At 57.2% G+C, this 140,481-nt stretch overlaps 3 protein-coding genes across 4 annotated transcripts; 2 read left to right on the forward strand and 1 right to left on the reverse strand.

The window, feature by feature from the left end:
* Positions 1-14,361: 14,361 nt before the first annotated feature.
* On the reverse strand, positions 14,362-100,806 carry LOC121160644 (heat shock transcription factor 2 binding protein). Its single transcript, XM_040986606.1, has 8 exons — positions 100,759-100,806; positions 100,434-100,584; positions 85,281-85,384; positions 66,993-67,142; positions 64,324-64,456; positions 47,724-47,841; positions 44,485-44,588; positions 14,362-15,000 (listed from the first exon to the last, which is right to left on the reverse strand). Exons 1-8 carry the CDS (start codon positions 100,804-100,806, stop codon positions 14,792-14,794), a joined length of 1,017 nt encoding a protein of 338 aa, XP_040842540.1. The 3' UTR covers positions 14,362-14,791.
* Positions 100,807-102,194: 1,388 nt separating this feature from the next.
* RRP1B (ribosomal RNA processing 1B) lies at positions 102,195-115,467 on the forward strand. The gene is made up of 16 exons (XM_040986607.1): positions 102,195-102,374; positions 105,243-105,325; positions 105,904-105,961; positions 106,390-106,475; positions 106,565-106,626; positions 106,764-106,893; positions 107,485-107,549; positions 107,912-108,063; positions 109,490-109,584; positions 109,997-110,094; positions 111,684-111,703; positions 112,209-112,343; positions 112,829-113,352; positions 114,378-114,527; positions 114,972-115,035; positions 115,251-115,467. Exons 1-16 carry the CDS (start codon positions 102,245-102,247, stop codon positions 115,409-115,411), a joined length of 2,013 nt encoding a protein of 670 aa, XP_040842541.1. The 5' UTR covers positions 102,195-102,244; the 3' UTR covers positions 115,412-115,467.
* A 12,673-nt stretch (positions 115,468-128,140) lies between these two features.
* On the forward strand, positions 128,141-138,739 carry PDXK (pyridoxal kinase). 2 transcript variants are annotated; one of them, XM_040986679.1, is made up of 11 exons: positions 128,141-128,295; positions 132,426-132,480; positions 133,718-133,822; positions 134,148-134,231; positions 135,188-135,234; positions 135,914-135,999; positions 136,418-136,463; positions 136,814-136,925; positions 137,201-137,337; positions 138,073-138,139; positions 138,354-138,739. In XM_040986679.1, the coding sequence occupies exons 1-11, from the start codon at positions 128,209-128,211 to the stop codon at positions 138,464-138,466; spliced, it is 939 nt and encodes a 312-aa protein (XP_040842613.1). In that variant the 5' UTR covers positions 128,141-128,208; the 3' UTR covers positions 138,467-138,739. The 2 variants fall into 2 exon arrangements, with proteins under 2 accessions (XP_040842613.1, XP_040842612.1); XM_040986678.1 differs by lacking the exon at positions 138,354-138,739 and having other exon boundaries at positions 138,073-138,321.
* The last annotated feature ends 1,742 nt before the right edge of the window (positions 138,740-140,481 follow it).

Below are 140,481 nucleotides of genomic sequence, written 5' to 3' on the forward strand. Positions count from 1 at the left end.
AAGAGACCAGAGGCTGCCAGGTAGGGCCTACTGCACCTGATACTGCTTCGGGTTTCCACAGGAGGTGGTGACCCCAGGGGAGACTGGGGGAGTCAACCCCAGGAGAGGTCACCTCCTGTCCCCCATCCCTGTTACATCAGGGCTTTTTAGATGCTGACCACATGGCCCAGTCGAGGTCCAGGGAGGCAGGGCTGGCTCCTTCTGCCCTGGACCATGGGCATAAGTGGGGTGGGGCTACTGGGCCTCGCAGGCCCACGCCACGTGCCTCTGAGTGTCTGGATGATGGACCAGCAGCCTGGCTATAACCCCCGTCCACGCACTGCAGCCCACGGACTCTGGCATGTCTCTGGCCTCCTCGGGCCCCTGACCTCCTTACTCCATGTCTGTTGGGGACACTGAAGATCCCAAAGTGTCAGAACACATCAGAGTGTACCCCACAAAACACGGCTCAAGGAGAAGGCCAAGGCCGGGCTGGGGGCTCGTCTGCTCTAGGGAGTTCCCCAGGGATGGGCTGGTGGACTGGATTGCCCACAAAGCGATTGTGGGAATCCTACTGCCAGCCAGGCCTGTGCCAGGTGTGGACACCACGAGCACTCTCTCCCAGCCCTGCCTCTGGCTGAAGGGTGGAAGGAACGAAAAATCTGTCTGTGTGGGGGCCTGCTAGGGCAGCCGCTGAGCGGGGATGTGAAGGAACCCAGAGGGGCAGCCTGGGGACCGAGGGGGACAATTTGCCGGTTCTCTTCCTCCCCTACTTTAGCTCCGCTCTGGGCCAGATCCCCAAGGGCAGGTGGGAGCCCAAGTCCAGGCTGTGGGTGGATTCTAGGGGATCTCTGCCAAAGCTTACTCAGGAGGACCCTGGGTAGGGGTCAGACGTAGCACCCGTGCTGGAAGGACGCCTCCCGGGAGGGCAGATCCAGTCCTGTCCCTGCCAGGGAAGATGCTGGGAAAGAGGCCCCCAACCAGGGGAGAGGAGCTCTGGGGCAAGCCATGCAGGGAAGTGGTGGGGGCCCAGGCGGCTAGGGGCCTCCCTTCTCTGCCTCTGCCCCTGCCCTCGCCTGTACCCCACAGCGTCCCTGGCTGTGGTAGGTGTCCAGCAGGGGCTCTCGGGACAGGCCCCCCCGCAAGCCAGGGACCCAGCCTTCCCCATCGTACGATGGGGCAGGTAGCCCGCATGTGCTGCGACTCAGGCAACCCTCTAGAACCTGTGCTAAATCAAATGAGCGCCGTGGGCAAGGCCCTGCTTTGCGTGACTCGGTGCTGGGACTGGGACAAGAACAGGGCTTAACTGGGCCTTCCTTCCCAGGAGCAGCTGGCGGCGGGCGGTGGCGACGGCCCCTGGGCGCGGCCAGCTTCCTGAGAGAACCGAAAGGCACACCTGCACCTGTGAGGTTCCACAGCAGCGCTAAGACTGCAACGAGCCCAGGATTATCAGGGGAAGTCGGCGGGCAAGGCGCTGGCCTGGCCGGTCACACCACAGCCGCTGGTGCCAGGGCCCAGCCGCCTGGAGAGCAGGCTCCGTCTGCGACGTTTACCTAGGTCGTGGCCCGCTGATCACAGGGCACTCCTTTCTCAATTTAATTTCTGAAACTCAAACAAACAGGCAGGCCGCTGAGGGCTGGGCAGCTGTGCCGGGGTGCCTCGGCCAGCGGGAACATCCTGTCCCCTGGGGTCTGCCGGTGGACGCCAGTGGATTCCACGGACACGTCACGGGATGTCGCCTGTACGAGGCCAGGCCAGGGCTGGACCCACAACACCCTGCACACTCACAGCGATTTTATTAGTTTTAAAAAGTTTTGTTCAATTTATTTGAAAGGAAGAGCTACAGGGAGAGGGGGAGGGAGTGAGAACTCCCGTCTGCTGGTTCATTCCCCAGATGGCTGCAATGGCCAGGGCAGGGCCAGGCCAAAGCCAGAAGCCAGGAGCCAGGAGCGTCTTCCTGGCCACCCAGCGGGTGCAGGTGCCCAGTCGGGTCATCGCCTGCTGCCTTTGCAGCTGCACGAGCAGGGAGCAGGATGGTGACACCTGGCCTGTCCGTGGCCCTAGGTGGGGCCTCCCGCAGCTAAAGTGACCCTGGCTGAGTACCTTCCCAGGTCTGGAATCTTCTGGAACCTAAGAGTCAGCATGTTGGCCCTCTGCAGCCACCCCAGCCGAGAACCACGTCCGACAGAATCAAACTCAACCCAGTTCCAGAAGCACCTGGCACACACTGCAACCCGATTTAGGGAGGCTGAGACTGACCAATCACAGCAGCCCGGGTTCAGGCCATGTGGCAGCCCCGGGCTGGTGGTGAGGTAGGAGCAAAGCCTGGGGAGCTGACCAGTCCCCCTGGGTCCCTGTGAGGTTGCAGGGGCCAGCACCGCTGGGGCGGGGCAGGTGCGGTGCCCTGTGCCCAGTGCTCCTAAGGACTGGCTTCCAGGTCACACAGTGCCAAGCGTTCCTGGGGACCAGCGGCATGGGTTAAGGGGTGGGCGAGGGGGCCCCCAGAGAGGCCCCTTAGGGACCAGGTCCTGCCTGGGGCATCGGGACGGGCAGCTGGGTACCTACCCGCTTGGCCTAGGATTCCTGGGGGCCACGGGCTAGGCCAGGAATGCTGCTGGCCACCCTCCCCTCAGCTCCCCAGCCTCCTTACCAGGGAGTTAACTCACCACCCAGCCCAGCTGTGCATGCAGTGCCCAGAGCCCCCTGACAGGTGCCACATGGGCACAACCTTCCTGGGACATGGGGTGGCATGGAGGGGCAGGGTCCTGTGGGATGCCCCCTTCCCCTACCAGGGCACCTGGCTCCAGGCCCCCTTCGGTTCCCCCGGGGAGGTGCCAGGGACAGCTCACGTGGGAGAACGCAGGGAGTCCCTGAGCTCCCGGAAAGCCATCCTGAGCGGGGCAGCAGCTTTGCTGGAACCTGCACATGCCACTCCGTCCCCCAAGTCCAGAGTGCCCCCCTCTACCTCAGGCACTACTGATGCCCCGGAGCACCTGTGGGAGCCCTTGGCTGGGATCTGACTGCTGGGACCCAGCCCTGCCCGCCGCCCAGGGAGGGAGCTGCCAGCCCCTCCTCACATCGGCCAGCCAGCTGCATGCGCGGACATGCCTGGATGCCTGAGGACCATGTCTGAATGCCAGAATACACACACATCGGGGCACGGCAGCCCCGGTTGAACTGGGCTGGGGTGGGTCAGGAGCAGGGGGTACGCTCTCCCGGGCGGGGAGACGGGGGGCACACAGGCTGTGCAGCCTCTTGGGGCTGGTGCAGGCAATGAGTCCCCACAGTGCCTGAGCGGGGCCCTGTTCTGTGTGTCCCTAGTCTCTGCAGGTGGTGATTGACAGGCCCAGTGTGCGGGAGGGGACAGGACAGAGGCCCCTCCCCAAGCAAGCCAAAAGAAGCGCTGGGGCTGCCACAACCCCGCAGACACTATTCCTGGTGTCCGGTGTGGTCGCCCCCAGGCCGCTCTGGACATGGCTGGCCAGGGCAGGAGGATGGGCAGGATGCCCATGCTGCAGCCGGGGGCCGAGGAGCCACAGCTTTGAGCCCAACAGGCTATCTGTACCGACAACACCCGGGCAGGGGGCATGCAGAGCCGCCGGGGGCCTCCAGAACCTTCCTAGGAGTTGGGACCCCAGCAGGGCCACGGCCCTGGAGCCCTGGTTGCTCAAGGCCATTCCTAGCTGGGCCAGCTGTTGTGCAAGAGGGGTCGCACTGTGGTATAGTGGATTGAGCCTCTACCTGCAGTGGTAGCATCCACTGTGGCCACTGGTTCACATCCCGGCTGCTCCCCTGCCAATCCAGGATGCCTGCTGCTTCACTGTGAATTGGGGGACCCCGCATGGCACCACCTCCTTACCATTGGGCTCACCCAGTCGCCCAGTGGGGGAACCTCCCCAGATGGCTGGCTGAGCCCAGAGAGGGTGAGGACCCTTCAGGGCAGCACACAGTGGGGGGATGTCTGATGGGCACAGGGGCGGGTGCGGCAGGCAGCAGCCCACAGCATGCCCAGACACGCTCCTGGACGGGAGTCTGCCCGTGTCCGTCCTAGAGGGTTCAGGTGATAGCAATGACGTGCACCCGTCACCCTGACATGATAAGCTCCCGGCGACTGGGCCCCCATCCCACCTGTACCATGAAACAGTGCCAGCCCAGGCCACTCTGCCGCCCCTGCCACACTAAACCCCTCACGCTGGCACTGGTTAGCACCCATGGCGTCCAGCAGCTGGGCATCTCTGCAGGTTTATGCCCATGAACTCTGGGCCAGATGTGCTCGGCACCCCACTGCTGCTCCCTGGCCCCAAGAGGCTCCCCTGGCCTGCAGTAGGTCACCTCCCCAGGCCCTTTGAGGCACAGGCAGTGGTGGAGTGGGGGGCTGGCCCGAACAGGTGCAGACCGGCCAGCCCTGCCTGCAGCCCTCGGCTGCTGCAACCTGTGGAATGCCAGGCCAAGCCCTGGAACCCATGCCTACAGCCGAGGGTTGCTGGCAGGTACAGCCCCACCCTCATGTCCCTGCTGGTCCTGGCTCTATCCCCCTCTACAGCCCCTCCTGCCCCAAGGGCTGCTGGAGACAGCAACCCCTGTGTGTTTATAACTCTGGGCCTGCGGCCCCTGCGCCCAGCTCAGCAGCTGACGGAGACCTGGCCCCTCCTGTCTCTGGGGCCCATGGCTGGGGAGGGGTAGTGCATACAGGAATAGCTTCCCACTGGTCACACTGCGGTCACTGCCAGTCATGTGCCAGCCTGCCTGGACCTCCAGCAGTCTGGATTCCCTTTCCTGTAGCCCCATCCCCCCAGCCCCCAGTGTGGCACAATGAAGGGCTGGGGGCACCTTGCTGGTGGTTGGGGGCCTCTGGCATTCCCAGGAGGGCCCTGATCCAGCCTCATCTGCTGGGTGAGCTAAGCTCAGGCCTGAGCTTTATCCCAGGCCTCCCTTCTGCCCATCTAGGCCTAGGGTTCAGGGAGACCACAGCAGCCCTGACAGGTGCCCGGAGAATGGCACCCACAGGAGTTGGTGGCCACTTTGAAGGCATGCCTAACTGGAACCCCTGACCAGCTCCTCTGTGTCTGTCGGCCTGGCCAGCTTGCCCAGCAAGCCCAGGCCTCCCCCAGGGTAGGGCCAGAATTGGATCCTCTCTGAACAGCATGGTCCCTGAGTTCCTGGAAGGCCAAACCTCTGTCCTAGGACCAGAGGAGGCGCCGCCCGCAGCCTTGGCCTGGCCCCAGGCCCCGGGCAGTTCCAGGAAGCCTGCTCCCACACAGCCTCTGGCCCATGTGTTGTCGGAAGCTGCTCTGGGCTGGGACTCCTGGGGGAAGGCAGAGGCAGCCAGGCTGTTCTCCGTGCCATGGGGTCCCATCCAGGACCACTGTCCAAATTCAGCATCAGGCTCGGGTTCCAGACTTTCCTGGGACACTCAGAGTTTCATTCCTAGAGCGTCTTGCAGACAAGACACTGAGGCATGGGAGGAGTTTGCTCCAGGTCTGGGTTCCGGCCCGAGTCACCTGGGGCAGGGCTGACACTGATCAGGAAGGGGGGCCCACCTGCCCGGCACTGCTGTCTATGTGGGGTCCCCCACAGCAGACACCCCCTGTCCTGCTCCCAAGGCCAGACCCTCCACTGAGAAGTGTGGGAGGAGGTGAGAGCAGCCTCTGTGGGAGGACCCGGGACTGCCCTCAGCTGTGTCCACGCCCCCACCCCCACACCCCAGTCAGCAGTAGGCCTGGCAGGGACTGGGATGCTAGGACCCAGCCTCGGGGTGTCCCCCTCCACCTGCCCCCAGCTGCCATGCTGGGCGCCCATGAGCCCTAAGCCATACCCCTTCATGAATTACTTTGGTGGGTAGCCCTGCCTGGCCAACCCTGGGTCTGTGTCCCCTCTCTCCCCCAGTGCCCACGTGAGCATGGCAGCCGTCCACTATGAGTGCTGGGAGCCAGTCTGCCCACAGTGGAGGCTCCAGGTTCCTTCTCCGAACCCTGGCAGGCTCCCTGGCCCCTTATTGGCCTTTCTGCTCTCCTGAGTCCCCACATATACACACCCACACATGTGTGCCAGCATGGACATACATGCTCACACTGCACACTTTCCCACACACACACGTCTACACACGTGTACACAAACCATACATGCATGCCTGGGCTCACACACTGCACTGCTTAGCACCACCAGGGGCCCAGCTCTCCCTACACACGCTGCAGTCGCCTATGCCTTAGCTGCAGGTCAGGAGGTCCCAGGGCACGTGGAGGCCCTCCACCAGCAGTTGTGGAAAGAAGGGGGTTCAGCTTGTGGGAAAGTACCCAAATGCTGCAGTAGCCCCTGTTATGGTCCAGAGGGGTCTGTAATCCCTCCAGGGAACCAAGCCCGTGGGAAGTGCACGTGGGCAGTGCTGACTGCTTCCCAGGAAGGCCTGAGCTCTTTCTAGAAAGAGTAGGGGTGGCAGGGTGAGGCTCAGCCACTGGAGGGAGGGAAGGAGGCCACGTGACACCCACATCCCACTGTCCCTTGCCCCGCAGGCCTAGGGACAGGTGGGGTCAGCCGGGTGCCCACACAGGGCCAGGGCTGGAAGCCAGTGCAGGTTCCGTGAGCTTTCTCCCCTCCACCTCCACTCTTGCCTCTGGCCCAGTGACTCTAGAACCCACAGCTGTTCTCTGGAAGTGGTAAGCTGTTCAATAGCAACTACCTCTGTACCCCCTTGCTCACCCCTGGTGTAGGGGCCGGCCCTCTCTGGGAGTCACCAAGCTTTCCAGACCCAGACTCCAGCACGGGACAGCGGCCTGAAGGGCACTGAGGCGCAGGAGCCGCAGGGCCATGTGGGACACTCTGGGGCAGGAGGGATGTGATGTTCCCAGGCAGAGGCCTGCACATCTTAGGGCTCGGCAGGGATGCCTGACACCCCCGACAGGCCCAGGGGCCCTCTGTCCCAGCGTCTGCCGCCCCTTAGTATCCTCATTCTCCAACTGCCCCAGGGTCTGTCCTGACTTCCTGTTCCTCCTGCCCCCCACACTGTGAGTGTAGGCTGTGCGGTGAGTGCCAGGGTGAGCAGGGACACAAGCACCACCTGCCCGGGGTCCCTGGGCTCCTCAGGAGCTGCTGGAAAGTTCCGCTGGGAATCCTCAAGGAGGAGGAGCAGCCAGGAGATGTGTGCTCTGGATTGGCCACCTCCATAGGCAGCAGCGTGTTTGCCACCCCAAGGCTGTGGGCAAGGACAGAACCCGCGCCCTGCTCTCCCGGGACTGCCACCTGCAGTGGGTCCTTGGCATCCTAGCCTGCCTCGCCCAAGGTGCCAGGAAGAGAGGTCTGCAGGCTGTGGTGGAGTAAAAACAGGCCTGGGGGACACGAGGCAGACCAGCACACCAGCCACCCCTGGGAGCCCTGGGGACTCGTGCTGGGCCGGGGCTAGATGGCAGGAACAGCCAGAGACAAGCTCGCCAGGCAGCCACATGCTACCAGGCACAGGGCAGGTCAAGAGTCAGAGCGAAGGGGAGCCGCCAGCCAGCCCAGTCACCCTTAGGGCTCGTGTCTGCGCCTGCTCGAGCGCTCAGGGTATATGGACACACATGTGACTTTCCTTTTAGACTTATGTACTTTAATTTGAAAAATTTTTATAGAGAGGAAAGAAGAGACAGAAAGATCTTCCATCCACTGGTTTACCCCTTAAGGCTGAAATGGTCAGAGCTGAGCTGATCTGAAGCCAAGAGCCAGGAGCTTCTTCTGGATCTTCCATGTGGGAGCGGGGTCACAAGGCTTTAGGCCATCCTCCACTGATTTCCCAGGCCACAAGCAGGGAGCTAGGTGGGAAGCAGGGCAGCTGGGACATCAACTCGCACCCAAAAGGGCTCTGAGCTCCTCTCCCCCACCCCCGCCTGCCAACCAACCACACTGCTGGAGGGCCTGGGGACCTACAGACAAATGGGGGCACTGGATGTGTTCCCAAGGTGTGCATGCCCCAGAACCCCCAGAAACACCAAAACTACACCACCTGCTCTGTAGCAGCGGTCCTCTGCCCACTGAGGGGCTCAGGCACAGTGGGGCTGGAACACCGGCAGGCATTCTGCTCCTGGGAGAGCCACACCCTCCAGACACAGGCATCCGAGTCTTCTTCTGGGGTGAAGGGCGGCCCTCCTGAGCCACATAAAGCATGGCCCAGACCAGAATGTTCTGGAAGGCCTTGGGAACAAGGAAGTGCGTGCAGCAGGAGGGCAAGGGTTGAGAAGTACTGGGAAGAGAAGCCGTGGAGGCTCCAGAGAGTAGCCAGCCGCAGCCTGCTGCAGGCCCCCTGGGAGGCTGGGAGCGGGCAGCTCGGTGGAGTCAGTGTGACTCATCTCGGGGACAAACAGGAAGGCCCCCCTGCCCGGGCTCCGGAGAGCACAGGCAGTTCAGCTCCTCACCCCAAGTCTCCCCGCTGACAACACCGGTGGGGCATCAGGCAGAGCCTGGGGACCCGCACAGGATGCAGAGGCAGGGAGGGGTGGCCAGCAGGTGCTCACGCCTCGGCGGGCTAACCTCTCCTCCCCGCCAAGCCTGGCCCCAGTCCTGGACCTCCCGGCTCATTTGCTGCTCTTTCGGTAACTTCCAGGAACAGGAAGTGAGAACTAGAGGGCTTCCAAACGTTAGGCAGGCCAGGGATGGTGCAGGCCAGCGTCTTTTGCCCCAGGGTCAGCCTTCCTGATTTGTTTCCTTGAAAGGCAGGGTTAAACAGGGAGCGAGGGGCAGACTCAGAGAGATCTTCCGCAGGTTCACTCCCTCGACATCTGCATCACTGGAGCTGGACCAGGCTGTAGCCAGGAGCAAGGCACTTGCTTCATCCAGGTCTGCAGGTGGCAGGGCCCTGGTGGCTGTGCCCTCACCTCTGCCTCCTGGGTGCATCGGCAGGTGCAGGATGGGAAGCGTGAGGGCTGAGGACTTGAACTAGGCACCCGAATACAGCATGTGAACATTCCTGACGGCTGCTCAACCTGCCCCTGGAATTCTTCAACTGCCCACCACACACATCTGGCAGAGATAATCCCTTGGGGACCAAGCACAGGACATGCATGTGCATGTACACACACACAGAGTCTGTCCCAGGCAGGATTATAGCTTTGTACACACACACACACACACACACACACACACACACGCTGTGTCCCAGGCGGGATCACAGCTCTGAACACACACTTTCCTTTCATTTTTATTGGAAAGGCAGAGAGAGGTAGAGACATATGGGAACAGATCTTCCACCTACTGGTTCATTCCTCTCTCCCAGCCCCTTAACACCCATGTCACAGTCCAGGCTGGACCAGGCCAAACCCAGGAGCCCTGAAATTCGAGCTTGGTTTCGCACACCAGTGGCCAGAGCCCCAGCCATTGCAGCCTCTCCCCTTGCAGCCCTGCGGCCTCCCTGGGCATGCTTTGGCAGGAGGCTGGGTTGGGTGGTAGACACAGTGGCCAGACGTGGGCCTAGCCCTCTGATGGGGAACACAGATGTCCCCAGCGGCCACATGACCACCATGTCACACGCCCACCCCTTTGCATTTTAGCTAAACAAAAAGGAGTGGAGGCTCAGAGGGGCCAGTGAGAATAAGGGTGGGTATGCACAGTGTCCTGGGGCCAGCCCTAGGGTTGGGTATGGAGCCAAGCCACTTCCCTGCTTGCTTGCCACCCACGCGTGCTGGGCTCCTCTGAGAGAGCCGGCATCCTCCCCACTCCTTCTTTCGCTAGGGTGGGGAGTGTCCAGGAGCTGGGCACGGAGCACTCTGTTGCTTCTCACACCTGGACAGGACCCATCCCTGGATGCAGGGCACCTCCTGGGCACAGGGGATGGTCTCAGACCAAGGTGCCATGGGCATGCCTGGCACAGCACTCAGCCACGTGGAGCTGACAATCATGGTTCTTGGAGGTCTGGAGGGTGCCACAAGCTCCTAGGGATGACACAGCAGGTGACAGGGACCAAGCACACATGCCCAGGGCCTCTGTTCTGAACAGATGGGTCAGGGAGCCTAGAGGTGAAGCTCTGCTGGTGCCAATGTCTGAGCGGGCGGGCACAGCTGGCCTCTGAGGGATCTTGGCAGGTGGCCTTGTCCACGGAATCCATGGTCTCACACACATCCACATACAGACAAAAGGCTGCTGCCATCACATCTGCCTGTGATGCCTCGCCCGGGCCTCACCATCCATGACTTTCCTCCCAGGTATGCAAACCATCCCAGTGTGCATAAAGTCATGGGCCCTGACGTGCTGAGCCTACAGCCTGCCCTCCACCAGAACAAAAGGCCACAAGGGTGGGCACTGTGTGTGTCCCTAAGGACCCAGGCCAGGGGAGAATCAAGATGGCAGAATAGGGTAAGGACACATTTAAACAGATGGAGAAACATTAGCCAGTGCGAAGCAGAGAGGGCACACTCCAGGAAGCAGAAGAGGACACTCCCAGCTCAGCGCATGTGCAGTCCTGTCCATAGCCTTTGCCTCCCTTCACAAAACAGCACCCGATACGGCCTAGGGGGCGGACTGGGCTGTGACATCACCCTGTTCTCGCGCTGCCTGTCTGGGTCCTACTGCTCTGTCTGCTCCTGCTCAAATCAAACAGACCAGCAGGACAGGCAGTTCTTTGTCTGGGCTCGCCTCCCAAGCTCCCGGTGAACGTCCCTTACTGTTTTCGGAGTTCCAGCTGCTGGTGCAATCCAGACTGCCACTCGCTGAATGCCACCGGGTTATTGGTCCTTGCGGCACCACACCGTCGTGTCCACTGCTTTCCTGTGTCTGTCAGTCTCTAGGTACCTCTCTGCTGTCGTTCTGTCCTCTCCTGTTTCCTGGAAGCAGAGCTGGGTGAAGCTAAAAAAAAGTATTCAAGAATTGAAAGACGCTATTAAAAGGCCAAATATAAGAGTTATGGGAGTCCCAGAAGGTACAGAAAGAGAAATGTGTTTCATGAAATATTAAGGGAAAATCTTCCTAATCTAGAGAAAGAATTGGGAAACAAGATCCTGGAGGGGCACAGAACTCCCAACAGGCTTGACCAAAAGCGATCTTCACCATGAGGCATGATCATCAAGCTCTCTTTAATCAAACATAAAGATCCTTAAATGTGCACATAAAAAAATCAATTGACATATAAAGGAATGCCAATTAAACTCACAGGAGACCTCTAAAAAGCCAGAAGAGAATGGGGTGACATATTCCAGATTCTAAAAGCAAAATTTGTTGGCCCAGGTTCAAGTACCAGCAAAGCTTTCCTTTGTCTTTGAAAATGAAATATAATTCTTCCATAGTAAATAAAAATTAAAAGAACAGTGCCTCTTCCAAACCTGCCCTACAAATGATACTTCATGATGTTCTCTTGACAGAGAAGAGGAATAGCACCCACCAAAACCAAAAATAAATGCAAAGAACATCCCAGTAAAATGACAACAGAAGACTAAATCAATGAATAACCCATTGCTAAAATGACAGGACTGGGTTAGAAGACAAAACCCATCTATTTGTTGCCTACAGGAGACACATCTCACAAAGATCAATGAAAACTATATTCATGGATTCTGATTTTTTTTTTGTTTCCTCTCTTGAACACTTTCTCTTCATTAAACTGTTCACTCATAGATCATACAGTAGCATCATTTTGTTCAAGAAGGTTCTTGATTTTCTTTTCCATTTCTTCAGAGACACATTAGTCATTCAGTAACATGTTATCTAACTTCATGGTGTTGTTAATTTTTTTTTTCTTTCTATTGTTGATTTTGTCTTGAGGCTTTTCATTTAAGGGATGTACAGTAACTGTAATGGAGACTATGCTATCCAGATGTGAGGATACAGTGCAGTATGCATCTCTACTTCCAGACAAAGATGGACTCCCAATGAAACTGCTTACTATATCCTGACAATAGGATGCTGGACTCTGTCATTGTCCATGCCCGCAATGATGGACGTATGACTGTGTGTGAAGAACTATACTATAGTAATAATACATGGGAACTGAGTCGGTGGGAGGAGACTTGGGGAGGAGGTGAGGAACTCCAAGGGCCTATGGAATTGTATAAAATGATCATTTAAAAAAAGAAGTTAAAAAAAAAGATGCATGCCGGGCCTCAGCAAGCTGGGCTGCTGTGCTGATGGCGGCCTGGGGTCACACAGCTGAAAGGCCAAGAGAGCTTAGCTCAAATGCCCGTGAGCTTCCCCAGGTCCAGAGCTTCACATGCTGGTTATGAAACCCAACAGGCGGTGGTGCGAAAAACAAAAAGCCATGTGCATGACAATGAGGACAGGCCCTGATCCTCCACGGCAGCAAAGGATGGGCTCAAAACAGGTCAGCGTGGTCTAAGCCAAGGAGGACACATTTAGCAGAACACAGGGCTAGGCGGGGGGCTTGGGGGGCCTATGGACACTTGGAGGTGGCTTCTCTGAAACAACACCAAAAACAAAAACCAAACAGGTCCGCTGGACTCGGCTACAACTGTTACCGCCGTGTGGCTAGGCACTGCCAGTGGAGGGATGAGGCTACCCTGGAGCGGGGGTCTGACCTCAGGACCACCACGGGGTCGACACCAGAACAGACGCTCCTACCAGCAGGCCTGGGAAGACAGCAGCATCACTAACCATGGTGAAAACAAAGAGGGGATGAAGACGCAGAGAAGCAGGGCCTGGGCACTACTGCTGGGCGGGGGTCACCGCCTACTCAGGCTGCCTCCGCAGGTGCACTTGAACATGCAGACGCAGGGCAGACAGCTGGACATCTCCGGAGGCCAGCCACCTGTCACGACAGCTGAGGCAGCACCCCCTCTGAGTGCCCACACCACAGCACAGTCCAGAGCCAAGGGGAGGGCCTTTGAGATGGTCATGGCCGCCTCCCCTTGGAGCAAGGTGGAGCTGACCTCAGCGCTTCCTGGGGAATGAGACTGCCTGCCTCTTGGTTCAGCCCTGCTGTTGTCACAGCCCACGGAACTGGAGTAACGGCATACTCAGCCTTCACCAACCTCCTTCCTTCTTCAGTGCTGATTTATTTGAAAGGCAGAGTTAGAAAAGGGGAGGAGACAGAGCCTACTTCTCTGATGGCTGCCAAGAGTTGGGACTGAACCAGGCCAGCCAGGAGCCAGGAGCTTCTCCTGAGTCTGCCACGTGGGTGCAGGGACCCAAGCACTTGGGCCATCCTTCGCTGCACTCCCAGGCCACAAACAGGGAGCTGGCTGGGAGGTGGAGCAGCCGGGACTCAGAGAGTCCTGCATTGCAGGTGGTGGCTTAATTTGCCGTGCCACAATGCCAATTCCTCATCTCGGCCTGACTCCGAGCCTCGGTCTGCTACTCTGTGGTCCTGTGCTTAGTACTTAAACTGACACAACATCCTGCATCAGTGACAGACAAGCAGCTGCACGCAACCTGACCATGCAGGAGGGCCAGGCGCCCCGCGCCACCCTGCATCACACTGGGCAGGAAGCTGTGGGCCACTGGGCAGCAGGGCCCTCAGAGAGGCAGGCACGTGGGCAAGGCTGCCAGGATTCAGTTCTGGTGCTAAGGAAAGAGCTCTGGCACTTAACACAAGAGGTGGGCTTCCGCCATTACGTTCACAAATGCTGCCGATTTTGAGATTCACAGGACAGTGGGAGCGACAGTTTCTCTACCCGCATGTCCCCTCAGCCGGCCTGTGGTCAAGCCACCGTCCTTGAGGGCGAGGAGACAGGGCGTCCTCCGCAGAACTGGCCTTACTCTTTCCTGCACTGTGTGGTTCGCCTCCCCTGGGCCTGCCACCCTCTGCCCCTGGCCACAATCCAATCTCCCTCCTCTACACACTGCCGGCCATTGCAGCTCCAGGGGCACCAGCTTGTTCTGGTCACCTCCCCACACCAGGAGCCACAGAGGCTGTGGCCCCAGGCTGCAGGTGGCACCCACAGACCCACACAGCACCTATGGCTGCATTCTCCACATGACCCTGGCTCTGCCTCTGGTGGCACCAGCCTGTGTCCAGGGCTCTGGGCAGCAGATGCCGAGTGGCTCTTGCTGCACACATCCATGTCAGTGGGGGGCACCGTGCTTCTCCTGCCCCCCACCAGGGGCCCAGGGCGTGTTGGACAGAGTGACAGCAAGCAGACTGGAGTACACATGTGCTGGGGGCGGAGATGCAAGCACGCCCAAGCACAGAGCAGGTGCTGAGATGGACAGCACGCACTCCAGTCCATGAGCGGGAAGCTGGGCTCCCCACTGATGCCACAGAGCTGGGACCGGTGCACAGAGCGCCTCCTGCTGGCCAGGGTACTTGAGGGTGCACAGAGCTGGGACCGGTGCACAGAGCGCCTCCTGCTGGCCAGGGTACTTGAGGGTGCAGAGTGAAAAGGTAGCTCCGCAAAGCAGCAGTCCTAACACAGTGACTCTTCTGACTTTATTCAAAAATAAAATAGCACAAAAAAATACGGATCTGAAATGCCCAAGGCCACCTAAAGCGGCTGGTAAACAGAAGGTCCCATGGGTGGTTGGATGTGCTGGGGGCTCACTATGCCCACTAGAGAGAAAATGAACTGAATGAACTGTGTGTAGGAACTGAATCTTGGGGAACGCCGGCCGTGTGCACTCCCGTGGTGCCGGGATGCATCAGGTACAGGCAGCTGCTCCGGGCAAGCCGACCTGCAGGCAGGAGCGGCACGGCCCGTCCAGCAGGTGGACACAGCCTATATTCGGGGGTGGGCCCTGTGCTGGTCTCCCTGGGCAGCACAGTCACTCCCACAGGGAGCGGCGCAGTGTACCTATCAGTTCATGTCCATCTCCAGTCAACTGTGATTTGCCACCTGCAACACGTGGTCATAATACCGGAGGCGGATAGAGTGACGGCCTCCGGCAAGCCCTGGGCAGGGCACAGCTATGCATCCTGCTCCAGGGCACGGAGGTCCTCTAGGAGTTCCCGGGCGGCCGCCTGCAGGTGGCTGTTACGGCTCTTGCTCATGGCCAGGATGCGCTGCAGGGGCAGGGAGCTCCGGAGCTCGGGAGCTGCTTTGGAGAAGACCTCAGGCTCCAGAAGCACAGACTGGACGAGCCGCAGGGCATGAAGGCACACCTCGGCGTCAGGATCTAGGAGAGGGGACAGTGCAGTGAGGGTGAGTCATGGCTGCAGCCCGACTCAGGGACATGTGCTGGGGGCTCCCTCCCAGTGAGGGCAAGCCCACAGCAGGCTCCGTGGCTGCAGCCCAACTCAGGGACATGGTCCCTCCCAGTGAGGGTGAGCCCACAGCGGGCTCCGTGGCTACAGCCCAACTCAGGGACATGATCCCACAGCAGGCTCCATGGCTGCCGCCCAACTCGGGGACATGGTCCCTCCCAGTGAGGGCGAGCCCACAGCAAGCTCCGTGGCTGCAGCCCGACTCAGGGACACGGTCCCTCCCAGTGAGGGCGAGCCCACAGCAAGCTCCGTGGCTGCAGCCCAACTCAGGGACATGATCCCACAGCAAGCTCCGTGGCTGCAGCCCGGCTCAGGGACACGGTCCCTCCCAGTGAGGGCGAGCCCACAGCAGGCTCCGCAGTAGCAGCACAATTAGTAACATGCTCCACTTGGAGCAGCACAATAATATTCAGTAGAGACAGTATTATAAACTTTGTACCAGATACTGAAAGCTGTTTAAGGTATAAGATAATGCAGAATACTGAAATTATCCAGTAGAAGATAAAACTGGGGAGATGCTGTTCTGTCCCTGTCTTCATGTGAACAGCTCCATTAGGGCAGGCCCTGAGTACAGGGTCTGGGGGCTTCTCAGGATGCCCAGACCCCACCGTGAGGATACCTGGCTGACGCCCCAGCTCCCCTCTGCCAGCCTGCCCCTCTCGCCCCTCGTGGACCCTGGACTGACTCCTGGAGCCCTTCTCTGGCCTGGCCCTAGCCTGGCTCTCACAGGTTTCTGGGGAGTAAACCAGTGGACAGACATCTTCCAAATAAATAAAACTAAATATATGAAACTTTAAAAGAACATTAAGTGAAAACAACATTGAGAAACTAATACAAAGACAGAACAAGGAGTGGGCCCTGCCTGCTCCGCTCCAGGCAGACGGTAGGGACCAGCAGTGGCGAGGGGATGTGGAACGCTCTGCCCACTGTGCCTCTAGCCCCAGTCCACCTCAGCCGCTGTAAACCAGTTCACAGGATCAAGCAGTACCTGCTTCTCTCTCTCCCTCTTATATAAACAATTAACAAAACAAAACTCCAAAAGCAAGACCCAGATATATGCTTTCTATCAGAAATCCAAATTAAATATAAATACACGGGTTACAAATAAAAATACATAAAACTACACCACACAAACACTAATCAGAAGGCTGCAAAGCTGCCTTATGAAATCAGACATCAGAACAAATTTTAACAGGACAAAGAGGGTCATGGAATAACTACGAGGTCGATGCACCAGACAACATAACACCTTTCTAAACACTGGAACCTCAGAAGACAGAGCGGCGTAGCGTGGGATACCGAGCAGAAATTCACGGGCAGAGGCACAGCCTTAGCATGCTGGCTCCCGTGACTGCTTAGCAAAGATCCACTTCTGCATTTGAACTGTAGATACAAGAAAACGGGGGAAGACAGAGGGATGGTCTATCTGCTAATTCTCCTCCCAAGGCCTCCATGGTCACGGCGGGGCCAGGCCGCACCACGAGCTTCTCATGGCCCCACGATGGTCACGGCGGGGCCAGGCCGCACCACGAGCTTCTCATGGCCCCACGATGGTCACGGCGGGGCCAGGCCGCACCACGAGCTTCTCATGGCCCCACGATGGTCACAGCGGGGCCAGGCCGCACCACGAGGTTCTCATGGCCCCACGATGGTCACAGCGGGGCCAGGCCACACCAGGAGCTTCTCATGGCCCCACGATGGTCACGGCGGGGCCAGGCCACACCACGAGCTTCTCATGGCCCCACGATGGTCACAGCGGGGCCAGGCCGCACCAGGAGCTTCTCATGGGTCCCTGTGTGGGTGGCGGGAGCCCGCGTGGGTGGCTTTCCCAGGCGCATTAGCAGGGAGCTGCTAGAAGCAGAACAGCCAGTACTTGAGCCCTGCTCTCAGTCCCCCCGCAGACACTCACACACACCACTTAACACCTGCAGAAGATGGCCTTCCACGTGCCCAGGGCAGCTTCAGACACACCCACAGTGACAGCAATAAGGTGCCGTCCGTCAGGGAGTCATGGGGGCACCCACGTAGCAGAGGGCCTGGGTTCAGTCTCCAGTACTTGGTGACACATGCCTCCTGCCACAGCACAGCCCAGCCCTGATGGCTATGGGTGTCTGGAGAGCAAACTGACCGACGGGAGGTCACCAAAGACAACATGAATATATGAAAGTCGAAAAAGAAAACAAGGACTAAGGAGAGAAGGAAAGGAAAGAACCAAGGAAAGAAAATGTTTCTAAAAGAATGGCTACATTTTAAAACTAAAAATAATCTGGCAACACCAAGTGTTGACCAGAATCAGGAGCAACTAGAACTCTAAGTCACCCGAAATTTAGGCATAGCCACTGGGGAAAGCCATTTGGCAGTTTCTTATAAATTCAAATAGGATTGTCATACCACCCACAAATCCAACTTAGAAATATTTACCCAAAATAAATATGAGCTGATGCTTACAGAAACCCCTGCTTATTGTGTCTCTACTCAGAACTGCCCAAAGCTAGAAGGAGCCCAAACATCCTTCAGCTGAGAAGAGGGTACAGAAGGGGCCTGCAGCGTACCAGAAGAAAGCGGTCCTGGACAATGGCCCCATTCCAGAGATGTGCAACCATTTCCTAAGGAACCCCGTGGTCCCACCTGGGGAATGTGCAGAGCAAGTCACTTCATACTCCCATTCAGCCCCGTGTTGGGGGAGCCAGCCAGCCTTCGCCCTGTAGACAGGAGATGGATGGTGTGAGGCACCTAAGAGGACCTAGTCTAAGGTCTGACCCACAGACCCTAGCTCACAGTGCGGGCCACACCAGCTCACAGTGAGGCCGCACCAGCTCACAGTGAGGCCGCACCAGCTCACAGTGCTGGCCAGTCTCCAACCCTGCTTCCAACCAGCACTGTTTGGAAACATCAGGCCCTGAGAAAGGCAGATGGGTGGCATTCCCAACAAAAACCAGAGGAGGGAAAAAGAAGAGAGAGATCATGTGGTAAGAAGAAAGCTTTGTCATAAAGACTAACCAGAAAGCAGTTTCACAGAAAGAGACAGAGCTTCCTTCTGCTGGTTTACTCCCAAAATTGCAGCAGTCACGGCTGGGCCACGCGAAGCCAGGAACTTCTTCTAATGGGAACTTCTACCACATGGGTGCACAGGTTCAAGCATCTGGGACATCTTTTGCTGCTTTTCCTAGGCAGGGAGTTGAGTCAGAAGTGGAATAGGTGGAACTTGAACAGGAACCCAATACGGGATGTGGACATTACAACGTCCACATCCCATAAGAGATTAAAACGTCTAATTCACTAGGCCACAACATCAGCCCCACAGAACTTTTTAAAAACTATTGTTAGCACCTTCCACAAGGAGATAATTGCATTATCCATTAAGCAATAATATAACTTCTTTTTTTCTCTAAATGAAGTGATCATTTGAAAGGTAGACCCACAGAAAGACAAACATTGAGAGAGATGGATCTTCTATCTGCTGGTTCACTTCCCAGCTGGCGTTAACAGCACGTCCGGCCCAGCCCAAAGCCAGGAGCCAGGAACTCTGTCCTGTACTCCCCCATGGAGGCAGGGCCCAAGGACTTGGACCGTCTTCCACTGCCCTGCCTCATGCATTAGTAGGGAACTAGACTGGAAGCAGCTAGGATCCAAATGAGCAATCCACCAAGGGATGCCAGCACAGAAGTGGCACCCTAACCTGCTAAGCCACGAACTCAAGACCGTTTCAGAACAAACCCACCAGCAGAACTGGAAGTTAAATTCCTGGATAGAAGAGCAGAAGACATCAATGAGAAGGACAGAAAGACTGCGGAATCTCCTGAAGGTAGTGGTGGAAGGCCAGGACTGGAGGAGACTTCTAGAACGGAACTCTAGCACACAGGCAGCACATGCAGCCAAAGGGAGGGAGCTCCAAGTCACCCGAGAGGAGACAACTCCTCAACATCCCATCATCCAAAGTCATCCGAGAGAGGTTTCCAGACCTGGAGGTGGGTTGGCCGGGCCAAGGTGACCCACACAGCATATCACGAGTCTCAGTCAGAAACAGCTACCCTGAGCCCGTGGACATCCACGGCAGATCAAGTACCAGACTCAGAAATCCGATTTCCCAGCAGTCCTGGGCACAAGCTCTCTGGACAGGCAGCCATGTCGTCTCGTGTGGTGCCAGTGCACCTCTGACACAGGATGGTGAGGGGGCAATGGACGATCTGGGTGGACAGGCAGCCGTGTCATCTTGTGTGGTGCCAGTGCACCTCCGACACAGGATGGTGAGGGGGCAATGGACGATCTGGGTGGACAGGCAGCCGTGTCATCTTATGTGGTGCCAGTGCACCTCTGACACAGGATGGTGAGGGGGCAATGGACGATCTGGGTGCACTGGGGCCTGGTCTGAAGGGCTCAAGCACATGCTGTCACAATCAGTGACTAGTTCCTTAACAGCCTCACAGTCCACATGACTCTCCCACAGAGGGTTCCATGTGACTCCATGACAGGGTCCATGTGATTCCATGACAGGGTCCATGTGATTCCACCAATGACTGAGTTGTTGGCATGGTCAAGGCTGAGAATAAGACGCTCATCACCAACAAGACGACCACCCTCCAGGAACCCCTCTGTCCAAGCCCCCATGTTTGGGATGGCATGAGCCATGCATGGTATAACTCAAGGTCATCAGCTATTGCCTCCTGCACTGCTTAGCCCCCTGGCCAAGGCCATCCGTGATAGGAGTAGCATCATGTAGAGACTCGTGACCACAGTACACGCCCTCCTGGCCACTCAGGAGACTGGATGGCCTCTCGGGGAAGCTGTGAATGATAGCTATGAGGCTGTCCAGAACACTGTCTCTGCATCTACTAGCACTGCCAAGTCTAAGGGCAAGGTTACCCCTGAGCTGGCATGGTTTTTTGGGTGGCCTGTCCCAACCCGTCAGTTATGGACTGCACTGTAGTCTAGAGAATGCTGGGAAGTGTGACGTCAGCAAGCAGGAGGTAAAGCAGGGATAAGGGTCCCCCCAAGACCTCCAGGGCTGTGCAAGGACCAGGTTATCCCCTCCGACTAACTGTGATATCCACTCCCCCACTCTGGGTGCTGTGCTGGTACTGCCCCCAGCAACCACTTTGTCACACTCATTTCTGTGGACAGTCTCATGTCCACATGGCCTCCAAGGAGTTAAGAACCACCAGGCCACGGGCCCAATAAAAGCACCAAAGAAGAGAGGCCTTTAGCTGCTGGGAGTCCCTGACCACTGAGTTCCCAACACATTGAAGGCCTCCCCTCCTCCACAGGCTCCATCCCTGGCCCTGGAGTAGGAGGCACTAAGGGATCCCTGTCACTATACCATCAATTAAGCCTGCTGTACCTCTCGGAGAGAGATCACGGAATGAGGGCTTCACTCTAATTAGAATGTTATACCCGACCAAACTATGACAGTACAGGGTGACACTGTGAGCTAAACCACACCACGACCGTGACACTGAGTGAACTACCAGTGTTTCTGACAGAATCCCTCCTGGAGGTTAGCAGGACTCTGGAATGTGGACAGCAGAGCTGGGGATGGGATGAGCACCACAGGAACAGAGCTCACAACACTACCCGGCTGGCTCATCCACACACGTGACACTAAGAGGAAGTGGGTGAAGTAGTGCAGACCTGGGTGGGAGCCCTCGTAACAAACACAGAAACTAAACAGAAGGAGTGCTACCATGGGAAGCAAGGAACGGGACGGAAGTTTACCCCACGGCTCCACTATGAATCACAGCCATGTTAAGGTAACCACTGCTGTTCACTTGACCCAAAATACACCACCTTGGGCAGGCAGGACAGGGGGACCGGAGGAGGGTCAAAGCACATCCCTGCAGGATAGGGGGCATAAGGAGGGGCAGAGCACACCCCTGTAGGACAATTGTAGGACAATATTATAATCTATTTATGTGAAAGAACAACAGAGTTAAGGATATAAGGAGGGAGGGACAGAGAGAATCAATCTACCTTCTACCATTCACTCCCCAGTGGCTGCAACAGCCAGGGCTGAGTCAGGCTGAGGCCAGGAGCCAGGAGCTCCATCCAGGTCTCCCAATGGGTGCAGAGGCCCAAGGACTTGGGGCATATTCCAATGCCTTTCCACATACATCAGCAAGGAGCTGGATGGGAAGCGGAGCAGCCGGAACTAGAACCTGCACCCCAATGTGGGATGCCGACATCACTAAGAAGCAGCGCCACCTACCGTGCCACAAGAGCAGCCCCTTACAATTCTTTCTCACCACCAGTGAAAATGTGTAACCGTTGTAATGCTACTTGAATTTCTGTGGCACAAGCAGAAAGCAGAGGCAGACCCCTTCTTCGTGGCCCACAGGTGAACTCTGAGATAGCGCCAATGTGCCCCCAGTGCAGCTAGACCACACGTTGGCAGCTCCAAGACTGTGGTGCAGCCCACAGCACACACGCAGCCCACTCCCCTCCATGGCCCCCTCGGGCCACAGCCTGCCTCCCGGGCAGCTCCTGGGCACGTAGGCACAGGGACTGGGCAGCAGCAACACGAAGCCGGTGCTGACCAGCCTCAATGAACAGAGGAGGGTGGCAAGGACATCCTCCTCCTTGACCCCACACTGGCCTCCAGGTACTGTCCAGTTTTTGTTTTCGCTGGAAATGTTCAAGAAGCTGTTTGCTGTTGCGGCCAGCTGTCGCCTCTCCCAGCCCTGCTCTGTCCTGAGCTGTGCCTGGTCTCCTGCTGCATGCGCTGGTGCTGGCCATGCAGGTTGATGGCCTCCCACCGGAGTCTGCCTCTTCTCCGGCCTCCCACACCCCCGCCATGCTCAGACCTCTGCCGCGCCAGGCCTCCCGCGGCCCTGTCAGTGACTCACTACTGGTGCTCCAGCTCCTGGGAATGTCACACTTCCCACCCACGGATGCCTGCTTGGAACCTCTCTCCCCAAATCCCAGGAACCTGCGTCACCTGGTGTCACAAGGCCAACACCCTGCTTTCCACACAGCTTTGCCTCCATCCCACCCCTGCCCTGGTCCTTCCAACCTCAGGAAAAAGCATCCCAGATTACACAAAGGCACGGGGCTGCCTCCTGGAGACTCACATGCGGCAGAAGGCTGGTGTATCCCAGACACATCGACACTGCAGCAACGTCCCAAGCCATGCCACTCTGCCACACCCCAGACCCCCTCCATGGCTTCCTGGGGCCTCCTGGCCGAATCCTTCCTGGACCCCTGCACCCAGCAACACCAGGACATGTGGAGAGGGGAATCCCTGTATGTCCTCCCTGCACTCCGGTGGCCAACAATGGCTCGCAGAGTTGAAAAGCAGCCCTGGCGGCTGACTTGCCCCTCCCAGCCTGCAGTGCCCTGGGCTCCTCTTGTGGCCCTCGCCCTCCTCCATGGACCTGAGAGCCCAGGGGCTCCTGCCTCTGACAGGGCCACAACATGGCCCAGCACCGTCGGCCATCATCCTCAGCTGTGCCCCGCCAACTGGCAGCTTATCAGCGCCAGCCCTGACACGCCAAGAGCACAGGAACCACTCTCCATCCTTACCTCTAGGAGACCGCCAGCTTATGCAGGCCTCGGCAAGCTGGTCTTCTAGAATTGGAGGCGCAGCTGCCAGGCCACCCGACAGAACATTTGGCAGGTCACTTGGACACACTGCTGGAAGCTGGGGTGTGCCACAAGCAGAAAACACCAGGGTCATTGCCGTGGAGGGACCCTGACCTTTGAGGTTTTGTCATCAGGCTCTCACAGTGAGGAAGCGAGAAGGTGGCAGCCCTGGTGGCCAGGGCAGGGGAGGGCCAGCCCTGCACAGGGCAGCTGCAGGCAAAGATTGTCCAGAGCCTGGCCAGCCCAGGAAATCTTCCGTAGGTCACACCCTCCCACCAGCCCCGACGAACCCACGGGCGGGGGACTCTCGGGAGGCCAGCGCCTGTGGGCAGGTCACTAGAAGACCATGACTTGCTAACATGCTGACAGCACACTCCTCCTCCCTCTTGGCTTCACTGCGACCATGCAGGGGCACAGGCCAGACTACTGCCCGGGACGACAGGGAAACAAGTAGGAGAGGCCCGCAACCCACACACACTAAGCACAGCCCAGCCCCGGGCCGCTCACACACAGAACCTCGCACAAGGGCCAAGATGCTGCTCGGGATGCCTACAGCGCCTGGTCCAGTGCGGCGCCACCTCTGCTAACACATGTCCCGGGACGGAAACGGCTCAGCATCTATGTTTCCATCACCCAGACGGATTCAGGGTCCTGCCTCTGGCTGCCCACCCTGCTGCTGCAGGCTTCGGGGGAGCGAACCCCCAAATGAAAGCTTGCCTGTCATCTGTGTGCATGTCTGTCTCTCTGTACAAGTATGTGTCTGCCTTTCAAATCAGTAACAATCAGTAATAGTTTTGAAGCCCCTCATGGTAAAGGCCCAGTGCCCTCGGTTCCAACTGTGAGACAACAGGCTGTGGAGACACCAGATACAGGTCAGCAGGCCGGGGGTCAGACATGGGGGTCAGTGGGCCAAGGGTCCAAAAGGGGGGTCAGTGGGCTAAAGGTCCAACATTGGGACAGCAGGCTGAGGATTAGACATGGGGATCAGTGGGTCCAGGGTTTGACAGAGGGTCAGTGGGCTGAGGGTCAGACACGGGGGTCAGCAGGCTAAGGGTTACCAGGCTGAGGGTCCAACATGGGGGTCAGTAGGCCGAGGGTCAGACACAGGGGTCAGCAGGCTGAGGGTACGTGCTGGTATTCAGCACGGATGACACTGAGTCTGTGGAGGTCTGCATTCTCAGGATACAAGGCCCGGGCCAGACCAGGCTGTCAGCTGGGCTGCCTTCCTCTCTGTGGGTCAACTCTGCTCTTTTCTCTTCCTCTCAGAGAACGTGGCCACCCTGGTGTGTCCTTAACTCCTTCCAAACACGGCCACACCCTAAGGGACAGGGCTTGGACTTCAACGGTCAGCCCATCACGGGTGGGAGAGTAGACACACACACAGATGAGGAATCTGACAGGAGTTCCCGACAGAGAATCCAACATCCCCACAGATGGCGGAGTCTGCTCAAGGCCGCCATGCCCACCCTCTCTCCCGCCTTTCAGGTACCCCAATCCCACGCTAGCAGCTTCCTCGTCTCAGGGCCCAGGGAGCCCTAGAGGCAGGGCACAGGGAGTGCACAGCGAGGGCGGGGACAGGAGACCACACCTGCCAGCGGTCAGGCCTTGTCCCCCACCCTGCGTCTGCCGTGACAACCTGTTTAACGTGCCCCAGAACAACGTCAGACAGTGGTGTGATTTCAGGGCTAACAGATCACAAGTAAGTGAGAGCTGGGGGGCAGCAGGGCCCCTGAGGCTTGAGACAGACGAGCCAAGGCAGAGCCAACAAGGCTACATGCTCTAGACACGGCCACAACTAGTGCCACCTGACAGCGCCAGAGGGCCAAAGATCAGGGGAAGCGTGTGACACCCAGCACCCAAACAAGGGCCGAAGCCAAACCACTGAACACAGGGCTTTCCTCAGCTGGACAGACAGGTGGAGCGACTTGACTGACCCCAGCTCAAGTGACTGACTAACGGGGCTCAGGTGAGTGATTGATGGGGCTGACTGACTGACGGGGCTTGGGTGGGTGACAGGGCTCGGGGGACTGACAGACAGGGTGTGGGTGACTGATAATGGAGCACAGAGGCGACCTGCTTGCAAGCACACCCTGATGGGAGGCTGAAGGCTGTGCAAGCCACAGAAATTCTTCCATGAGCCCCCATGCTGGGAACACACGAGAGAACAGTCCCGGTGAAGGAACAAGGCCTACAGACATCGAGGCTGAGCAGTCAGAACTGACAAGTGCCACACTTGACAGTGAAACTCCAATGCAGCAGGTGCGGATGCAGCGCAGGGCAGGGCAGGGAGTCTGAGAGCCACATCGAGGGCAGTGTGCACGGTCTGCCACAATGGAGGGCTCGCTGAGAGGGCAACCATCCTTTAAAGATGGAGGATGGGACTGGTCAGGGTGCAGTGAGTTAAGCCTCCACCTGCAATACCACAAAGCACCATCAGGTCCCAGCTGCTCCACTTCCAATGGCCTGGGAAGGCAGTGGAGGATGGGCAAGGGTTTGGGCCCTGCCATCAATATAGGAGACCTGGATGAAGCTCCTGGCCCTTGGCTGCAGCCTGGCTCAGTGCTGAGCACGGCAGCATGTGGGGAGTGAACCAGTGGATGGATGCAGGGGCTCTGCTTTCCCCTCTCTGGAACTCTGCCTTTTAGGGGTCAGGTCTGGGGTCACCAGACAAGGTTTCTTCAGAGATCTCCCCAACTGAACTGCTGGACTCAGAACTCCAACCACAGGGACAATCACAGGATCTGTGGTTTGATGGTGGAGTGCATGAGTCAGAACGGGGCCTCCTCGGTGGATGGCACACGGGGGATATAACAGTCCATTAGCGGATATCTAGTGCCATGGCAGAGGAAGGAGGGCAGAACAAACTGGACGACTCTCCCAGCCAAGCACTGAGAGCAAGTATCTGAGCTAGTGGACCCTGGAAGGACCCTCACCCTTGGAGTAATGGAACCAACGGCATCTCAGAACTACCGACACCACCTGAGCAGCACCCTCGGAGCAGGCTCCACCCAGGGAACTTGGGATGACATCGGGTGGCTGTCCCCCATTCCCGGGTGCTGACGCATAGGATGCTGGGTGTGGCTTCTTCCCTTCTCTCCCCTCCTGCCCTGGATACATTAAGAAGAAAACTAAAATTGGAAACAAATTGTCTCATCCACTTTCCCCTATTCCTCCACCCTTCCCACCCTAATTAGCGGTCCACATGGGCATGCATCCTTCTCAATTATGTAAACATTAACAAAAATAAAATTTTAGGGCCCTGTGTGGTGGCCTAGCAGCTAAAGTCCTCACCTTGCACACGCTAGGATCCCACATGGGCACTGGTTCTAATCCCGGCAGCCCTGCTTCCTATCCAGCGCCCTGCTTGTGGCCTGGGAAAGCAGTCAAGGACAGCCCAAAGCCTTGGGATGCTGCACCCACATGAGAGACCCAGAGGAAGCTCCAGGCTCCTGGCTTTGGATTGGCTCAGCTCCAGCCGTTGCAGCAGCTTGAAGAGTGAACCATCGGATGGAAGATCTTCTTTCTCCTCCTTTCTGTATATCTGCCTCTCCAATAAAAATAAATACTATTTAAAAAAAATAACTAGGGCCCGGCGTGGTGGCGCAGTGGTTAAGGTCCTCACCTTGCACGCCCGGGATCCCATATGGGCGCCGGTTCTATCCCGGAAGCCCCACTTCCCTTCCAGCTCCCTGCCTGTGGCCTGGGAAAGCAGTCGAGGACGGCCCAAAGCTTTGGGACCCTGCACCCGTGTGGGAGACCTGGAAGAGGCTCCTGGCTTCGGATCGGCATAGCATCGACCGTTGCGCTCACTTGGGGAGTGAATCATCGGATGGAAGATCTTCCTCTCTGTCTCTCCTCTCTGTATATCCGCCTTTCCAATAAAAAAATAATAATAATAATAAAAATAAATCTACCAAAAAAACTATAAAATAAAATTGAGTTATTCAAGACATTCTCAGGTGGCAGAGAGGCAGTGGTGTCCACTCGTGGGCACAGCACACACAAGGCTCAGATGACTACAGGTCAGAGTGGGAGGAGCAAAGAGACAGACCTCCGGGCGGGACCTCCAGTGCCAGCATGGTGACCCGAGGCACTCGCAGAATGGCAACCAGGCAAAGGGACAGCCCCTCAGGGAGGGCCCTAAGTACTACAGGCAAGCAACAGCCACATCTGGAGCTTCTGCTCCCCATAGGACACTGTGAGGACAGCACGACGTAGGGCAGCAACCACAGTGCCACTCTAACAGTCAGGCAGCCTGATGGCAATGGGCAGAGCACAGCAGGACAGACAGAACAGAGACCAGTCCCCTGGGAGCCGCGGAAACATGCACAAAGCAACACAAACAAGAGCACGGTGGGGGAACGGTCCGTCCCTCAGAGGGTGACCAAAGCCACATGCCCAGTGTCCCTAAGAGAGGACAGCTCCCTGGCACTCAGGCTGTTGATCAACAGGCACACGGCTCAGTGTGAGGGAATGGACATGCTGACTGCCCTGCACAGGCACAGGCCCGGTGTGAGGGAATGGACAAGCTGACTGCCCTGCACAGGCACAGGCCCGGTGTGAGGGAATGGACATGCTGACTGCCCTGCACAGGCACAGGCCCGGTGTGAGGGAATGGACAAGCTGACTGCCCAGCACAGGCACAGGCCCGGCACGTCCACCCCTGAGGACCACCCAGAAGCAGGTTAGGCACCTGCTCACCAGGATCACCAGGATCTGGGCCAGAGCCCCAGTGGGTGGTTGCCATGGTGCTGCTGCTAACTGCTGGGCCCCTGTGAGTGACGCCTGACTGCCTTCGGTACCCAGGGCAGCGCCCACACGTCAGTGGAGCTGAGCAAGCCCTCAGCAACAACACACAAAGAGCAGCACACACATGGCGTGAGAAGTCCACGCACACAGCACCCCACAGAGCGATGGCGGACACAGGGTGACTGCTGCCCAGGGTCGCATGCCCTCCCAGCTAGCCGGTGCAGAATCAAGGCTCCATCAAGGCTCCTTCAGGCGCATGTGTAAGGTTCTTTCCACACTGTGTGTGCACTTGAAGGTTTCTAAACACAGATACAAGGGACATGAGGAATGAGGGCTCGGCAATGAAACAGGCAGGGACCAAAAGGATTTGCCAAGTCCATCCGGCAAGCCCTCCAGCTCTGCTGTCCCCAGGGCCCTGCTCTGCTCCCACTCCCTGCCCCCACCCTCACCCCGTCCTCTCTCCTCCGCCTCCTGGCTCTCTCAGGAGTTCACGGTCCCAGGGGAGGTGGCCCTCTGTAGTTCCTAGGGCTTTAACATAGGACACAGAAGCAACCGTCACCCCAGATCCAGAGCCAGGGACCCTCAGAGCCAGCTGAGCCATGCACAGGCCGCTGTGGCAGTGCCCTCCCACAGCTCCAGCGTGCTCCAGTCAGATCCTGGACAGGTTCTGATGGGAATACCAGCAAGCTGCCATCCCACAGTGGGATAAGCACCCATTGCTGTGCCACTGGGAGCTCCTGGTCATTCTAGTAGGTCTAAGCACTGACCCACAGCGCAGAGTCCCTCTGCCGCCCTGTCCCCAGCCAGCCTGACAGCAGCCCTCCCGGCCATGCACAGACCGCTCCAGCAGCAAGCAGCCCACTAGGACTCCCCTCGTGTCCCCTTCAGTGTCACCCTGCCATCTCTATGACACTAGTGGCTCTTGTCCCATGAGGACCAGGAGGTCTTCCTAGCCCAGGAATGCTGGCTGAAGTTAGCCCTGGTATACAGCCCACCTGCCACCCTCGTCATGCTCCTGGCACTCTCTCATCCTCCAGCCATTGGTTCTGTACTGTCCTGGACCCTTCCCACTGCCACCCCTGGGTCTACAATGCTCTGCTGACCTGTCCCGACATGGCCTGTCCTTCACCTCATGGTAGTCTCCAGTCCAAAACCCAGAAGAGCAACCCCATCCCACCCTCCTCACATCTCTGCACCCTCATTCTTACTACAGCACATGTGCCATGAAATCCACTGGCTGTCAAGCCTCCACTCCCACCCTGCAGCCCCCACTCACCCCCACCTGCAGGAGTTCCCCAAGGAAGGTACCCTAACACCTGCAGCTCCCAGCATGCTGTGAGCTCAGGGAGCACAGGTGGGGGTCCTGCCCTGCCCCTGTAGTCCTCCCCCACCCAGTTAAAGCCTCAGCGCCCAGGCAGCAGTCCTCAACATCCAGAGTAGCCACGCAAGAGACAGGCTCCAGTGGGTCTGATGCAGGAAGCTTCTGGCTTTGCAGGGGCTTTTCCACTCAACAGTTCCAGAGCTGACGGGACAGCTCTGACGTTGCTCCCAGTAGCCACTGCAGGACACAACAAGGAGACAGGAGGCTGGAGAACAGGGTACTGGAGAGGCTGAGAGGGCCTGGGAGTGTAACGTCTCTAAAACAGAGACGCACCCATGAACTTGCAGAGGGGACCATACAGACGCCATCCCCCAGCCTTCATGGTAAAACTAAAGCTCAGTGTAGAAAGAAACACCCAGGCTTTTCCAGTGGCCCGTCAGTGCCTGGACTCCTTGCTCACAGCACAGGCCTTGCCCCTCTGCCTGGCACCACTGTCCCTTTTCAACAGGATGCTGCGCACTGAGATCACACAGACGGGGGCTGAGCAGGTGATGGGCCCGGGGGGGTCTGCCCCTAAAGGGCATGTGAAGGGCAGGTGGCCCACACACGGACACACAGCCCATCAGCCCCGGGGACGTTCATCAAAGCCTGAAGATGAGCAGCCACCAGGGGTCCTAAAACGGCAAGCAGACTGCCTCAATGGTCACCACACACCTCCAGGCACTTCCAGCCGCTGTTATAGGCCAGGGCTTCCCCGACTGCGCCACAGCACTAGCCCCAGGTTTGTCGACGGCTCAGCATGGCAATACAGAGAGCACACATACACTGCCAGGCGGAAGCCTGGGGCCAGGGCCAGCATGGACGGCCAATATGCTCCTGTCCGGTCTGGCAGGCAGGGGCTCACCTTCTCTGAACCCACATTCTTGCCCCAGAACATAAGCGCATCCACCTTGGCTGGTGTCTCACAGGATCCCACATGGCCCACGGATACAGGAACAGAGCAGGGTCGGCACCAGAAAAACGCTCCCCAGCTGGGGCCTGCAGGCTGACGGGACGCAGGCCTCAGCTCCGGGGCCTTAGCTGATGGGTGGGCTGCAGGCCACAACGGAGCATTCATCAGTCAGGACACAGGCAGGGCAGCCAAGTGAGGTGAAAGGGCATGTGCCTGGCCTGGGTCACACACAATGTCCCCACACACGCTGCTGCAGCAAGCTGCCTCATGGTCACCTCATCCTGATGCAGAGAGAGGTGACCCAGCTCCGTGTGGAAGGACAGGAACAGACTGTGGTGACCCGTGCAGGACAGGAAGGACGCAGGCTGTGGTGACCCAGCCAGGACAGGGCTCTGCGTGCAAGGACGGGAGCAGGCTGTGGTGACCCGATGGGAAGCCAGCCCAGTGCATCCACACCAAGCCAATCTGAAGCAGCACAGCCACCTGGAAAGGTATGTGCACTCTGGAATGACCAGTGGTCAGTTCTTTAAGAGGACACAGCCCTAAAGGTCCATGCACTTCACAACATATGAACCAAGGACTGATGGGACAAACAGATGGCAGGGACAGTCAACGACTCCTAGACCTTCCCCATTGCCAGGGTGAACACGAGCACCCTGGTTAGAGTGGGTACATCCACAGGCACTGCTCCGGGCACGGCTGGGCACACTCTCGTCCAGACAGACCACAAGCTCCACAAAGAAGGCGACAAGGACCCAGGCATGTCTGACCACTGGCAGAACAACACCACATAGTAACCTCCCCGGCCACGCCCCCCATGCAGTGTCAGCACAACGGCTGGAAGACGTGCATCCTGTTGCTCAGGGTGTATTCATTTGAAAGTCAGAGTGACGGGGAAGTGAGACAGAGACCATGTCAGGGTGACAGGGAAGGGGGACAGAGACCACGTCAGGGTGACAGGGAAGGGGGACAGAGACCACGTCAGGGTGACAGGGAAGGGGGACAGAGACCCAGTGCTTCCAACAACAGGGCTTGGTGCCCCAGAGGCCTAAGCAGCAGATCAAGGCAGGTGGAAGGGCAGTGGGAGACAGAGACAGATCCATGGACCCATTCCCCACAGCCCTAGCTCTCCCAGCTGCCAGGGTTCAGGCCCAACACTGGGCCCAGTGTTTGGGGACTATACTGGTGGTTAAACCAGCTCTGATACTTCCTTTCCACAAAGACTGGTCTGTGTTGTCTGAGGAGAAACCTGTGCAATGGGTATTTATGAATGTATCTATAGCATCCAAAGTTTTTCACTCAACTTGCACATGTACCAAGTGCAGGAGGAAAGTGGATAAGACTAGTATGTTTCCCATATTGTTACCTTCATGTTTAAAGGGGGTATGAAGGAAGAAGGCCCACCCAATTTCCCACCCTCCCCAGGTCCCAGATGTAGGGCATGCTCTGAGGTTCTTGCTCAAGTGGTTTTGATATTGCAACACTTATGAATCGCTGTCAATCTTGCCACTCCAAGCACTATGAGGTCTTTGAAAAATCCACTGATTGACATAGTCCATCATAGCTGAGATGGTTGGTTGACCTGTTCTGTCTTCTCTCTTTTCTTCGTTAGGGTTCTGAGTCCAGCATTTAGATTAGGAAGATCTCCAAAGAAACTTCTTATATGTGCTAGCAAGTACAGGGCCTGGCACCGTCCATCGCTCCAATCAGCTGGTGGTTGCAATTGCTGGGTTGGTTCTGTTTTCACTCCCGACTTCCACTGGAACCAGTGGGTGGTGCAGTCCAGCCTGGTTCTGCCCTGCACATACTTGGCCCTCACATAAACCAGTGGGAGCTGCAGCCTAGTTGGAGCGACCTGCAATAACCCCCACCAGGCCCGCCCCCTACCCTGGTTTGCCAGTAAGTGTAGCAGTAGTCCAGTCTGTCCCACACCCCATTCCACCCAAGCCGCTATCTTAGTTTTATGTCCTCCTGTGGAAGTGGTAACCCAAGAGGGATGAGCCCACTATTTCCCTCCCAGGCCTCTCCCACTCCCAGATTCCAGCTGATGCTGCGTCTAAGCCCAAACAACCCTCACCCACTTTAATTTTGTTTGCACAGTAGGAATAATCTGTCCAGCCTGGCTTTTCCCTGATCTAATCCACATGAGGCACGCAGGTGTGGTAGCTCTGCCTAGTCTGGTCTGCCCCCATCCCAGCCTATGCTCTCCTGCGGAAGTAGCTGTCCAGCAAAGGAACCCTCCCTTATTCCCCTGCCGGCTCTGCCCACTTCCTTTCTTGTTCTCAGGCTGGTTGGGCGCTGCAGTCCCTTCCTGTACAGACAACCTCACCTCGGCATTCCATATTGTGCATTAGTCTTTGTTGCGACCGAACCAGGCTCGACCCACACTGTTCTGGTGCTTGGATTTGCCAGTGGATGACGTGGACAGATTCAGCCTGGTCCTGCCCCCACATCTGCCAATTGTATGCCAGTGGGTAACTTTCCATGGCCTTTTCTGGGCTGTTTCCTATCATGTTTCTTGCGCTTACCTGCCGGGTCTGTGTCCTGCCAGAGGAGTTGCCCAGGCTCCTCCATCAGAACCTCTCCCAATGCCAGGTTTCACGCGTCCCAGTGGGCCCATGAGCCAACCCTACTCAGTCCACCTCCTGTCATAGCAGGAACTGTGGCTTTTCCTGATTGGCCTTCCACCCAATCTGGTTCTTGCTGTTGGATGTTCCAGCCCAGCCATGGTTTGTCCATACCCACGTATGGCTCACACATGGCTCAGTATGGGTTTGAGACCTTGCCTAGTCCATCGCACATCTGCCCTGGTCCTCCAGGACACCAGGGGGTGTTGGGGTCCGGCCCAGTTCAGTGCATCCAATCCCAGTCCACACATTTGCCAAGGGAGACTACAACTGTTTCCAGATCAGAACGCAGCCCCCCTTCCAGGCCACGCGCCTCTTGGTGGGAACCTCAGCCCAGCTAGGGTTGTCCCCTTTGCTTCCCAACTGGGTCTGTTCCCAGCCATAGATCACTTGCCTGCCCATGGATGCTCTGACTCAGCTTGGCACAGCCCCTCCCCTGTCCCGAACGCTGCCACAGACACTGTGGCTTAGCATTCCTGGCTCCTGCAGACCAGTAGGTACAAGAGCCTAGCTCGGCATGACCTCTGCTCCCTCCTGGTTTCTAGTTTTACTTGTGGGCTAAGGCTTGCTCAGTCGTGCCTGATCTACTCTGTTGCATTACCAGTTGGCACATTAGCCAGCTGTTGGAGCTACTTTTGCAGGACAAGCCCCAAGCCATAGCTTCTGCATGGACTGGTATTTGGTGCTCAGCATTATTAGTGATTACAAGTTTTACAAAGGAAGAGTTACTGCCTGTTTCAGGTCCAAGAAGCACAACGGGTTCAACCTGGAGCTAATTAAGCAGCAACTCAAAGAACCAAATCCCCAGAGCTCCCCGGCCGGGCGGCCAGCAGGCGGAGCCTGGCACCAAATGGCGCACTGGCCGCCTGGGAACAGCTCACCATATGCACATGGCGGCTGTCTGGGATCCAGGCATGAGACACCCCGTCCTGAGACACCCCCCCTCTTCTAAGTCTTAACCCAGTAAGGAGTGGGCAAGGTCTGTGTGTGGGGACAAGGCAACTGGGGCATGGGTGACCACAGCCACAGCCCGTAGGAACTCACAAAGCAGTGAGCCAAGAAGGAGGGGCATTTGGACCACGGGATCTGGGACTTCTTTCAAACCAGAGTGATGTGGCTGGATTGTGGAGAGAACAGCCGGAAGCAGAGGGCCCACAGAGACGCCCCACAGCAACCACACCAGCAATGCTGACTGCCTGGGAGCAGCATGGTGGCACAGTGTGTTCAATCTCTGCTTGCAACACAGGCATCCCAATCAGAGTGCTGGTTTGGGTGTTTCCCATCCTGCTTCCAGCAGATAGCCCCAGTACTTGGGTCCCTGCCACCCATGTGGGAGCCGCAGACGGGCTTCCACGCTTCCTGGCTCTGGCCTGTCTCAGCAGCAGCTACTGCAGTCATCTGGGCAGGGAATGAGTAAGTGGAAGACAGCACGCACTCCTGTTTTCTCTGTCGGCTTACCCCCGCATACACACACAGGAGAGAGGGGAAATGCCAGAAGGTGAGGACAAGGAAGGGACAACACAGAGTTGCTGGGGAGTGAGAGAGCAGAGGCTGGGCCAGTGGCAAGGGCAGCATGGCCTCCAGGATGGGACAGACAGCTGAGGTGGGTCACACACAGCAGCTCAGGGACGGGGGAGGACACCCAGGCTGTAAAGGTGCTGGTCTACGGGGATTTCAACAGGCTTGCCGGAAACAGAATGAAATGCAGGTTCTGCTCCCGACCCTTGGCCATGCAAGCACAGCTTTCACCCTACGTGCCCCACGAGCTTTCTGAGGACCCCATGCTGAGCGTGGGCGCACGGTCAGGGCTGAGTCCAAGTCCACAATGCCCAAGACGGTGTGGAGGATGATGGCCAGGGCTAGGGAGGTCCTCGGACAGCCTGAGGCATTGAGAGGCAAGGCGTGGAAAGCAGGATCCTCACTCAGCCGTGGGCAGCAGTAGCTCACAGAGGCCCAGTGTGGATGGTGGTGCATAGCAATGTGGCCTCAGGGACCTCAGGGCCAGCCCCTGTTCTCCTCCACTCTGGGACCACAGGAATGTCGCGAGAGCCCTGCTGGAGCTCTGTGCTCCCAGCTGGGGACCGGCAGACGGCAGCCAACATCCGGGGCAAGGCGCCCCAGGAGTGGGCACCCTCACACACATGCCTTTCCACAGCCAGTTCACACGTCCTTGGAATCTTGGGCCCTTTTCCCCAAACTCTCCGTGTGTTGAGGCCAGAAACCAACCCCTTTACCATGTGAATGAATAAGACAGTGTTCCCAGGAAGTCCCAACTCCAGGGGAGCCATGTGCTGCCCGTGGCACCACCCATGCTGGCCTGGGGCTGCCTATGGCACTAAGCTTTCCTGCTTGGAGCAGTGGCCTGTGAGAGCACGTGAATGCACCCACTTCGGGGCCCTCTGGCAGGCGCAGCCAGATGCCACCTTGGCTCTGCTCACCAGCCCTGGGGTCCCAGCAGAGCCACCTCTTCACGGAATCCTTCAGGCCCGAATGCCTGATGTGACACAAAGAAGCCCAAGGGCTCCCACACCCCCGTGTGAGGTTCTCAGCATCGAAGCTGAGGCAAATCGCAGGGAAGTAATGCAAGGCCACCCACGGACGTTCCGGCTGCAGCATCGGAATTACGGAAGCTAATCACTGCTTCTGTGCTCAGAGTATGAACTGGAAGGAAAGGAAAGTTTGGTGTACTGTTACAATTTCTTTTTTTTTTTAAGATTTATTTATTTTTATTGAAAAGTCAGATATACAGAGAGGAGGAAGGACAGAGAAGAAGATTTCCGTCCAACAGTTCCCTCCCCCAGTGGCCACAATGGCTGGAACCAAGCCAATCCGAAGCCAGGAGCCTGGAGCCTCTTCCAGGTCTCCCACGCAGGTGCAGGGTCCAAGGTTTTGGGCCGTCCTCAACTGCTTTCCCAGGCCACAGGCAGGGAGTTGGAAGGGAAGTGAGGCCGCCAGGATTAGAACCGGCGACCATGTGGGCACATTCAAGGCAATAACTTTAACCACTATGCTATTGCATCAAGCCCAATTGTTACAATATCAGCAGTAAAACAAATGTATGGCTGCATGAAGAAGGGAGGGTCAGCATGAGGTACAGCCTGCCCAACACCCCAAAGTGCCCCACCATCATCCCCAGACAGCCAGACTGAAGTTCACCCATCTGTGTGAGCTACACTGAGGGATCCCGACAGGCCTCCACCTCTGGACAGTCAGGTCTGCATGTCTGTCCTCGCAGGACCTGGCCAATGGGCTGTTGTGGTGGGCACCCCACTACAGAAGTACCACGTGCCAGGCCGAAGAAGGGGGCTCTTAAGACCGCGGATGGCCATGGTGCTTGAGACTCCCATGCCAGGCACTCCGCTGCAGAAGTACCACATGCCAGGCTGAGGGGTGGGGGCTCCAAGGATCACAGATGACCGAGGGGCCAGGGCTCTCTTGTTTCTCTCACCTCACTGCTTCTCCTTTGCTGGGAGCCTTTGGGGTGACCCCACAAGGTGGCCTGGTCCATTAAACCAAGCAAGGAGGAGCTCTGGGAGGGGCCAAGAGCACCCCACCACCGGAGTGACAGCCAGGGTCGAGTCAGCAATGAGAAACTCGGGGGTCTGAGTGGGGGGGCGGGGAAGCCACCTGGAGGCCTGCTGACACTTGTTCAGAGTTACAAGTCATCCTGAACTGTGGTCACAGTTGTGAGCAGCTCGTCCCCTGGAGATCGGTCCCCAGTGTGAGGCTGCTGACTGCCTGCTGCAACACCTCCTTCCCGCTCCTCAGCCCCGTCCAGGGCTGCTGCGCTCTGCCTCCAGCCACACCGCCAGGGCTACGCTCTCCCTGCTCTGGGCACTGGAACTCAGAACCCTGCAGGCCCCCGGAGTCTGGTCCCCCCAACATCATCACATGGCACTTGCAGTTTCCAGAACACGTGTGCCAAGTTAGCCCCCAAGAAACAGTGGGACAGGCTGCCTCAGGGGCCACACACAACCCCCAGATGACAGCACCACCCAGGCCAAAGCCACACATCCCCACAGCAGAAGCTGTACAGCTGCCACAGAGGAGCCCCCATCTTGGCTTTCAGACTCCCTAGGGAACTTGAAGATACGGGTCTGTGCAGCCGTGGGAGGGCCCAGCCCCACGCCTGCAGGACCCCTCCGTGGTGCCCCCCGCCACCCTCCACAGCCTGCTTGTTCCAGATAATGACGGAATCATGGACACCTGACAGCACACTTTCACACCTGCTGGTTCATGCACAGAAAGCGCACCTCCCACATAGCCTGCTGCAGGCAGGACAGTCCCCGAAGGCAGCTAGCTGGCCGTGGCAGGCTCAAGGGCAGCACCACAGCCCTACAGTCACCTGAAGTCCCCACACGGAGAGCCTGAGTAGGTGCCTGCAGGGGCCCCCACCCAGGCTTGGGGCTCCAGACTTGGCCTTCAGGTGGCCATTCAGCATGCAGCTTCCTAGCAGCTGCAACACAACGCCTGCGGTGGCACACGCCAGCACCCTCCACTCTGGAGCCTGGGCACACTGAGCTGGCCTAGGCATCCTAGGAGCTCACACAGGCATACGGTTGGGCTGAGCACAGGGATTCTGTCAGGGAGACGGCTCTGTCCAGGGCCTGGCATGTGCCTGGCAGCTGTGCTCATGGGGCTCCTGTCCCTGTTTGCTGAGTCACCCCACATCAGAGCCCTGACGCTGATCCCAGCCCCTCCTCAGTTCCCAAACCAGCCTCACACCAACACAGACCCTGGGAGCAGCAGATGGCTGCTCAAGTTTCTGGGTCCCTGCCCTGCTGCAGGAAACCCAGAGTGGCTCCTGGCTGCACGTGGCCCCACCCCAACTGCTGAGGGCCCTTCCAGGAGAACCAACAGATGGAAGAGCTCCATGTTGCTCTGCCTAGCAAGCAAAAATTAATCTTTGAAAAAATAAGCCTGTCACATATCATCCGAAAAATATCACAGGCTAAGTAGTTAACTGAAATATTGTTTCAGATTTTTCTATAACTGACAGGAAAGCTTCAGCATGTCCTCCACGCATGCGTGCTGAGATCAGAACCACAATCGCCCAGCTGTGTGCATCACGGGCACTCACAGAGCTCCCCACTGCAGACACTGGGATCCGGGCTACAGAGCTGGGAGAAGTCACTACACGCCGGGCTAGCAGGTGCTGTAACTCCACCAGTGCGGACAGAGTCACCCTGCTCCATCACCCTCAGACACAGAGTCACCCTGCTCCATCACCCTCAGACACAGAGTCACCCTGCTCCATCACCCTCAGACACAGGCAGAGTCACCCTGCTCCATCACCCTCAGACACAGAGTCACCCTGCTCTATCACCCTCAGACAGAGTCACCCTGCTCCATCACCCTCAGACACAGAGTCACCCTGCTCCGTCACCCTCAGACACAGAGTCACCCTGCTCCATCACCCTCAGACACAGGCAGAGTCACCCTGCTCCATCACCCTCAGACACAGAGTCACCCTGCTCCATCACCCTCAGACACAGGCAGAGTCACCCTGCTCCATCACCCTCAGACACAGAGTCACCCTGCTCCATCACCCTCAGACACAGAGTCACCCTGCTCTATCACCCTCAGACAGAGTCACCCTGCTCCATCACCCTCAGACACAGGCAGAGTCACCCTGCTCCATCACCCTCAGACACAGAGTCACCCTGCTCCATCACCCTCAGACACAGACAGAGTCACCCTGCTCCGTCACCCTCAGACACAGAGTCACCCTGCTCCGTCACCCTCAGACAGACAGGCAGAGTCACCCTGCATCATCTCTCTTTTTTTTTCTCCCAAAGGCTCCTTCCAGAGTTCAAGATGTCTACCCCTAATGCTGTTGTCCTTGACAGGGATAGGGCATCCTATCAAGTGGGGAGCGACAGGAAACCAGGGTCCTGCATCTAGCATGTCTGGCCCTAGGGCCAGCAGTTAGGGAGAAGGTTGGCTATGGGAGACACAGGCTGCCAACTCCCCAGCCCAAGTCCAAGTGCACAACTCGGGCACCCAACCCCAGTCTGGGCTGCAGGGACAAATCTGAGGACCCAATCAACACAGCAGGATCCCCAGGCTGGCCAGACAGCAGGAAGGCAGATTGCCAAGACCCCAGGGTGGCAGTCAGCAGAGAACTAGGGCCAGGAGTGCCATGCCCCCAGGGTGGAGGTCAGCAGAGGAGAACTGGAAACCACGTCTGCACCTTACACCTGCTCGCTCCCCATCCCCACCTCACACCTGCTCGCTCCCCATCCCCACCTCACACCTGCTCGCTCCCCATCCCCACCTCACACCTGCTCGCTCCCCATCCCCACCTCACACCTGCTCGCTCCCCATCCCCACCTCACACCTGCTCACTCCCCATCCCCACCTCACACCTGCTCGCTCCCCATCCCCACCTCACACCTGCTCACTCCCCATCCCCCACCTCACACCTGCTCACTCCCCATCCCCACCTCACACCTGCTCACTCCCCATCCCCACCTCACACCTGCTCGCTCCCCATCCCCACCTCACACCTGCTCACTCCCCATCCCCCACCTCACACCTGCTCGCTCCCCATCCCCACCTCACACCTGCTCACTCCCCATCCCCCACCTCACACCTGCTTCATCTCAGTGTCTCTGAGTTTCTCCCTAGAGAATGTCATATTTGTTAGTTTCAACCTTTCTTCAGGCATAGCAGGTTCAATCTGCCCAGTAATGCTGGACTGTAATTGGTGTTAGTGGTCATTTCCTGAAGTATTACTTCACATTTTTCAGATCTGCCTGGTTGTTTTATAATCTTACCTTTCACCCTTGCTAACCCCTGTGATTCCAAAGTACAGGAAACATTTACGTGATTGGTCTGAGGAGTCTTTCGCCTGAAACCTTCTGCAAGGTGTGTGACACCTCCACATCCTCAGCGTCTCTCACGGCTGTGGTCACGACCTCCCTGTCTGCAGCAAGTCCTCAAGGAGCTTCAGCAAGGTGTCCACTCGACCTAGATGGACAGTGCTGATGGGATGTGGGACGGATGGACAACTGGACATGCAGGAAGTGGATGCGCATTCAGCTCACGTGACTGAGGAGGCTGAGGATCCCCAGGATCTGCAATCAACGAGCCCAAGCTCCTGAGAGCAGGCACAAGTTCCAGTTCAAAGGACAGCTGTGTTTCAGCGTGGGTCCCAGTGCTCTGTCGTGCTCAGCCGTGTCCTGCCAGGTCTGGCACTCAGTGCATCCAGGGTATCCCCTGACACAGCCAGTCAGGGCTGACCACAGCCCAGCCGCACGGGGCCACCAGACCGTCTGAACCAGAGCGTCTCCTCACGTGGCTAGTGCTCAGAGCTAAGTCTCCCCACCTGTGCTCCAAGGCTGGGGTCAGGTCCGGCTGTTCCATGCAGACACCAAGGAATGGGGACTCTCCTTCACTCTCCTCTTGCCAGTAAATGAACACCTCAGGCTGCTTCCCTGAGGTGGCAGGGCTCTCCTGCCCCATGCCCTGGGAGCTATGTCAAGTTGGCTAAGTGCCCTCCAGTCAAAGGCTCAGTTCTTTGTTAACCTACTGTCCTCTCCCTGTCACCTGGCTTTTAGGCTGAGGGTACCATGCATCTTTCTGCATCTCCCTGAGTCCTGACTGTCCCCTCGGGCTCTGTCCCAGTGCCCCCAGGACTCCCGGCTCCTGAGCAGCAGGACCAACCACCATGGAGGCCTAGAAGCAGATCTCAGCTCCGCAGAAGCACTGCCACTGGGGCTGCGCAAGGTCAGCCTGCCCAGCACTCTCACAGCTCAACCTGCCTAGGAGCCAGAGGGGTGTGGAGCCCAGGAATCCCGAAAGGTTGGAAAACTGGGAGGAGGGGGCAGCTCCTCACACTGGGGAAAGCTACGGGCTGAGACAGCGGGGCTGCATCAGGACACACGGTGTGCAGACGTGCGCACTGCGCATTCCTGGGGAGCCGTCCCGTCAGAAGCTGGCCGTGGCGTCTGCAGCTTGAGCAAGAGGTCTGGGCTGCAGACAGGAATCTGGCAGGACTCAGACAACCCAAATAAATGTGAGCCAGGGGTAGGGCCTTGGTGCCCACTCAGCACACACTGGCAGCAGACACAGCCTGTTCCAGGCAAACACAAACCCCGCCTTGCACTCACCGTGACACAGGATGTGGTCCTGCCCTGACACCCTCTGTCCCTGGCAGCTATTCGCTAGTGTTCCATGCCAGCACTGCAGCTTAAGAGGAATGTGGAGAATTTAGACAGAGCCTGGGGAAAGGCCAGCCACAGGAGGAAACAAACAGCAAAGCTTCAAGGACTCAGGTCGCTTGACCATGGAGGGTTACAGCAACTGGCCACCTCTGCTCCAGCAGCAGCGCTCCTTGCAAACAACAGGCTGGCTTCAGGTCAAGCAAAATAAAAGGGAGGGAGCTTCCATGGCAGTGCGAGATTCTCAGATCATTAAGGAAACGGGGCTCAGCACGATGGCTCAGTGGCTAAATCCTCTCCCTGCAAGCGTCGGGATCCCAAATGGGTGCCAGCTCATGTCCCAGCGGCCCCACTTCCCACCCAGCTCCCTGTCTATGGCCTGGGAAAGCAGCAGACGACAGCCCAAAGCCCTGGGACCCTGCACCCCCAGGAAGCTCCTGGCTCCTGGCTTCAAGACAGTTCAGCTCTGGCCATTGTAGCTGCTTGGGGAATGAACCAACGGATGAAAGATCCTTCTCTCATAAACCTGATCTGCCTTTCCAATAAATAAATAAAATAAATCATTTTTAAAAGAGAGAGAGAAATAAATGAATCAGACAGGAGACTAACACCCAGCCGTCTGGGACCTGGTCCGACAGCCCTGCACTGCGGTGCACACGCAGACCTCGGTGGTATAAGCTCTCCTTAGCAGTGACAGTACACGCTGAAGGCTCAGGCCAGCCTGCAGGGCAATGCCACCCCATGGTCTGCACGTGGGTTCTGGGCCCATGCTCTACAAAGTGGATCCAACTTTCCAGCTTCTCCTCTGATGAGGAAAGGGATCCTGGGATCTCTTCCCAGGTCTTTCAAAAAGTAGCAGAAATTCTTGGCTGTCATGCCTATTTTCACAAACTAGATTGACTGCCAGCAGAGGGGAGGGATGGCAGTGGAAGCCTGCCAGGCCCCTCCAAGCAGCTAGCCTAGTTCTGTGCCAGCTCCCCCATCCTGTAACAAAACAGACTCACCCTCCTGAGACCAACACACTGAAGCCTAGCAAGTTAACGTAGTACATCTCACTCTGGGGTCACACACTGTGGGATTCAACAGAAGCAGAGACTTCTAAAGAAACCAGTGAGGGCTCCTGTGCAGACTGGGCTGCCAGGTGTGAGGATTTGAGTGCTAGGAGCCAGGTACCCATCTCCACCTGTGATACAGAAAGAGCAGGCACAAGGTGTAATGGAGAGGGTCCCTGCCAGGACGCAAGGGCACAATCTCCAACGGGCCTGAGAGGGCCCAGCCGCTCACTGCAGTCAGCAAGAGTACGCAAAGCCCAGGGGCCAGGTAGACACGTCCGCCAAGGCCTGGGCACGCACTCAGGATTCAGCCTGGGGCTTGTGAAGCAGTGGGGTCCCTTCTCCTGGCCCACCCTCTTCTCCCAGGCAGAGAACTTGCTGGGTATGACGGAAGCTGTCACCATCAGACTGGGTAGCCCCGACATGGTGCACCGAGGACTCTCCTGGGGTGCCTTTCTCGGGGAAGCTCAGGCCACTGCCGAGTTGCTGGGGTCTGGGGCTGCCACATCCCTTTCCAAGGTGCTTCCTTCCTCAGAATGCTCTCACTCGAAGGCTCACTTCCGCTTTCCTCGCTGCTGACTGGCCCCAGTCATTGTCTCCATGAAGCCTGGGAACCCCAGGAGCAAAATGCTGCACCGGACATCCTGGCATCTGCCCCTGCCACCCACAGGGGGTGCACACCCAAGTCAGAACCAACCTACACACACCTGGCTTCTGGCAGTGAAGGGAGACCAGGCCAGGGTTTCAGCACAGGGTCTGTAATGCTAACAGGGCGGAGGGGGATGCCTGCTGGGTGCTGCCCACCCGAGACCAGCCACTTCCTTCTCAGCCCTGGCCATGGCTGTGTGGGGGATGGCCCCTGGGTCTCTGCCTGCTACCTGCTGGCTATGAGTCACGGTTTACCTGCCCATGATCTGAGCTACAGCTTCCAGCCATGCATGTGGAACGTGACCTGTGACATGACGAGATTCTAAAGGGATGGACGGAGCAAACACCAGCCTTCTCTCGGCAAGCAGGCAGCGTCCCTCCCTCCCTGTAAGCCCCTGCAGGACCCTAAGGAGACGGCCAGAAGCAGGAGTGACCAGCTCCTTCCCTGGGGCACAGGAAGACAGCCGTGAGTCCCTGAACCCCACAACACCGAGTGAGTCAGTGTAGACGCACACCGTGTCTGCACTGAAATCCCCCAAGTTACACTGTTCAACATAATCCCCAGACACAAACAGTTTTTTAAGAAGCTGATTCTCAATTTCATATGGAAAAACAAAGAACATAAAAATAAAGTAACTGTGAAAAACAGAACAAATTGGAGAACTGACACAACCTGGACTTAAGCTTCATCTTAGGTGCTAACACTGTGGCATCATAGTAGGCACAGCTTCTGCCTACAGCATTGGTGCAGGTTCAAATCCCAGCTGGTCCACTTCTGATTCAGCTCCCTGCTAGTGTGCTTGGGAAAGCAGTGGAGGACGGCCCAGACCCTTGTAACTCTGTCCATATGGGAGATCCAGAGAAGCTCCTGGCTCCTGGCTCTATAGCCTGCTCAGCCCTGGCCGTTGTGACCACTGGGGGAGTGAACCAGCAGGTGGATGGTCTCTCTTTAAAACAATCCAAAATCCAAAGACGTATACAGACTGTCAAGAACTGCAAACACTGTCATCTTTGAAATGGTCGGAGGCCCTGAGCAGGCGCCTTCCCAAGGGGAAGCGGCCAGCAATGCGCACGGTCAGCAGGCGATCGGCAGCAGAGAGGCCAGTACGGGCCTGCAGTGCGGGGCTCTGCCCGTGCAGAGGTGAGCTGGAACCAGGCTGGCCGCAGGGAGGCGATCTCACCAGCACACATGCCACCCCTCAGCCGCGTCCAGCCCCAGGACATGCACATGCAGAGAGCGCGCCGGCCACTGCAGCTGCTGCCGGCCCAGGGCTACACAGCACCACGGGAAACGAAGACTACTTCCCCGTGGAAGGCAGGCAGCGTGGCACTGGAAAGTGGGGAGCCGGGGAGAGAGGGCCCTTGGGGTGCAGAGCTCCTTCTGGGGTGACACTTGCTCCTGACTTGGACCTGGGCAGTGATTTCCAAAGTTGTCATTTATTCCAAAACTCATCATGTGCCTGCCTGAGCACCTCTGGTTTACTGCAGTCAGTCGCAGCCTAAGAAGTTACAGAACGAAGCTGAAGAGCACACCTCAAACTAAGTTATGCAAAACAAGAACGCCAATTCTCTGCATTTTATATCTAATTATTATTGCAGTGTTAAAATTATGATGAAATTGAGATAAAATCTCAGGTTAGATCAGGGAAAGGCTGAGAAAAAGGTGCAGGAGAGGCAGCTTTCCACACGACATTTTCAAACAGACACGTTTACACTCACACACCACACACACACCACACACACATCCCGGGCACACTCAGATGCACACCACGCATGCACTGACATACACATCACTCACACAGACACATGTACATATAGATCATGTTGCAGTGACACACATATGCACATACAAACTGCTCACACACAGGTGCATGGAAACATACCACACATTTGCACACCACTCACACACACAGAGACACACCATTCACACACATACTTTTACATACGTACATACACACCACTCAGACACACGCACACACTATGCACATGTGCACACACACAGTTACAACCCCCTTCAGAGCTGAGACCTCCCTGTTTCTCCTAACCCGCACCCCCCACCACAGGACTTTTCTGCCCACTCCTCAGAGCCACCCACCCCACACACTTGACTGTGCTGTTCCCAGGGAAGGGCTGGGTAGATGCTGCCCCCAGCTGTGCGTGGGAGACTTGCTGGTACTTCAGACAGCTACCACCCAGCACATGTCAAACAATGAGTCTCCCATCATCAGAAGTAGCGTCCTTAGGAACAGTCCCGTCCCTGCAGAGGAATGGGCACCCTAACCACCCAGGGTCCTGATGGCCCCTTACCACTCAAAAGCCACCACAGCAAGGGGATGAACCCTGGGCTCTCGCTGATGTACTTCAAGCCTTTCACATTGATGCTCACGTTGTACAGCGCCATCAGCATTAACCTGCAACGCAAAAGGAGACACACTGAAATGCTAGTCCAGCCACACTAAGCTGCACCTCAATACATCTGGTTCCAGCCCGGGGGTCTGATGCTGCAGTCCGGTTGAGGGATGTAGGCGCTACGGGGCCTGGGAGGTACTGTTTAGGTGAGGCCCTGGGAAATGGGGAACTCTGGCGGTGCTATCCCCTTCTGCAGACTCCCCCACACAGCCAAGAGACTCAAAGGCACACAGGCCCTCCCAGGAAACTGCACAGAGCAGTCACTGAGAGCTCTGTCATTACCAATCCTGCATTCAGGTCTCTGAGCCTCTCCAAGTTCAACTCCAACAGGCTCTGCAGTCGATGAGCACTGCACCCGCCACCCGAGGGGCCTTCGGCCACACAGGCCAGTCTGCACAGTCGCTAAGAGCCAGCAGGAGCAACAGGGCTTCACACACTGGCCAGCAAAGCAGAGTCTAACCGGGCAGGAACTGTGGGTGCAGGGTCCCATGGACTCGGACCATTCTCTATTGCTTTCCCAGGCCACAAGCAGGGAACCAGATGGGAAGTGGAACAGCTGAGACACAAACCAGCACCCATATGGGATCCTGGTATGTGCAAGTTGAGGATTTAACCACTAGGCTATCGCGCCTGGCCCAGCATGCCCATCATTTACAGGAATGTAACACAGTGGTGATGAGGTCATGGCAAACTGCACACTGCAACCCAGCAGGTGGAAGTACACACCACGGTGACTGGCCTGACAGCCCCACAAAGCTGCAATGTCACACCTTCCTCAGGGCAACTCCTGCAGGACCCTTCCCGAGGCAGGCAGGCACAGATGCCGAGCATCACGTTCACAGAGCACAAGCAGAAGACAGCCCACACGCCTGTCAGGGAAAGGATCACCTCACAGTGCATCTGCTTGAAATGAAGAACTCACAAGGAACTCAGCAAGTGTGTAACCACTCGTACACGGCCTGAACACCACCACTACCCACGCATAGCTGTGTCCTGTTTGCTCCCACCAACACGTATCTGAACACCTGAAAGGAAAATGAGGTTCCAGACAAGATGGGAGAGCAGGTATCAATTCCAAACTAGACACAGACAGGCAGAGCAGGGGAGATGACCAGAACTGGAAGAACCAGCAAACCATTAGTCTGCCTCCTTGGCCTTCCGGATCCCAGCCCACTCCCATCCCACTCCCAGCAGTGGCCCTGAGCCCAGTGTCAGGAGGCCTCCAGTTGAAGGGGATGAAGAGTGTCTCCTGGCAGTGAACGTGGTGGTATGGGTGCTGCGGGGCCACTCAGTCTCTACACGAGGGGACTACTCCTCTCCTTGACACCGTGTGAGCCCACGGGCAGCCCCACGGCACTGGCCAGGCCAGCAGGGTAAACGCCAGGACTGGTGCTGGGAAAGGGCATCCTGGAGACCTACTGGGCGGAAGGGAGGGACTCCACGCTGTAAGCCCATGTGTGCATGTGGGAAGCCCATCAGAAAGAGCCTCTCCAGGCCTCACACGTGAGGACACAGCCCCCTCGGGTCACACCGCCTCTGCCCAGCACACCTGGATGCACAGATGCGGTACTGGCCATGAAACGACACAGAGAGCACTGTTCGCTCACCACTCACAACCTTACTGCCATGAAAGGAAAAAATTATAATTTCCAATGGGGCTCAACAGGATTCAGACTCCTCTAACGTGTTCCCAAAATAGCCAGGAAAGACCCAAAGTACACCAAGCAATAGGGAGTTCTCGACCCAGGCGGGAAGAAACAGAGACATCCGACAGGATGCCCATAGATGCGGGCAGAATGTGCATGACTTGAAAATTAGTATAGGGTCCGGCATGGTAGCCTAGCGGCTCAAGTCCTCACCTTGAATGCACCGGGATCCCATGTGGGCACCGGTTCTAATCCTGGCAGCCTTGCCTCCCATCCAGCTCCCTGCTTGTGGCCTGGGAAAGCAGTCAAGGACGGCCCAAAGCCTGCACCCGTGAGGGGGACCTGGAAAAGGCTCTGGGTTCCTGGCTTCAGATCGGCGCAGCACCGGACATTGCAATCATTTGGGGAGTGAATCATTGGATGGAAGATCTTCCTCTCTGTCTCTCCTCCTCTCTGTATATCTGACTTTGCAATAAAAATAAATAAATCTTAAAAAGAAAAAGAAATGAAAAGAAAGTTAGCATGAAGCAATGCCCAGGCGGCAGGTGTCTGGCCCAGCTGCCGCGTCCGACCCTGGAGGGCAGCAGCGATGGTTCGCGTATTCGGGTCACCCACGGGGAGAGCTGCACTGGGTCCCCAGCTCCTGGCTCTGGCCTGCACCATATCAGCCACTGTGGACACCTGCAAGGTGAACCAGCACATGGGAGCAGTACAGCTCTCAAATAAATGAGTTCTTTTAAACTATCCCAGAAATTAAAACTAAACTCAGAATGAACAATACAACAGAGCCATTTTAATGGCTCTCCAATAACCCCTTCCCTGACCCTGGGATTGTAAACATATCACAGGTTTATGCTACCTGGAAAAGGAAATTCTAAGGATGCAATTACCAATCGACCAAGTTGACCAGGAGAAACTGACCCACATTTGCCTAATCTAAGCCCAGGAGCCCATAAAAGCAGTGTCATCTGGTAAGGAGCAGTGGAGGAAGCCTGAGGGATTCCAAGAGTGAGAAGGAGCCATGGAGCCACACTGGCCGACGATGGGGGCCCTGGGAGAGGGACACCGTCAGCACAGGACCTGACAGCCAACAAGGACACAGGGACTCGAGATGGGATGCGTCCAGCACCCCGGAAGCAGATCTCTCCCAGAGCCTAGGGAAGGATCCCTGAGAACCAGGCAAGCCTTCTCACATCATGGGCCCCAGAAACGTAAGACACCAGATGGGTGTTGTGTGGCAGCTGGGCGTCTAAGTGCACCTAGCGACCCTAACCTTGGGATCAGCATGACCCAGAAGCATCACACATTCTGTGCAGCTCACTGGATGCTCTAAGGAGGGAGACACTGCTCTGCAGTTTTCTGCAATACTGTGCAGTCAGGACACCATCTCAATTCTCCGGGCAATCTTCTGGTTTCTCTAGAACTGAAGTCAAAGTGCCCGAATCCTAAGCCACAGGCAGAGACACTGGCTTTCAGTGCGGCCCACCGTACACTTTGAGTCTGGTGCACTGTCCCGGCTTCAGGTCTCCCAGCAGCTGCAGGATGGTGTCCAACAGCACCCGGCTGGAGCTGACCAGGAATTCCCGTCCACATGCAACGGCTGCGATGTCTGCAAGAGAATGACCAAGCATGGCATCAAGGTCACATCAGGACCTAGAACCTAAGACAGGACATCTGCTGCCACCTCTCTCCTGAGATGCCTAACAAAAACCCAGATGGCCCTAAGACTTTAAAAGCCAGTGTCCTCAGGCCCGGCGCAATGGCCTAGCGGCTCAAGTCCTCGCCTTGAACACGCCAGGATCCCATATGGGTGCCGGTTTTAATCCCGACAGCTCCACTTCCCATCCAGCTCTCTGCTTGTGGCCTGGGAAAGCAGTCGAGGATGGGCCAAAGCCTTGGGACCCTGCACCCGTGTGGGAGACCTGGAGGAGGCTCCTGGCTCCTGGCTTTGGATCGGCTCAGCACCGGCCATTGCAGTCACTTGAGGAGTCAATCATCGGAGGGAAGATCTTCCTCTCTGTATCTCTCCCTCTCTGTATCTCCCCCTCTCTGTATATCTCACTTTCCAATAAAATAATAAACAAACAAACAAATAATGTCCTCACCATTTCTGCCAGGACAAGAGGTTAAAGTCAACCTGGGCCAAGGACCCACCGGTGTGCGCAAGATCTGCCACTGGGAGGAGACCAGAGAACGGAGCTTGGGGAACTCCTCTGTCAGGCTGCAGTCCCTGCAGGTGAGCTAAGAACCAAGGCAAGGAGTAGCCCAGACCAAGCCAGGTTACAGTACTGCTGGCATACATCTGAGTCAGGTCCGGGTGGGCCAGGCCAGCCAGTTCATAACATCCACTGGCAGATCCAAAAACCAGGATAAGGTGCAGGAGAGGCCAGGTCGGGCTGCATCACGAGCCAGTTCACACTGGGGCCAGGAAAGGGAGCTGAAATGCCCACTGCTGGATGCCAAGATGAGATGAGCCATGCCAGTCTGTGGATGGTGGGTGCCAGGTCTGTGAGCCCCTGGGACAGAGGGGCCTTCAGCCCATCTGTGAGGTGGGTTTTGGGACATGAGCCTTAGGGACAGAGGGTACTGTGGGACCTGGGTCATGTAGCCCAGGACTTTCAGCTTGAATGTGAGATTGATGTGGCATCTGTGAGCCCCAAGAGTGGAGGACCTAGTGGGGCTGGGTCTCCCAGTCCAGGTCACTCGGCCCACCTGCATGGTGGGTGCCAGATCCATGAGCCCCCAGGGTGGGGGCCCGGCAGAATCTGGGTTTCATGGCCCTGGGCCTTGGGCCCACCTGCACGTAGAGTGCCAGATCTGCGAGCCTCGGGGATGGGGGCTAAGAAGGGCCTGGTTCTCCTGGTCCAGGTCACTAGACATGCCTACATGGTGGGTGTTGGGTCCATGAGCCCCAGGGGTGGGGATCTGCTGGCCCTGGGTCTCCTGGCTCACGTCCTAGAAGCCACCTATGTGGTGGGCACTAGACCCGTGAGCCTCAGGGGTGGGGGATCCAACATGGCCCAGATCATCTGAGTCAGGTCCGTGATCTCAGCTAGGAGAACTGGCCTCCTCGGTGTAAAGGATGGAGTGCTGAACGGCAGACCATGGTGCACAGAGAGGACGTGGGAGCCCATTAGGACCTGCAGAGGACATCTGGTCCATAGCAGAGAATGGAGAACAGAACATGTGGGCAACTACCCCAGCCAACCAATGACGGCAAAAATCTGTGCAGCCAACTGGAAGAGATTCATCCATACACCGGCGAGACCAACAGCATTTCCACCTGGGTGGAGCCCTCGGGGCATGTGCCACACTGCGACCCTGGGCTGATGTCAGGTGGCCTTTCCCCAGCTCGGTACTGGGATGGTGGGGAGGCTGGGTATGGCCTATACCCTTATCTCCCCTCCCCCCAAAAATGGGAAGGAAAATTAGAAAGTTTGGAAACAACGATCACACTCATTTTCCCTAACCCTAGATCTTCCCACCCTGACCAACTATGTAAACATCATCCAAAATTTAAAAAGTGTCTCCCCGAGCCATGGCTGGGCTGAAATATCCAACAGCAAGAACCAGCTTGGGTCGAAGGCCGGTCAGGAAAAGAAAGCCATTGTTCCTGCTATGACAGGAGGTGAACTGAGTAGGGCTGGCTCATCGACCCATTGGTATGCGTGAAACCTGGCATTGGGAGAGGTTCTGATGGAGGAGCCTGGGCAACTCCTCTGGCAGGACACAGACCCGGCAGGTAAGCGCAAGAAACATGATAGGAAACAGCCCAGAAAAGGCCATGGAAAGTTACCCACTGGCATACAATTGGCAGGGGTCAGGGGGAAGACCAGGCTGAATCTGTCCACGTCATCCACTGGCAAATCCAAGCACCAGAACAGTGTGGGTCGAGCCTGGTTCGGTCGCAACAAAGACTAATGCACAATATGGAATGCCAAGGTGAGGCTGCCTGTACTGGAAATGACCGCAGTGCCCAACCAGCAAGCGTGAGAACAAGGGGGCAGAGCCGGTAGGGGAATAAGGGAGGGTTCCTTTGCTGGACAGCTACTTCCGCTGGAGAGTGTGAGCTGGGATGGGGGCAGACCAGACTAGGCAGAGCTACCACACCGGTGCGCCTCATGTGGATTAGATCAGGGAAAAGCCAGGGTGGGCTGATTATTCCTACTGGTGCAAACAAAATTAGAGTGGGTGAGGGTTGTTTGGTCTTAGCCATAGCATCAGCTGGCAGAAGCTGGCACTGGGGGCTAGTTCTGTCAAGTCAAACCACAGAACTATCTGGAGAGTGGATAATCTGGGAGTGGGAGCGACCTGGGAGGGAAACTGTGGGCTCCTTCCTCTTTCTTTCTTTCTTTCTTTTTTTTTTTTTTTTGATTGCATTGCATTGAGTGACACAGTTTTATAGGCACTGGGATTCCCCCCTCCCCTCCCGAGCTCCTTCCTGTTGGGTTACCACTTCCACGGGAGGGCATAAAACTAGGACAGCCACTGGGGTGGAAAGGAGTGTGGGACAGACTGGATTACTGCTGCACATACTGGCAAACCAGGGTAGGGGTAGGCCTGGTGGGGGTTATTGTGGGTCGCTCCAACTAGGCTGCAGCTCCCACTGGTTTATGCGAGGGCCAAGTATGTGCTGGTCAGAATCAGGCTGGACTGCAACACCCACTGGTTCCAGTGGAAGTCGGGAGTGAAAACAGAACCAACCCAGCAATTGCAACCACCAGCTGATGGGGCGATGGACGGTGCCAGGCCCTGTACTTGCTAGCACATACCAGAATCTGGTTTGAGAACACCTCAGACAAAGTTTCTTTGGGGATCTCCCCAACCGAAATGCTGGACTCAGAACCCTAACCAAGAAAAGAGAGAAGACAGAACAGATCAACCAACCTTCTCAGCTATATCTTGGTAGCGAAATATGGGGCAAACAGAGACTCTATGATGGACTATGTCAACCAGTGGATTTTTCAAAGACCTCACAGTGCTTGGAGTGTCAAGATTGGCAGTGATTCATAACTGTTGCAATATCAAAACCACCTGAGCAAGAACCTCAGAGCATACCCTACATCCAGGACCTGGGGAGGGTGGGAAATTGGGTGGGCCTTCTTCCTTAATACCCCCCCTTTAAACATGAATGAAACTATATGGAAAAAATAAGTGTTACCCACTTTCCTGTAGCCCTTTAACCTTTTTACCCTAATTAACTATGTAAAGATTGTCAACAAAAATTTTTAAAATTAAAAAAAAAATTTTAAATTAAAAAAAAAAAGTGGCTCCCACACAGCTGGTGCCCAGACTGCACACCTGGCACTGAAGAGAGTCACAAAGGTCATGAGGAACGCTGTATGTCGGGGGAAAATACTCTGTGGTAGGCAGAGCACTGGGCTCCCACTGTGCCTACAGCCACACCTACTGTGCCTACAGCCACACCTACTGTGTCTACAGCCACACCTACGGTGTCTACAAAGCATTGGGGTTCCACTGTGCCTACAGCCACCCCAACTATGTCTACAAAGCACTGGGGTCCTACTGTGCCTACAGCCACACCCACTGTGTCTACAGCCACCCCCACTGTGTTTACAAAGCACTGGGGTCCCACCGTGCCTATAGCCATGCCCACTGTGCCTACAGCCATCCCCACTATGTCTACAAAGCACTGGGCTCCCACTCTGCCTACAGCCACACCCACTGTGTCTACAAAACACTGGGGTTCCACCGTGCCTACAGCCACACCCACTGTGTCTACAAAGCACTGGGCTCCCACCATGCCTACAGCCACACCCACTGTGCTTACAGAGCACTGGGTCTCAGACAAGCACTCCTCAGATAGGCACAGGCCTTGTCCTGGAGCCCAGCTGGGACACTCCTGTGATGACTCTGCTCTCTGCCAGCTGTCTCCACATGTGGCCCCCCATTGCAGGCCCACAGGTAGCCCCCCATGCTTGCCACTAGCCTGTAACTGGTGAGGAAGAAGCAGCATGGCCTCCACCTCGGTCACCTAGGCAGCCATGGTTAAAGGTCACAGAGGTGGAAGACAAACGTGAAGCCAGAGACAGAAGAGGAGAAGGAGAGAGGGCAGAAAGAAAGAGGGAGACAGAGAAGGGGAAGGAGAGTGGGGAAGGAGAGAGGGGGGAAAGCAGACAGTAAAAGGGGAGAGAGGGGAGGGACGGGTGGGGAGGACAGAGATGGGCGGAAACGGAGGGGGTGGAGAGAAACCCCTCTCCAGTCCCCAGCTCTTTGATCCCTCAGCAACTTGAGTCATTCCACCTGAGGCCTCAGGTATTCCAGAACAGCACAAGGCTGTCCCTGACTGGCCCTGACCAGACTGCAAACTCAGGAACACAGCGAGTGCTGCTTCAAGCCTGCATGTCCCCAGTGGCTTGGTTTGTTACTCAGTAACAGATAATGGAAATATCATTAACACATCTCTGTGAAAAGAATGTGGCATAGTAGCCAGAAAAAAGAAAGAAAATGCCAGCCCAACAAGCCTCCTGGTAAATGAAGTCCCATAGCACATGCCAGGTACTGTAACAGCAAATGCCAATGCTGCATTGCTTTAAATATGTTACTAAAGTGTAAACTATAACATGTAATAAATGTGAATTAATGCCAGTATTTGTCCATTTATCACAATTTATTCACACCTACTTTACACTGTACTCTGCACTTTCATCACTCATACCTGATTTAGCTGGGGGTACCTGTGGGTTGATTCAAGGCCACAGAATGGACTTTGTTATCTATCATCCAGCAGAAGTAGATAAAGGACTGGTTTAAAAAAAAAAAAAATATATATATATATATATATATGCGAATCTTCATGGACATTGAGCGAGGAGGCAGTAGCCTCTTAAATATGATGAGTATGGGCCCAGTGCAGTAGCATAGCAGTTAAAGTCCTCACCTTGAACGTGCCAGGATCCCATATTGTTGCTGGTTCTAATCCCAGTGGCCCCGCTTCCCATCCAGCTCCCTGCTTGTGGCCTGGGAAAGCAGCTGAGCTAAGCCCAAAGCTTTGGGACTCAGCGCCCAGAAGAAGGTCCTGGGCTCCTGGCGTTGAATTGGCTCAGCTCTGGCCATTGTGGCCGCTTGGGGAGTGAACCATTGGATGGAAGATCTTCCTCTCTATCTCTCCTCCTCTCTGTATATCTCACTTTCCAAAAAAAATAAATAAATCTTTTTGTTTTTTAATGACAAGTAAAACCAAAGAAAGAACAAAATACATTCTCTGGATACAACAAAGCCAAAAGTTGTGTCTCACAGAACATTGTCAAAAGTTAAAATGATATGCCCAGCACAATTGCCTAGTGGTTAAATCCTCACCTAGCATGTGTCAGGATCCCATATGGGTGCTGGTTCATGTCCTGGCTGCTCCACTTCCCATCCAGCTCCCTGCTTGTGGCCTGGGAAAGCAATGGAGGACGGCCCAAAGCCTTGGGACTTTGCGCCCATGTGGGAGACCCAGAAGAGGTTCAGGCTCCTGGCATCAGCTCAGCTCAGCTCAGCTCTGGCCATTGCAGCCACTTAAGGGGTGAACCAGAGGATGGATGATCTTCCTCTCTGTCTCTTCTTCTCTCTGTATATCTGTCTTTCCAATTAAAAAAAAATTGTAGTTAAAGTAAGTAAAAAACTCAAAGAGGGGGACAAAATGTTTGAAAGCCCTGGTTCTGATAAGGGACTGTTATCTCAAAAACACCTAGAACATGCAAAGAATCTTACAAGTCACTAAACGTGGTGACACTGGTCTCTCTGGGATCAACACTGTGAAAACATTCTCAGTGCATCGACATTCGCACACAGGGCCACGGCTGCTGAGCTGTGTCCAGCTGCAGGACCCACAAAACCAGGGTGATGGACGGGACACGGCAGGACGCACGTCTCCTCCAGGAAGTGATCTCAGACATCTTGTGAAAACAATGTAGAGGTTTCCCCACAACTATCCCACAACAGCACAAATGGAAGATCCATCTTCTGAGCAGAGTTCCAGGTAACAAGCACCAGAAGGTATGGCTATATTAGGGATGGCTAAAGCAGCAGACTGCAACCAGGTCCACATGCCACAGCAGGTCCATGTGCCACACCAGGTCCACGTGCCACACCAGGTGTATGTTAACACCAGGTCCACATGCCATAGCAGGTCCACATGCCACACCAGGTCCACGTGCCACACCAGGTGTATGTTAACACCAGGTCCACATGCCACAGCAGGTCCATGTGCCATACCAGGTCCACATGCCACACTAGGTCTACGTGCCACACCAGGTGTATGTTAACACCAGGTCCACATGCCACAGCAGGTCCACATGCCACAGCAGGTCCACATGCCACACCAGGTCCACGTGCCACACCAGGTCCATGTGCCACACCAGGTGTATGTTAACACCAGGTCCATGTGCCACAGCAGGTCCATGTGCCACAGCAGGTCCACGTGCCACAGCAGGTCCACATGCCACAGCAGGTCCATGTGCCACAGCAGGTCCACGTGCCACACCAGGTCCATGTGCCACACCAGGTGTATGTTAACACCAGGTCCACATGCCACAGCAGGTCCATGTGCCACAGCAGGTCCACGTGCCACAGCAGGTCCACATGCCACAGCAGGTCCATGTGCCACAGCAGGTCCACGTGCCACACCAGGTCCACATGCCACAGCAGGTGTATGTTAACACCAGGTCCACATGCCACAGCAGGTCCATGTGCCACAGCAGGTCCACGTGCCACACCAGGTATATGTTAACACCAGGTCCACATGCTATAGCAGATGTACATGCCACTCCATGTCCATGTGCTACATTTGGTCCACGTGCCACACCAGGTGCATGTGGTCCTCCAGGTACATGTACCAGACCAGGTCCACATGCCACAGCAGGTCCATGTGCTACGCATAGTGTAGACCGTGTTCTATAGTAGGTCCACATGCCACTCCATGTCTATGTGCTGTACTGGTCCATGTGCCACTCCAGGTCCACACGCCTGGGCTATGGGACAATATGAAGTATTTCCCAGCAGTTCAACAGGCACAAGCCGGATGCCCTGCACTTTTGAAGAACTGGTATTTTTCATAGAAACACCCTGGAATTCCCACCGCTAGAACATAAAGTGGTTCTTGTTCAAGCAGCATTGGAAGTGACGTGCGGCGCCCTTGTCCTTCACCTGAATGGCACTTCAACACTGCAAAGCGTAGTTCTGTCCACAGATGCTTCTTGTCCAGGAGCACAAGCAAGAGCTTGGATTAGTGAAGCATCATATTTCCCTCAGCCAAGCCGCGACGGACTGCTGGCGATCCTTTTGATGAAGTAAGACTGTGGCTGTGGTCCAGAGGGAGCAAGAGCAAGCCAGAGCAGTTCCTTCCATGCACTTCCATCTCCACAGTGAGCCTGCAGCTGTCAAGGCCTCAGCGTGGGTGTGTCCTAAGGCTGCTGATCCACATCCGGAAGCCTGGCTGTCCGCCTGGGCCAGCAGGAAGGGCTCATCTTTGGACATTGGGGTCAGGAGGCAAGGCCAGGACTGTGGGTTCTCAAAACACATACTTTGCCAAGTGGCTCCTAACACTCAGTTTTCTCCCAACTCAGAGGACCTGTCTCCTGGACAGAGAGTCAGGGCTGACACCTGAGGGCAGAAGAGGGCTGCTGTCCTTTGCTTGCTCCTAGGAGATGTTCCTCTGGCTCTGCCCATCCTGGAGAAGTGGCAGAGCTCACCTTCAGCCACACCCTGTGAGTACTCACCCCAAAGGCACACAGCTCCCGAAGTGCTTACAGACAAGCACAGCTCCTGCTCTTGCAGGCAGACCCTCCCTCAAGGCCTAGTGCACTCGGGGAAGAAAGACCCCAGCACATCCTTCCCCAGGTTAGAGCCTTCCTCCTGGACAAAACCTCCACAAAATTCAAGGGGGAGAGATTTACTTTGCAGAAGGGACAGCTCAGACGTGCCCCAGGTCAGTTTTGAAGGGCTCCAGCAGCGGGGCTGCTCTCAGGATTAAGCTGTCACAGAACAGATGGTTCTAGGGTGATCAGGGAGAAGAGCCGCAGACCCAGCCAAGTCACTGCAGCAGAGCCACAGGGATCCCCTCAGACCTTCCCGTGAGCCACTCACAACCCTCCCGGGCTGAGTCTGGGAATCCTCTGGCTAACAGTGACAGCCTGACAGGGGAAGAACAACTAACCCTCTCTGCCAAGCCTAGGCAATCCCAAGCTGCCCATCCTAAAGCCCAGGGGTGGAAGTCACACATCTGCCCACATTCTCTGAGCAAGCTGCGACCTAACCACCCCCACTTCACGAGAGCACCTAGCCCCACAACATCTTTTCCTCATCCTCCTGGAAGCCACATTCCTTACCAGGACAGAGAGCCGATGGGTTCCTATACTGTCCCATCCTATGAAGATGTGGAAGTCAGCAGTTACTCAAGGACGCCTGTGCACAGATGCCCTTGGGACCCCTCCATCCCATACTGCAGTGCGTGCTTTCATCCCCATTCTGCTCCAGAGCCAGCTTCTGGCACTTAACGCTCACCATGGAGGCAGCAAATCACGCCTCAAGCACTTGGGTCCTTGCCACTTCTCTGGCAGAGTCTGGGATCTAGGCTCCTAGCTCCAGCCGGCCCAGCCCCGGCCGCCGCGAACACTTGGGGAATGATCCCACAGACGCAAGAGCTCTCTGCCTTTCTCTGGCTTCAAAATATGTTAAAATAAATCATTTTAAAACAATTACCCAGAAAACTACATTCCCAAGAACTCACTGAAATCCTGTCCTCCTCAGCAGCACACACAGGGGCCTGTGGGCGCACCCCAGTGAGCAGGTACTTTGTGACTGCATTTATCTGGACACCTCCAAGATTGAGCACACTGACTCCTCCCCGAGAGAAATTTCTAGAGAAACACTGATCCCAAGCAGCAGCAGTTCACTTTCTGGACCCGCCCCATCAACCAAAGGGAGGTATTATCTACAGAAACATGACAAATTGCCCAAGACTAACAGTACTTCTGTGATCAACAGGATGCTGTCGATGACAGATAACAAAGTTTCCTGAACCAGTTAAGACTACTCCATGAATGGAATAAATCAAACAGCAGAAGCCTGCAACCACTTCCAGTAGCTCTAGTTACAATCTTCCACTGATGCGCAGGAAAGTGACCCATGTTCTAGGCAGCAGCACTCGAGCCAGTGGCTGGGTGCGACTGGAGATGCCTGGAGCTGCCACATCTGGTTGCTGCTCACACCGAGGCGTGGAGGAGCGGAGACCATGGATGCCACCAGGCATCACACAGAGCAAGCAGACCCTGGTGCAAAGGCCAGACATGCTCCAGGAACACACGGCAAAGTGGTATAGCTGGGAGACCCCAAGCCCGACCCTCAATCCAGTTCCAGGGCTTACACTGGCCCTGTCCCAGGGCACCTGCAGCCTGGGTGAACAACAAATGCACAGGCCAAATGAGGCTCACCGTTAAAGCTGCTGGCAGCACAGGGGCACGGTCCTACTGCCAACCACAACACTCCCCCTCCCATATGACCAGACACACATCACTTCCTCACCCGAGTCTGTCATGTGGTGACCTCTGACCCCAGCAAGTGTCCTGGGCCAGAAACTTCCTGGATGACATTGCTCCCCTGCCACAGCCTGGCTGCAGGCCATGTGCTAAGGGTCTATCAAGAGCTGCTGTGGAGGCGCCTGGGAAGAGGCCGAGCCCCTGCTTCCCACAGCTCCTCCACTATGCCCATTTCCTGCCCACTGCCAGCAGTGCCAGCACTCCGGCTGGCCTGATGGATGAATCAGCGGCAGCTGAGCAGTACGCAGCTGGAGAACGGCTCTCTGCTGGGCAGCACCACTGCTGGGAGCTCAGCCACAGTGTGGAGGGTGGCTCTCTGCTGGGCAGTGCCACCACTGGGAGCTCAGCCACAGTGTGGAGGGTGACTCTCTGCTGGGCAGCGCCACTGCTGGGAGCTCAGCCACAGTGAGGAGCCCACCTCCTGCCAGCCTTGGTGGTGTTTTCTGGAGCTGGAGACTAGGGAGAATCAACCCAACAGAAGCCTCTGTTCTAAGCACACAGGGGCGAGCAGCAGCCCCAGCACACCAAGCTCACAGCCACCGTGGCAATGGTGCACTCAGTCCCCTGGAGTCCACTCGTCAGACCATACCCAGAGCAAGACCACACACCATCCCTCAGGTCGCCCGTGCTCACGGCAGCAGTGTGCCTAACCAGCCCAAGCGTGACAACAGTCCTGATATCACCTCACACCAGAACACCTGCAGAAGCAGGCCCAATACTGGCCCTTTCTCCAACCCCCTACCCCACCTGTTCCCAGATCTGCATCATCTGGCATCAAAGACTCTTCCCAGGGCCCGGCATGATGGCGCAGTGGTTAAGGTCCTCGCCTTGCACACCCGGGATCCCATATGGGCGCCGGTTCTAATCCCGGCAGCCCCGCTTCCCATCCAGCTCCCTGCCTGTGGCCCGGGAAAGCAGTTGAGGACGGCCCAAAGCTTTGGGACCCTGCACCCACATGGGAGACCTGGAAGAGGCTCCTGGCTTTGGATTGGCTCAGCTCCAGCCGTTGTGGCCACGTGGGGTGTGAATCATCAGACGAAAGATCTTCCTCTCTGTCTCTCCTCTCTGTATATCCGCCTTTCCAATAAGAATAAAATAAATCTTCAAAAAAAAAAAAAAAAAAAGACTCTTCCCAGAAGAAAGCAAAGGTTGTAGGAACAAGGAACAAGAAATGCCCAGGAGCACAGGCCGTGCCAGCCACTGTGCCTTCAGGGCTTCCCCTCGTGTGTGCGCATATACATGTGTATGTGTACAGTCTGGGATTCCCAACCTTGTGTGTGCGTGCGTGTGTGTGTGTTCTGGGCTTACCACCCTCATGTGCGTGCATGAGTGTGCGTGGTCTGAGCCTCCCACCGTGTGTGTGTGTGTTTGTGTGTGTGTGATGCTTCCCTCCCTCTTGTGTGCATGTGTGCATGTGTCATCTGGGCTTCCCACCCTCTTGTGTGCAAATGTGTACACGTGTGTGTAAGCATGGTCTGGGCTTCCCACCCTCATTTGTGTGTGTGTGTGTGCATCCTCGTGTGCATGCATGTGTGTGTATTCTGAGCTTCCCACCCGTGTGTTGGGGGGAGGGGGGGGTCTGGGCTTCCCACCCTCATTTGTGTGTGCATACATGTGTGTGTGTGTGCCTGTGTATGTGTAGTCTGGGCTTCCCACCCGTGTGTATGTGCGCACCCTCATGTGTGTATCTGTCTGGTCTGGGCTCCCCACCCCTGTGCGCATGTGCGTGGTCTAGGATTCCCACCTGTGTGTGTCTGGTCTGGGCTCCCCACCCCTGTGCGCGTGTGCGTGGTCTAGGATTCCCACCCATGTGTGTCTGGTCTGGGCTCCCCGCCCCTATGCACGTGTGAGCATGCGTGTGTGATCTGGAGGAAGACCAGAGCGGTCCTGACACAGAGAGGCCCTACTATTGATGACTGAGTGCCCAGTATGGCCAACAGCAGGCTATGCTGGATCCAGTTCTATCCCAAAATTACCAACCCCAAAAATTCATCCTGTTGCTACACTATCTAATATTATTGTGACACATGAACCAGAGCTAGGAGGCAAAAAATACAGTTACAACTTCTTATCATTTTCCAACCTGCTCAATATCTGGATCGTTGCCATAGGACTCTGCTGGGAGAGAAAGCAGAAAGCAGGCGCCAGCAGTGTGGTGTGGCAGGTACAAAGCCAGCATCCCATCAGGGTGCCAACTGGAGTTCCAGCTGCTCTGCTTCCAATCCAGCTCCTTGCTCATGGCCTGGCAAAAGCAGCAGCAGAAGGCTCTGCCCCGTGTGAGAGACCTGGAAGAAGCCCCTGGTCCCCAGCTTCCCACCTGGCCAGCAGATGGAGACCATGCTCTGTGGCTCTTTCTCTAACTTCGTCTCCTAATATTTACAAAAAACAAAAAGGAAAGCAAAGCAGAAAGCAGTTGGAAAAATCACCATCCACATCCCAGTTAATGTCCTCAGTGCAGTGTGCTCCATCTGCCACCACGGGACGGCCGCAGCACACGTGGAAGGGAGACAGGCCTGCCCATCCCACCACGGGATGGCCGCAGCACGCGTGGAAGGGACGCAGCCTGCCCATCCCACCACGGGACGGCCGCAGCACACGTGGAAGGGACACAGCCTGCCCATCCCACCACGGGACGGCCGCAGCACGCGTGGAAGGGACACAGCCTGCCCATCCCACCACGGGACGGCCGCAGCACACGTGGAAGGGAGACAGGCCTGCCCATCCCACCACGGGACGGCCAGAGCACGCGTGGAAGGGACGTAGGCCTGCCCATCCCACCACGGGATGGCCGCAGCACGCGTGGAAGGGACACAGCCTGCCCATCCCACCACGGGACGGCCGCAGTACACGTGGAAGGGAGACAGGCCTGCCCATCCCACCACGGGACGGCCACAGCACGCGTGGAAGGGAGACAGGCCTGCCCATCCCACCACGGGACGGCCACAGCACGCGTGGAAGAGACGCAGGCCTGCCCATCCCACCACAGGACGGCCGCAGCACACGTGGAAGGGACGCAGCCTGCCCATCCCACCACGGGATGGCCAGAGCACGCGTGGAAGGGACGCAGCCTGCCCATCCCACCACAGGATGGCCACAGCACGCGTGGAAGGGAGACAGGCCTGCCCATCCCACCACGGGACGGCCGCAGCACGCGTGGAAGGGACGCAGGCCTGCCCATCTCACCACAGGACGGCCGCAGCACGTGTGGAAGGGACGCAGCCTGCCCATCCCACTCACAGACAGGGAGACTGGACCCTCAGCACCACAGTGACAACACGGTGTTCACACAGTCCTGGTGTCCAGCTCTCACGCAGGGCACAGTAAACCAGGAAGAGCCGTCCACCCATTCTGGAGGACAGTGGGGGCAATTTACAAAGTCATGACTTTTCCTGAATCTGTTGGAGAGTTGAGACTGGAGACCTAAAGTAGGAAATAAGAAGGTAGGGCCTGGCGCCAGTGCCGGCTGAGCTGGGGCAGACAAGATGGCAAGAAAAGGTGAGCCCGTTTCCCAAGTGGGGTCAGGGACTGCAGGGCTGCTGCAAGGAAGAGGTGGGCAGCTGCCGGCAGCCAACGGGGGAGCTCCACACTGCCTTGGCTGACAGGAGCCGGCCCCCTACTCCACCTCAGGCTAACGGGTCACAAAGGCCTGCTCCAGTTGTGCTGTCTGAAGGAGAGGGTTAGGTCACAGTGGCTTCACAAGGGGAGACGGTGAGGAAATCCAGGTTCACCATGAGCCAACATCAGCTGTGTTATAAATTAGCCCTCCAAAAATTTCAGTAAAAGTAACAAAAAGTCAATAAACACACATGGTTGAATGCACTTGTCCCAATTCACAGAACTACAAACAGGACAAACCAGGAGTAAAGACTGCATTTATGCAAGTTTTTAAAAAACAACCGTTTGGGGAGGAAGAGTGCCCAGCAGCTGACCCAGAGCCTGCGCTGTGGCTGATGCCCAGGCCTCTGCACCAGCAGCAAGAGGCACGCCACCTTCCATCACACTCACTTTCAGGCAGAAGCACGTCTCCTCTTCTAACACAAGGCAGTGAGGGCAGCACGGGCACGGTGCGCAGCATGGGCAGCACGGGCAATGAGGACAGCATAGGCAGTGCAGGCAGGGTGGGCAGCACAGGCTGAGCAGGCAGCCTGGGCAGGGTGAGCAGTGAGGGCAGCACGGGCAGGGTGGGTACCATGGGCAGCACGGGCAGGACAAACAAGGCCAACCCAGCTAGAGTAAGTGCCTCACTGGCACCATGGGCAGCTCAAGTTCACAAATCACACAATTCAGAGTGCTCCAGGGCTCACCTGCAGCGAGGCGACCCCGATCGCCACCTTTGCTCAAGCCTGTTAGAAAACTGCCTTTCCCCAACAGCCGTAAGGGGGAACTGAGAACATCAGAGAGCTGGCCAGGGACCATGGCAGCCACAGACCACCCCACAACAAGCAACAAAAACAACTGACTCTTTAAGATTTTTTTTATTTAGAAAGTGGAGTTACAGAAAAAAATAAGAAGGAAGAGGAAAGAAGAGAGGGGGCGGAGAGAGATCTTCCGTCCAACTGGTTCACTCTCCAAGTGGCCTCAGTGTCCGGAGCTGAGCTGATCCGGAGCCAGGAGCTTCTTCCTGTCTCCCACGCAGGTGCAGGGTCCCAAGGATTGGGCCGTCCTCCTCTGCTTTCCCAGGCCACAGCAGGGAGCTGGATGGGAAGCGGAGCAGCCGGGACATGAACCAGCACTAATATGGGACCCTGGTGCTGTAGACGGAAGCTCAGCCCTCTATACCACGGAGCCAACCCCAAGTGTCACCAATTTTTTAAAAGATTTATTTATTTTTATTGGAAAGGCAGATATACTGAGAGAAGGAGATACAGATAAAGATCTGTCCGCTGGTTCATTCCCCAAGTGGTCACGATGGCCAGAGCTCAGCTGACCCGAAGCCAGGTCCTGCTCCCAGGTCTCCCACATCAGGCCTTGGGCCATTCTCTGCTGATTTTCCAGGCCACAAACAGGGAGATGAATGAGAAGTGGCACATCCGGGACACGAACCGATGCCCATATGAATCCTGGCGCATGCAAAATGAGGCCTTTAGCCACCAGGCTACCGCACCAGGCCCATAACACCAATTTTAAGAGCTTAATTGGGAAATGTCTACACAAGACGTGATCCACTGGGATTTCAGAAGAATACAGGAAGAACAAACATTGCTCTCTCCACAGCCCAGGCCAGAGCAGAGGAAAACCATTGTCGCAACAGAGCACACACAGCCAGGTTAGGCCTTCCTCGGGATTTATTTCTTTGAAAATTTGAGTTACAGAAAGATCCTCCACTCACTAGCTCACTCTCAAAAGGCTACGGCGGCAGGGCTGGTTCAGACTAAAGCTGCAAGGCCACAGCTCCGCCGACTCTCCCTGAGGGGGCGGGGGCCCGCGCACTTGGCCCATCCCTGCCACTGCCTCGCTGCATCAGCAGCTCGCTGGCCTGCAAGCGGCGCGTCTGGGACTCACACGGAGCTGTGATTTGGACACCGCCACACAGAGGCTTAAGCCACTGAGCCACCTGCTGACTTCAGAATGGTCTCCACGCTCACACAGACACAGCACGTCGCGCCCCACTAATGAACCATTCCCCCAGTGCTTCCCTCCTTTCACAGCTTTCCCATTTTACTCACACTCTCAGGGAAAGGCAGGAGAAATGTACCAAGGAGAAATTTCCATTTTAAAAATCGCTTAATTAGTGTACCAGCAGTGGTGACAAGCGCTCCACCTCAGCTCAGTCTGACATTAGCCAAGGGCAAAGATCCAAACTCAGACTCTGCTCACTGTCCCCTCCACCCACCCACACAGGGACGGAACATGCCCACGCGCCTCCATCCACCACCCACACGGAGACGGAACACGCCCACACATCTCCTCCCACCACCCACCCACACGGAGATGGAACACGCCCACTCACCTCCTCCCACCACCCACCCACACGGGGGACGGAACACGCCCACGAGCTTCCATCCACCACCCAGCCACAGGGGGGACGGAACACGCCCACGCGCCTCCATCCACCACCCACATGGAGACGGAACACGCCCACAAATCTCCTCCCTCCACCCACCCACACGGGGACGGAACACGTCCACACATCTCCTCCCACCACCCACCCACACAGGGGACGGAACACGCCCACGTGCCTCCATCCACCACCCACCCACACGGGGGACGGAACACGTCCACACATCTCCTCCCTCCACCCACCCACACGAGGGACGGAACACGCCCACACATCTCCTCCCACCACTCACCCACGGGGTGGGGGGGGGGGAGGGAAGAACACGCCGACGTGCCTCCATCCACCACCCACCCACACGGGGACGGAACACGCCCACGAGCCTCCATCCACCACCCCCGAGGCAGGCCCTCTGACCAGCTCACACTTACCTGAAGCACCTGCAGCACTTTTCCAACACAGGCCAGAGTGAGGCCCACCCGGACACGCCCCCTACCGAGAGGCCCACCCACACCCAGCCTCAGAACAGCCGCTCCGTCCACGGAGAATTACTTACTTGTCACAATTCCGGCCAAAGCAAAAACAAACTGGCTTTCATCGGAATCCAGCTCCTTGACATCCCCGTCCAGGGATTTCACAAAACTCTCCATTGTCTGCCCAGTGATGGTGAAAAACTTGAGCGCTTTTTCCTGGAAGTTTAGAAAGGAGAAGGTCACTCCTGCCCCGCTCTCAGCAGTAAGGCAGCGAGGGGCACAGAGGCCCTGCCTTAAATCAGAGACGTGAGGGACAGTGCTGCCTTCAGTAAGCACTCCCCGACAAGGCCAGACAAGGGTTGTAGAACATGCCGGAGCAAGAAACTTGGAGATTGACAGCATGTACAGAAAGAACAAAAAATATTCATGAGAAACAGGCTGAATTTACAAAATGATGGAAGTACTGGGATTGACTCATTAAGATGGTGAAAACATCCTAGGAAAATAGGTGGTCTGCTTGAACTGGGCATTCAGTCAGAGGACTGACAACAGGAAACCTTTCAAAGAGAGCCTTACTGCGTGGCCTAGCAGGAAGGCAGCTGGTCAGACGCCCTCGCCCTCATCCTACCAGAGTACTGGGTTTGATGCCACCTCCAGTCCCCAGTTCCAGCTTCCGGCTAAGGCAGGCCCTGGGAGGCAGCGAGCAGCCCCCATCACCCCCGTGGGAGAGACAGAAACCCAGCCGGCCTGGCCCAGCTTCTGCAGGCTGGCATTTAATGGAGCTACACTGTGTCTGCCTGTCTCACTTTCTGCGTCTCTCAAATGAATACTTTTTTAAAGATGTATTTTATTTTGATTTGAAAGGCAGAGTTACAGAGATCTTCCACCTGCTGGTTCACACCTCAAATGACTACAGTGGAGGAGCTGGGCCAATCTGAAGCCAGGAGCTTCTTCCAGGTTTCCCCCGTGGGAACAGGGGCCCATGGACCTGTGCCCTCCTCTGCCCTGCCTTCCCGGGTACATAAGCATGGAATGAGATCAGAAGGGGACCGCCTGGACTCAAACCAATGCCCATAGCAATGCCAGCACACAGGTACAGGTTTAGCCTACACACTGTGCTGGCACCATGGAAAACGTTTTAACTCAAATAGTAAAAGAGGCGGGGCCAGTAAGGAAGGTCTCCTGCCAGGGTTACTCCTCACTGCTGAGCACAGTGTGCCCAAGGTGGCAGAACCTGAACACCAAGCCGCACTGTGACCCAAGGGCGCTCCCGGGTGACAGGGTCATCTGCACATCAGTATAGTGATGGCTGCACAGCCCACGTCACCTTTTATGTGCCAAGGGCCATGTGCATATTTATAACATCACTCATGAGCCATACCACGTAATCAAATTAGGGCTGAGCCAGACTTGAGACCATTATGCTAAGGGAAACGAGCCAATGCCAAAACGTCAGATATCGTATGTTTGCTCTAATATAATATGATGTCAAATCTAAGGATCTGACATGTGAATTTTACCCTATTTCACTGCCTAGTTGCTTGTATCTTTCATAATAAGATCTGGTGATGTAATTCATTAATTAATCATTCATAAGAGACTGTTTATAATCACCTGAGACTGTTAATGTCCCTTTTATCACTTTATTGCTACTGCCCGTAGGTAACAAGGATCTGGTCCTCACTGCACCTTCATCAGGGCCTTGGCACACACGCTGGCATTTACTCCTGTGAAGATGTGGGACACTCCTCTTCACCACCCTAGCGTCACACTGAAGCCTTTGTTCTGTGTGCGTTAACCTCATGTGGAAACATAGCAGAAGTTAATGCGTTCATAGGTGGAACGAGAGAGAAGTAAGTCCCCCACATGCACTATGAGGACGGACTCACGATGGATTCGTGAAAATTCCCAAGACACCCACTGTAAGACTGGAGGGGAGAACAGAGGGAGGGGAAGGGAGACTCCAGTGCCAAATCAACTCTGTTAGAAAATAGTAAGCCCTCAGCCTGGATGCAGAAACAATAAGAAATGAGTCAGCTGTGTGCTTACTCACCGCGGCCACACCAAATGGCCTTGCAGGTCAACCACCACCTCCCGGGGAGAGTCACCCACCAGCTGCTGATGGCCACGCTCCCACCCACAACGGGCAAGACTTCCCACATGAACGGCCTCTGCTGAAGGCAGAGCTCAGACCTCCCCAGGAGCACCTGTCTCCACCGTGTGGCTCCCTGAGCTCCCCTCCCCACCTTTTCTTCCTGTTAATCAAGACCCATGCCAAATCCCGGCCCATGCATACACACAGAACATCCAAAACACTAAATATCACATTACTGCAGAGACACACGAAACCTTATTAAATTCAAATACCAAGATACTTCCAAAAGATCTTGGAAATAAGTTTGGGAACAAAAACTTCTCAAATTCATGCACAGGAGTCTTTAAAAAGTTCACAGTAAATGTTTACCATGGAAAAACGATGACAGTTCCAATATGTTTTGCATCAAAATAACCTTTTGATTCCATTCTCCATGAACTTTACAAAGCCCCTTCATTCATGAGCAGTGATGATGCTGAGGCAATGACCACTGCCACACAACACCCCACAGCACACTCACGCCAGCCAAGGGCCCACACGACACCCCACAGCACACTCACGCCAGCCAAGGGCCCGAACTCAGCCTCTCGGTGCCCTGCTCAGCACCCTGCACAGCACTCAGAAAGAGAACCCCACCGCCCCACCGGCTGCACTTACTCCTCCCAGGATGGCCTGGACGACCTCCGCGCTGCCGGAGACGCCCCACAGGAGGGTGCAGGCTGCGGCGCCCATCTCCGTGCAGTACTCAGCCTGCTGCAGGAGCTGCTGCTTGGCTTCATCCAGCTGCTGTCGGACAGCCAGCTTCTCCTGCAATCGAAACAGAACAACAGGCTTCACTTTGAAGGCTACAGAGGGCTGGACATTACTTGAGATGTCTACTCAGGTGTTCGAGGCTGGGGACCAAGCCTTACATTCCAAAAGGGGGCCAACTCATTCCAAGGATAGTGCCTGGAATGGGGCTGTGGGGAGAAGGCTGGGTGGACAGGGCCACTAGAATGAGACAGTCACAATTATAAGACAAGCCACCCCGCAGACACCCCACACACCACACATCAGACACCCCAGATACCTTGCAGATACCTCACAGACACCTCAGACACCCCATAGACACCCCACAGATACCCCAGACACCCCACAGACACCCTGCAGACACCTCAGACACTCCACAAACATCCCACAGGCACCCCACAGACACCCCACAGATACCCCGCAAACATTCCAGACACCCCACAGGCACCCCACAGACACCCTGCAGACACCCACAGGCACCCCGCAGACACACTGCAGACACCCCACAGATACCCTGCAAATACCCCAGACACCCTGCAGACACCTCAAACACCCCACAAACATCCCACAGACACCCCACAGGCACCCTGCAGACACCCCACAGATACCCCACAAACACCCCACACCCACACATACCCCGCAAACAACCCATAGACACCCCACAGGTACCCCACAGACACCATGCAGACACCCTGCAGACACCCCACAGATACCCCTAAAACACCCCAGACACCCCAAAGACACGTGCACTCTAGCATGTGAAGCTCCATGCTGCATCACCAGAGCCCAAGCGATGAGCCCAGGCCTTACTGGGAACCTGGGTGCCCACCCAAGGTAACCTCTAGTACAAGCTAGTTACCTCAGGTATTTCCTTACAGGAATGCAAAACTGACTTATACACACAAGGGGCCAGAGGAAATGGCTTGAAAGGAAAACTACCCTTAAACTACCATCTGCATCTGGGAATAAACTCCGTGGCAGAGAAACATGGCGAGGGGAGCACACCTCTCCGTCACGACCGGTGAGTCCCTCAAGAAGTAAACCCGCAACTCTCAGTCTAACGGGAGGGACAGAGGCAGGCCACCCCAGGAGCTGCACCCAGGGAGACCCCTGAGCAGGCAACCCCAGGAGCTGCACCCAGGGAGACCCCTGAGCAGGCCACTCCAGGAGCTGCACCCAGGGAGACCCCTGAGCAGGCCACCCCAGGAGCTGCACCCAGGGAGACCCCTGAGCAGGCCACACCCCAGGAGCTGCACCCAGGGAGACCCCTGAGCAGGCCACACCCCAGGAGCTGCACCCAGGGAGACCCCTGAGCAGGCCACACCCCAGGAGCTGCACCCAGGGAGACCCCTGAGCAGGCCACACCCCAGGGGCTGCACCCAGGGAGACCCCTGAGCAGGCCACCCCAGGAGCTGCACCCAGGGAGACCCTGAGCAGGCCACCCCAGGAGCTGCACCCGTGGATCCCCTGAACAGGCCACCCTAGGAGCTGTACCCGTGGACCCCCTGAGCAGGCCACACTGCAGCCGCTGCCAACACGCAGCCCGCTCCTCCTGTGACTCACTGCACTGACACCCACCCCTGGGCAGACAGTGGACACCAGGCGGGACTCACTGTGCACAGACCCTGAGGGTAGACCACGGTGCTGGTGCACACAGGGCACATAGTGACACTCCAGGAGGTAAGAAACCCAAAGACCACACACAGGGCCAGGGGGAGGCGGCCAGTCAGTGCCAGCATGCCGAGATGACAGAGCTGGCAGAGTGTCTGAGAAGCTCTGTGGTGGGGTGCGTCTCAGCCAGGGCTCCCCTCCCAAGGTCAAGATGGGGAGGTGCCTTCCAGATGACTCCTCAGCATCAAGCACTCAAGTGCCCACTGCAGCAGACCTGGGGCTGCAGAGCTGCGGCCCTCCTTCCCTGCACAGCACCTCCCAGCCGCACAGAAACAAATTCATTATACCAAATATTTAAATATCACAAGATCAAGTGTATTAGATGGTTAAAAATCTGTTCTTAGGGGAGCATCAGGATGGCGGAATAGGGTAAGGACACGTTTAAACAGATGGAGAAACATTTAATCAGGATGAAGCAGAGAGGACACATTCCAGGAAATAGGAAAGGACAGAACAACAGCAGAGGGCACCTGGAGACTGACAGACACAGCAGAGCAGCGGGCACAATGGTGTGGTGTTGCAGTAACTGATACTCCAGCAGCATTCAGCTAACGGGCGATCTGAACTCCACCAGCAGCCGGAACTCCACCAGCAACCAGGTGGGAAGGGAATTTCACTGGGAGCTTGGGAAGTGAACCCAAACAAAGAACTGTCCATCCTGCTGGTCCGTTTGATTTGACCAGGAGCAGAGACAGAGCAGCAGATCCCAGATGGCAGTGCAAGAACAGGATGGATTTCACAGCCCAGTCAGCCCCCTAGAGCCAAACTGTGCGCCATTTTGCTTAAGGAGGCAAAGGCAAGGGAAAGGACTGAGCATACACTGAGCTGGGAGTGAACTCATTTCTGACTCAGTGAACTGCATCAACATGGCATTCTAGAGGTTCCACCCAAGACAGGTCAGGATAGCCCTCAAATCTGACGGCCAGCAGATCAAGAACTCTATTAGTGGTACGTCAGCTGCCATTTTGTACACTGTGGTAAAAGTTTAGGACTGCAGGGGACAACAGTGAACTGTGCATGTGCTGAGTTTGCGAGAACTCACTGAGTTCAATGGATTACACTGGTCCCCGAGGAAAACAATACCGACTGTGGCACCATACAGGTCAAAATAGGTCCGTGTGGCACCCAGACCTAACATCCAACAGGTTCCAACAAGGTTAGCACCACCAGCAACCTAGCTATATAGGACACCTAGTGTCTCCCTAATCCTTGGACGTGCTCCAACCGCAAGTGGGAGAAAGGCTGTACAGACACGGTGCAGCCTCAGCATGATATCACAGGAGGTAGAGAGTGGTGAGCCAGGAGCTGGGGCTACAGAGTTCTTTGTGGAAATCAAACATAAGAACCCAGACTTGGGGAGATTTAAACTTCCAGCAGCCATTTGGCTGCTGGTGGGTGACAGGCCGGGATTGTCTCCATGCTCGGAGCCCTGGTTCCAGTCACTATGTCCACGTGGTGACCTGTCCCTGGGTGGCCACTGCACCATTCGGCGCCAGGCTCCGCCTGCTTTCTGCCTGGCTGTCTGCTCTCGGGTTTTGGGCTCTAAATTGCTGCTTAGGTATCTCCATGTCAAGCCCACTGTACTTCTGGAATATCAACTAATACTAAACAATCACAACGACAGAGTAACTTTTCCTATGAAGGTAAGGGAGGGTAATAAGACCTAGTAGGTTGGAGGAGAGGGACCAGATGATCTTTATGGATAAGACTGATATACCAAACTCCTTTAGATCCTGTGTAGTACTTGTCATCACTTAACAATGCTGACCACTGAATACGAGTCCATGCAAAAGCTAAGACTCGGGGCTTATCTAGCAGGACCATATCTTATAACCTGACATGATGATGAATCAGGAAACAGGTCATATTAGGCAGGGCCATGAAATTAAGTAGCACACGAGAGAAGCATATCCAGGGGTTGATTCTGTGGGGAGGGGTGTGGGCCAAACCCTTGTGGAAATACTAAATCCATTGGTTAGCTCAAGAGTTGAAGGGGTGATGGACTAAGCTAGGTGGGACCAAGGAGCCTGCCATCACTCACAGGAAAAGGAACCCACAACAGTCTGGACTAGTCAAGGCAGCAGCACCTGAATGTGCATCCTGAATAGGGTGTGGGGTGGGCCGGGCTGCAATGTTCACCAGCTCATACAAGGCCAAATGGAAGGCCAGACTACGCCAGGCACTGACCTAAAACCCACTGGCATGTATGAGAACTGGGTCCAGAAGTGGGTCAAGTGGAGGGACTTGGGAAACTCCCCTGGCGGGTCATAGCTCCCACTGGTGAACACATGGTCCAGACCTGGGGGTTGGACAAGCTGGGCAAAGTAGCTTCAATGCCTGGCTAATGTGTGGGTTGGTAACGGAACAGGGTGGACTGGGCAGGACTGAGCAAACCTTAGCTCACATTCAAAATTAGAAATCAGGGGCCCAGCAGTGAGGCCTAGTGGCTAAAGTCCTCGCCTTGAACGTGCCGGGATCCCATATGGCCGCTGGTTCTAATCCTGGCAGCCCTGCTTCCCATCCAGCTCCCTGCTTGTGGCCTGGGAAAGCACTCAAGGATGGCCCAAAACTTTGGGACCCTGCACCTGTGTGGAGACCCAGAAGAAGTTCCTGGACCCTGGCTTCGGATCAGCATAGCATCGGCCATTGCAGTCACTTGGGGAGTGAATCATCGGACGGAAGATCTTCCTCTCTGTCTCTCCTCCTCTCTGTATGTCTGACTTTCCAATAAAATAAATAAATAAATCTTTTTTAAAAAAAGTTTGAAATCAGGATAGAGCACAGGTCATGCCGAGCTAGGCTCTTGCATCTACTGGTCTGCATGAGCCAGAGACTCTAAGCCACAGTGTGTAAGGCAGAGGCCGGGACAGGTGAGGGGCTGTGCCAAGCTGAGTCAGAGCAACCACTGGCATGTGCACGATCTATGGCTGGGAATAGGCGCAGTTGGGGAGCTAAAGGAACACCCTAGCTGGGTGGAGGTTCCCACCAAGGAGCATGGGGCTGGAATGGGGGCTACGTTCTGATCAGGATATGGCTGTAGTCTCATTTAGCACAAGTGTGGACTTGGACTGGACGCATCAAGCCGGGCTAGACTCCAACACCTTCTGGTGCTCTGGAGGATCAGGGTAGGTGTAGGACTGACTAGGCTAAGTCTCAGCCCCTACTGAGCCATGTGTGAGCAGTATGTGGGTATGAACGAGCCTTGGCTAGGCTGAAACATCCAATAATAAAAACCAGATTGGGTTGAAGGCCAGTCAGGAAAAGCCACTGTTCCTGCTAGGACAGGAGGTGAACTAAGTAGGGCTGGCTCATGGACCCCCTGGTACGCGCAAAATCTGGCATTGGGAGAGGTTCTGAGGGAGGAGCTTGGGAAACTCCTCTGTTGAGACACAGTCCCTGCAGCTGAGCGCAAGAAGCATGATAGGAAACAGCCCAGAACAGGCCATGGAAAGTATCTCACTGGCACATATTTGGCATGGGTCGGAGGAAGACCAGGCTGAATCAGTTCACATCATCCACTAGCGAAGCCAAGTACCAGAACAGAGTGTGGGTCAAGCCAGGTTCGGTCACAACAAAAAACCAGTGCACATTACGGAATGCCAACATGAGGTTACCCGTACCGGACGTGACCACAGCACCCAACCAGCATATGGGAGAACCAGGAAGGGAGGGACGGAGCCAGTAGGGGGAATATGAAGGGATTCCCTTGCTGGACAGCTACTCCCACTGGAGAGCGTGGGCTGGGATGGGGGCAGACCAGACTAGGCAGGGCTACAACACCTGTGCGCCTCATGTGAGTTAGATCAGGGAAAAGCCAGGCTGGGCTGATTATTCCGACTGATGCAAGCATAAATCAGAGTGGGTGAGAGTTGGTTGGGCTTTGCCGCAGTATCACCTGGTAGATGCTGGCACAGGGGGCTAATTCTGTCAAGTTAAACTGCAAAACTGCCTGGAGAGTGCATGATCTGGGAGTGGAAGTGGCCTAGAAGAGAAAAAGTGGGCTCCTCCCTCTTGGGTTACCACCCCCACTGGAGGGAACTAAACCCAGGACAGAGGTGCTGGGGTAGCTAGACAGAAAGGCACCCAACAGCATGTGAGTGGGCTGGATAGTTGGGCTCGTTGGGTTGAACTAGGCTTCAATGTCCATTGGCATGTGTGGGAGCTGAATGGGATGTGGGACAGACTGGACTAGTCTACTGCCCATACTGGCAAACCAGGGCAGGGGGCGGGCATGGTGGGGGTTATTGTGGGTTGCTCCAACTAGGCTGCAGCTCCCACTGGTTTGCGTGAAGGCCGAGTACGCGCTGGTCAGAACCAGGTTGGACTGCAACACCCGTTGGTTTGCGTGGAAGACAGTGATGGAAACAGAACTGATCCAGCAACTGCAACCACCCGCTGATGGGGATGATGGACTGTGCCAGGCCCTGTACTTGCTAGCACATACAAGAATCTGGTTTGAGAACACCTCAGACAAAGTTTCTTTGGAGATCTTCCTAATCTAAATGCTGGACTCATAACCCTAACCAAGAAAAGACAGAGGACAGAACAAGTCAATCAACCACCTCAGCCATATGTTGGCAGTCAAAAACTGGGCAAATGGAGATTCTAAGATAGACTATGTCAATCAGTGGATTCTTCAACGAACTCATCGTGCTTGGAATGGCGAGACTGGCAGCAATTAATAATTGTTGATCTATCAAAACCATTGAACAAGACCCTCAGAGTATGCCCCACTTCTGGGACCTGGGTGGATGCGAAACTGGGTTGGGCTTCTCCCTCAATATCCCCCTTTACCTCAGTTACATGAAGGAAACAATATGGAAATAATGGTCTTACTCACTTTCCTGTAGCCCTTGAACCTTTTTAACCTGATTAACTATGTAAAGATTGTCAAAAATATAATTAAAAAATGAAAAAAAAAACCCTCTTAGGAACATTAAAAAAAAAAAAAAACCTAGACTTGGAACTCACTGGAGGGAATGAAACAATTGGCTGCAAGCAAAGAGCTGTGTACCTACAGCAATAAGCAAAATCGAACTGTAGACCTGTGGGTGACACAGCTTAGAAACCTGCCCCAAAGAGAAGATTCTGCTAATCAGAAGTACAATGACCAAGAGCCAAAGAAGAGATAGAGGCACAATGAATATTACTGAAAACTCCCCTGCAAAGGAGCAAAACCCTACGCCATCCTAAGAGTTCACTGAGGAAAACATCGAGAAAATGGGGGACACAGAATTCAGAAAACTCATTATAAGGCTTCTGGTCAGCAATGAGAAGCACATACAAGAGTTCAAAGAATTTCAGGTATATGTTACATAAGAAATAACAGCAATAAAGCAAATCAAGGCAGATATATCAGAAATTAACAACACAGATCAAATGAAAAGTACAGTGGAGAGTCTCCAAAATAGAATGAAGCAAGCAGAAGAAAGAATCTCAGAATTGGAAGATATTTCCTGTCACCGGGAGAAACAAGCAAAAAGCTGGAAGCAGAGCTGGATCAGGCAAAAAAAAAAAAGTATTCAAGAATTGAAAGACATTAATAAGAGGTCAAATATAAGAGTTACGGGAGTCCCAGAAGGTGCCAAAAGAGAAACTGGTTTTACAGATATATTTAATGAAATAATAAAGGAAAATTTCCCTAATCTAGAGAAAGAATTGGGAAACAACATTCAGGACGGGCACAGAACTCCCAACAGGCTTGATCAAAAGCCATCTTCACCACAACACATGATCATCAAGCTCTCTTCAACTGAACATAAGGAAAAGATCCTTAAATGTGCACGTGAAAAAAAATCATCTGACATATAAAGGAATGCCAATTAAGCTCACAGGAGACCTCTCACAGGAAACTCCACAGGCAAGAAGAGAATGGAGTGACATATTCCAGATTCTAAAAGAAAAAAATTGTCGGCCTAGCATAACATATCCAGCAAAGCTTTCTTTCATCTTTGAAAATGAAATAAAATTCTTCCACAGTAAAGAAAAGTTAAAAGAATATGCCTCTTCCAAACCTTCCCTACAAATGATGTTAAAGATGTTCTCTTGACAGAGAAGAGGAATAGCACCTACCAAAACCAAAGGCAAACCAGAAGAACATCCCAGTAAAAGGACAACAGAAGACTAAATCAATGAACAACCCATTGCTAAAATGACAGGATCAAATTACTACCCATACATATTAACCCTGAACGTAAATGGCTTGAACTCAATCAATCATAATAGATTAGTAGACTGGATTAAAAAATAAAACCCATCTATTTGTTGCCCACAGGAGACACACTTCACCAACAAACATCAGCGGAAACTGTGGATTATGATTTGTTAGTTTCATCTCTTCAGAATGCCTTCTTCTGATGAAATTCTTCACTGACTCATAGATCATACAGTAGCATCACTTTCTTCAAGAAGGTTCTTGATTTTCTTTTTCATTTCTTCAGCCACACATTAATCATTCAGAATCATGTTATTTAACTTCATGGTGTTGTTAATTTCTTTTTTTTTTTTCTTCCTGTTGTTTATTTTGTTTTGTGGGTTTTCATTTAAGGGGATGTATAGTAGTTGTGTAATGGAGACTGTCATATCTAGTAACATGTTATCTAACTTCATGGCATTGAAAATTTCCATTTTTCTTCCTATTGTTGATTTTGTATTATGACTTTTCATTTAAGGTGATGTACAGTAACTGTAAAATGGAGACTAACATATTCAGATGTGAGGATACAATGCAGTATGCATCTCTACTTCCAGACAAAGATGGACTCCCAATGAAACTGTTTATTATATCTTTTGACATTAGGATGCTGGACTCTCTGCCATTGTCCATGCCCGCAATGATGGACATATGACTGTGAATGAAGAACTATACTTTAATAATGATATAGAGGAACTAGGTTGGGAAGGAATTGGGGAAGGAATAAGGGGAAAAAAAATCTGTTTTTAGAACGGTGAGGACAGACTTGAGGGAGCGTCCACACTGGGGAGGCAAGGGAACACGGAGGCTATACACAAATACGCCTGACCTTGGGCCCGGCGCGGTGGCGCAAGTGGTTAAGGTCCTCGCCTTGAACACCCGGGATCCCATATGGGCGCCGGTTCTATCCTGGCAGCCCCGCTTCCCTTCCAGCTCCCTGCTTGTGGCCTGGGAAAGCAGTCGAGGACGGCCCAAAGCTTTGGGAACCTGCACCCGCGTGGGAGACCCAGAAGAAGCTCCTGGCTTCGGACTGGCATAGCATCGGCCACTACGCTCACTTAGGGAGTGAATCATCGGACGGAAGATCTTCCTCTCTGTCTCTCCTCTCTGTATATCTGCCTTTCCAATAAAAAAAACAATAAAAATAAATCTTAAAAAAAAAAATACGCCTGACCTCAAGCAGGGAGACAGGCACTGGGCACGCTCATACTTCCGGCAGAATAGGCGGGCACTGTGCCCGTGACACTCGCTGCTCTGCTTTGCGGACAGCTTCAACTCGGGGTTTCATGCCTGGCTCCCTGGTTCACACTGCCAGCAAAAGATGTAGCTGAGCTCACAAGTCATGGTAATAACACACGCATCTTACCATGGCATTTCATTTTGGGGTACAAGTCTTTCTTTTCTAAGATTTATTTATTCATTTATTTACTTATTTATGCATTTATTTTAGGATTTTTTTTTTTTACTGCAAAGTCAGATATACAGAGAGGAGGACAGACAGCAAGAAAGATCTTCCATCTGATGATTCATTCCCCAAGTGACTGCAATGGCCAGTGCTGCGCTGATCCAAAGCCAGGAGCCCAGAACTTCCTCCAGGTCTCCCACGCGGGTGCAGGATCCCAAGGCTTTGGATCGTCCTCGAGTGCTTTCCCAGGCCACAAGCAGGGAGCTGGATGGGGAGTGGAGCTGCCAGGATTAGAACTGGCACCCACATGGGATCCTGGCACGTTCAAGGCGAGGACTTTAGCCGCTACACTATCAGCCCGGGCCCGGTCCAAGTCTTTCTGACCAATGAGACAGTCTGAATCCCGGCAGCCTGGTGGGGAGGCCTTCTGCAAGCCCAGAGCCACAGAGGACAGCCAGGACTGCTCTCACTTCACTCACCTTGGCAGTCAACTGAGGAACTGCCCAGCACAGGCACACAAGCACACAGGCAACACAGCACATCGGGCTGGTCGCAGCACCATCCACAGAAAGAAAGAAAATGGAAATGCAGTCAACGGAGGGGCAAGCCGGCATGACTCGAGAGCACTGGGAGAGATGGGAGATCTAACAGTGGAGAGACACCACGTCCAAGGACTGGAGAGCTCAGTGCTGGTAAGACGACGATTCTCCTAAACTCACAGTGATCATTGGATTCTAAAATACACAAGAAAATGAAGAAGACTCAGCAACCAAAAAGTTCTGAACAACAACACATTCAAAGACTGACACTGTCAGATTGAAAGAACTTGCTGTAAAGCTGCCTAAGTCAAAGCAGCGAGGTCCTGGCGAGTGGGCACTCGGATCCCGGGAACGCTGGGAAGGGCAGCCTCGGCACCCCGGAGCCTGAGCCCGGCACTCGGATCCCGGGAACGCTGGGAAGGGCAGCCTCGGCACCCCGGAGCCTGAGCCTGGCACTCGGATCCCAGAAATCACCAAGCCAGAACCAACGGCAAGTCTCCTGTAAAACTTCCCAAAGAGGGCCAGCACAGCAGAAAGCCTCCACTCCATAGGCGCCCTGGCTGTTCCACTACCCATCCAGCTCCTTGCCCCCTGGGAAGGCAGTGGAGGACGGCCCAAGGGTGCTTGGCCCCCACACCCACAAGGGAGACCCAGAAGAAGCTCCCGCTTCTGATTAGCCTAGCTCAGGCTGTTACGGCCACTTCTCTGTCTCTCCTTCTCTCTATATATAATTCTGCCTTTCAAATAAAAAACAAAGTAAAATGAAAAAATAAAACTCCCCCAACGAAAAATCTGTGACCATAGGCTAATAACAACAAAATCATGATCCACTAAAAACGATAATTAGAGCCCAACACCGTGGCCTCTCTGAGACTAAGGTCCTCGCCTGGCACATGCTGGGATTCCATTCAGACAACGGTTCTAATCCCGGCAGCTCCACTTCCCATCCAGCTCCCTGCCTGCGGCCTGGGAAGGCAGTCCAGGACGGCCCTAAGTCTTGGCCCCCACACCCACATGGGAGACCCAGAAGCAGCTCCTGGTTTCTGATAGGCTCAGCTCAGCCGTTGTGACCCCTTGGAGAGTGAACCAACGGATGGAAGATCTTCCTCTCTGTTTCTCCTCTGTATATCCGTCTTTCCAATAAAAATAAATAAATCTTTAAAAAAAAAAAAAAAACTGCCATCAGGCAGAGGGCTACGGACTGTTCAACTACATTTCTACCAAATCCTCAGGAAATGCGAATGTGGAGAGGCACAAGGCAGACCAGTGGTTGCCTGGGGGCGGCAGGAATGCAGGGACTGACTGCAAGCAGAAACACCCTGGAAACACACGAAAAACAAGGGACAAAACGCAACTCTGACTCAGGAGAAAATCTCCAGCAAATTGAGAACAGAGGGGAACTTCCTCAATTTATCAAAAGCATCTAGCACAACCCTACAACTAAAATCGCACACGTCTCGGCAGACATCAGCACCAAGGGTGCCAGCCAGCAGGCCAGAGGAAGAGGGGTGATGCCCCCAGACCAGCAGGCCGGAGGAAGAGGGGCGATGCCCCCAGACCAGGAGGCCAGAGGAAGAGGGGCGATGCCCCCAGACCAGCAGGCCAGAGGAAGAGGGGCGATGCCCCCAGACCAGCAGGCCAGAGGAAGAGGGGCGATGCCCCCAGACCAGGAGGCCGGAGGAAGAGGGGCGATGCCCCCAGACCAGGAGGCTGGAGGAAGAGGGGCGATGCCCCCAGACCAGGAGGCTGGAGGAAGAGGGGCGATGCCCCCAGACCAGGAGGCTGGAGGAAGAGGGACGATGCCCCCAGACCAGCAGGCCGGAGGAAGAGGGGCGATGCCCCCAGACCAGGAGGCCGGAGGAAGAGGGGCGATGCCCCCAGACCAGGAGGCTGGAGGAAGAGGGGCGATGCCCCCAGACCAGCAGGCCAGAGGAAGAGGGGCGATGCCCCCAGACCAGCAGGCCGGAGGAAGAGGGGCAATGCCCCCAGACCAGCAGGCCAGAGGAAGAGGGGCGATGCCCCCAGACCAGGAGGTCCCTGAGGCACTGGCCACGACACCCCACCCCCAGAGCACGCTGGAGAGTGTGCCAAGTCACAGCACGGAGCAGACACACAGCAAAGGAAGCCTGTCTTTACGAAGAGAACGAGAATGGTGCCGGGCTGGCCCAGCCTTGTCACATCGGCATGCCGCCACAGCAGGAAGCCACAGGCAGGTTCAGTGCACACATCTGCTGTGCTCATGGACTGGAAGATTCAACAAGGCAAAAACACCAATTCTCCACACATTCGTCAGTGTGTAAACAAATTAATCTATGGAAAAATATCTATCAGAGACCCACCAACGTGCTTAGTACACGTGGATTTATTCTAAAAATCAACAGGGGAACACAAAAGACCTGGAATGGGCAAGACAATTTCTTAGCCCGTTTTTCATTACTATAACAAACTAGCAGGCCGGGTGGACAGAGAACAGGGGTTTCCTCTGGCTGCTGTTCCACCTGCACAGGTGACAGTCCCTCCTCACCACCACAGGCGAAACAGCGCACATCTGAGCCCTCTGTGTGTCACCCGTGGGCACTCCTCTGATGACCATCTGTACACCAGTAGCCTAAGTTACCACCATACATGTACCTGGGCACATACCCCAACCCATCCAGATCACAGCAGGAGACTCCAGTCACCAAGACGCAGGGCAGTAGTTGAGAACGCCAAAGGGTCAAGAACAAAAGCCCAGGACAGACTCACGCCAGTGTGCCCAGCTCATTTTCAGAAGGAGCACAGGATGCAGAGCATTTCAAGGTAGCAAGGGACTTCTTCCCAATCAGGGCCAAACGGGCCAGAGCCATGGCAGAGCAGGGAAGGCCTCTGCCCATCCCACAGGGACACTGGCCAAAGTCCCAGAGATTCCACTTCCAACCCAGGTACCTGGTAACACGCACCGGAAAGTGGCACAGGATAACCCAAATGCAAGGACCCCTGTACCTATGTGGGAGACCCAGAGGAAGCTCCTGACTCCCGGCTTTGCATAGGCTCAGCTCCAGCCACTGTGACCACCTGCAAATTGAACCAGCGGACAGATCTTTCTCTTGGTCTCTCCTTCTTTCTGTAAATCTGCCTTCCTGATAAAAATCAATATACATTTTTTAAAAAAACTAGGCAAAAAAATTCTTACACAAAAAGCAAGAAAACCATCAATGAAAGGACAAAAAAAATAAACTGAACTTGATAAAAATTACAACTTTTGGCAATCCATGAAAAGAATCCGAAGCCCAGGTACAGACACCAGGCATCACCCTGACACGCCCTACAAAGCACACACTCCAACGTGACCCGTGACCCAGCTCTCACGCGCGTGGGCACTAAGGCAGGGAAAAGGAAATAAACCTTCCCACAAAAGCCTCCACGTGGCACATGTGGCAGCAGCCTTAGTCACAGCACAACCCTGCAAGGAAGCCAAGGTGTCCTGGGGGAGAGAGCTGGAGGCCGGGTGGCCGGCCCATCCGGTCACCAGCATGGGAGCAGCAGCCGGGACGCCGCCTGGCCACCCACGGGGTGACAGGATCTACAGGAAGCAGGCATCGCTGATGGCGGGCCAGGCACAGAGAGCAGGGCGTATGTGGTTACAAAGGCCCAGCTCCAGGGGCTTGCAGGAGACGCCATGGGAATCCAAATGGCAGAATCACGCAGAAGCTCTGGCACCCACACAGAGGTGTGTACCCAAAACCGCAGAAAGGGGAGAAGTCGGGTGAGCCTGGGGACATTGAAGAAGCTCCAGGGATTTTGTCAGAGCCAGCTGCCTGGCTCCCATCTCATCAGGATTACAAAGAATGTTACCACTAGGGGAACTAAATAAAGGATTAAGGTGGACTTCCCGTGCTTCCTGAAATTTCTCATGAATCTGAGTACTCACACACACACAAAACAAACTTTTCACTAAAAAACTTAAATGTCTTGAGATGCCAGGGGCACAGCAGTGTCAAACCCTAGGCTGAGGCAACTGCACGTCACGGTGCCCATAAAGCACCTCTCACCCGGGCTGCCCCACAGGGACGGGCCCTCTCCCACAGAAGAGCTGCCCAAGCTGCCCACCCCAAATCCTTCCAGCCTGCCAGCTCACATTTCCTACAGGACACTTCTTGAAATGCTGTCACTAGTATTTGCTGACAACCACTTCTCTTCTGTTTTCTTACAAATTAGAGACACAGGAGCAAGACCACAGCTAACTAGAAATTAGGGGTCCACTCCCACTTCCTGCCTGGAAGACACAGCCCATGGGAAGACAACCCAGGAGCAGACAAGGTAGCAGTGGGCACCAGGGCCAGTAGCTTGTCCCAGTGTGGACTGGCAGCTATGCCCTTCCCTGGTGACCACAGCGCATACTGCGGGCAGCTCAGATCTCTAGCGAAGTTCCTGTGGGCACAGCCTCCTCCCCATGACCTGCCCAGGGCCTGGGGCTCCAGCTCCTCCCTGACCCGTGGCCTGCCCAGGGCCTGGGGCTCCAGGGGCTCCAGGGGCTCCAGCTCATGCTGCTCTTCACAGCTGTGCATCCACACCTTGTTTCCGGCCTCTCAGTACTACACTCAGAAGAGATTCTCTGGTCCCAACAGCCCACCTATAATGAGGTAACAAGTAACCTAACTCAGGGGCCCAGTCTCTGGATTCTTTCCTGGTGGTTCCAGGGATGGACCATGTGCTTGGGCCCTGGCCATCCACGTGGCACAAGCACACAGGGCTTCTGGCTCCTGCCTTCGGCCCAGCCCAGCCCAGCACTGCTGTGGGCACTGAGAGGGTGAGCCAGGTGTGGCAAAACCTGGCTTAAATTAATTTCTAAAATTAAGTTTAAAAATAAAATGTTTGGGGCCCGGTGGTGTGGCCTAGCGGCTGAAGTCCTCACCTTGCACATGCCAGGATCCCATATGGGATCCTGACCCATGGCCTGCCAGTTCTAATCCCGGCAGCTCCACTTCCCATCCAGCTCCCTGCTTGTGGCCTGGGAAAGCAGCTGAGAATGACCCAAAGCCTTGGGATCCTGCACCCACGTGGGAGACCCAGAACAAGTTCCTGGATCCTGGCTTCGGATCAGCATAGCATCGGCCATTGCGCTCACTTGGGGAGTGAATCATTGGACAGAAGATCTTCCTCTCTGTCTCTCCTCCTCTCTGTATATCTGATTTTCCAATAATTAAATAAATCTTTAAAAAATAAATAAAATAAAATGTTTGTTGTAATTACTGCATCACCCCCTGAGCAGGGCAGGCCAGAGGACAGCTGGGAGGCCTTCCAGAACAGACACGGACGGGCATCTGTCTCCATTACACAGCAAGGACACGCAACAGGAAAATCACCTAGACATACTAGTTGCTCACAGTCCCACAATCCAACCAAGGTCAGAGCGCCAGGAGGTCACCCCTGGAGATTTCAAACTCCTTAACACCACCATCTCAACCGACCCCAACAGTTACTGGAATGGCTTCGTTTTAAGCATCCATCTAAAATGTCAGCAGAATATCTAGTTTTCCTATGCCTAAGAATTAAGACAGAAAAGAAAACGAAGTTCTGTCCATCCTAAGTCCTAACCTGAGCACAGCCTCAGCATTCTAAGGCAGAGGAGCAGGCCGCATCTGTCCACCCGACAGGCCATGGAACACTACAGGAGAGACCCACGCCCAGACCACCAGCACCTGTGAGCGCCTGTCCACCCCCACCCCCCGACAGACCCACGCCCAGACCACCAGCACCTGTGAGCGCCCGTCCACCCCCCCCACCCCCCGACAGACCCACGCCCAGACCACCAGCACCTGTGAGCGCCCGTCCACCCCCCCCCACCCCCCGACAGACCCACGCCCAGACCACCAGCACCTGTGAGCGCCCGTCCCCCCCCCCACCCCCCGACAGACCCACGCCCAGACCACCAGCACCTGTGAGCGCTCGCCCACCCCCCCCTCCCCAACAGGCTACACCCAGACCACCATATAGAATAGGATGAAATGAAAACGTTAACCTGAAGTATGTGCTGCTTAACCTAACTCTGGTTTACAAACAACACTGCCCTTCTCTGCTCGGCCCATACCAACATCCATGCTGGATCTACTGGGCCAACATGCACTATGGTAGATGAAGCCGCCAGCTGCATGCTGGCATCCCCACTTCCAATCCAGACCCCTGCTAAGGTGCTTAGAAAGCAGGCATTCGGTGGCCCAGCTCTGGGCCCTGTGCCACACAGCAGACTGGATGGAGGTCCAGGCTCCTGGCTCTGGCCTGGCCTGGCCCCAGCTGTTACATGCATTTGGGGAGTGAACCAGACGACAGAAGATTCTTCTCTCTCTCTCTCTCTTTAATTCTGCTTTTTAAATAAACAAGCTTCTTTATTTTCAAATCTACTGTGCTTTTAGAAACCTGTGTTGTAGCACAAGTGTCCAGAAATCCTTTAGGTGAGAAGGCCGCAGGCACACAGCTGGGCACACAGCTGGGCACACAGCACTGAGGCTGGACAGCAAGCTGACAGACCTGAGCTAGGAGATGTACAGGACCACACAGCTGCTGACAGCCGGCCCCAGTCAGCGCCCACCGCCCCCGGGCGGCTCTGAACCACGCTGCTGCTGTCTCCTTGGCCAGAACTGAAATGCGTCCAACCCCCAGAGCCTGCCAGCAGGGCACAATGGTTCTGGTTTTATAGAATAAACAGTTTATCTATCAAAAAACAAAAACAATTATTGAGAAATATTATGGTCTCTCAGTGTTAAAGTCGGTTACTTTTTAAAAACATATATTGGGCCCGGCACAGTGGCGCAAGTGGTTAAGGTCCTCGCCTTGCACGCCCGGGATCCCATATGGGCACCGGTTCTATCCCGGCAGCCCCGCTTCCCTTCCAGCTCCCTGCCTGTGGCCTGGGAAAGCAGTCGAGGACGGCCCAAAGCTTTGGGACCCTGCACCCGTGTGGGAGAACCGGAAGAGGCTCCTGGCTTTGGATCGGCATAGCATCGGCCGTTGCGCTCACTTGGAGCCTTTCCAATAAAAAAAATAATAAAAATAAATCTTTAAAAAAAAAACATATATTTATCTCTTTTTATTTGAAAGGCAGAGTTAGAGAAGAGAGAGAGGTCTGAAACTCCCTGGGTTCTCCCCAAGCGGTCGCGAAGGCCAGAGCTGCGCCAGGCTAAAGCCAGGAGCCTGCAGCCTCCTCCAGCACTCCCGCATGGGGGCAGGGCCCAAGCACTTGGACCATCCTCCGCTACCTTCCCAGGCCACAAGCAGGGGCTGCATTGAAGTGATGTAACCAGTACTTGAATTTGTGCCCATATAGGATGGCATATCTGTAGACCAAGGATTAACCTGCTACAACACTGTACCAGCCCCAAAATTGGCTATTTTTTAAAAGATTTATTTATTTTTATTGGAAAGTCAGATATACAGAGAGAAAAGACAGAGAGGAAGATCTTCTGTCCAATGATTCACTCCCCAAGTGACCGCAACAGCCAGTGCTAGACCAATCCAAAGCCAGGAGCCAGGAATTTTCTCCAGGTCTCCCACGTGGGTGCAGGATCCCAAGGCTTGGGCCGTCCTCGACTGCTTTCCCAGGCCACAAGCAGGGAGCTGGATGGGAAGTGGAGCTGTCGGGATTAGAACCCGCGTCCATATGGGATCCTGGTGCATTCAGGCCAAGGACTTTAGCCGCTAGGCCACTGCACCTGGCCCCAAAATTGGTTATTTTTACTGTCAGTCATCAGTCCCAGAACCAACTGAAAACACTTCTGACTTATCTATCTCCAGATAGAAGTCATTACATGCATTTTATCTTCTCCCCAAGATCCTTATTCCAGAATGAACCCATACACTTTGGACTTTCTTAAACATGAAAATCAAAGGTATCCAGAGGGCCTAGCACGGTGGCTAGCGCCTAAAGTTCTCACCTTGCATGCACTAGGATCATACATGGGTTCTAATCTCGGCAGCTCCACTTCCCACCCAGCTCCCTGCCTGTGGCCCGGGAAAGCAGTGGAAGACGGCCCAATGCTTTGGGACCCTGAACCCTCGTGGGAGACCCAGAAGAGACTCCTGGCTCCTGGCTTCAGATCTGCTCAGCTCTGGATATTGCAGCCGCTTGGGGAATGAACCAGTGGATGGAAGATCTTCCTCTCTCTCTCTCCTCCTCTCTGTATATCTGACTTTCCAATAAAAATAAACAAATCTTTAAAAACATAAATAACTATAAAATCCAACTGTTCTCCTGCTGCCTTCCAACTGACTCAGGATAGAAACACTTTAAGACACTGACTCTCAGTGGGGAAGCGAAGGGTCGTGCTGCGGAGGAGGGAAAGCTGGCGTCTGGGCTGGCCCGGGTTCCGTACCTTCCTCTCCCGCGCGCTGTCAGCCTGCACACTCTCCAGCCGGGCTTTAAAGTGCTCGCAGTCCATTCTCAGCTGCTCTAGCTCTTGGTCTTTCCTTTCCAGATCTATGGGAGAGAGATGGCAAAGCACTCAGCATGTGCACCCCATCCATCCGCCCGTAAGCAGCAGGAGGCACCAAGCAGGCGGGGCCAGCACAGGCTCATTCACAGTCTGTCCCGCAAGCTGGCCGCCTGACTCAGTGCTAACAACTGCAGCGGTAGTCAGTGCAGGCGGGAGTGGGACGGGGCCAGGGGAGACAGTCCTGTGGGTGGGGCTGTGAGTCACGTGATACATCCTCCCACCCTGAACCCACTTCATTGATGAATCAGCTGGCTGACAAACATCCCAAAAGACAGCCTTGCCAATGAACCCAAAGCATTACCAAAGTTAAATGTGTGATGCTCCTCAACTACTGACATTCAAAAACTCACAAATGCGTGTTTCAGATGTGTGAGCGCTCAATCTGCAGGGCTGAGAAGTGTCAGATTTTAGGCTACCATGTCCTGGGATTGGCAGGGGGTTAAGGGCTGATGCTGTGAGCCCCACACAGTGACCTAGCGGCTGAAGTCCTCACCTTGCACATGCCAGGATACCATGTGAGTGCTGGTTCTAATCCCAGTAGCCCCGCTTCCCATCCAGCTCTCTGCTTGTGGCCTGGGAAAGCAATTGTGCTCAGCCCAAAGTCTTGCAACCTGCATGCATGTGGGAGGCCCAGAAGAAGGTCCTGGCTCCTGGCATCAGATCAGCACAGCTCCAGCTGTTATAGCCACTGGGGAGTGAATCACTGAACAGAAGATCTCCCTCTCTGTCTCTCCTCCTCTCTGTATACCTGACTTTCCAATAAAAATAAATAAATGTTAAAAAGAAAAAGAAAGAGCTGATGCTATGTAACTTCTCTGATGAAAGGAACAAAACCACACAGCGCGACTCTGGAGGGTCAGTGTGCGTGGGAATCCCGACGTCAACAAACGCCTGGTTCTGAGCCCCCCGCAGGGGCTCCGACTCAGCAGGCCTGCACGGGCCAGGAAACAAGAGAGACTGTGAGGACAAGGAAGAAGTGCTTGGGCACCACCCACAATTCTGTGGGAGTCCCAGTCTCTGGAGGAGGAAGAAAGAGGCACTCTGCCCTGGACAAAGGGAAGAACCGGAAGGTCGGTCTTGGACCAGCCTGAGATGCCGGCACTGCCCGGGAGTGCCGCTTCTCACTAAGGGGGCGACATGACTTGGGACAGTCACACTCCCCTCCGTGTTTAATATGTTCTGCAGAACAAGACTTCCCTGGCGTTCTTTGTCCTACAAATCAAGGCACCCAGAGAACCACCGTCGACCTAGCCTCACGCTCTGCAGCTGGCCAGCAGTACACTGGTGACAACGTCAAGTGGGAAGACACTGCTGTCACACACATGTACCACACGGGAACTCTGCACCAGGAGCACCAGGGCCTGACCTCTTTCTTTGCAGTTAACTCATAAGTTCTCTTTTCTATTATCATTCAACCATGATCATGAAACTAGCAGATGCACTTCCGCACTCCTCCTCATGTGCAAAACCTGACAGCACTCTGAACACTGAAGACTCCCTCGTTGTGGTGATTCCCTGATCCTCGCTCTACTTCGTGAGCGGCCCTAGGGTCAGTTAGCATAGCAAAGCGCCAGGATTTTTAAAACAGGCAACCCCTCCAATTCCCGGAGGCTGAAGGGGGAGGCCCCAGGGCCCCACACCGGCCCCACACTGGAGCGGCAGGTGCCTCTATGCTGTGTCGGGCTGCCACCCTGTGGCCAGACAGCAGCACTGCGCCACCTCCCTGCAGCTCCGGCCAGGCCCACACTGGTTTCCATTGGTTTTCCTTTAAGATGAATTTTTCCTCGGCTGAAGAGCCCGTCACCTCACTCTTGGTGACCTCGGGGCCTGCTGGTAGGTTTAAACCCCAAGAACAGACAATGTATCTGCTCCATGCTCGATATTACAGTCCTCCCCTCTCTTTTTGTCAGTAATCCAAATCTATCTGCAGAAGACACAAGTGACTTCAAACTCATATTTTCTTTAAAACTGTACGATACTCCAAATTAAAGCAAACATAAAAGAGAGGGGAAAAAAGCGAAGACTGAAGAGAGGAACAGAGAAAGAGAAAAGGAATGGAGAAGGAAAAAGGAGGGAGGAAAAATATATTTTTATAATTGCATCTATGAACTATATTGAGTTATATTTTTATTAGTATTACATTAACATAGAAACAATACACAGAAAAAGCAAGTGAAGCAAATTTTATTAACTATTTCTGACTAGCCTACTATTTATCAGTTCATGCTAATTTGCAACCTCAATCCTCAAAATCGCTCCATAATGAACAAATTACTACGGCTATTTTTGAAATGAGGAAACTCAATCATTATCAAGAATTCAATAAAAAAAATTCAGTTAAAAAAATACAGTATTTTTTACTGTATTTGAGAGAAGGAAAGAGAGAGATGCCTTCCATCCACTGGTTCACTCCCATGACCGCAACGGCCAGCGTGGAGCTATGAAGCCAGGAGCCAGGGGGTTCCTCCGGGTCTCCCACGTGCGTGCGGGGGCCCAGAGACTTGGACCACGCTCTGCTGCTCTTCCTAGGCCTCTAGCAGGGAACTGGATTGGAAGTGGAGCAGCCAGGACACAGCTGGCTGAGAACAGGCCTGAAGCCACAGACTCAACACTGCAAGGCTCCGCCCTGCACACCTCTCCCCTCCCGCTGTGTGGCAGCTTCCCCAAGCCCTGCACCTCTTCCCGTTCTCCACGTCTCCTCCCACTGTGTCTACACGCCCAAGTCCCATCCTGGAATACTACGGCCACCCTCGTGACCTCACGTGCACTCCACTCCCTCCAAAGACCCTATCTCCACTTGCAGTCACTTGCTCCCTGGGGAGACACACGCCACAGATTATTCTACAACTTGCTGGGGTCACATTTCACTTCAGTCCTACACCGGATCCCCCATGTCAGCTGCCATGCCCTCTTAACCCACAGAACACTGTGCGTCTCCAGGACGACGCTACGTGACACCCTCTCCCAGTGGGCATCTCAGGGCTCACAGGGCTGACTCGGAGACCCTCAGCTTCATCGACAAGCTCTGACACACAGAAGGAGCACGAGCTGCAGAGTCCAACATAACTCAACACAGCAGGCTAGCTCACTGCGGAGCAGGACTTTGCAGCAAAGCAAACTAGCAGTGTCCTCAGGGCCCGACTCATGCACTTTCCCATCTCTGGGCCCGGCTCGACCTCTGCTGCCCAGGAGGCCCTCTAACTGGCTCCAACTGGCTCCAAATCTGATGTTTCCCCAAGTCTTCAGGATGTGGGAGACCACTGCCACAACCACAGGCCCCTGACACACAAGGGCACCCTGCACCCACATGTCCCTGTCGCATGAGGCTGTCCATGCACCCACATTTCCCTGACACACAAGCCCATCCACTCACCCACAGGCCCCCGTGGCGTGAGGCTGTCCACTCACCCACAGGCCCCCGTGGTATGAGGCTGTCCACTCACCCACAGGCCCCCGTGGTGTGAGGCTGTCCACTCACCCACAGGCCCCCGTGGCGTGAGGCTGTCCACTCACCCACAGGCCCCCGTGGTGTGAGGCTGTCCACTCACCCACAGGCCCCTACAGACAACTGCAAGGACCGCATCCATAAAAAAAAACTCACAAGGGATTTCCAGTCATGGACTCTTGTCCGCCTACTGGACTACCTTCCACCAGGGAAACCGCACCCCCACAGGACCTCGTCTTCCCCACGTGGCCCCTCTGCAGGACGGTGCTGACCCGCAGTCAGGAAGTGCTCGGGGTTGGGTGCACCTGCCAACTCAGTGATCCCCAGGGTGCCAGAAACGCCAGTGCTGTGGCCCGCAGGTCAGGCTGCCATCTGCAATGCCAGCAGCCCTCTCAGAACGCTGCCTCAAGGCCCACTTTCCTCCAGCTCCCAGCTCAGGTGGCTAGGGGGACAGCCCAAGTGCCGGGAGCCCTGCTCCCCTCCTGGAGGAACCCGCTCTAGCCCTGACTGCTGCACGCCTGGGCAGTGAACCCAAGACGCACCGCCTCTGTGTCGTCCTCTCCCTCCCTGTCATTCGGCTTTCAAATACATAAATCTTTACGAAGAAAAGAAACAGTACTTGGCCCGGCACAGTGGCGCAAGTGGTTAAGGTCCTCGCCTTGAACGCCCAGGATCCCATATGGGCGCCAGGTCTAATCCCGGCAGCCCCGCTTCCCTTCCAGCTCCCTGCCTGTGGCCCGGGAAAGCAGTCGAGGATGGCACAAAGCCTTGGGACCCTGCACCCGCGTGGAAGACCCGGAAGAGGCTCCTGGCTTCGGATCGGCATAGCATCGGCAGTTGCGCTCACTTGGGGAGTGAATCATTGGACGGAAGACCTTCCTCTCTGTCTCTCCTCTCTGTATATCCGCCTTTCCAATTAAAAACATAATAAAAATAAATCAAAAAAAAAAAAACAGTACTTTACAGAAAACCAGGACAACCCAGGGCCTTTTGTTTTAAGTTAAAGAGCATGAGTGGCGCTGAAGTCCTAGCCGCCCTTCTAAGTCGGCCAAACTGCACTTTCACTAGCTGCCAGATTCTAAACCAAAGAGAGGGGAAGAGAAGTTGGAGTCAGACACAGATGACATTTTACTTCCCGAGAAGAATCGGCTGCCAAGCCTACTGGAGGACTCTTTTGCAAGATGGGCAAGTGTGTGACTAACGTGGATTCAGCAGCTACCAGCTATGCCAGCACGTCTGCCCTGGCCTGCGTCACCAACTTCCCCCTCCGAGCACAGCTCCGGCCTGGGGCCGCCAAGGGAAGCATCAGAGCTCACCCTCTTCATGCCCACAGCGCCCACAGCGCCAGGACGTACCACACGCCCACCTGATTCATCCACTAACCACACCGCAGGACATGCAAAAGCCCACAATGGATCCTGCAGAAGCACCCCACAGCACAGTCAAGGCACACGATGCCATTTCCCATACAGCAGTGTGGTCACACACAAAGATAACTCAGGTGGACCCTGAGATACCACGCACCCCGGCTCCTGGGCCTCACAGTCCGTTCCCTCTCCTCTGCCCCAGCCCCTCTGCTTCCATCTCGATATGGCCCCAAGCTGTGGACACGCCCCACACTCTGCACCCTGCTTTGTGTCCCAAAAGGTTGACACCCACATCTGCAGCAACTGGCCCCCTCCTGCGGACAGAGGGTTGCGGGGCCTGCAGGCAACTGGACAGGACAAGACAGGGCTGTCGGTGCTGTCCATCACCTCTCCCTAGGTGGTGACCCCAGCTGCTCCTCCAAGCCCACAGGCAGCCACACGGGCACTTTGCTCTGGGTGCTGCCCCCCACCCCATCCCCACCTGGGGGCCCTCTCTGCATGCTTCGTGCCCTGCCACAGTGAGGGCAGACACACTCCACGGCATGCACATCTGAGCCACACCCAGCCCTCTCGGCCACGCCCGCTCTCTGCTGTGGAGGCCAGAGCCCCTCTGTCCACTCATTCCCTCTCCCAGGAAATTCGCCCCAACACCCCTTCCCCGAAACTGGAGATCATGTTGGAGTTTCCCAGTTCATGATCCCGTGCACACGCTGAATCATTCCAGGTCTGCGATTTTCTGATCTGGGTTTCCACTTCACACTGTTTTCAAACATTTTGCTTGGAGACCACTTCAGATTTACAAAATGTTGCATGAGTAAAGATGTAAGGAATGCCCACACCCACGCCCACGCTCACACCCACACTTCTGAGACGTCCATCAACTGGCGACCCCTGGCCCTTTTCTCCCAGACAGCTCCAATGCCGGTGTCCAAGGGCAGCACACCAGCCTCAGCAAGGCAGATACTGGCACGTCCTTACCCAGTCTACCCGCACACTGGCCCTTGGCACATGATCCTCCAGTGCCCCGCGCAGCGTCTCCTTCTGCAAGTAAGAAGCCCTCGGGGGTCAGTTATCTGAAACATCCCCAGGCCTGTCTTCTGCTGAAATACCACACTATATAACAATCTAAGAACCAGCCAACATAAACAGAAAAACTTCCACTTGGAACGCTGGGGACCCAGGAGCTGAAGCGTCCAGTGAATAAGCAGGAAAGCTGACCCTAAACAGCGACCCTCCACTGCCCGAGTACTGAGGGCCGATCAGGCAGCCGGGTCGGAGGCCAGCGTGCCGCTCCCCTCCCGAAAGCCAAGCGCAGGGGCAGGGAAGCCGAGGGCCAGGCCGTGTGGAGCGGAGAGCCGATCGAGGCACTGGGGACGCCCGCGTGAGACCAGGCAGCCAGGCCCACAGCCCGGCTCCTCCGGCACCCCGCAGGCTGAGGCTGAGCCCCTGCCACCTGGGAGCTGCTGTGGGCACATCCGGAGGCACTTTCTCACGCATCTTTTTTTTCTCTCTCTGTACACAGACACAGAGAGAACTGATTCTCTTAAAATGTGTTAATAAAAAGAATGACCGAGTCTACTCACACCAGGGAACCCACAGAGGGCCAGACACAGGGCCTGCTGCCCTGCGCCCTCTTACTGCGGCAGGAGGCTTCTGATTTCTAATGAAATCTTGCCTTGCTAATGTCTTCCGGGCAAGCAAGTCGATGGTGCCCGCCAGATTCCAGAGATCCTCCACTCCACGCATCTTAACTCGGCTCCAGAAGTGGATCCCGGCCAACAGTTTCCTGTGGAAGACAGGCCCAGCCCACCACCACATTCCACTGTTTCCCGAAGGCTCTGTGACCGGATGCCAAACCCTGAAATCCCATCAGCGGTGGGGCTGAAGGCGCAGTCATTCTTGCTCAGAGATCAGACTGAGATGCGTGCTGCCCCAGACTGACCAGCCGTCTGCCATCTTCTGCTTGCCACTGTCCTTACCTCACCAGACCACAGTTCCTACAAACTCGGACCCCGGGTCCCAGGGTGGGCCGTCCAGGCAGCGCTCAGCCACCCCTCCCAGGCACGGCTCCCTCAGTGTGGAGTCCCTGGGTGAGCCAAGCTCGTGCACACGGTTCTTCCGCAGGTTCTCTGCACCCCTTGCTTGGGGGCCTCCCCGGCCAGGTCCTTCCCACCTCACCAGACATGGAGTTTCTCCACTCCTCCCTGCCCACCCGCCACCCTCAGCAGCAGCCAGGACGGGTCCTCTGACTCGCTGTGAATGCCAGGCCCTGAACAGGACTCAAGGGGAAGGGTGTGTATCTGTTTCTCCCCACCTAGGTAGCAAAGGGACGGACATCCTAGACCAGCTCCAAGCCAAGAAGGAAAGAACCCAGCTGTTCTGAAAATTACCTATCCTGGGTTAGACACTCTCTTGGGATGCCCTCAGATGTTGGGGTTACACAGGAGAACACAGCAATAGAACATGTTTGACCCTGCAGAGGTCCAGATATGGCACGTCACCAGCAAAGGGGACTGGTCACAAATACATCTCCTGGGTGCACTTGACCTCCAGAGCTGAAAGAAAAATGCCTCATCCTTCCCTATACCACCAGCTGGCCAACTCCAGGCTGGGAGACACAGCTGGCCCACGTGGGACAAAGTGCCTCCGTCCCAACCTTCAGTGCTGACTCCCCCCAGGCAGACTGGGGCCCACAGCACACTCCCTCACCTTCTCGAGCGTCTGAGGCAGTCTTTCTATAAATGCCAACGGAAGGACAGGTGGCATTAAAAGATTCCTAACCCAGGTGGCCCTAAACACTGACAGTGGGGCCACCACTTATAGGCCCCCACGACTTCTCCTAACAGCCCAGGAAGGGATCCAACAGCAGAGCAGTTACGTAAGAGGAAGGGGTACCCTCCCGAGGACACTTCAGTCCCAGCAAAACCCCCCATGGGATCTCCCAGGTGCCTCACCAAGGACTATCCAAGGGACCCCCAGAGAAAGGCCCTATGGCGAGACCCCTGGAGATGGGAGCACCCTGCAGGCCAAGAACCCAGCAGTCAGTCATTTCTGCTGACTTCACACAGGGGCGAAGGGGCTCCGGACTCTGCTCAAGTCTCCTGAGACAGCAGGTCAGCACCCCGAGCCCAGGGAAGCAGGCTTGTCTATCTGCTGGAGCCTGGCCCGTGTCTTCTCAGTGACCCCACAGGGCACGTCAGGAGGGCGTGTCACCCAGACTCTGAGCTGTGTTTGAAATGATCTGATATTTGGTAGTAGTTAGGATTGGTGCAATGGTGTGGGGGGGCTAAGCTTCTGCCTACCTCACCAGCACCCCACAGGGGCACGGTTCAAGTTCCGGCTGCTCCACTTGCCATCCAGCTCCCTGTTTGTGGCCTGGGAATGTAGTGGAGAATGGATACAGTCCTTGGGACCCTGCGCCCACGTGGGAGACCCAGAAGAAGCTCCTGGCTTTGGATCGAGTCAACTCCAGCTGTTGCAATTTAGCAACTGAACCAGAGGATGGAAGATCTTTCTATCTCTCCTTTTCTCTGTAACTCTGCCATTCCAAAAAAAAAAAAAAAAGTATTTTTTAAAATCTATGTTCTTTTTATATCACATGGTGATTTTTCAATTCAGGTCCTTCTGTTTTCTGACCTAGGTAACACAATTTTATCACCTCAGGGAAAATTTCTTGTGTTTCCTGTAGCCATAATTTACTAAGTTTAACTGCCTTAAAAATCTGAGTCTCAACAGGGTTAACTTCAAAACCGATTAGATCAAGTCCACAGCTCTGGTCTAACTTTGGCCAGACTGTTTATATCCTGACCATCTTTTTGCCGGTTCAGCCCTAAGCGGAGTCCGGCGCTGCAGCTTGCGGCCGGACAGCCAGGGCTCTCGGGGAGAAGAGGCTGGCTGGGAGCAGGCGGACTGCTCTCACTTTGTGCTCCCCAGGACTGAGCGAGGGGCTGTCAGACCCCAGGAGGCTCTTCAAACACCCCAAGGAAACCCCCATCCCACCAGGGAGCTCAGACCAGGCTGCCAAGAATGCCCCCTCCCAGCAGCAAGCGGCAGAGAAGTCGCCCCACACCCCTAACAGCAGTAAGGGTGCAGCCTTCCGGGCAAGGTGGGGGTGTGACAGACGGGCTCACAGGCAGTTAAGGTCAGGTCCCTGCCGGGCCCTCTGACAGTGTGCAGGCTGCCTGCCGCACCCCAGAAGCTTCCTTGAGACAGGAGGAGTGAGCTGTTAGCTGTTACCAATCCCTCTCTCTGATGGCTTGCATCCTGAGCAAAGCAGACGAGCTCACCACCCTGGCCTTTGCATGCTCTGCTCCTGAGCTGGGCTGAGGAGCCAGCCGCCCTGCTGTGGCAGCTCTGGCTTTTCATCAACCTTGCTTTGCCCCCACCCTCTCAAAAAAAAAAATCCAAAAGTGACTTGGGCAATGGATCTTCACAACCAGACTTTGAAATAACATGTTATGGGCCCGGCACGACAGCATAATGGTTAAGGTCCTCGCCTTGAACGCACCGGGATCCCATATGGGCACCAGTTCTAATCCCAGCAGCTCCACTTCCCATCCAGCTCCCTGCTTGTGGCCTGGGAAAGCAGTTGAGCTCAGCCCGAAGCCTTGGGATTCTGCACCTGCGTGGGAGACCTGGAAAGAGGCTCCTGGTTCTGGACTGGCACAGAACCAGCCACTGCAGCCACTTGGGGAGTAAATCACTGGACAGAAGATCTTCCTCTCTGTCTCTCCTCCTTTCTGTATATCTGACTTTCCAATAAAATAAATAAATCTTTAAAAAGAAAAAAAAGATAAAACCCTTTAAAACAAATAAATAAATCTTCAGGGCCCAGCAGCTAAATTCTCCTTTTGAGAGCACCAAGATTCCATATGGGCGCTGGTTCATGTGCTGACTGCTCCACTTCCCTTCCAGCTGTGGCCTGCGAAAGCAGTGGAGGACGGCCCAAAGCCTTGGGCCCCTGCACCCACGTGGGAGGCCCAGAGGAAGCTCTGGGCTACTGGTTTTGGATCAGCTCAGCTCCAGCCATTGTGGCCACTTGGGGAGTGAACCAGCAGATAGAAGATCTTTCCCTCCGTCTCCCCTTCTCATTCTGTAAATATCCCTTCCAATAAAAATAAATGTGAAAGGGCCCGGCGTGGTGGCGCAAGTGGTTAAAGGTCCTCGCCTTGCACGCCCGGGATCCCATATGGGTGCCGGTTCTAATCCCGGCAGCCCTGCTTCCCTTCCAGCTCCCTGCCTGTGGCCTGGGAAAGCAGTCGAGGACGGCCCAAAGCTTTGGGAACCTGCACCCGCGTGGGAGACCCGGAAGAGGCTCCTGGCTTCGGATCAGCATAGTATCGACCCGTTGCGCTCACTTGGGGAGTGAATCATCAGACGGAAGATCTTCCTCTCTGTCTCTCCTCTCTGTATATCCGCCTTTCCAATGAAAAAAAAAATAAAAATAAATCTTTAAAAAAAAAATTAATTAAATAAATGTGAAAATAGGAAATACTTGGGACCAGCACTGTGGTTTCAGGGTAGAAGGCACTGACTGCCGTTCTAGCAGCCCCAAAGGCTCCGCTTCCCGAGCAGCACTCTGCCAGTGGCCTGGGGAAAGCCGGGAAGGTGGCGGAGTGCTTACACCCCTACTCCCACACGGGAGACCTGAAGAAAGCCTCTGGTCCAATGTGCACCAGCCCTGGCCATGCGGCTGAAAAGGAAAATTTAGGATAGAGGAATTTAACTTGCTTGTTTTGCCTTCTGTATCTTGCTTGCTGAGAATAGCTGAATAGGACTTCTCTTGGTAAATTATTAAGTTCAATTGGGACTCAGGATTCAAAGTACGACAGTGGCCCTGAGATAGGCATCTCAGGAGGAATCAAGGTAAATAGTGAGGAGACAGAAAATCCCTGACTTCTTGAAGGAGGCTCCAAAGGTCTGAGAAAAGTAAACTCAAGGAAAATTGTGACAAGGAACTGAAAGAAGCAGCAATCTTATGATGTAATGGTCAGAAAAAAGCCCCTAGCTTTATGGTTTTATGGTTTTAGCCTTTACCCTTTGTGCAAGTAATTTTAAAATGCTGTATAAGTGATTTTGGCCTATAAACAGAATGCTGTGTAATGGCTCGGGGCTGGTGTGCCTACCCTCCTGCGTGAGGAACTGGCCCCAGCCCCAGCGCGCTGGTACCCGAATAAAACCTCATGCTTTTGCATCAAGCCTCGTCTTCGCTGATCACTGGGGAGACTCACTTTCTCGATAGACGGTAAGGTTGTCCTCACTTCGGGGTGCCTTACACGGCCATCTAGGCAGACCAGCAGTTGAAAGATCCTCTCTCTCCTTCCATAACACTGACTCAAAACAATAAATCATTTTAAAAAATAAAACTCAAGTGTTAAGATTACTTCATTCCACTATCTATGTTAGTTGCAAGAGTGCATTCTGGGTTTGATGTCAGCATGCACAAATGACCCAACAGCCAGGAGGCCACAGCTGGGCAGCCAGGCCACAGCCTGGCAGCAGGGCCACAGCCGGGCCTCAGCCGGGCCACAGCCACAGCTGGGCAGTCTGGCCACGGCTAGGCAGCTGAGCCATAGCCGGGCAGCCAGGCTACAACCTGGCAGCTGGACCACGGCTGGGCAGCCTGGCTACAATCAGGGCAAGGAGGCCTCAGTTCAGGTCAGTTTTTCTACCCCTTCTGTGAAACACACATTCACCAATTCTTACAGATCTTCTTAATTTACACATAAAGCAAAAACACATGATCCTGCCCCCACTCAAGCTTGGCAATCAGCTTAATTTAAAAAAGCCCCAGGGGCCTGGCGCGGTGGCCTGGCGATTAAAGTCCTCACCTTGAACATGCTAGGATCCATATGGGCTCCGGTTCTAATCCGGGCAGCCCTGCTTCCCATCCAGCTCCCTGCTTGCGGCCTGGGAAAGCAGTCAAGGACGGCCCAAAGCCTTGGGACCCTGCACCCGCGTGGGAGACCCAGAGGAGTTACTGACTCCTGGCTTCAGATCAGTGCAGCTCCGGCCATTGCAGTCACTTGGGGAGTGAGTCCTCGGATAGAGGATATTCCTCTCTGTCTCCCCGTCTCTATATATGTCTGACTTTGGAAGGAAAACTGATACATCTAAAAAAAAAGAAAAGCCCCCAAGACAGCACTGGAGACCTGTCCCATTGTGGCTCCTCATCATTTGCAACGCATACACTGCCTGTAAGTCCTAAGCTGGATGCTCAAGGTAAACACGCAGGAAGCACACTTTCACAGACAGAGTTACAGCCTACTCCAGTGTCTATCTGACATATAAAATCCCACATGCTATGGATAATCCATCTGCTTTACAGATGAAATTACACACACCATAGCTAATTTTCTTAAAGTAGGATTCTGTAGCTGAAGACAACTCTAAGCGCCTTCCTGGGACTGGATGAGGAAGCACGAGAAGCAGCCAGAAGAGAGCGGGTGACCTGAGGACCATGTGCTGCCACCTCACAGGCACCCCACTTCTCAGACAGAACACACGCTGAAGCTGGGGCTCACAGGCTTCCTAAAGACCACAACCGCCACTCAGACGTGAGCAGCCTCCTTCAGCCCTCTCCCGCCTGCCCAAATTCAGCGAGCGACAGTGTGGAAGCCAGGAGCTGGCCGCTGCACTGTGGCCTGGAGTAGACCCCTGGCCACCCGGGGAGGGTCGGGTTACCGAGGACTCCCACGAGCCGGGCACGGGGCTGGCACTTTACAAAGCTTGTCTCACCCAGCGGTAAGCTCTGCTGAGCCCAGCCACCAGCCTGGCTGCACCGCTCAGCTCTTCCCCAAAGCACTCTGCGCTGACACTAAGTCGCTGCCCAGACACGACGCTATGAACACATCGTCACACCCACGTAGTGTAACTTCCAGCTGGTTCTCCTCTCCATTCACGAGGATGTGCGTTCTGTAAGCTGCTCACTCTGCGCTCTCAATCCTTCACGAGTCTGAAGCACCCACAAATCTGTCCACGCAGCACCTTAGCCCGAAACACCTTGCCCTCCTCTTGCCCCTCTCCCCAGCGCCCGACTCCGGCCGACGCCCAGGCAGTCCTTTCCTCCGGGTCTTGCCACTCACCACAGCCCTGCCCAGCTGCCCAGACTGAGCCCTCCCCCGGCCAGCGTCCAGCCTAACCCTCCAAGCCGCCCGAACAGGCCCGCGCGGACACTCCAAGGGGACCCCGGGTCAGTAGCTGCCTTTCTGCTCCTTCCTGCTTGCATCCTCTCCCACCTCCAGGCTGCTCAGACTGCCGGCCTGCAGCAACTGCTAGGGACAGAAGCCAGCCACAGCCCGCACCGAGCGGGAGGGCAGGCAGCCTGTCGCGGGCTGACCCTGGATCCGCGCTGTGATCTGCAACCCTGAGTGTGCCCCAAGCAGTGGGGGCAGGCGGGGAGGCTGACCCAGAGGGTCACCAGGCAGCACCCTTAGGGAAGGACGGGGCTCCGAACCCAGAAGGCCCTGGGGTCACCAGCCAATGGCCTTAACGAAGGACGGGGCCAACCCAGAAGGCCCCGGGTCACCAGGCAGCAGCCTTAGAGACGGGCAGGGCCGACATTGCCCTCTCTTTCCTTGCCAGCCACTGAGACAGGTCTCCAAAGAGGCCCCTTCTGGGCAAGCCCACAGGGGCCCCGTGGCCACCCAGAGCAGCGCTCGCTGCAAGGCGTCCTGTAGCCACCTCGGGCCGCTTGGGCCCCTTCTCTCTCCCCTCTGCACTTCCCACAGCTCAAGTCTCACCAGTGAGCACGGCCCTTTAGGACATAGTGCAGGCAGGGACAGCAGGATGGGGCTTTAGGCCAAGCAGCCAGCCAGAGACCACAGCATAGACAGAAACAGCCCTCTGCCCTCCCCACTGCCCCAAGGCTGCTGAGGCGGACCATGCTCCAGGGCCCCGGGCTGCGAGACCACGGCCACCACACTGAGCTTTGCAAGACATGGCATGCACGGCGTTCTCTAGGTTTTTAGGTGGCAGTGGGTCTGGTGGGGTTCTGTGTTTGGAGGTCGTTATCCAACAACAGGGAGAACCTGCTGGTGCTTTACAGGGAAAACGGCATCATCAGATTGAAGTACCAAAGCAGGGCACCGCGGAGTGCGGCCCTGCCCTGAGCGGCTCTGCTGGCAGCACGCAGCTGCAGGGACACGGGGCACCGCAGAGTGTGGCCCTGCCCTGAGCGGCTCTGCTGGCAGCACGCAGCTACAGGGACACGGGGCACCGCAGAGTGTGGCACTGCCCTGAGCGGCTCTGCACACAGCTACAGGGACACGGGGCACCGCGGAGTGCGGCACTGCCCTGAGCGGCTCTGCTGGCAGCACGCAGCTACAGGGACACGGGGCACCGCAGAGTGTGGCACTGCCCTGAGCGGCTCTGCTGGCAGCACGCAGCTGCAGGGACACGGGGCACCGTGGAGTGCGGCCCTGCTCCGAGCGGCTCTGCTGGCAGCACGCAGTTGCAGGGACACGGGGCACCGCGGAGTGTGGCACTGCCCTGAGCGGCTCTGCCGGAAGCACGCAGCTGCAGGGACGGACCAAGGGCCAAAAGCCCCAGGCCGGGGCCAGGTGCCGACTGGGGCGGCTCTGCGGCTAGGTGCAGATCAGAGTGAACCCGTTGCTCTGAGAAGGCAGGGATCTGTCCTGCCAGCTCAGCTGGTGAGGGGCAGCACACACGCCACCGAGGACACACGCGAGCCCCTGGCTCCTCGGCGCCCCGGCTCTGGCAGGCCTGCCGGGTCCCACGGAAGGAGCAGGCATCCACCCCCGCCAGCAGAACCCAGTCCCGGGGCTCACCACGACCCGGCAGCAGGCCCCACCCGGGGGTCTCCCACGCAGCGTTCCGGCAGCAGGGCCTTAACACCGACCGCCCGTCCCCCACTGCCAGGCGAGACACCCACAATTCCTACAACGTGTGGCCTCGGACTACTGAGGCCACAGGGAGTCACCGCGCGACCAGGGGGAGAGGCTGGAGAGGCCAGAGGTCACCGCAGGGCCGCGGCGGCTCCCTGGGGACACGGCCCCTTCCCCGCCAAGCACCCACCGAGGGCCCCACGCTGCGTGGGAGCTGAGGGAGGCACCCGCGGGAGAACCCCCGCCTGCGCAGCCGGGCCGCCCGGGAGCCCAGCAGGCCTGGGCGGCGGAGCCTTCCGCCTTCGGGGAGCCACGCGGGGCTGCCCACTGCCGTCCACGCGGGGAGCGGGGGCCACCCCGCGCCGCCGGCACTCACTCTGCTGCGCGAGCTTGAGCTTCTGGAAGCTCTCCAGCACGTCGCCGTTGAGGATCCTGGGCAGGAAGTCGCGGATCTGCATCACCTCCGTGGTCAGGCGCTCCAGGTCCTTCTTGCGGACTTTGACGAACTCCTCCTTCGGGCCCACGCGCTGCGAGACAGCGGCCTCAGCAAAGCCGAGACCCCACGCACGCGCGGGCCGGGAGGAAAGGGGGACCCCGGCACCTGCTGGCCGCCTCCCCCATCACGGCCGCCCACCCCAGTCGGGGCCCTGGAGGTCGGGGTGCCCACACGCCTGCCCCCCACGCCGCGGGGCCCCACTGACCCAGCGCTCCTCCTCGGGGCCTCCCGCCTCGCCCGTGGCCGCGGCCATCCTGTGCGGTGCCCACACCGGCCGAGGGGAGCGGGGCGCTCACGGGGCGCCCGGGGCGCGCAGCATGCCGGCCGGGGGTCCGGCTCGGCCGCGTGGGGGTCCTTGTGCACTGCCAAAAGAAGTGAGACGGGGAGGGGGCCAGTCAGCCGCAACAGGTTCACCCAGGCTTGCACCCCCTCATCAGGTGGGGCTTAGGTGAACCCCAACCTGTCGCACACCTAGGAACTGTGTGTGCACGCGCTCCAAGCCCCAGAAGCTGCCGGCTGATCGCACCCCTCCCAGCCAGCACCCTCATAAGACGGTGCCACCTCAGCTCCACGTCGGCCCACGGGAGCAGAGGGACCAAAGAAAACGGAAATTTCAGAAGAAAAAAGATGGGACTGTTTGCAGGAAGGAGGGCGGAAGCCGTGAAGGCACGGCGGCACTGACAGGCCAGACACCGTCACCTTCGGTGGGGTGCCAGCCCGCCCTTGGGGGAGGCACCCCAAGGCAGACGGGCGAGGAGACCCCCAAGTCGGACCACGCCGGGAACTCAGCCTCCGGGTACACAGCCTCGCTGCCCCCGGCACAGCTGGGGTCCTCAAGAACCTGCAGGCCACTCCAGAAACATGACAGACCAGGCTGCTGGTCATCCTCTGCTACAGCCCACCCGACTGACCAGGACACCGTGGGGACCCCCGTCCTCTCCTACGACCCCACCCCTGACTGACCAGGACACCATGGGGACCCCCGTCCTCTCCTACAGCCCACCCGACTGGCCAGGACACCGTGGGGACCCCCGTCCTCTCCTACAGCCCCACCCCTGACTGACCAGGACACCGTGGGGACCCCCGTCCTCTCCTACGACCCCACCCCTGACTGACCAGGACACCGTGGGGACCCCCGTCCTCTCCTACGACCCCACCCCTGACTGACCAGGACACCGTGGGGACCCCCGTCCTCTCCCTACGACCCCATCGCTGCCCCACCCCGAGTGCTGGCGAGGGGCTGCTGGCCACGCGCCGAGCACACCTCAGGCCGGGCCGTCCTTCCCCATCCCGGCTCCACCACAGTCCAGTCAGAAACTCAGCTGCCGGACCGAGCCGAACCGGACTGGACCATAAAGGACCGGGCTTTGCGGAGCGAACAAAACTGTTCCGACACCACGTAAGACCGGCTGTGCCGCTCCTCCTGGCCAAGCCCCCAGCCCGGCTAACCTCGCGGTCCACAGCCCTCAACTAGGGCACAGCCGGCACCGGCAACACGAGCTCGGCCCGGGCCGCTCCGCCCTCTGCCCAGCCCACGCCGCGGGCTTCTAGAACGCGCCGCCCGGCGCCGCCTCTGTGACGCAATCAGCGCGCGCGCGCCGCCGCCTCTGCGCAGGCGTGGCTTGGCGTTTGGAGGCCAAGCTCGTGCTGGCGACCGTGGGTTCGCGGCCCGGGTTGCCCCAGTGGGCGTCATGGCCCCCGCCATGCAGCCGGCCGAGATCCAGTTTGCGCAGCGGCTGGCGTCCAACGAGAAGGGCATCCGGGACCGCGCGGTGAAGAAGCTGCGACAGTATCTCAGCGTGAAGACGCAGAGGGAGGCAGGTGGGCATCCCTGCCGTCGGCGGCCACATGGTGGCCTGGGGTGGCGACCAGAGTCGGGGGTCGGGGGCCGGGGCGCTCATGCGGCGAGTGGGCACCGACGGGAAGGCACTGCCGCCCACGTGGTCGGAGTGTGTGTGAGACCGTCTTAGGGGGACAGGTTGGTAGAGTGGGCAGGACCCGCCTGGGGACTCGGGCAGGTGCTGAGAGCCCAGGCTGACTCGGATCTGCCCGACTCTTGAACATGTGCCTGGGCGGAGCTCTCGGCGTGGCTTCTCGCCTCCGGCCGAGTGGACACCTGTGGGTGCTGCAAAGGGCATCGGGGAGTGTATCCTTCGTGGCTTCGCCGTGCCACCCCCCACCCCGTGTGCTGCTCCTTCCGTCTGTGCCGGCTTGGGCACTGGGTGGGCAGCGGTCAGCAGAACAGTCAGAGCCTTGGCCGCCCCCGTCTTTGGCCGTGTCCCTGCTTGCTTTCTGGCACTGGGCTCGCATTTCAGCTTTGGCACAAGGAGTGTCGGGAGCGTTAGGGAGGTCCTGACTCTTGGGGACACCCACCCCCAAAAAAGTCCCTTGTATTGCCGGTCAGTGTGGAGAGCCACACCGGCCCAAGTTCCCCAGGATGTGGTGGGATACCGGGCCGTGCAGCATCCCGTGGCCTCACACACCGTGTACCTCTGCCCTTTAGGTGGGACAGGGTGTATGTCACAGCTCCTTCCTGTTACCGACCCCTGTCAGCTGGCTGGGTGCCGCCGTCGCAGCTCCTGGCCTGCGGCCGTGGTTGCGTGTGGGTGCAGGTCACCCGGGTAAGCAGGTCCTGGGAGCAGGATGGCGGCCAAGGCCAATGCAGTCCATCAGTGGCCATGCATACATTGTCAAGCAGTGTCGGCACGGCTCCTTCCCTTTTTTGTTTATTTTGTTTGAGAGGCAGAATTACAGAGAAAAGGAAAGACAGAGAAAGATCTTCCACAGTTTCCCAAACAGCTTCAATGGCCAGAGCTGAGCCGATCTGAAGCCAGGAGCCAGGAGCTCCTCCGGGTCTCCCACACAGGTGCAGCGTCCCAAGGCTTTGGGTTGTCCTCAACTGCTTTCCCAGGCCACAGGCAGGGATGGGAAGGAAGCTGAGCAGCCGGGACTCGAACTGGTGCCATGTGCAGTGCCGGAGTTCCAGGGGGAGGTCCTACCTGCTGCACCTCAGCGCTGGCCCTGTCTTTGCACCTCTTACAGGAAGTGTGTTCTAGTGCGCTGATTTTGCCATAGCTTCTGGTGTCCATGAGCAAAGTGTTGGAGCAGATGCTGCGGGCACAGTGGGGAGAGCCATCGCCTGCAGCACCAGCATCCCACGTGGGCGCTGGTTCAAGTCCAGCTGCTCTACTTCCAGTCCAGCTCCCTACTTATGGCCTGCGAAGGCAGCGAAGGGTAGCCGAGGGCCTGGGCCCCTGCTGAGAGACCAGGAAGAAGCTCTGGCCATGGTGGCCATTTGTGAAGTGAGCCAGCAGAGAGAAAATCTTTCTGTCTCTCCTCTCTGTAAATCTGCCTTTCCAAAAAAAAAAAATAATAAATGAACTAAGAAAGGAAAGAAGAAAGAAAAGCATTGAGAGAGGTGTGGTCACTGCAGAATGGAATCAGCCCGTGCTGGTTAGCCGGTGCCCTCGGTCCATGTGAACGGGTTTGGGTGCCGCTTAGCTGCAGCAGCACCAACCTCGCACTTGGGAGCACCCACGGGCTCCCTGCATCCGCCTTGCCCTGTTTAACTCTCCCAAGATCTCTCCCGCTGGTTCCTGGGGAACTGTGGATGAAGACCGGCTCCTGGGCCTCTCAGCTGCAGGACACTCCTGTCATCTGTCTCCCAGTCCGTGGGCTGGGTTGCTCAGGATGTGCCTGCTCTGTCATGGTGCAGCTCCTCCTGGATTTTGTGACTGCCAGGCTGACCCACAAGATACAGACTGTGGGACTGGTGGTAATGGCAGCTACTCCAGGGAGGAACGGGAGACAGCCAAGCCTATGCATCTGGAGTTCAGGCTCCTGTGCCCACCGCTTCCTGCCCGTCTGCCTGTCCCAAGGCCATCTCCCAGGACACTGTGGAGGGGATGGGGTCATAGGAGAGGACGAGGGGTCCCCTCTGCAGCCTGGTCAGTCAGGGATGGCATCATAGGGAGAGGACAGGGGGTCTCCACGGTGTCCTGGTCAGTCAGGGGTGGGGCTGTAGGAGAGGACGGGGGTCCCCACGGTGTCCTGGTCAGTCAGGGGTGGGGCTGTAGGAGAGGACGGGGGTCCCCACGGTGTCCTGGTCAGTCGGGTGGGGCTGTAGGAGAGGACGGGGGCGGTCCCCACAGTGTCCTGGTCAGAGAACAGTGGCTGGAGCTAGACCCAGGAGTCAGGACTTCAGGCAGTTCCAACCTCTATCCTGCACTGGCAGCTTTGACCAAGGTACTCATTTGGGAAATGGCGGTGACACTGTTTCATGGTGTGGTGGGACCATTTTGTGTCCTGGGCAGTGTGCTTCAGAGGACACTGAAGAAATACAGTCTGTGAGCGCAGTGTAAGGCTAGACACTGCCAAGGACAGGAGGAGAAAGTCAAGTTGGACAGAATCATCTCTTGCAGTGGCGATGGGCTCTGCTCATGCGTGCACTGACCTGCGTGGCCAGCACACCACTGCCCCAGACCTGTGAATGTTGGCGGCTGGGGCAGCTGTGGGCTATGGCCCGAGGTTCTGCTGGACTCCCAAGGGTTCCTTCCATGCCAGTGCGGCTTCTCCGTGTTGGGTGGGGGAGAGGGCTGGCCCCCTCCGCAATGGCAGGAGTTGAGCATGTTGCTCCTTGCCACTGCGGGGCAGGCGCTGACGCGAGCCTCGTGCTGCCTTGCTCTGCAGGAGGCTTCAGCCAAGAGGAACTCCTGAAAATCTGGAAGGGGCTCTTCTACTGCATGTGGGTGCAGGACCAACCGCCGCTGCAGGTAATGGGCGGGTGGGAGCCGCAGGGGGACAGACAGCAGGTGCTCAGCTGAGAGCCTGCTGACTTCAGAGTTCACCTGGTGGCTGGAACGGCAGCAGGTCAAGTCCTGGGGGCTGACCTGGCTCCTAAAACGTGGATGTGGCTCATGAGCCACAGCACCAGATCACGTCTCACGCAGTTCTCGCTGTGTGGAAGTGTGTTTCCAGGAGAACAGCCTGGTGAGAGTGCTGGTGTGAGGGTGTGGAGGCGGGGTGCCTGGCAGGGTATGCTCTGCAGAGCCTGTGGCCTGGGTAGCTGCTGCATCGTCCACACAGAGGACTCGGGTCACCGTGTCACTGTTCCCACTCCAGGGACTGGCCGCTCATCTGTCCCCCACAGGCGTTGGAGTGGGAGCTGGAGCTGCGCCCTGAAAGCATGCAGTGTAGACAACTCCCCTTGAAGCTGGAGGTGTTACCTCGGTGGCGTCACAGCCACGCCTGGGGGGCACGGGCACAGGCCAGCAGTGTGGGGGGACCAAGGCATGAGGCTGTCGTCAGGGGTGGACCGTCCTGACCGGGTCGTCTCCTGCCGAATTTGCAGGAAGAGCTTGCCAACTCCATTTCCCAGCTCATCCACGTTGTCAACAACTCGGAGGCCCGTAAGTCATGGGGTTCTCGGCGCTGCCCAAACTAGCTCATGTGTCGCCTAGGAAACCAAGTCCATGCCACTCCTCCTCCTCCCTTTGAAACTGGCGCTGGTGTTGCCACACAGCCGCCAGCAGCTTAGTTGCCGACCTGGTGAGGGGGTGCGGGCCGGCCTGTGAGAGACCATTTGCAGTCTAAGCTGAGGAAATGGGGTGACGCGTTGGCATCCATGCCTTGGGCTCGGTTGCAGGTGCGACAGAGAAGGGAGACGGCCTTGGGACAGGCAGAGGGTCGTGCCCACGGAAGGCTGCCAAGGCGGGCGCTCCCCTGCCTGCCAGGGAGCAGCTGGGGGAAATGCAGTGTGAGATTGCCAGGCCGCAGACTGGTTTGTCCCTCGTGGAGGTCTTGCTGGCCACACGCTCACAGCCCTGTGCCCCTGCAGAACACCTGTTCATCCAGACCTTCTGGCGGACCATGAATCGGGAGTGGAAGAGCATCGACGGGCCTCGGCTGGACAAGTACTGCATGGTGAGCGTGCAAGTGGGCCTGGCTCCTGGGGTGTGCCGGTGGAGAGAGCGCCAGGCCACCTGTGCGCTGACCCACTGCTCTCTCGGCAGCTGACCCGCCTGGTCCTGCGGCAGTCCTTGGAGGCTCTGAAGCGCAACGGTTGGGAAGAAAGGTTGGTGACCTGGGGGTGAAGGCACCCAGCCCCTGGGACCGGCCCCTCTGTGCCACCTCCATGGAGCGAGCGGCAGTGGAGGTGCCCGTGGGCTTCCTGCAGGACCTGCTTGACGCAAGTCCTGTGTGCTCTCACAGCCAAATCCAGCTTTTCCTGGACGTGCTGGTGAAGGAGATCCTGGGGCCTGAGGGCCACTCTCCTGACGGCGTGAGGACCCATTTCATCACCATGTACCTCGATGAGCTCTCCAAAGTGGGGGGAAGAGAGGTGAGGGGCAGCGTCGGGCTGGCTGGCCTCTGGCCATACATCGAGCCCGTCCAGGATATGGGGCTTCTCAGAAAGCAGGCTGCAGGCAGTCCTAGGCAAATGACAGCCTGGTGTGAGCCGGCTCGCTGCACCACAGGACGCTGAAGCAGTGGCTTTAATCTTCAGGCCGGGCTGCAGCGGTTTCTGCTTTTTTCCCTTTCACGTGTGTGCTACTGAAGAGAGCACGCCGCTTTCCTCATTTCTAGCATATGCGGTAGCGGGCCTGGCTTCTTGGTTAGCCTGGGATTTTTACTTGTTAGAGAAACAGCTCATGCACAGGCTCACTTCCCCAGATGTCCTTCACAGAGCTGGCGGGTCCGATGGCCGCCCCGTAGTGTGTTAACTGTGGTATAATGTCCTGTCCTAGGCTGCGTCCTCCTTTGCAGGGTCCCGGAGGGGATTCCTGCAGAAACGGGAGTGTCGTGGTGGGGCCGGGCAGCACTGGCTGAGCTGAGAGATTCTTTGGGGCTCCTGTCAGGGTTGGGGACATGGTAAGAGGGAGACCCGCCCTCTGTCACTCTCATTTCGTCCTGTTTTGCTCCTGAATGACAGCTCATGGCAGATCAGAACCTGAAGTTTATTGATCCATTCTGCAGAGTTGCTGCCAAGACTAAGGAGTAAGTGGTCCCCACGGTTGGCCCTGCCCAGCACCCGCGGGCTTTCCTCCAGGGCAGGTGCTGCCTACCCGTTGTGCCCCTGTTTCGGAAACGGGGCAGAATAGCAGAATTCAGCACCTCTGTTCCCATCAGCCAAGCGAGCTCTGGGTCGGCTTTTCCAGCCCCAGGGTTCACTGCAGTAACGCAGGATGGCCCTTGGGGTTTCCTCCCAGTTTGCTGGTCGCACAGGGGCTTAGTCAGGGCTCCAAGCAACTGTCGTGGTTCTGTGCAGCACTTCCCCTCTGCTCCGTGCTGCCATCCTTGGAGCAGGGTGTGGGGCCTGTGTGCTAACCCCATCCTCTCCCCTGTGCTTCTCCCCTCAGCCACACACTGATGCAGACCATAGCACGGGGGGTCTTTGAAGTTATTGTAGATCAGTCTCCCCTGGCCCCTGAGGAGACCCTGGGAGAAGAGAAGATGGAAGTGGGAGACACTGCCCCTTCTGAAGGAGAGCTTCCTGAAGACGACACGGCAGGTACAGGACTGTCCCGCCTACTGCGGCTCCAGAACTTTCGGGTTGGGTTTAGTGTTTGGAACTCCTGGCATGGCCTTGCACCTGTTGGGGCTCCGTCGGGTGTCCCGTGGTGCTTAAACACCCCAGGTGCTGGGTCCTCCTTGCCACTGTGGGTGCATAGTGCCACACCTGCCAGAACTCACAGGTCACAGCTCACCTTCTGACATCTGGCTTCGCCATTAAGAAGCAAGGGGTTTAAAAAACTAAGCACCAAAAAAAGTTTAATAATTTTTTTTTAAAAAAGCATAATAGTGCCCGGCACAATAGCGTAATGGTTAAGGTCCTCGCCTGGAACACGCCGGGATCCCATATGGGTGCCAGTTCTAATACCAGCAGCTCCACTTCCCATCCAGCTTCCTGCTTGTTGCCTGGGAAAGCAGTCAAGGACGGCTCAAAGCCTTAGGACCCTGCACCTGTGTGGGAGACGCAGAGGAGGCTCCTAGCTCCTGGCTTCGGATTGACTCAGCTCCAGCCGTTGGGACCACTTGGGGAGTGAACCATCAGACGAAAGATCTTCCCCTCTGTCTCTCCTCCTCTCTGTATATCCACCTTTCCAATAAAAATAAATAAATCTTTTTAAAAAATAAAAGCAGAATAGCAAAACTCTATAGATGGACCCCGATTTGTTTTTAAAGTTCTGTGGGGTTTTGTTTGGTTTGGTTTTCTCTCCTGCAGAGAGAAAAGAGACATCTTGCGTCTGCTGGTCCACTCTCCAAGTGGTCACAATGGCTGCGGCTAAGGAGCCTTCTCCACCCAATCCCACGTGGTGCAGGGGCCCAGGAACTTGAGCCATCCTGCACGACTTCCAGGCCGTTAGCAGGGAGCTGATCGGAAATGGAGCAGCTGGTACACGAATGGGTGTCCGTGTGGGATGCCAGGGCCGCTGGCGGAAGCTACACCACAGTGCTGGCCCCGTGATTTTGGTGTAAAGATCAGAAAGGCAGTTACAGAGAGAGAGGGCTTTCACCCCTGGAACACCCTCCAGATGGCCACAAAGTCTGGCAAGACCAGGCAGAAGCCATGAGCTGAGAACCCATCCAGTCTCCTGTGTGGGTGCAAGGGCCCAAGGACGTGACGTCATTTGCTGCTTTAGTGGGCGTGTTGACAAGGATCTGGAACCTGAGCTCAAAGGACATTGGTGTCACAGGCAGCGGCTTAACCCACACCACACTGCTGGCCCCTAGGTTTTGGTTTTGTTTTCAAAGCTCTGTGAGTGCCTTTGAAAACATGCGAACAGCAGAATGTGGCCAGCCGTCTCCTGAGGCCACCTGGCCTAGGGTGGCGCCCTGCTGCTGCAGGTTCTGACCATGGTGCTGATTGCCCACGGGGCAGCAGCTCCCTGTGTGCCCCTGGTGCCTTGGGGTGATGTCTTGATGTGTTTTCCTAGTGCTGGGCAGGTGCCCCTCCAGGAAGGATGGAGTCTGTGAACAGAGAGAGAGTAACGACCGTGGGGCCTCGGGGGACGCTGGGCCTCCCCTCCAGGTGAGTGACCGGCACAGTTCTGCGTTCAGGGTCAAAGCCAGCTGCGCTGGAGGCTGGCGTGTCAAGCCCTGTCCATCCTGTGTGAGTACGTGACCTTGCCCACATCACAGTTGGTCCTGGTTTTGAATAGCTGGGCGGTTCTGTCCCGCATGACACAGCCAGCTTCCAGGGCACATTCCAGTTAGGGGAGTCTGAACCACTGCTGAGTGGAACTCGGCCACTCCGACTAGATCTCTCGCGTGATCCTGCCTGTGGCTGCAGGATGCGTGTCCTGCCACGGCCTCCCCATGGTTCCAGGACATCCCACTTTGCCACATCGGTGCCTATAACCCTGCCAAGTCTAACCACGCCCATGCCCTGGTGGGGCCCGAGTGCGGCTCTGCCTCCAGCTCACCGTGCTTTTCTTGCCCAGTTTGATTATGGCGCTGTTGCCGAGCGGCTCCTGGAGATGACCAACAAGAAGAACACCCCTCCCTTCAACAGGAAGCGCCTCTGCAGGCTCATCCGGAAGTAGGTGCGGGGCAGAGGGGCGGGCTGGCACCCACTGGGACGGCTAGCCCATGCCACTCCCCACCCCAAAAGTGGCTGCGTTTATCTCTTCACGCTGGTTCCTGGTGATAAAAAAAGAAACCTGTGTGTAACTAAACTTGACAGATTGTAAAACGCTGGTGCGAGGCTGCAAGGAATCCTCCTATGAGCACTGTGGAGACGGGCAGGGCTTGCCCAGTTCCCCATGGGTTTGTCCCAGAAGTGTCCCTGAGCCCAGCAGCTGTCACTGACACTGGCTCGTGCCAGCTAATACTCCTGTTCCGTCCCCCGGAGAGTGTTCAGTCATTCTGTGTCACACCCTGGGTGAGGGGACCCCGTGTCCCACACTGAGGGCAGCAGTGGCTGCTCGGGGAGCTGGCTCCCTGCCACCCACGGGCCAGCCTCCGGCCTCTCATCCCCACCCAGCCCACTGGGCTCTGATGGCCCAAGTCAGCTCACAGGGCTTCCTTCTTGTCTCAGTGTTTGCTTGGAAGGAAAGAAGCCCAGGAGGGGGCCTCAGAAGCCTGCCCCCTTTCCAGCTGGAGCGAGGGCCTCTGGGGGTGTCTGTCAGGTGCAGGAGCTGACGCACTGCCCCCCTGCAGCCCACACAGCCCCTGGCTGCCGCCTCATGGCCCCGATCCCTGGAAGTGGAAAGGGCGTGCTCCGTGGTGCTGGACTGAGAGCATGGGCATCTATAAACATTGATTTGGGTGTTTTTGTTTTTGTGTTTTTGGGGTTTTTTATTTGTTTTGTTTTGTTTTTTGGAAAGGCAGAACTTTCTGCTAGTTCACTAACCAAATGGCATCACCGACCAGAGCTGAGCTGAGCCAAAGCCAGGAACTTCTTTCAGGTCTCCCATGTGGGTGCAGGGTCCCAAGGCTTTGGGCCAGCCTCCGCTGCTTTCCCAGGCCACAAGCAGGGAGCTGGATGGGAAGCAGAGCAGCTGGGACATGAACCAGTGTTCACGTGGAATGCTGCACTTGGAAGTGGACTACTAGCCATTTGAGCCGTTGTGCAGGGCCCTGACTTATGTCTCTTTGAAAGGCAGAGTAACAAAAAAAGAACACCAAGATCTTCTGTGTACTAGAAGAATACATGTCCCAAGAGACCACCATAGCCAGGCCTGGGCTGGGAGTTCCATCTCGGTCTCCCATGTGGAGGGCACGAACTTGGGTGCTAGGGCATCCTGTGTGCTTCCCAGGCCGCAAGTCAACAAGGAGCTGAATTGGGAGTGGAACAGCCAGCGGGTGTGTGTGGCCAGTGGGCTTCCCCTCCACTGCACGATGCTGGCCCGCTGGGGTCTAGAGGGGGTTCACTGTAGGAATAGAGCGTTAGATAGACAATAAGCTGGCTAGCACTGCCTGCCTTCACTTACTGAGAGGCGGGCAGAAAGCTCCTGCCTACCAACTTGCTCATGCTGACGCCAAGCCAGGGCCAGCAGCTCGGTGAAGGACCCACCCACCCCCCGACTTGGGTGCCAGGCACTCCAAGCCAGGAACCAAGCCGGGCACTGTGGAAAACGGGCATCCTAACCACCACCTGCACTCACTGCCTGTGGTCTTTCTTGGCAGGTTCCAGGATCTCTCCGAAGGTGAGTGAAGGCCATCGCTTTGGGATGCCCTTTCGTCAACATGGACTCGGGTAGGGGGCACTCAGACCAGCTGGCAGACACAGAGATGGCAGCCACAGTCCCTGCACTGGGCCAGGGGTGGAGGAGGGGTCTGTTCCCTGGAAGTTCTGGGGATCTCTGCGGTCTCCATGTTGCATGGGAAGAAGCAGCCACCAACATCGGGGCACCCCTGATGGGCTCTCGGGTTCAGCCATCCCGAGGACCTGGCTGCACTCACGCAGACGCGTGCAGCGCCTGTTAGAGCGTGGAGACTCCCTTGGCCAGGGCCCTTCCCCAGGGCTGAGCCACGCCACGTGGCCGCTGCCTTGCCGTGGCCGTGCGCCTACAATGCTCTCCCACATCCCGTCCTGTGTCAGCAGCGTTGGGGTCTCACAGCCGTCGGGGGAGCCCAGCCTTAGCAGGGCTGGGAGCAGCCTGTGGGAGGGTGAGGTGTGAGGAAGCTGAGACATGCCACCTTGGTGTCCAGCGGGAAGTGAGTCTCAGCTCCGTATGGTGGAGGACACACCATCTGCGGATGGAGAAGACCAGCTCCTTGGCCCAGGACGGCGCCCGAGCGAGAGCCACGCACTTCCGGAGAGCATGGGCCTGGGGGAGGAGAGAGGCAAGCTGTGGGGTCCGCGGAGGGCGAGGGGCGGAGGGCGGGGGGCAACCCGGGGCTGCAAGGCATAGCTTGCCCCAGGTTGGTCTCCCTGGGGCGGGCCTGGAGGAGGAAAGAGGCAAGCTGTGGGGTCCACGAAGTACAGGGGGTGGAGGGCAGGAGGCGAGGGGGGTGACCCGGGGCTGCAAGGCACAGCTTGCCCCCCAGGGTTGGTCTCCCTGGGCTGTGTCGGGCTGATGCTGCAGATGCCAGGTCCCCTCCTGCAGGCCCTCCCTTGGAGCAGAGGGCTGCTAAGACCCTGTGGGCTTAGGAAGGAGGCAGAAGTGGGGGCTTCAGTTGTAGCTGCAGAGGGAGTGTCTGGGGCCAAAGGTGGAGCCAGGGCACTGCCAGGGGTTCAGGAATCCAAAACTTTCTCTGGGGGCAGCCAGGAAGCTTGCCCATGCCCCCCAGCCAGCCTGGCCCGTGTTGACTGGCGTGTGTGTGTGCAGGGAGCAGAGTCCTGGCCGGGGAAGAGGGCAGAGGAGGCAGTATCCTGAAGAGAAAGCGCAAGAAGAACCAGCAGCTGCAGGCTGCAGGTCCCAGCCCAGACGGTGCAAGTCAGGGACCCGAGGCCACTGGCCCCTCACCCAGCAAGAGGAAGCGGCTCAAGAAGAAGGGCCTGAAGGCTGGCCGGGAGGCCTGGGTGTCGCAGAGTGGCCCCCTGGGGGGACACCCTCAGGACCTCGCCCCCACAGGCAGAGCCCGAGTCAAGAGGAAACGGAAGCTCGGGGCGCTCCTGGTCAAGGGCAGCGGCCTGGTCCGGCTGGCCTGGCCTGCGATGAGCCCAGCAGAGGCCGCCCTGCCTGAGGGCGACAAGCCCCATAAAAAGAAGGCTGGAGCCAGCAGCCTCAGCTCAGACAACCTGCCCACTCAGAAGGCCGCTGTCTTGAAAAAGAGGAAGAAGAGAAAGAGGTCCAGCGTGCTGGGATGCAGCAGCGAGCTGGGCTCCGAGGCCGAGCAGTGCCAGACTCTGGTAAGGAGCACAGCCTAGCAGGTGTGAGCCCACTGAGCACCTGCCTACAGTGGGATGAGCTGGTGAACCAGGCGGTGTTAAAACATGCGCGGCTCCCAGCAGCCTTTGCTGGCAGGGTGTGGCAGACGGCACCTCTCCATGCTGTACCTGGGTCTTCAACTCCACTTCATCCATCAGACCTCCCGCTTGACCAGGTGTTAGCCCTGAGCTGGAGAGATGCCCGTGGCGCAGGCCGGCACCCTGATCCCCAAGTCTCCGCTGCAAGGCGCTCTGTGCTGCCCGTGGGACTGCACACGGCAGGCCACAGGCTGCACCTTCCATGCCCACCCAGACAGGGACCATGACCACACCAGTCCTGGCAGCTGCCTTCACATTGCAGCACTGAGCAGGTGGCCGTGGCGGAGACCACAGGGCCAGGGGAACTCCTCTCTGGTGCTCCACAGCAGGCTTGTCTAGCACCCTTGCTGACACACAAGGCTGCAGCAGCCAGGACCTCAGGCACAACCATGTGGTGAGGGTGCTTGTGGGCCCTAGAGACCTGGTGCAGGGCAGCAGGGGACCCCTGCAAGCCCAGCCCTGGCAGGGTCAGGGAGAGCTTGTGGTCCTTGGGGGCCTGGTGCAGGACCAGCAGGTGGTGGCAAAGTGGTCCACTGCAGGCTGCTCAGGACCCCCTGGCCTCAGGGTAGTCCACTGCAGGCTGCTATGAGCCCCCAGGCCGCAGGGTGGTCCACTGCAGGCTGCTCTGGACCCCCAGGCCGCAGGGTGGTCCACTGCAAGCCCAGGGTGGAAGAGGCTTCATGTTGCTGGTCGTGGGCAGGGACACAGGCCCCTGGGATGGCCCACCCACATGTGCCTGTGCCTGCCTGTGAGGGCCTTTGGGACCACTACAGCCAGCCCCAAGGATTTAGCCCCTGGAGGGGCAGAAGGATGGGGGCACAAGGCCTTCCTCCCAGGGGTGAGAGCCCTGAGCACATGCTGCTGGTCGACCCCCAGTGCCAGCCTCACTTCTGCCCCTCGACCACCAGGAAAGCATCAAGGCCTTCAGCCCTGCCGAGACACCATTGAGGATGGAGAGCGACTTTGTCAAGTTTGATTCGTCCTTCTCCCCAAAGCCCGTGTTCTTCAGGAAAGCCAAGAGCAGCACCCCCACCTGCTCGCCGCACCCCACTGCCCAGGTACAGGCCCTGCCAGCCATCCTGAGTCCAGCTACAGCACAAGGGCTGCCGTCCAACCCTGCCAGTAGATGGGCCTCTACGAGCCAGGCTGCTGACTGGTGCTGGGCGGGGAGGCCCACCCCTAGAGTCACAGGTTGGGGTGCCATGGGCTGCCAGGAGGTACAGGTTCCCAGGGCCTGGGGGGCTTCCTGGTGCTCAGTGAGTCTACTTCTAGAAGTAAAGGAGGGGGCACGTTACCTCCAGGTGGCCTGCTGGACCTGCACAGGTAGAACTGTAGGTTTCACAACCGTTGCCGTGCTGGTCCATCCTGGGTGTGGTCTGAGCAGCAGGGACAGGGGCCTGGGAGGTGACCCTGGTCATGTTTGGGTCCCAAGTGGTGCTGGGCGGTCTCCGGCGGAGCCACTGGAACTCAAACCCCTGTGACTGCTTCCCTCCCGTCCCCAGCTGACCAGAACACCATCCAGCTCCAAGAAGGTCACCTTCGGGCTCAACAGGAACATGACGGCAGGTGAGGGGGCTGGCCCACTCAGTCCGCTAGCACCACCCTCTACAGTGCCACCACCAGGATGGGGGACACGGGAGTCAGAGGGAAGCTCCCGGGCCACAGGCCCTCCCACCCCAGGCCTGGCTCCTGGGCCCACCTGCCTGCAGCTCCGTTGGAGTGCTTTCCTGTTGGGCTGGGGCCAGGTCACCCGCTGACTTCTGGTCCCCTTCCTACGGCAGAGTTCAGGAAGACCGACAAGAGCCTCCTGGTGAGCCCATCGGGTGCCTCGCGCGTGGCCTTCGACCCCGAGCAGAGGCCTCTGCACGGCGTGCTGAAAACCCCCCACAGCTCACCAGCTGGCACCCCGAGAAGGAGACCGCGGGCTGTGGATTTCTTCTGAGAAGGGTCCTTTGCCAAAGTGGCTTTTGTACAGAGAATTCTATAAATTATCACTTTCTATGCCGGGCCTTTCCACCGTGTTCTGTGTCCCCGTGGAGCTGCGGGTTCTGCCATGGCTGCCTCCCAAGCCAGAGCTCTGGGCACTTCTCCAAGGCCCAGCAGAGTACAGCATTGGGGTCCCTACCAGTGTCTTCAGGGTGACCCCCAGCTCCCGCACTCAGAGGCCACGAGTATCTCCTGCTCTCCCGGCTCCTGGCCTGGCCTGTTCCTGCTGCCAGCTCCCACTGAGCCCCACAGGCTCTTGCATGGCATCTCCTGCTGCTCCCACATGGGCCTGTGGGAGTTGGGGGCCCAGGGCTGTGTCCCCCCAAAGCAGTGACCTGTCCTGGGGTGATACCTGTACACGGGTGCTACTGGGGCAGGAAGTTAACAGACACAGCGCCCTTGTTCACCCCAGCTGCCTTAGGGAAAGCCCAACTACACACCAGTTTGCACACGTCCTCAGAGCACAGGGCAGGTGTCGTGCCCACGTGTCCTATCGTCCAGCGATAAGAGGCAGATGCGAGTGAAACCTTCTGCGGTAAACTTTATTGCAAGCACCAAGATGAGGAAGGGGAAAGGGCCCCGACCCCGGCAGGCTGTCTGCTCTTATGTGCTGACCGGCCCCGCCTCCGCCGATGATAGGTCAGCGTCATGATCACGCAGGGTCCTGGGCGACCGGATTCGTCAGTCCCCAGTGTTCACACGCCGGCCACGCCGCAGCTCACGCGAAAGCTACGTGACTCTCCACCAGGCACCAAGGTGTGGCTTCTCCGGCCGGCGCCATTTTGGGTACGGCATGTGGCCAGTGCATACAGATGCGGCTGGCAACAGGCAGGCCCTGGCTAGGCCTGACACCCGTGACATGACAGGACCAAGCCCTTCTCCCTGGCTGCTGGTGACTCACGGTGTGTGGTGTAGCCCCCACACCCAACACCCCCACAAGGGGAGCCCCAGGTCTTCACCAGCACTCAGGCCAGTCCCCGCGTCCCAGGTCACTTTGGAGGGGCCTGGCCCAGGAGTGTAGAGTAGGTGGGCCTTCCTTGTGTCCTTGAGTCAGGTGTGTTGGCCACAAAAACACACTTCCTGCCCCAAGGGTTGCTGGGCGTGGGCCACGGGCATTGCGCTCCAGCCAGCGGTGTAGGGACGCCCCCTGTGTGGGCCTGTGATGACCAAAACTGACGCAGTGGGAAGACTTGGTGAAAGGAACGACTGGTTTTTAAACTTTTCATCAGCTTTCATTTCAGCTGGGGTGTCCCAGTGAAGTGCTATAGGTGGGCCTGTGGTCACCCGTGGGTGCTGCACTGTCTCCTGTCCTGTGCCAGCCTGCGGATGTGAGCCGGTCTTCTTAGGCACCGTCCCCTCCTGCCTCTGGCCGGGCCGCAGGCTGGCTTATTAATACATATGTTTTGGCCACAGAGCGAGAAAATGTGATGTTGCTGCGGAGTTGCCATAGGGCATGAACTTCCAGGAAAGGGACACGTGTGCCTGTGACCCAACTGGTGAAACTGAAGTTACAGCCTGGGGAGCTTCGTGCAATTTGACACCAAACTTTCCAGTTTAGAAAGATTCTAAGGTACAGCCAAGTCCATGCCCGCCTCGGGTCTGCAGTGCTGTCCGACACGACCCGGGATGAGCTGACATGGTGGAAAGCAAGGCTCTTGAGTCCCTGTGCCCCTGCTGTGTCAGCTCCCAAGGCCGAGTGTTGACTTCCTGTGGCTACTTGCGCAATCAGCTCACTGTTATATAAAACCACTCCACAGTCTGGGCAGAGACCCTGCGCTGCACCCCAGGAAGGCTGGTCCACAGCTGGCCGTGGCCTGCAGGTGCAGAATCGCTGTCCCCGTGTGGATGGGCGCCTGTCCACCAGACTAACTGCTCTTGTGGTTTGGGTCTGGGCAGTTCGTGGGCGGCATCCTGGTTGCTAAATACGGGGAGGTGGGAGGAGCCGGAAGCTGCCCCCCAGGCATCCCAGATGTTCCCCTGGGCGGAGAGATGGCAGCTTCCGGGAGCTTGTCCTGGCAACTAGAAGACACTAAGTGGTTTGGTTTGGTTTTGTTGTTTTTCTTGTTTTATTTTGACTTGAAAGAGAGAGAAGGTGAGATCTTCCATCTGCTTCTTCACTGCCCAAATTGTCACAATGGCCAGAGCTGAGCCAGTCCCAAGGCAAGAGCCAGGAGCAGCTGCTGGGTCTTTCACATGGGTGCGGAAGTCCCAAGGACTTCGACCCTCTGCTGCTTTCCCAGGTACGTCAACAGGGAGCTCAATCAGAAGTGGAACAGCCAGGACTTGAACTGGAGCCTCCATAGAATGCTGGCACTGTAGGTGGAGGGTTATCCTGTGAGCCACCGTACCTCCCCAGAAGATGACACACTAAAAAATAAAGGTGTGGAGCAATGTCCTAGCAAGTACACTGTAGAGATGATTTCTAAGAAGTGAGAATTCTGAGGATTTAGCCGCGGCTTGTGACACCAGCATGACACAAGTGCAGGTTCAGGGCCGAGCTGCCCAGGCTTCGTCCAACTTCCTCCTAATGCTCAGGGAACCGGCAGAGAACGTACCAAGGACTTGGGTCCCTGGCACCCGTGTGGCCCCAGGACGGGTTCTAGGCTCTGCTTCCACCTGGCCCAGCTCTAGCTATTGCAGGCATTGGGGAGTGAACCAGTAGAAGGAGACCGTTTCTGTTGCTTTGCCTCTTGAATAAAATAAATACCTGTACAAAAATACATTGTGTGTGGTTTTTTTATACAAAGAGAAGATACAGAAACATCCATTCACTGGCTCACTCCCCAAGTGGCTACAATGGCCAAAGCTGAGCCAACCAAAGCTAGGAGTCTTGCTGGTCTCCCACGCAGGTGCAGGGTCCCAAGGCTTCAGGCCATCCTGGACTGCTTTCCCAGGCCACAGGCAGGGACATGAATCGCTGCCCATGTGGGATCCTTAAGGATGCAAGGCAAGGATTTAGCCATTGTGCTGGGTCCAAAAATACATTTTTTAAAATCAGGAATTCTGGGCCTGGCGTAGTGGCCTAGAGGCTCAAGTCCATGCCTTGAGAATGTGCCAGGATCCCATATGGTGCCGGTTCTAATCAACTTCCCATCCAGCTCCCTGCTTGTGGCCTGGGAAAGCACTCGAGGATGGCCCAAAGCCTTGGAACCCCCTGCACCTGCGTGGAAGATCTGGAAGAAGCTCCTGGTTTCGAATCAGCTCAACTCTAGCTGCTGTGGCCACTTGGGGAGTGAATCATCAGAAGATCTTCTCCCTATCTCTCCTCCTCTCTGTATATCTTACTTTGCAATAAAAAAAAAATTTTTTTTAAATAAAGCTAGGAATTCTGATATCAGCAAGTTGGGTAACTGAATTGTGGTTTCTGCAGGCAAAATGGTCAACAGACTTCCTGAGCTGGTGGGAATTCTTGTCATCCAAGGAACGGTTACATGGAGCAGCCTTGCAGAGAGCCAGGACCTCGTCCGACTCACACATGGCGAGGCTTCCAGAGCAGAGGAAAACGCAGTGACTCAGAAACCCCCAGATGTGTGCCCACCCGTCACATAATCGGGACATTCCGTACAGCGGCAAAGGCCCAAAGGGAATCCTGCTGACAGACAAAAACGGCTTAAGAGCAACCCGACCTGGACCCCAGTGTGGTTAGCCTTGCCCTGGAGCGCCAGAGGTGGGCGCAGCCTGACCTGGACCCCAGTATGGTTAGCCTTGCCCTGGAGTGCCAGAGGTGGGTGCAGCCTGACCTGGACCCCAGTATGGTTAGCCTTGCCCTGGAGTGCCAGAGGTGGGTGCAGCCTGACCTGGACCCCAGTGCGGTTAGCCGCTGCCCTGGAGCGCCAGAGGTGGGTGCAGCCTGACCTGGACCCCAGTGTGGTTAGCCTTGCCCTGGAGCGCCAGAGGTGGGCGCAGCTGGGGCGGCTGCGTCCTGAGCTCCAGGCACAGCTGCTAATCCACGCCTTGAGAGGCAGCACATGACGGTATAAAGGTCCCTGTCTCCCTCTTGGAAGACCCAGACTGAATTCTGGGTCACTTTCCCCAGCCCCTCCCAGAACAGGGACATGTGACTTGGGGGCTGGACCGGGGACCAGGAATCTGGGAACCTGGGTGCTGGGACCTGGAGCCAGCAACAAAGAGCTGCATGTCGGCCTCATGCTGCAGAACAGGCTGCAGCAGGTGGAAAGCCGAGGGCCTGTTCCTGGAGGTGAGATGCAGGCATGCGTTCGAGACCGGCTGGCCTTCACAGCTGTGCACCTGCCCCGTGAGGCTCTCCGCTCCGCCTCAGTGTCTGGGTGGCCTGACCCCAAGCCTCCCCAGCTCCGTGGGCTGTGTTCCGGGCGAGGGAGTGTGGAAGAGGTGCTTGCACATGTCTACCTGGATTGGGGTTAGTGCCCCCTGCTCTGTCCGTTAATGGCAATGAAGGAACACATTTTTTTCCAGAATTTTCTTTATTTGGAAGACTTACAGAGAGGGAGACAGAGAATCTTCCAGCCTCTGGCTCACTCCCCAGGTGGCTCAGACAGCCAGGGGCTGGGCTGGGCTGAAGCCAGGAGCCTGGACTCCATCTTCTGCCACCTCCTCCGTCATATCACCAGGAAGCCTTCCAGAAGAGGAGCAGCTGGGGCTGTGCCATTCACATGGGACTTCACGTGTGTCTTAACAGCCCCAGGCTTGGATGGGACTGGGCACTGGGGCACAGGGGTGTGGCTCAGGCCAGTGTCCCATTGGCCACCCTGTGTCGAGGTCCTGGGCCACCTCCCCAGCCTCCCAGCCACAGGCAGGGAGAATGAGGACCATGGAGGTCAGGCCCCTAAGACCCAAGCAGGGACCTGCCCCTGTTGGTTACCATGGCAATGCCAATCTCACTTTAGGGCCTTTTTGAGGGGAGGGAAATAGGAGGAAGCTGACAGAAAGGGAGCTTTTGTGTCCACCTCCAGAGGACTGAGGCCCTGACACACACACCCGCAGGCGGCCCGGCCTGGGTCTGCTGGGTCCGCACTGCAACCCTGGCCAGGCCACGGGAGGGGGCGGCAGGGCAGGCGGTGGCCGGCACAGCGGAACAACAGACCTGTTCAAGCTGCTCAGTAACGCATTCCTGGCCCTGAACCATGAGCACGTAAGCCTAGTCCCAAGTTTTGTCTGAAAACAACGCCTGCCTTTGAACTTGACGCTTTGTTTTCTGAGCCCACAAGACCTGCTGGGACTGGGACAGGATGCAGCTGTTGGAGACGTGGGGCTACAGGATGCTGTGTCACGGTGGGGGGAAGAGGAGGGGAGAGGCCAAGGGGACAGGGTGTGTATGCCCCGTGCTCTGCCATGTGCAGGCACTAGGACCCAGGCGAGAGACAGCGCAGACATACAGGCTCGGGCACCGAGGCCTGCCTGGCTGTGCAGGCGCCCACAGCCGCACTCCGGCAGCGCCAGCTTCCTAGCAGTGCAGGCCCTGGGGCAGCACGCAGCCCTGCAGCAGGGCCTAACCAGTTCTTACAGGCTTTGCGAGTGTGTGATCCAGGGGACACAAATCAATCTTTCTCTCTCTCTCTCTCTCATCCAGGGGACACAAATCAATCTCTCTCTCTCTCTCTCCCTTAAAAAGAAACGATGAGCAGGGTCACTCAGCGGGTCAGCAGGGCATCCCAGGGAAGAGCTGAGAGCCCACAAGTGTCCACGGAGGCCACCGTGGGCATCCCTAGGCTGTGTCCAGGATTCAGATTCCAGAACGTCCCTCCAAGTTCTTCCCACAACCTCAACGCCCCTTCAGGCAGTGGGGGAGAGCTTCCCCAGCCCGGTCCCCACACGCGTGCACGCGCACACACACACAATGGCTACTCCATGTTTCCCGTCCCCCAACCCCCCCCAAGAAGGGCACCCAGCCTCATCTACCTGCTCGCCTCTAGGGTCCTGCTGCTGCCCTAGAGGCGAGCTGGTAGGATGTGAGGTTGGGTGTGTTTCTGGTCCCTGGGCCCCTAGAGACACTGCCATGCACACCTCCCACCATGCTGCCGATGACAGCGCTGCAAAGAGGGGTCTGGGCGGGGCCTGGGCGTGTGCCCCGAGTCGCCTCTCCATGTGCCAGCTGACCCGCCTCCATGCACACCTGCCCCATCTCAACCGCATAGCCTGTCCTGTTGGCCACACCACCTTGCAGGAGGGAGCCCACCATGTCCCTGCAGCCTGGCAGGACTCACCTGAAGGAGGGGTGCCCTGGAAGGGGTCCACTTCCTGGTTGGCCAAAGGCCTCATTCTCATCACGGCAGAAGGGACCAGGGTCTCTGTAGGGCCTTCCCCAGCAGCCTGTCCCCCCCTCCCCACACACACACACACTCTGCCACCAGCCACAGGATCCAAGGAACCGTGACTGGCAGAGGCCAGAGGCTGGGGTCAGAGGCCACACTGTTCCCAAAAGGCACATTTGAACACCTTATTGGTGACAGGCACAGAAAGTGGGAAGCGTCCAAGAAGGGGACCCCCACCACACGGCGGCACCACGTGCCTGCCAGCCCAGGAGTGCCACACCCCGCCTTGTGGCCTCTGATTGGAGGCTGCACCTGCTTGTCAGCCTGACAGCTCCACCAGTGAAGACAGGATTAAGCCAGCGGGCTGTGTGCCGCTCCCTCCCTCTCTCTTCATCACTATTTTATTCTGTTGCAATAGCTCTAGGTTTTGCAAGCAGCTTGCTGCAAACTGGCGTGCAGTCCTGCGGGGGCAGAATGTTTGAGGTCATTGGCCGAATGCCAGAGGCAGCTGTGAATTGTCTGGTAAAAACAGTTTCTCTCTTTACAAGATTTATTTATGTGTGAGGCAGAGTTGCAGTTCTTCCATCTGCTGGTTCACTCCCCCAGTGGCCACAAGCCCAGGACCGAGTCAGGCTGCAGCCAAGAGCCTGGAGCTTCGTCTGAGTCTCCCGCTGGGAGCAGGGGCCTTAGGACTTGGGTCATCCTTCTCCCAGGACTCCCAGCAGGGAGCTGAATGGGAAGTGGAACAGCCAGGCCTCGTACCATGGACGGCAGCACTGCCCATTGGGCCACCACACCGGCCCCAGAAAGAGTCCACTTTGTCAGAGGCCCCACCCAGACTGTCTCCCAGGACGGCCCTGCCCCGCTGCACTCCCAGCTGGGAGGGAGGGCCGTGGGCGTGGTCAGCGAGTAGTTTGTCTCTTCTGGCCTGGTCCCTGCTTCACTCGGTGTTCCCCAGGGACATGCGCCACTGGACCATTGGCCTCACCTGCTCTCTGGTCATCTCTGACGGGCCACCAGAGCTTCCATGGGCGTTGTGTCTCTGTCCCAAGGGGTGTGTTTGATGTTCTCCTTATGTTTCAGACACGAGACCCTGATCGATGTTTTAGATTTTAAAGTCATGCTTGCTGCTGGGCGCCATTGGGACTGACCAGCAGGACTCCAGGTCACTCACAACTCCACGTGGGGGAGGACTGCCAGGCAGGTCCTCACAGGACAGAGAGGGGCCTGCCCCGGACCCTCGGTGGACTGGACCCGCCAGAGGCTTGGAGCCATGATGAGAGGGGGAACAGCAGGAGAAGAGAGAGACAGTAGCCAGGACCATGTGAGTGCAAATTCAGTGAGACAGCAGGCAAGGAGCCCAGGAGCTCAGCACATGGCAGGCGTGGAGTCCAGGAACTTGGCACACAGCAGGCACGGAGCCCAGGGGGCACACGGCAGGCGCGGAACCTGGGGGCTTGGCACACGGCAGGCGTGGAGCCCAGGGGCTTGGCACACTGCAGGCAGGGAGCCCGGGGGCTTGGCACACGGCAGGCGCGGAACCCGGGGGCACACAGCAGGCGTGGAGCCCAGGGGCTTGGCACACGGCAGCAAGGCTCGTACCAGACGAAGTTCTCCCCAGGAGTAAGCTACACGAGCTGCCAAACATCAGAGGCAAGGGAAGATCGTGGGAGCTGACACTGTGGCACAGCCGGTTAAGCCGCCGCTTGCAGTGGCACTATCCCATATGGGTGCTGGTTAGAGCTGCCTCGGATCCAGCTCCCTGCACCTGGGAAAGCAGTCGAGGATGATCAGAGTGAATCCTGCGCCTACAGGGAGACCGTGGAGCTCCAGGCCCCTGGCTTCAGCCTGGATATTTGTTGCAGCCAGTTGGGAGTGAACCAGTGGATGGAGGATCTCTCTCTCTCTGTCCCTCTACCTTTCCAATAAATAAAATAAGTCGTAGAAGAGAAGGAAATCTGAAGCAAGGGCCCAGTGTGCTAGCCTAGTGACTAAATCCTCACCTTGCATCCACTAGGATCTCATATGGGCACCAGTTCTAATCCCGGGGACCCTGCTTCCCATCCAGCTCCCTGCCTGTGGCCTTAGGACCCTGCACCCACGTTGGAGACCTGGAGGAAGTTCCTGGCTCCTGGCTTCCAGTCAGCTCAACTCCAGTCACTGTGGCCATTTGTAGAGTGAACCAGCATATGGAAGATCTTTCTCTCTGTCTCTCTGTAAAATCTTACTTCCCAATAAAAAATAAACCTGTAAAAAAAAAAAAAAAAGAAGAGGAGGAGTCAGCAGCCAGGAGGAAGGAGCTCATTTTGGGACCTGAAGGACGCACTGGCAGAGGGAGACATGTCATCCGTCCTGGTAGGCCACATGGCTGGTGAGCATTTGCCCTGGGGGGAGCAGCGACCCCCACTCATTCAAGGGCCAAGGGTGGGGAGAGAACCTGGACTCTGCCCAGGGCACAGGCGGCTCCCAGGAAGTCGCCTTATCTTTCTGGAAAGAACTGACTCAGCAGCACACCTGCTCTGGCCCCTTGCCCTGGGCTGAGCTCCAAATCCCCAGAGGCCCTCTGTTCTGGTGGAACAGTCCGCCCTCTTGGCTCCTGCACGCTCTGGACGGGCAGCGCCTGTGCCACTCACAGCCACACTCGTACCCACCCTTGCTTCCTGCGTGGGACTGTCTCCCGACTTCCACACGCAGCAGCCAGGAGCAGCAGCTCCGGGGAACCAGCACGTGACGAGCCCATGGAGGAGCCTGCAACCCAGATCAGCTGCAGCTGTCCAGCTCTGCGACCTCGGCCTCCACAAGGAGTTGACTGTCTAGCCAGAGGGAGTGGGGACTCGCAGTCACCGGAGGTCGTGGAGGAGGACCTGCCCCGGCTCGCCCACGCCTCGGCTTGCCCACACTGTTCCGACACTCACAGGCAGCGCAGTGGCCCGTGGGATCCTGTGAGGGGTGAACAGTCGTGACCTCAGAGCGGTACAAGGGACTGCTGAAGGGCCCTCTCAGCTCTCGCCTCTGAGCAGGGAGCCGCCTGGAAGGCTGGGGGGACTGGCCCTTTAATGCACAAAGGAGCTACCTAGATCTAGCAGAATAACAGCTAACAGGCTGCTACTCCTCCTGCACGATGGCCTAGCGGCTGGGGTCCTCGCCATGAACACGCCAGGGTCCCATGTGCACCAGTTCTAATCCCGGCAGCTCCACTTCCCATCCAGCTCCCTGCTTGTGGCCGGGGAGAACAGTCAAGGACTGAAGAACCTCAGTATCAAAGCCCCAACCATTTGCTCACGGCTCTTTTCTACTAAGAAACTGTGTGAGCTTGCAGAGCAAATGGCCTATGTGACCTTTAGCACTGACGGGCCCCAATTCTGAATCAAGGCCCACCTAAGTCTGGTTATCTCACAGGTGGCTCCAAGTGAGTAAGTGGGTGCTTCCCTTAGTGGCCGCAGGCCTGGGCTGTCCAGCCGATAGCCAGGGAATGTGTGCTATTTCCCCTCACCGTGCAGGCTGTTGTGAATTGCTCCTTTTCAAGCTATTGTGGACTGCCCCTGTAAAACCCTGTGAATGTGCTGTTCAGGGCCATACTCCTGTAAGGGCTGTTGGTCCCAGCCGGCTGAATGGTCGGTCAGCCAGCTGCCTGCTCTCAACCAAGAACCAGGCTCGGCTGTGCTGAGCTTGAATAAACCATCCTTGTGCTCTTGGATCGACTTCAGACTCCTGTGATTGCTGGGGATCTCAGAGTCTGGGCACAACAGAACGGCCCAGTGCCTTGGGACCCTGCACCATGTGGGAGACCTGGAAGAAGCTTCTGGCTCCCGGCTTCAGATTGGCGCAGCACCGGCCAGACAGATCTTTTCTCTCTGCCCTCCTCTCTGTATATCTGACTTTGCAATAAAAATAAATAAATATAAATTTTTAAAAATTGTACTCCAGGTCTCAAGTCAAGCTCACCACAACAGCCAGAGCTGGACCAGACCAGAGCCGGGATCCACGTCTCCCATGGGCACAGGGGCCCACGCACCGGGGCTAGATGGGAAGTGGAGCAACCAGGATTTGAACCTGTGGCCGTATGGAATGCTGACACTGCAGGTGGAGGCTTTACCCACTGCGCCAGCCCCAGCTAATGTAGCAGTGGGAGCCGATTCCAAGTGCATCCCTGAGCAGATAGAGCAGCGTGTTACGACATGGGTCTTTCAGGCCGGAGTGCCCCGCCGCTAAGCGTGGGAGCTCCGGGTACCTGGGCCCCATGCCAGTCTCTGCTGCACAGCACAAGGCCCTGCAGCACCCCCTCTGCTCCTGGGCTGCGCAGGGTGGGGCCACATTCAGGCCCTGCACGGTCCCGGGAAGACACTGGGATTACTTGTCCCCCGATGAGGTGGCCCGCCTAGCCGCTCCAGCTAGTCCGCCCCAGAGCCAAGGTCAGCCCTGGCCGTGGGTACTGGAGCGTGAACTACAAGCCTTGCCCCGACCACACCCCAGCCCCCACCCCAGCGCACTTTGTTGGGGTCCGTGCAGTGGATGTGGGGGACACAAAGGTGTGAAGGGTATTGTTCCATTGCAGGCAGGGCCGCAAGGAACTTCCCACTGTTTGGCAGGGCCCGGGGATGTGTCTACGACCACCTGAACTTGGCTCCACCTCCCCTTGCATGGACACTGGACCACCCTTCCGAAGAACTCTAATCCATCCAGGCATTGTTTGCTGCTGTGAGGCTGGCCTTTTACTCAGTGTGAGCTGGAGGTTAATGTCAATAATAACGTCTTACAAAAGGGCCTTCTATTATTCCCACTGTCTTGGCTGTCCCCATTGACCTTATGCTAATCAAGGGACCTGTATTTAGGCTTTCATTCTTTCCTCATTCTTTAGGTTCTCCTTTTCTTTGTGATACAAGATTAACTTGTAGAATAAGAATTGTAGGGCCCAGCGCGGTGGCGCAGTGGTTAAGGTCCTCGCCTTGCACGCCCAGGATCCCATATGGGCGCCGGTTCTATCTCAGCAACCCCGCTTCCCATCCAGCTCCCTGCCTGTGGCCCGGGAAAGCAGTCGAGGACGGCCCAAAGCTTTGGGAACCTGCACCCGCGTGGGAGACCCGGAAGAGGCTCCTGGCTTCGGATCGGCATAGCATCGGCTGTTGCGCTCACTTGGGGAGTGAATCATCGGATGGAAGATCTTCCTCTCTGTCTCTCCTCTCTGTATATCCACCTTTCCAATAAAAAATAAAATAAATCTTAAAAAAAAAAATTGTAGCAGGAACTTGTAGAGTTTTTAGGTGAAACAAACAGCAGAATTATCCTTAGAAACACCCACTTGACCATGACGTAAAATGTCTGAGCCAGAGTTTGACTGATTCTGTATAAATAAAGCGGACAGCTTTCCCGCATGGTCCATTAGGATGATGAAATCCTAGTGGTCTCTTTCTTTCCTCTTTGTGCCTCATCCACGCACCCTTCGCGAGTTCCGAACCCAGCTGGAGCTGGACTCCTGCTCTCCGGCTCTAACACTCCAGGGGGGCACAGTGCCCTGTCCTGGCCATTCTGGGGCCCAGGGCCAGGTGCCCAGAGGCTACCCCTCCTCCCAGGCCTGGCTGCCCATCTCACCTGCCCTTCACAGGTCCTGCCGTGCCACAGTGGCCCCGCTCTGCAGATTCTGTCCCCAGGACGGTACTCTAAGATGTGGGACTTCTGGCCAGCCAGAATGGTAGGCAGCATCCCATACGGGCATCGATCAGGTTCCGGCTGCTCCATTTCCCATCCAGCTTCCTACTTACGGCCTGGGAGAGCAATGGAGGGCGGCCTGCGTGCTAGGGCCCCTGCGCCCGTGTGCAAGACCCAAAAGACGCTCCCGGATCTGGCTACATCTGGCCTAGCTCTGGCTGTTGCAGCCATTTGGGGAGTAAACCAGCAGGTGCAACATCACTCTAACTCTGCATTTCAGGTGAACAGAGAAATCATTAAAGAAGAGGTGGCAAGAGCCGACTCCACCGGGATTGGAAGGGGAGGGCCCAGAGCTCTGTGAGCAACAACCAGCAGATGGGGTGTGAACCCCGGGAGGTGTTCCCCCGGCCCTCAGCTGGTGGGGTGGGGGTCAGCGTAGGTCAGGGGTGGTCAGTGTGTGGACATGCCCTTCCCTGGCCAGGTTCTGAAGGTGGGGACCTTGGGGCGAGGTAGGCCCGCCCGCACACGTGCGGTCGCGCAGGGCCCCGGAGACGTGCCGAGCTCGGCCTGCACTCGCCGGCGGGTCCAAGGTCCCCGAGGCGCCCGAGCAGGGCAGGACCGGCCTCCCCGGCCCGGCAGCGGCCGAGGCCGCCGGGTGCTCGCGTCCGGCGCCCGCCCCGCTGGAGCCGGCCAGGCCCGGGCGCCCCTTCCCGTCCGGGGCGGGACTTGCGCGGCGTCCCCGCCCCCGGCCCGCCCCCGGCGCCGCGCGGGACTCCGGGCTCGGAGCGGCTGGCGAGGTCAGAGGGAGCGAGCGCCTGCGCCGAGCCGCGCCGGAGCCGCGAGCCGGAGCCCGGGACGCCCGCCTGGCCCCGCCGGCATGGAGGCGGAGTGCCGCGTGCTCTCCATCCAGAGCCACGTCGTCCGCGGCTACGTGGGCAACCGGGCGGCCACGTTCCCGCTGCAGGTACGCGCGGGGCTTACGTAACCGGGCCGGCCGTCCCGCGCGCCCCGGCCCGGGACGCTCATCTCCGGCGCGGGCCGGCCGCCTGCGCGCCGCGTGACCTTGGCGGCCACGGGGGGTCCGGGCGCGCGGAGCCCCCGCCTGCCGGTGGGCTCGCAGGGGGAGGGGGTGAGCAGGCGCGGCTCCCTCGGGTGCACCCGGAGCCTGGGACCGCCGCGGGGTCCCGGGTGGGCTGCGCAGGTGGGGAGGGGCGAGTCCCGGCCCCGCGCTGTGGCGCATTCCCTCGAACCCCCGCCCCTTGCCTCCCCCCTGCGAGAAATTACGGTGGGGGGGGGGTGGGCCGAGGGAGCTGGTTGGGGGTGGCAGGTGTTTGGGGCCCCTGGCATCGTGTCATCCAGGCCACGGTGCCGGCCAGGTGGGGCTCACCGCTGGAGTGGCCACAGCCCAAGGTGATCAGAGGATGACAGTGGACCCTGCACGCCGCCCCCTCCCCTACCCCGCAGGGAAAGCCCCCCAAAATGTGCCCAGAATGGAGCACGCCTTGAGAGGAGGCACTGTGGATGGCAGGTGGCTGGGCAGGCCTAGGTGAATGGCAGGTGGCTGGGCAGGCCTGGGTGAACGGCAGGTGGCTGGACAGGCCCCCGGTGACCCCTGGGCTGTCCCCTGTTTGGCCCAGTCTGAACAGGGGGCCAGATGTGCTATGTGTAAGGGTTCAAATCCAGAAGGAGCAGGTGCGGGCGCCCCTTCCCATTCCAGCCAGCAGGGGGCAGAGCCTGCCTGGCTTGTCAGGTGCACCTGAGGGGAGTCACCAGGCCCTGCGCCACTGGCCACTGCTGCTGCTGGCCACCAGCCTGCAGGGGAGGGGTGGTGACCTGGCAGCTGGGTCTCCCTGACACCCCAGGGAGGTACCTCTAAAGGGAACAGCTGCCGTCCCGCCCGGGCTGTCCCCAAGCCTGCAGTTCTGCAGGGTCCCATGCTCCAGCCCCACTGCCTGTGTCTCACACTATAGAGTAGTGGAGCTGCCCAGGGGGCTGCGGGGGTGCTGCTGGCCACCTGGCCTGGACAGGGGGAGCACCAGCAGGCTGGGGCTAGGCAGCACCTGGAGCAGGATGGGGTTCCCCTGCGGTTCAGAACTGCCCTTGGGGTATCGGGGTGTGTGTTCTCTGTTCTAATCAACACTGCACGTGCAGCTCAGGACACTGAAGCCTCTTAGCCCTGGCCAAGCTTAGAGACCTGGGGCGTGCGGGCAGTGGCTGTGCCCTGCCAGTGTCCCCTTGACCTGCCCATGCGGCTGCGCCTGGGGTCTGAGCCTTTGCAAACCTCAGCTGCCTGTCCAGCAGAGTCCCTGTTGGCAGGCAGGGGCCAGTGTGACCTAGGTTTGTGCCACCCGGGACCACCTGTGTGAGTGGCCGCTTCCTGTCCCTGGGGCTGGGGCCATCCTGGGCTGATCCCAGCTCCAGAGAAGCCCAGAAGGACAGAAGGAAAGCGAGCAGAACCTTGACCCTGTTTTGGGTTTTGTGTCTGGGCCTGGGTCCAAGGTACATCTCAGTGCAGCGCGCCCAGCCCACTGGGGCCGCCTGGGGCCCGGCAGAGGCAGCTCACAGCCCTTCCTCATTCAAGACAGGCTGTGGCATCCTGCTGCTCTGGCCAGGGGAGGAAGTGGGAGGGAGCAGGTCTGGGTGGCTGCTGTCTGCTGCCTCCTCCAGCCCTGACCAGGCTGGGATGGTTCCTGGTTCAGACATTGGTAGAGTACGGCCCATTTTTGCGGGGGTATCTCCCCTCTGCAGGGAGATCCCAGGGTCCTCCATGACATGCCCTGGCTTGCCCATGGTTTCCTGGGTCTGCCAGGGGTAGGTAGCAGCCACGTGGCCATGCGGCTAGAACCGCTCTCCCTCCTCGCCAGGCTGGGCCTGCAAGGGTGCCAGTAGCAGGCTCTGTGATTGCTGGGTTAGCCCGCCCCTACCCCCAGCATGTTCCTGTGCAGCTGCCACTGGCACCAGGCAGTACCGCTGCTGGCTCCTGCCACGACCGCTGCTGAGGGCAAGGGTGGCAGACATCAGCTTGAACCTGAGTCCAGTGCCTTGTGCTTGTGGCCGAGACGGGCAGGTGAGACACAGCTAGCACTGCAGACAGTGGCTCTACCTGCCGTGTCGCCACACTGTCCTAAAAATTATTTAAACGGTACAGCGTCTGGCAGCGATGAACTTGGTCACGGAGCCGATAATAACACGGGTGGACCCTGACTGATGGTCAAAGCCCAAGTTTATTACAGCCACAGACTTTTAAAGGAAGGCTGTCACGTAGGCCCCCAGGGAGGAGGGGCTTGAGCCATTTACATCTCAACAGCAAGGGACAGTTCCTCAAAACACAGCTGGTTCCTCTGGCAGGTCCTTTATCTAAACCTTATCAGTTGCTCCTGGCTCCTTCAGGGGTTCAGCTGGCTATTGTCTGCCACAATAGCAGAGAATCTGAATGTCCTTGTGCAGTTTATACCATGGCACAGCCTGTCTCCAGTGAGGACAGGACAGGTCCCGCGAGCCCTCCAGCCGTGCCTGGCTCATGTTTGTGTCTGTGTGGGTTGAGCTCAAATGCCGGGTGGGAAACAGCCAAGGGCTGGAGCCAGATGGAGACAGCTGCTGAGCCCAGCCCTGGCCCTGCTGACCTGAACCCCAGGGCACTAGGTGAAGACAGGACGCTGGCCGCGGACACTCAGCGGTGTGGTCCACCGGTGCCCCAGCCACCCTCCCTTCTCTGCCTTGCCGCTTGCTGTCCTGCCCACACTTTAGACATTCCACAGATGCAGTGCCTGCTTCCAAAGTGAAGGCCGTGGGCGGAAGGGGCCACCCCTGGGCCTCCCCCACCCTGCCCCTTGGCCTTCTCCCTCCTGTCTACTCGGTCAGCCAGGCAGCACGTAGCCTGCATCATGCGGTGTCGAGGAGGGAGGCCATGCTTGCCTGGAAGGGCCGCTGACCCTGGAGGGCCTTAACGCCTGTGTCTTGGCCCCCTGGTGACCCTGTGCGATGACAGCCTGCACTCCCACACCCAGCTTCACGTGGCTACAGAACTGCGGGTGTGAGTGCCGGTTTGAGCTGGGATCTGTGAACAGGCCCCGTCCCCCACGCACCTGCTGCACTGTTCCTATGGATTGGCTGGGGCGGTCAGGCCTGCGCCTCGTGCTGGGGATGGGTGCTGCCCGTGCTGGGTACTCCTTGGGCACCTGAGATGACTGACTGTATCAAGTGGTACTGTAGACACTGAACCTGGGGAAGGGACCCTGTGGCCACGCTGCAGTCTTGGGTCCACTCGTGATAATGCCAGCAGTGCTGACCTGGAAGGTGCAGTGGACAAGGCTAGGCAGCCCTGAGGGGTGTGCAGCTCATCCGAGCCCCCCGATCTTGGCTGCAGATGTGTGTGTGTCAGCCCCAAGGCCCGGAGAAGGAGCAACACTGAGGCCACCCACATCCTACACCCCACTTTGGAATGCTCAGCTTCCTTGGAATGTGCACCCCGGTCCCATGGCAGCTGAGAGCTCCTTGCTGCCTTCCAGATGAAAAGCTGTAAACAAATGTAGCTTGCAGCCAGTTGGCCATAATCCTCACTTGGTGACAGGTGACCCTGACGTTAAGTTTCCTTTGCATGAACCACTCTGTCGTCCCTGCTAGCTGGGCAGCCTTGCCCCTGCCTGCCGGTGGGCACCGGTGGTGTCCTCAGGGGCCCTGGGAGTCGCTGTCCCTCTCCCTGGCTGCTCCGTGAGACAGGAGCCATGGAGCAGAGTGGTCAGCCGTGCTGCCCAGGCTTGGTCAGAGTTTGCGAGTTCCTGGTGCTCCCACATGGCAGGGTGCCCAGATGCCTCTGGAGCACCAGGCCAGGCAGGTGCCTCCTGGCTTCCTGCTGCCCACACGGCATGCTTGCCCCACCAGAGTGAGTAAGCTCTCCCCTTTCCCAAGCTCAGCCTGCAGTCCTGCGCCAGCCATGGTGCCCTGGGTGGCAACCTGGTGCCCTCACGCCCCTCTCTGTCTCTGTGCCAGCCACAGTGCCCTGGCTGTCGCCCGGCACCCTCACGCCCCTCTCTGTGCCAGCCACAGTGCCCTGGCAACCACCCAGCAACCTCACACCCCTCTCTGTCTCTGCAGGTGTTGGGTTTTGAGATCGATGCTGTGAACTCGGTCCAGTTTTCAAACCACACAGGTGAGGCCTTGGCCCAGTGGTTGTTGTGGAGACCCAGCCCTGTGCTGGTGGCTGGACTGTGGCTTGCCCTTGGGTGGGGGTGGCTGGGTTTGGGGCTCAGCGGGGAGCCGTGGGGCAGGTAGCAGAAGCATGCTGGGTCTCTGCCACCTCTGGAAAGCGGGTTATGACCCTTCGTGTGTCTGTAGGAGATGATGACCGGGTTGGGTCCAGTGCTGGCCTGGGTGGTTGCACCACGGCACCGGTACCTCCTGCTGCATTTTTGAAAATGTGCAAGGCAGAGACAGAACATGGGAGACACACAAAGGCCCTCCATCCGCTGCCTCACTCCCCAAGCTCTCCGTCCACTGCCTCACTCCCCAAGCCCTCCGTCCACTGCCTCACTCCCACAGGCTGGGCTGGAGGCGGCCTTGGCCCAGGGCCTTCCCACCCAGACACCCAGCATTCACAGGGTGGACATGAGGCCTCTGGTGGGGCTAGGGAGGCCTGGGGCCGGCATCCAGCAATGCCTGGCAGGCACAGCCACCACCCAAGAGGGCCCTCCCAGGGCTGCAGCCCCTCTGACCCAGCTAGACGGGAGTGAACCAGCAAGTGGAAGATTCTTCATAACCCTGCCTTTCATGTAAATCTTAACGACCTCGGGACAGTCGGGACAGTCGTCTGTGCTCGGGGCGGGGCATGTGAGGACCCCTCCGTGTGCAGTGTCCCTGTTGGGGAAGTGCAGGGCAACCTCAGACATGACTGCCAGGCACGCGTGTTGCAGCAACCCCACCCCGAGGCTGGCAGCCTTGGAGTACACACGTAACATCAGGCCCCTTCAGACCAGAGCAGGTGTCTGTTTCCACACACATGTGTCTTGGTTGGGGTTTGTGTGCTTCTTGATATGTTTGTGGGGGGGCAGTGAAAGGAAAATGGGAAGACGGGGCATGGTAACCCCTGCTATGCCCAGAGTGCCCAGGGGCCCCAGAGCCTCAGGTGTAGATGGCCATAAGCGTGTGCCATGGTCAGGGGGACATGCGGGGCTGGGGAAGGCAGGCAGCGTTCCGGGCTGGGGGTGTCCTTCCCAGTGTCTGGTCTGTGGAGGAGACTCGGGCCCCCCAGGGTGTGCACCTGTCACCTTGGAGGGGCAGGTTCAGAGCTCAGGGGCGGGTCCCGCTGAGTGGCCAAGCGTGGCAGTCTCGGGATGGGCACGCGGGCGGCAGTGTGCGCACAGCTGTGGCCTGAGCCGTCCGCTCCGCAGGCTATGCTCATTGGAAGGGCCAAGTGCTGAACTCGAGTGAGCTGCAGGAGTTGTACGAGGGGCTGAAGCTCAACAGCGTGAACCAGTACGACTACGTGCTCACAGGTAAGGGCTGGGCGGTGCTGCCCACCTGTGCTGCCCGTGGGCGGTGCCCTCACGGAGGGTCTCCATGCCCCCTGCAGGCGTCCCCTGGCGGGGAGTGTTAGGGGAGCCCCGGCAGAGGCGACGTTGCCACCGCTGTGCTGGCGTGTTCGTCAAGTTCCCAACCAAAGAACCAGCCTGTGTGTTAAAAACAACTGCTGACCGTGGAAAGCGGACAGCACAGGACAAGGGACAGTCACCACCCGTGTCCCCCATGGCCACAGGCTGTCAGGGACCTAGATCTTCCCTGGCCCCCAGGGGCTGACCCAGCTCTCCCTGCCTTCCCAAGGTTACACAAGGGACAAGTCCTTCCTGGCCATGGTGGTGGACATCGTGCAGGAACTGAAACGGCAGAACTCCAGGCTGGTGTACGGTGGGTGCCAGACCCCCAGTTCAGGGTGCCCTCAGGGGCGCAGAGAGGAAGGGGGCTGGTGCAGGTCAGCCTCGGGTCCAGGGGGTGAATGGGCACAGCTGTCCCTGGGGTCTACCTGTTGCCTGTGCCAAGGCTATGTCAAATACTCCGTGGGCAGAGACTTTCCCTGTTGTCCATCTCCCAGGTGTGTCAGCCCTGGCATAACCCACTCTGTACCTGGTGTGCCAATCTGGGTCCATGCTGACCATGGCAGGGTGAGGGGAGGGCTTGCCATCCTAAGACCTAGTGCATTAACCCGAGGCCCAAAGAGAGGCCCAGGGCGTGTACTAGCCCAGGCCTGCTCAATGTCCCTGCAGAGAGAGGCCCAGGGCGTGTACTAGCCCAGGCCTGCTCGGTGTCCCTGCAGAGAGAGGCCCAGGGCGTGTACTAGCCCAGGCCTGCTCGGTGTCCCTGCAGAGAGAGGCCCAGGGCGTGTACTAGCCCAGGCCTGCTCGGTGTCCCTGCAGAGAGGTCCAAGGCTTTGTAAATTGCACAGGATTTCCACCTAGAATGGGTAACACAGGTGCTGGGTCTCCAGCCCAGGACCTGTGATGTCCTGGGCTGTGGTTGTGCCTGCTGCATACCAAAGGGGGGTGCCTCATGGAGTGAACCCCAGAGAATTCATCAGCCCGGGGTCATCAAGACCTCCATGTGTCAAGGGAGCCATGGAGGAAGCAGCCCTGTGTCCATGGGCAGACAGAATGTACTGGACATGTGCCTGACAGTCTGAGCGGCCGCAAAAGGGACATCTGGTAAACCCAGAACAGCTCCCACTCCAGAGAAGAGCCAGGTCCCAAGGGACAGACCCTGGGGTCCCCACATAGGAGCAATGGGGGAGGGGCTGGCATGCAGTCTGAGCCTGGGGAGGTGGTCCCTGCTGTGGCGGCTTTGCTGACCAGGTACCCTTGTCCCCGCAGTGTGTGACCCAGTCATGGGTGACAAGTGGAGTGGTGAAGGCTCGATGGTGAGTGCTTCCAGGGACTCCCTGCTGTGCACTGTAGCTCCCCACCGCTAGTGCCCACCGCTTGGCTTGCCCCATGTGGCCCCTGGGCAGTTCCCGAAAACACTGTGAAAGCGAGCCAGTGCCGATGCATGGTGGCTGTCCCGGGTCCCCACATGCTTGTGGCCAGAGCACTCTCCCGAGGGACATCTGATGGCTGTCCAGTTCATGGGCTTGCTTAGAGCCGCAGCTTCCCAGGGAGCAGTGGCCTGGCCCCCAGTTCCATGGCAGGGTCAGCGCCCCCATCCACCCACCCTCTGTGTTTCCCATTTCTCACCCTGCACTCACCTCCCCCTCCTCACCTCAGGCCCCCAACTCGGACCAGACCCTACCCTGATCCTCTCCAGGCCTCCAGGGTTCCCATGTGCCAGGTGTGCCCCCTCCGTGGGGGCAGTGCCTGTGGGCCGTGGCGGTCAGTGTGTCCCCTTGGTGGTCAGTGTGTGCCTGTGGCGGTCAGCGTGTGTCCCCTTGGCGTCAGCGTGGGCCCTTGGCGGTCAGTGTGTCCTCTTGGCGGTCAGTGTGTCCTCTTGGTGGTCAGTGTGTGCCTGTGGCGGTCAGTGTGTCCCCTTGGTGGTCAGTGTGTCCCCTTGGCAGTCAGTGTGCCCCCTTGGCGTCAGCGTGGGCCCTGTCGCTTTGTCCCTAGTACGTGCCCGAGGACCTGCTGCCAGTGTACAGGGACCAGGTGGTGCCCGTGGCGGACATCATCACCCCCAACCAGTTTGAGGCTGAGTGAGTATCCTGCTTCCGCGCGGCCCACTATCCACACTTGCCCTGGTGACAGAGGCCAGGTCCAGCCCTGGGCAGCAGGTGGCGCATATCCAGTCCCCCAAACTGGGGGGGGGCCTGTGGTGCGTCCGTCTTGTCAACCGCCAGGCCCCGCTGACCCGACCCCGTACTGTAAACAGGAAGCGGCTTAGAGGGCAGTTCTGGAGTTTCGACTTGCAGAGGGGTGGGGACACCTGGGGACCCCCTCCAAAGTGGGATATGGGGGGAGACGGGGTCTGCCCAGAGGACTACACGGGTTCCTCTAGACTCCCTGGGAAGCCCCACGCTGCACGTGTTTGTTGCGTCCACAGCATGCCAGTTCCCGGTGGGGCATGGTGCCAGGGGAGGGGTCTCAGGCCACCCCTTCCTGTCTGTTTTGCAGGTTACTGAGTGGCAGGAAGATCCACAGCCAGGAGGATGCCTTGGCGGTGAGGGGGCCATCCATGGGGGGCGGCACACAGGCCCTTCCCGCTCCATGCTTAGGCACCCGGCAGCCGCGGGCCTGGCCTTATCCTCCCTCTGCCGGCCACACCAGCTCCATCCAGACTGTACTTGGACCCTGGTGCCCGGGGAATGGCCTGAGTGAGGCCAGGAGCCTGTGTTGAGTCGAGAGAGGCCAGCCCAGGCCAGGGCTCCTTGTGGAACGCCTTGCTCGGGGCTGAGGCCGAGCGTGGGAGGGTAGGGTTCTGAGCCCCTGGCGTTGCCCGGACGCCGCCCTGCCCTCCGCCCACCGACGCCCTGCCCTCCGCCCGCCAACGCCCTGCCCTCCTGCTCACAGGTAATGGACCTGCTGCACTCCATGGGCCCTGACACCGTGGTCATCACCAGCTCCGACCTGCCCTCCCCGAAGGGGAGCGACTACCTGATCGCGCTGGGCAGCCAGCGGATACGTGAGTGCCTTGCCCCTTCGCGGTACGCCTTCTCCATGCGGCAGCCTGCCCCCGACATGCACACTGGCACTGGCTCAGGGCCTCGCCTGTTCCTTGTCCACTGGGCCCTCCAAGGTTCCAGTCGCTGGGATAGGGGCTGCTCACAGCCCAGGGCTGCTGATGGAGATCACCCCTGCCTCGTCCTTGTGCCTCCCGTGACCGGGGTGGAGGCTGGCTGGGCCTGTCCCAGCTGCACACTGGGGTCCCAAGGGGGCTGGCTTCCCCTTTGCCTGCAGGACGGCCCGATGGCTCCTTGGTGACCCAGCGCATCAGCATGGAGATGCACAGGGTGGACGCTGTGTTCGTGGGCACCGGGGACCTCTTTGCCGCCATGCTGCTTGCCTGGACGCACAAGCACCCCGACAACCTCAAGGTCAGCCGCCACGGCTGCTTCAGCTGCGCCTGGGCTCGGGGTGGGGGACTGTGGCGGGCTGCCCTGTCCCCCTTGATGGGGAAGAAATAGCAAAGCCTGACCAAGACTACGTTTAGAAGCCCTGCTGGAGTGAACCAGGCCCCCGGCAGGGAGAACCCCAAGTCTGGGGCAGCCAGTGCCAATGTGGGGCCCACGGGTGTTCAGGTCACCACTCCTGGGTGATCAGTGGACTCCCAGGTCCATCCTGCTGCAGACTCAGAGCTCAGGGCTGGGACATGGGTCCCTGTCCCCCCTGAAGGCTGGGATCTGGGTGTCCACCTCCCTGAGGGCCAGGATGTGGGGTCCCAGCCCACGTGACTCACCTACAGTGACTGGGCTTTCTTTGGTGCAGGGCGGCAGCCGCCTATCCACAGCTCCCTGCAGGCCCCCAAGGCCACACCCTGGGTTCAGCCACTCCAGGGCCAGGGACCTGGGCTCTGGCAGCCTCCCCCACCCCGCTGAGTGCCCCCTCCACCCTCAGCCAGCTTTTGAGGCACTGAGTGATGAGTCTGAGTTTCAGCCAGGAGCTGTTTCCTGGGTCAACCGTGGGAACGCCCATTAGGCACCTGTTCTGTGCCACGAAGTGTGCAGCATGTTGGGGTCAGGGTCGGGGCTGAGAGGACTGCCCGTGGCAGGTGGCAGTGGGTGGTGTCTGGGCCAAGAGGCCCGGGTCCAGGGTCCCTCTTGTCTCTGCAGATGGCCTGTGAGAAGACTGTGTCCGCCATGCAGCACGTGTTACGCAGGACCATTGCGTGTGCAAAAGGTACCGCCAGGGGACCCTCGCGGCCTGCACAGGGCCGGCCACTATGGCCAGCTCCTGCAGCCATGCACAGGGTCACGGGGGCCTTGGACTTTAGGATGGGGACAGTGGGCTGTGGTGTGGAACCCCCTTTCTGAAAGCAGTGGGGTGGGTGAGCGTGGAGGGGAGGAGCTTCTCAGCCCCGCCCCTCTCTAACCCCGCCCCCTCTGTCCTGCAGCCCAGGCTGGGGAGGGGAGGAAACCCAGCCCCGCCCAGCTGGAGCTGAGGATGGTCCAGAGCAAAAAGGACATCGAGGACCCCGAGATCGTGGTGCAGGCCACGGTGCTGTGAGGCCGTGCGCCCCGTCCCCTGCACCTGCGTCACGTCCACCGTAGCTAGGACCAAGCCCTTCTGTGTGTGTCCCTCGTTTCTGGTCTCGGTTGTGAAGCCGTGCTGCCCGAGCTTTTACCACGACGCCATCATGGTGACCTGGGACTGACCTGGACACCCAGGAGTGTCCCTGTGTGCCTGGGCAGGGACCAGGCTGTCCGCATCTCTGAGCCGAACCTGGCTGGGCACTGACCTGGAGGCCGCAGGAAGGTTCTGCCTGCATCTTTCTCGTCCCCCGTCTGCCCAACTTTGTCCTCCACAGTGGTTTGTGTCTGAATTTGCTGCTCTCCCGTCCCCGGGGTCCTGCCTCAACCGCGGGGAACTGTCACATACCGGTTTGTCTACGGTGACGTGGACAGGGACCAGGAAGGTTGGGGGTCCACACATCCTGGGTGTTGGCGCCATCTGCTGGGACTTAGGTGAGATGGCAGCCCCCAGGACCTGGGGTGTTTCTGCAGTGGAGGATGTGGGGGGCTCCTGAGAGTGACTGGCCTGGGTTGCCCCCACACTGCCCATGAGCCCCAAGGGTGGTGGGGGCGGAGGGGACAGGGCCAGTGGGCTGAGGCGGCTTTGAAAGGTTCTTTCCTGGAGGCAGTGGCAGATGTTGGGTGGGGGCAGCCCTGACCTGCCTTTGCCCAGGGCTCGGGTGCCCCCTTAGTATGCCTACAAGCAGGGAAGCCCATTAACCCTACCCCCATCCAAAGTATCCCATCTCCTGGGGACCCACAGCTGGAGAGAAGCAGGGAGACAGCAGGAAGTAGGGCTGGTGTGGTCCCAGGAAAGCAGATGGTGCAGGAATGCCCCCACTGCCAGCCCCGAGCCCACACTACTCACACCTGCCTGGGCCCTCCAGAGTCGCCCGGGGTCTGCCCTGTGCTGGGAAAGGCCCCAGGAAGGAAGTTGGCACACACAGAGCCTGCACCCTACCCCAGGTGCCAGGGTCTGGGTTGGGCACTCCCTGCCATGGCCACCCAGTGGAGCCCAGTGTTTGCTAGTCCCAAGCACACAGAGGGTGGATGAGGCCCACTGGACAGCAGGATGAGGGCGGCGGTGGCCTGTGCCTTGGTGAGCATGGAGGGGTGACCCCACGAGGGTGTGGGGACCAGGCTAATCAGCATAGGCTTGTTACTTTTGTACTATGAAGACTGTGGGATGAGGACAGGACTTGGCTGGGCACCCGCCCTGGAGCCCACGCCCAGCAGCCACAGCCTTGTCCTTGGACATGACCTCTGATGCCCCTCCCATAGCAGCACTCGTCCTGGGGAAGCTGGGCGCCCATGTTCATCAGGGCAGGGGCCCCGGTCACTGTGAGGCAGCAGTTGGGTCTCCTCCCCATCCACCTGCTGTTCCCTGTGTACAGAATCCAGATGAATTATGAGATGTGGCCCCATGTCTGCTGCATTCAACAGTTGCCCACCTTCTCAGGCCAGCTCTGGGCACTACCCAGCAGCCACTGAGGGCAGGGATGAGTGGGGAAGCGCAGCTGGGGTGTGGAGAACTTGGGCTGGGACCACATGGTGCCATGGGGCGGGCCCAAGCCAGCACTGGCCTGGGGAGGTGGAGGTCCTCCAGGCTTGCTCCCAGGTGTGGAGCTGGGGAGTGAGCAGAGTGGTGTGGGGACGAGAGTCCTGACTGCAAGCCACAGGTTGTGGAGGAGCTGGGCCAGCCCGATGGATCGGGCACTGGCTGCCTCCTAGATTTTTATTTTTAGCTGTATAACTGTGAGAGGAGGGGAACCGGGTCTGTAGGTTGGGTCACAGGGTTGGTGTGTCCCTGCTGACCAACTGCAGCGGGTTCTCCATGTCCAAAGACATTGGCTGCAAAATCAACTCCTGCAGCACCTCTTCCTGCCTTTGTTAGACACTGTGTTTGTTGGCTTAAAGTAACTCTAGCCTGACTTAGTGAATGTTTTAAACTATATCAATGGGATTTCCTGGAGATCTTTTTCCCCCAGCAGAATAAACAGGTGTTTTTCC

The sequence above is a fragment of the Ochotona curzoniae genome, unplaced genomic scaffold (assembly GCF_017591425.1).
Source record: "Ochotona curzoniae isolate NIBS_2020 unplaced genomic scaffold, NIBS_Ocur_1.0 contig_4516, whole genome shotgun sequence".
Classification (NCBI taxonomy): Eukaryota; Metazoa; Chordata; class Mammalia; order Lagomorpha; family Ochotonidae; genus Ochotona; species Ochotona curzoniae.

Excerpts from the sequence above, each read along its gene's own strand:
- LOC121160644 (XM_040986606.1), bottom strand. The coding sequence starts at position 100,806 with ATGGCCGCGGCCACGGGCGAGGCGGGAGGCCCCGAGGAGGAGCGCTGG. Across the intron at positions 100,585-100,758 it reads GCCCCGAGGAGGAGCGCTGG|CGCGTGGGCCCGAAGGAGGA; the intron begins GTCAGTGGGGCC and ends GCTGTCTCGCAG. Across the intron at positions 85,385-100,433 it reads GCTCAAGCTCGCGCAGCAGA|ATCTGGAAAGGAAAGACCAA; the intron begins GTGAGTGCCGGC and ends TCTCTCCCATAG.
- RRP1B (XM_040986607.1), top strand. The coding sequence starts at position 102,245 with ATGGCCCCCGCCATGCAGCCGGCCGAGATCCAGTTTGCGCAGCGGCTG. Across the intron at positions 112,344-112,828 it reads GGGCCTGGGGGAGGAGAGAG|GGAGCAGAGTCCTGGCCGGG; the intron begins GCAAGCTGTGGG and ends GTGTGTGTGCAG. Across the intron at positions 115,036-115,250 it reads CAACAGGAACATGACGGCAG|AGTTCAGGAAGACCGACAAG; the intron begins GTGAGGGGGCTG and ends TTCCTACGGCAG.
- PDXK (XM_040986678.1), top strand. The coding sequence starts at position 128,209 with ATGGAGGCGGAGTGCCGCGTGCTCTCCATCCAGAGCCACGTCGTCCGC. Across the intron at positions 136,464-136,813 it reads GCCAGGAGGATGCCTTGGCG|GTAATGGACCTGCTGCACTC; the intron begins GTGAGGGGGCCA and ends TCCTGCTCACAG. Across the intron at positions 136,926-137,200 it reads GCTGGGCAGCCAGCGGATAC|GACGGCCCGATGGCTCCTTG; the intron begins GTGAGTGCCTTG and ends CTTTGCCTGCAG.